The sequence below is a fragment of the Nelumbo nucifera genome, chromosome 7 (assembly GCF_055504915.1).
Source record: "Nelumbo nucifera cultivar China Antique chromosome 7, China Antique-T2T, whole genome shotgun sequence".
Taxonomy (NCBI): domain Eukaryota; kingdom Viridiplantae; phylum Streptophyta; class Magnoliopsida; order Proteales; family Nelumbonaceae; genus Nelumbo; species Nelumbo nucifera.
Genome location: NC_142655.1, coordinates 20906105 through 21050283, shown reverse-complemented (window position 1 = coordinate 21050283; position 144179 = coordinate 20906105). Strand labels below are relative to the sequence as shown.

The 144179-nt window shown below is 38.7% G+C and overlaps 3 protein-coding genes, 1 non-coding gene and 4 pseudogenes across 15 annotated transcripts; 5 read left to right on the top strand and 3 right to left on the bottom strand.

Moving 5' to 3' along the window:
* The first annotated feature begins 3122 nt into the window (after positions 1 to 3122).
* Positions 3123 to 9547, top strand: LOC104593612 (transcription factor GAMYB). 2 transcript variants are annotated; one of them, XM_010253553.3, is made up of 5 exons: positions 3123 to 3184; positions 3306 to 3388; positions 4795 to 5226; positions 7634 to 8636; positions 8961 to 9547. In XM_010253553.3, exons 3-5 carry the CDS (start codon positions 4864 to 4866, stop codon positions 9269 to 9271), a joined length of 1677 nt encoding a protein of 558 aa, XP_010251855.1. In that variant the 5' UTR covers positions 3123 to 3184; positions 3306 to 3388; positions 4795 to 4863; the 3' UTR covers positions 9272 to 9547. The 2 variants fall into 2 exon arrangements, with proteins under 2 accessions (XP_010251855.1, XP_010251856.1); XM_010253554.3 differs by lacking the exon at positions 3123 to 3184 and adding an exon at positions 3558 to 3650 and having other exon boundaries at positions 3206 to 3388.
* A 10071-nt stretch (positions 9548 to 19618) lies between these two features.
* Positions 19619 to 36340, bottom strand: LOC104593613 (F-box/kelch-repeat protein At5g60570 pseudogene; annotated as a pseudogene). Of its 7 annotated transcripts, none has more exons than XR_016078565.1 (3): positions 36041 to 36337; positions 35471 to 35806; positions 19619 to 20064 (listed from the first exon to the last, which is right to left on the bottom strand). The product of XR_016078565.1 is annotated as an F-box/kelch-repeat protein At5g60570 pseudogene, transcript variant X5 (transcript). The 7 variants fall into 7 exon arrangements; XR_016078566.1 differs by lacking the exon at positions 19619 to 20064 and adding an exon at positions 25615 to 25882; XR_016078564.1 differs by lacking the exon at positions 19619 to 20064 and adding an exon at positions 32769 to 34378 and having other exon boundaries at positions 36041 to 36340.
* Positions 20071 to 27342, top strand: LOC109114439 (alpha-glucosidase-like; annotated as a pseudogene). Its single transcript, XR_016078568.1, has 2 exons — positions 20071 to 23528; positions 23605 to 27342. The product of XR_016078568.1 is annotated as an alpha-glucosidase-like (transcript).
* Positions 36341 to 54422: 18082 nt separating the features above from the next.
* LOC104593615 (Peroxisomal membrane 22 kDa (Mpv17/PMP22) family protein) lies at positions 54423 to 68089 on the top strand. Its single transcript, XM_010253558.3, has 8 exons — positions 54423 to 54862; positions 55357 to 55444; positions 65055 to 65149; positions 66069 to 66141; positions 66249 to 66341; positions 66441 to 66527; positions 66850 to 66930; positions 67669 to 68089. Exons 1-7 carry the CDS (start codon positions 54471 to 54473, stop codon positions 66928 to 66930), a joined length of 909 nt encoding a protein of 302 aa, XP_010251860.1. The 5' UTR covers positions 54423 to 54470; the 3' UTR covers positions 67669 to 68089.
* Positions 68090 to 73748: 5659 nt separating this feature from the next.
* TRNAK-UUU (transfer RNA lysine (anticodon UUU)) lies at positions 73749 to 73821 on the top strand. The gene has a single exon. It is a non-coding gene; the product is annotated as a tRNA-Lys (tRNA).
* Positions 73822 to 87522: 13701 nt separating this feature from the next.
* LOC104593616 (calmodulin-binding protein 25-like) lies at positions 87523 to 89044 on the bottom strand. The gene has a single exon (XM_010253559.3). It carries the CDS (start codon positions 88439 to 88441, stop codon positions 87791 to 87793), a length of 651 nt encoding a protein of 216 aa, XP_010251861.1. The 5' UTR covers positions 88442 to 89044; the 3' UTR covers positions 87523 to 87790.
* A 35959-nt stretch (positions 89045 to 125003) lies between these two features.
* LOC104593617 (vacuolar iron transporter homolog 3 pseudogene) lies at positions 125004 to 125887 on the bottom strand (annotated as a pseudogene).
* A 9801-nt stretch (positions 125888 to 135688) lies between these two features.
* LOC104593618 (putative disease resistance protein RGA3 pseudogene) lies at positions 135689 to 140821 on the top strand (annotated as a pseudogene). 2 transcript variants are annotated; one of them, XR_016078815.1, is made up of 2 exons: positions 135689 to 139176; positions 140515 to 140821. The product of XR_016078815.1 is annotated as a putative disease resistance protein RGA3 pseudogene, transcript variant X2 (transcript). The 2 variants fall into 2 exon arrangements; XR_016078814.1 differs by having other exon boundaries at positions 140306 to 140821.
* The last annotated feature ends 3358 nt before the right edge of the window (positions 140822 to 144179 follow it).

The following is a 144179-nucleotide window of genomic DNA, read 5'->3' as shown; positions in this document are numbered from 1 at the left end:
AACACTAATTTCCAACTACTATGGAACTTAAATTCAATTTAATTGAGTCATCTGCTATCATCAATATTTTAAAGCCCAAGGTTTTTGATTCTTCCTCCTCAATTTCAATGTCTACTGATGTAATTTTGATATTTGAATCTTCTTCATTTTTCATTCTCTTGTTTTGGTTTTTGCATTGAATTACACAATGAATAAGTATTTGTTAATTAGTGTATTGGAGACTTACTAAGTAATTAATGTTATTTACAATGAGATTAAAGGAGTACTAAAAGGGATAATAAATGTTTCAAATCTTTTAATGATGTATTCATTATCTGTAATTGGTAATGTCATCATCCAGCAAATCTTTCCATACATAACTTGTCTTGTATTTCTTGCCATTTGATTTATTGATGACAAGCATCATTAGGATGGTGTTTGGTATGGTTTCCGTTTATTTGAAAAATGGTGTTATCTCATCCCCATGTGGTGTTTGTTCCAAAATGCTATTTGGTAAGCCTATTTATCAAATAAATGTTTGTCCTAGTTTATGTGTAAGCCAACCATTAGGAGAAGCTTCATTTTAACGTTTCTCCTAACACCAAAGTGTTTATTTAGTGTTTTGCTTATGTGGCGCTTAATGACATCTAATTGCACTTAGCTATTAAATAGCGGGAGATAAATGTTTATCAACCACTTTTTCTTAACTTTGAAGATAAATCAAGTACAAACATTTTTCAAATAAACGAAAGTTATACCAAACATCACCTAGAAATGATTTTTTACTCCAAATTATCTTGATGACATAATTGATGTTGCTAAAATTGCTTCTCTACTCTTCTTTGTGTGTGTCCTTATTGTTCACTTAATAAAACCAATGACATATTTTTCTAAGCTTCTCCTTAGGTTCCTACTTTTCATCTACCTCAAACTTGAATTTGATTTAATTGAACAACCTATCATTGCCAATGTTTCAAAGTCCAAGATTCTTAATTTTTCCTCCTCAATTTTAATGGCTCTAGTTGTGATTTTGATCTTTGCATCTTCCTTCATTCTTTTGTTCTAGTTTTGCATTGAAGATTTCTCTTCATTGCATGATGAACAGGTATCTATTAGTATTCCATTTTCTGAGAGAAACAAATACAAGGGGCATAATTAATCAATGTGCTTGAGATTTACTAAGTAGTTAATGTCATTTACAAAGATTTCAAATCCTTTGAGCATGTATTCATTATCTTCAATTGGCATGATAATGTTGCCATACATAACCTCTCTTGTATTTCCTGTCAATTGATTTGTCTATAACAAGCGTCATTAGAAATATCTACACTAAAGAAGAAATTTTTAAGAGAAAAGAGCAGGCGTTACAACTCTATCACCTCTTATAAGACCGGGCAAAGGAATCGGGCTTGTCTTTTCTTTGCAAATCCGACAAAAAACTCTTAACATCTTCAATGAAAACAAAAAGCACAAAAAGAAGTTTGTTAGAATCAATTTATGAAAATAGCGAACTTTAGAGAGAGAGAGAACTCGAAGAAGGCTTATAGAAATAGAGGGTTAATATAATAGCTTTGTAAAAAGCATTAATTTCTTAATGGCAGATCTCTAATAGGGGGTCTCTAGAGGCTAGAGGTATAAAAAAAAAGTCAAGGTATGTTTAAGAGAATAAAAGAAAGGGAAGGAGAATTTTAGATAAAACCCTATTCTATAATACCTAAAACATAGTTGTCCATTTCATCTTATTCTCTCAATTTGGATATGTGAATCACAACACATTGTTGGTCGCGTTTACATAGGCTCAGTTTGGAACGAGTATAAATACAAATATGTAGAGTACAAAACCATGTATTTTGTATATATTTGTGCTGTACATATGAGTTTAAAAGAAGTACAAATACTAACTAAAAAAAAGAAAGTACAAATACAAATATGTAAATACAAAACATTCTAATTTGTATTATCTTGTACTTCATATGGCTCATACTGGTTCTCAACCTCTTCAGAATTTTGTGGTTTTTTTTAAATTAAAAGTAAAAAAATTCCAACATGGCACTATTTAAACTCACCCACAACATTCTTCTCTATAATCTCAATAATCAATACCTTATAAAAACATAGAACATTGACATTTTAATGGAGTTTTAACGGTTCAGTCCACCCTTAGGGTGGAGCTAAGATTTCTAGGGGTGGACTGAATCCTGAATGTGGATTGATGTTAAATTCATGGATAGGATGCAGTTTATAAGGCTACTAATAGATTAGGAGGTGGCTGCAATTTCAGATTTCTAAGGGGAGTACAGTCTATTTATCCCTATTTTTTTTAAATACCAGTCCGTGTCTTATACGGGTCTTTTGGATTTTTTTAAATAAAAAATTTAAAATCAAAACCGTACGCGTTTCGATCGTAAGAATCCTCACACCGACATCAATGTACACCTACGATATGTGGGGCCCAAAATTGAATCCCAGTCAAGCGAGCGCGTCGGAGTAGGACTGTGCCAGTCAAATACATCCACAGCCTCTGCGCACCCAGCACACATTAGCCACCCCACACGTTAAAAAACGTTGCATGATGATCCAATCTCGTGTTACCTGCTCAACACCTAAGGCTCACGTTAGCGCTGTCCCCAGTCAGTGTGTGTTACAGCGTTGCATGATCCCAACGTGTACACTTGATTCCTCCCGGAGCCCCCCGCGGCTCACGTTAGCAGATGACCCGCCAGTGTGACAATCCAAATCGAACCCAATCTCCGAACTTCAAAATTCGAAAGAGAGGCATCTCATCTCACCTGATCGGATTTCCCGGGGCCCTTCAGGTGTTTTTAACGTGTCCACTGGTGCACTTTAGCTGATTCCGGATGATCAAGTGGGACCCACACGAGAGAATCCCTCTGAAGCTACTACGTTTCGGATTTTTCCGCATTGACCCATTAAATATTATTTATATTTTTTTGTCCATTAATGCGACCCCAATTATGATGACGATGATTAAATTAATAATTTATTAATTCCATTAAATAAAGTTAATTAATATATCTCTCTTTTATTTATTGTTAATTAATTAATTTTTTAATTTTTTTTTAACGAGGAAAAGGACAAGAGGAGGGCGAGTATTTAAGAGGTTGGATGGGGGAGATGAGAGTGAGTCGGTCCCATTCCATTGGGTTGATCGAGTCATTCTCTCTCCTCCAGAAGCGACGTAGACGTAATTCCCACCTTTCTCTCTCTCTAAAATTCTCTCCTTTCTCTCTCTCTTTATATATTTCTCAGGCACTGATGCATGACAGATGACATTTTACACACATACACACTCTCTCTCTGCTCAGGGCCTCAGATGAAAGCGTGAGCCGGGAAGGAAGAAGCTTCAGGCTTCTGGCTTCTGAGTTCTGAGTTCTGATTGATTAAGCTGGTACTCTCTCCTCCTCCACCTGTCTCATTCTCTTCTCTCTCTCCTACTTAAGCTCTTCTCTCGGCATTTCTAGTTTTAGGGTTTTTCTAAAGCAGCATCCCTTCTTCCTTCCGTCTATCATCATTTTGTTCATTTCTGCTTCTTTGTTTTGATGTTTTTCTTTCTTCAGACTGCTTGCAGTTTTGGTTTTTGAATTTGGGATCTGGTTTTGCTTGCGGGTTTTACTCTGTTTCGATTTCTTCTTTGGTGAATCCATTTCTGGGTAAGAGAATTTCCAGATGTAAATTTCTTGATTATGGGGTTTCATTTCTGTACTTTTTTTCTCGTTTGCAGCTGCTAATGTTGCCAGTTTGATTTTCTTTGTTTTTTATACCGAAAATTTGGCGTTTTGTGGAATCTGCTGAGATGAATTCGTAGGGTTTCGGTTTAATTTGGGGTTTTCAACTCGAGTGGTAGCTTGGTCTGAGCTGGATTTTGTTACTAGAGCGTTTCTGGATTCGTTTATGATTTCTGGGATTCGGCACCTGAAAGTGTTCAGTGTTTGAATCTCGGATTGTAAAATTATGGTCGTTTTTCTGGATTCTGCCATCGCACTAGTCTCGATTTGTTCAGGTTATTTCCATTTTGGCTGATGATTCGGTTATCTTTAATAGAGCTGCGCTTGGGATGTTGACATGTTTCTTTTTGATACTAGGGGTTCGCAGTGGTTACTTTATTATTCTTAATTTTGATACTTTTCTTATTCGGTTGAATACTTTCACTCTCTACTGTGATCGTATTGTCTCCCCCAAGTTTCTTTGTTGGGTTTTCTGGGGCCAATCTGTCATTTGATGGCACTGGCATCTGAAGTCACTTGTTTCTCTTTTCTCCTTAAATAGAGTTTCGAGATCGGAAGTAAGAAACTCTGATGAAGTTGAGGTCTCTTGCGTAGATGATCTGATCTCAAGATTGTCTTTTGGGTGTTCTGAAATGGGTATACTTTAGTCTAGAAATCCATGTTCACATTTTCTTTGTTGGGCTGATAGAGCAGAGGACCTGTTGTCCTGGATTCTTTTGGGTTGGTATGATCAGTAATCATCCTTCCTTTTGCGTATCAATTAGGATTTTCTTCTTGGACTCCAAAGATGATCAAATAATCATGATTCAACTTGATTTTGTAGTTTTTCTATAATTCCTAATATAATTTAATTTTTTGCCCTTAGTTTTTATTGGAAGTCATTTATATTTCTTTTTTCTTAATTATCGATCTCCTCGTTGTTTTATTCTGTCATTCTTCCTTTTTCCTTGATGTTCTGGTAAGGGTGTGTGTTCTACCATGGGATCTCTCTGGGGTTTTAGAATTGAGAGTCTGGTTGTTTTTCTTTAGTTCTAATACATATTCTTTTTCTGGTTTCATTTCCATTCAGACTGATCTTCTTCCGTATGGAAGGTTCTGAATAATTGGAAGGATTGCATGTTGAACCACCTTTAGGAAGATGGGTCGTTCAACAAATGAGAGTGAAGAAAGTATGGTTTTGAAGGTTCAGACTGATTCACCATCTATTGATGAAGGTAGCTGCGGGGGAAGCATGAATGGAGGGGTTGTTCTGAAGAAAGGGCCATGGACATCAGCTGAAGATGCAATTTTGGTTGATTATGTCAAGAAGCACGGTGAAGGTAATTGGAATGCTGTTCAGAAGCATTCAGGGCTTTTTCGTTGTGGCAAAAGCTGTCGACTGCGATGGGCAAATCATCTGAGACCGAACTTAAAGAAGGGTGCTTTCAGTCAGGAAGAAGAGAAGCTGATAATTGAACTCCATGCCAAGATGGGGAACAAATGGGCTCGAATGGCTGCACATGTATGCATGTCTCCTTTTCCTGATATTTTCTCCATAGTGGTTTTCAATTCCATGCTTGCCATTTTTTTTAAATCACTAATGAACTAATAAGTTCCGCTTGCCTTGCAAAAGAGTATACTATATCTCTACTTGAGTTGGACACTGATGATATATCATACATGGTGAAAGTATGCCTGACGTTGCATTCAATTTTAATATTTATCAATTAACTTCAGTAGTTTTGTGCGAACAACTAAATTGTCCTCACATAGGAAATTAATACACACCGTACTGGTTTGTAAATTTCCCAATTTCCTTTTCTAAGCTTTATTATTTTCATTTATAGATATATTCTTATTCTGTGATTAATGCATGTCTGCATGGGGTTTGAGATGTCTTATGGAAGTCAGGATATTATTTAGAGTTATCTTGTAGTATTTGTAGCATGTTAGTTATTGGCAAACATCTGGTGACCTTTTTCTCTTAGCAAATAGGTAGAGCTTTCTTTCTTTCTATTTTCTGTTTTCTTTTCTTGATAAGAAAACAGGAACCTAAATTTCTTGCATCTTGTATGATGTCGAAGTTTGTTTGACACTTTGACTATATAAAATACAAAGTACTGCTTTAAGTTTGTATAGAAGAAGATGTCTGAATGGTTAGCTAGAGGTAATAAATTGTGTTATGTAAATAAATAAGAATAAAATAACTTGCAAGAAATGGAAATAGAAGTATAATTATTTATTATTGTGGGTTGACTCATGGGTCATGGTGAATCAAGACTCAAGAATTTGCTTTTGAATATATTGACTACTTTTGGACTGATTGTCTGAAAATTGCCAATGGGAGTTCAATCTAAATATCTACCAGTAGGTTTAGGAAAACAAGAACAATAAATAGTCTAGATGGAACTCTATTACCTCCAGAGATATCATCAATTTTCTTAATAATCTTTAGTCACCCTCTCAACCAAGCAATTGCCCTCTGCACAGAAAGGGATTCCTTTTCTCACTCTGGAATTCTTTCTTGATTCAACCAATAATAAGCTAAAACTGTTTGATTGAGCTCTTTAAATTGGTGTGAGGTAACTTAATTAGAGGTTTGAGAAGCTATGTATGCTTTATCTGATTTTAGAATTTCAAAAGAGCATATGGTTCTTCTTTAACACTTAAAATAAAAAAAAAGGTGAATGAAAAAAATTCTATAATTGAACCACCAAAAAGAAGGAGAGTTGTGCAAGTGGGAGAAGCAAAGAGAGGCAAAAGGAAGGAAAGAAAAAAAAAGTCAGAAAGAAAAGGGAGCCTACAAGCTCCCTTGAGTCCTTGATTTATCAGAAAATTAGTAGTTTTTAACCCTATGATGACCCCACACAAGAAAGCTAGAGAGGTTTATAACTAGACACTTACACTGCAACCAAATAATCAAGAAAGCCACAGCCCCTCCTCTTCACCAAGTGTCCATCTGGTTGAGTGAGTCCTGGAGGACCCCCCCCCCCCCCCCCCCTCCTCCCTTCGTTTGACTTGGAAATGGCATCCTCCACTCCCTAAGCATAACACAATATATTGTATACTCCACGTCTACTTGCTATTAATCCATTATTCTTACTTCTTGCCTTCTGCCTTTCCTTGAACCTCCCAAAAAATGTATGAGCTTGGCCATTGCTTTAGATGAGCCTCAAGGTGTATATTTTTTTGTAAATGGGGTTTGTCCCTTAGGCTCTGTTTGCAATGTAATTTCATTTGCACTTACTTGTTGAGAGTGCAAATGAGAAGATTGTGAGTTCTGGTTTACCTTGCTTCGGGATATATTTTTCTTCGTCTGCACTGGAAATAAACATAACAAAGTAAAACATAAAACAAAAAGTAAACAAGAATTTGCAGTCCCATTCTTTTTCTCCAGTGCAAATGAAATTGTAATTGTAAACAAACAAGGCCTTATTGTTATTGTAACATTAATCAAATAAAGCAACAAGTATATTGCAGCCTTCTTGACAACAAGCTGCTTGGTAAGAAGTCCAAATGCAAAAATGAAGTCGATTTTGGAACCTCCAAATTGTTCAATTTCCAATTTAATCCATGACCATGGGCTGCAGGTGTTAAGTTTTATCACATTTGAAGTATAAACCAACTCTATTTCAACCATAAAGGCTTAAAATATGATTGCTTTTTATTTGATGACTAAGTGAGATAAAACCATAGGATATGCATATATGTTTTCAGTAACTTGCACAAATAGTGTGCAGCAATATCTCGTTGATGGTAAAAGCTTAATATAAGTGAAAAGTAATAATCCATTGTAGGACATCAAAGTTAAAATAAAGTGCTCATTCTCTTTTAACTTTTCTTTTGATTGTTTTTATGTGCCATTCTTCTTGCTTTTGTGAGGGCATTATTCCTTTGCTGAGTTTATGTTTCTTTCTCTTTCTTGGTAGTTGCCTGGGCGTACAGATAATGAGATAAAGAATTATTGGAATACTCGAATCAAGAGACGGCAACGGGCTGGTTTGCCACTTTACCCTCCAGAGCTGTGTCTCCAAGCACTGAATGAAAGTCAGCAAAGTCAGAACTCCGGTGAAGTCAACAGTGGAGAAAAACGGCATCATGATCTCTTGCAAGGGAACAGCTATGAGATTCCCGATGTCATATTTGACAATTTCAAGGCAAATCAAGGGGCTTTATCTTTTCCATCAGCACTTCCAGACATCTCCATGAGTAGCATGCTGACACAGGGTCCAGGTTCATCCCCAAACTACAGCTTCATGCCTCCAATGATGCATCGCCCCAAGCGGCTCCGTGAATCAGAGGCATTGTTTCCGAGTTATAATGGTAGTATCACCAATGGGTTCCCAGAATTTGAACAGTTTCAGGGTGATAATTGTCAGAAGATTCATCGGCCATGTGGGATGTCATTTCCATATGATCCTGACCCTAGTAGTAAGAATCCCCAGCATTTTGGTGGCCATTCCCTTTTAAATGGCAATTTCTCTGCTTCTAAGCCCACTCCTGGGTCTATGAAGTTGGAGCTCCCTTCACTCCAATATCAAGAAACTGACCTAGGTGGTTGGGGTACATCTACTCTCCTGCCACCTTCGCTTGAGTCTGTTGATACATTTATCCAATCTCCCCCACCAACTGGGACAGTGCAGTCAGATTGTCTTTCACCACGGAATAGTGGCCTACTGGAAGCGTTACTTCATGAGGCACAGAATCTGAGCAGCGGAAAGAATCATTCATTTGAGAAAAGCTCGAATTCTTCTGTTGTTACACCCAGTGATGTAGTGGATAGCTCAAGCCTGAACCTGTGCGACACAGAATGGGAAGAATACAGCGACCCCATCTCTCCATTGGGTCGTTCAGCCGCCTCAGTTTTCAGTGAGTGCACTCCTATCAGTGGAAGCTCTTTGGATGAGACCACTCCCAGTGACATCATACCTGGTCAGCATGTTTCTCCCTTGTTTTTCATTAAGGCTCAGTTTGGAAGGAGTACAAATGCAAATATGTAGAGTGCAAAGCCTTGTAATTTGTATGTATTTGCACTGTACATATTTGCATTTGTACTCCTTCCAAACTGAGCCTAAGGCTTAGTTTGGAAAGAGTACAAATACAAATTTGTAGAGTGCAAAACCTTATATTTTGCATTATCTTGTATGTATTTGTACTGTACATATTTGTATTTGTACTCTTTCCAAACTGAGCCTAAAGGGTAAAAGTAAGTAACAACGGTTGCCTTACTAGTGCAGTTTCTTGCATGTTTTGCAGGATCCAGGATTAAGCCAGAAACAATTGAAAATGTTTCAACCCCAGATGGAGAAAAGGAAATCTCAAATCGGTCAAACCTTTCTAGGCCGGACGCTTTGCTAGGTACCGATTGGTTTGAGCAGAGTACTGAGAATGGGAACCAATCAGTCGTTAATGATGCTATAGCAACACTTCTTGGTGAAGATTTCTGCAATGATTACAAGCAAGTGCCTGCTCGCTCTTCTACATTACCTCAAGGTCAAGGATGGAGCTTAGGCTCTTGTGCGTGGAATAACATGCCTGGGGTTTGTCATATGTCTGAACTCCCTTGAAACTCTACTACCTGATTTATGTTGAGAACTCATTTTCTGTGGTCAATCTAAATCTGGTTTGTTTCTCATATGAAAAGTCAGGTTGAAATTGTGATACATGTAGAAGTCATGGTTTTTCCTTTGTGGCTTTTGGTTTCTTACCATTAAAAAGAAAAATCTGACAATGCAAATCAAGATGAGTCGTCCTTTAGGAACAGAGATACAGAAGACTACTTTTGTTATAAACTTGGAATAAAATGAACCATGTGGAACATTTCCATTCGATGGTTTCAGTGATTTGGACTTCATTTGATTAGGGTTTGCGGGCTTGATGTTATTTCTGATTATTGTTTCTCCAGCTGTTGGTTCTGCGTACTCGCTGCTTTGAGGATGAGTGTTTCTTCACTCAACCTTGTATAGGTGTCAGTGGTACCTTGGGCCCTTGGGCCCTTGGCCAGATGATTATGCGTTTGGGTTGGACTGGTAGACAAAGTGCTAATCCGACTGTCCAGTTTGAATGGACAGTTCATTTTGATTTAAAAAAAACTAAATAAAATAAAAAACGGTTAAAAGCTTTATCTTGGATGACGATAGTTTGACTGGTGGAGTCAGTGGGTCGTTGATTAAATTAATGGTTTTTGGTTAATAGTTTTAAGGTGAAATGGAACCAGTTACCTGAGCAGTTCTTGGTCAATCGGTCCGACTGTTTGGTTTTAGGACTAACTACACCTGAATATTTAGTGTATTGGGATGCAGCCGGAATGATTTGAGACGGCAGATACTGCAAAATTTTGATCCTTGGATAAAACATGTTAGGAGGGGTTTTAATGTTTGTGCACAAAAGAATCCCTCCAACACAAAACCAACCACCAAAGGAATCATTATTTGTTTTTTTACTATTTATCAAAAAAGTCTTTTTTTTCCTCAATTTTGATATGTTATTGAAGCTTTTTTCTTATATCCGCCATACATATAACTTTTATATTTGGATTTAAAATTTACATTTGCAATATATGGGGCCGGAACATATTATGATTGTATCTCTGTACCTGTGGAATGACACCATCATACATTTAAAACCTTGCACATAGATGGGTTGGACTGGTGGACTAATGATAAAAAAGTAAAAATCAATCAAGTCATTTAGAGCTGAAGAGTTAAAGAGGTAATGGAAGATTAATTTGGAGCCTTTTAAAGGTTCATAAGAAACTAATTTTAGTTTTTTTTTTTTTTTATTCTTTAAGATGATTTTAGGCTGTGTTTGGTTTTAAAGTAAACAAGAAACAGAAAAGTTGATGGAAAGTGTGAAATTCCTTTAAAAACTCTCTCAACTTTATGTTATTTCTCTTGTTTTTTATCAAACCAAACATAACCTTAGGCTATGTTTGGTTTGAAGGAAAACGTAGGGAAAGGAAGAAAAGACGGGAACTTATACAAGATTTGTAAAGGTTTCCCTACTTTTCCCTGCCTTTTCCTTCAAACCAAATATATAGTTTAGGAATATAATAGATTTAGGAGACCAAAATAAGAAGAATTGGGATTATTCATTATATAATAACTTTGGGGCAAAATTTATGATGAGTTCTATGGAAATTGCTGCAATATAAGGTGGACGAATCTGTTCACAATGGCATCTTTAATGTTGTTGAAGTCTTTAATAATAAGCATGTATTTGTGATATGTAAAAGTAATTATTTAACGCAAATTATGTAAAAGTAACAAATTATGTAAAAGATTTAAACATGCTCAGAATTTTCACTAATTGACTTAAACATATCCCAACTTTTCTAAATAGACTTAAACGTACCTTCTCACTCACTGTTAAGTTAGATGGACAGAAGAAAAGGTCAACTTTGCCCTTAATTATCATGTGATATAGACAATGTCATCTTCTTCCTTGACACATCACCCCTCCAAACCCTACGACCATGCAAACGAGCTGTTACCTGAACAAATTCAACTATGTGGCGGAAGGTGCTGCAACCCAGAAAAGAGGCAGAACTATACCTCTTTATTTCTTATAAGGGGGAGAGTTAAAGAAAGACTGCCCAATTTTTAGGAAAGCCAAACATTGTAGGGGTGTATCGGGGTTTTGATTGGTTCAAAGAGTGGAGGAACTTTAAACCAGTCCTCTGAACCGGATTCAACAAAAAGTAAAAAATAAAAAAATAAAAAAAACAATACCAATACTGCCCGATATATCAATATTTAGAACCTTGATTGTAACCAATAATGATATATAATATTGTGGGGTCAAACAATATATTCTAGTTTGTCACTTGGCTACTAAATTTAAGTCAACATTGACATGGTGTGAGTTACAATAAAACCTGAAAGACAAAATATATAATCAGTTCGGGACAGCTAAAACTGGTCCAAACCAATAATAATTCGGCACACAATTCTTAGACCCAGAACCGACTGAACAGTTTTATGCTTGGAACCAGAACAGTTATATTTGGTTCGGTTGGTTCAGGTCTGTTCCGTAGATCCAACCCATTGGCAGCCCTAGTTATAGGTGCAATTGGGAGTTCACTTTTACTAGTGGTCCTATCAAACAGTCACTTCATCTAATTCAAGGTGGGGCCTTGGCAACAAATCAAAGGCTTTGATTCATGACACTAGCAAATGTGGGTTGCAATTTGGGCGAATTTGGGTTAGAATTCTGTCAAAATTTAAATGAACCCAACCTGAAGGACACCCCCGAAGCATTGTAAAATCCTATTTGCATGATAGCCTGCATATCGTTTCTATTTCTTTATTAAGTTTCCTCATCGATCAATAACAAAGTCAATGGAGAGAGAAACTGCACAATTACTTCAGAAGTTCATCTTCTATTTCTTCTCCCCCAACAGTTAATTTTGGAGAAGTATCCGTCACTTATAAAGTTTTCCTTCATCTCCATGTCCGATTTGCAGAATCTGAACCTCTTAGCCAGGAAAACAACTCCCAGGCGTGCAGAATTATGAATCAGTGTACAATCTTAAGTTTAAAGCAAACCAAAAAAAGCTCCAAGAATCAGCAGCCCATGCTGGGGTCAGATTTCCCACCAATCCAACGGAGCCCATGTGTAGTTAAAGCCTTAATGAAATTAGAGTATCAAACCGACAAAAACGTCATTTGGGGTTTCTTCTTTATCTGGTTTTCTTTGTGTTGCTGTCGGTGGAGTTAATGGGTAACTAGGAAATAAGTCTCATCCTCACTTTCTTCTTCTGTCTTTCTTCGTTCTCTGTATCACATGGATAAGGTGAAGGACCAGTTGGATATGGCTACAAATTAATCAAATGGGGATTAACGCCGATCTCTCCAGGAAATCAATCGCTCACCTCGCCCGGCTCCAGCTGATAAAAAATCCATCTGTCTTCGGGACTCTCTAGCAAGTAAGAAGACCTAGAAATCGCACTCTTTTTTCCATTGATAAATGGTTCTTAGCTAGCTTCATTTCTATGAATCTATGGCGTCTGATTGATGGGGTCAGTCTAAATATTTTGGATACCAAGCAATTGCCTCGTACTATATAGACACTTACGACTGAAACCCATTTTTAGCAGACATCTTGAGTAAGTTAAAAAGAGATAAGGCCAACAGAAATTTGTTTGTTGGTGACATTTCAAAGCTGTTCAAGATTTTGATCGATGAAGGGTCCCCCCACCTGGATGGTCTGCTTGGACGTTGGATTGGAATATCCTTGACAATCTACATAGACGTTAGATAAAACCATTAACTGATGGAAAAGAACAAGCAGGATTGACTCAGGGTGTTCTGTTGCTTAACAGTAACGGTATGGACATTGTATATACTGGACTCCCTATAACATACAAGATATATAATAGGAGGTGTTATTGATTTCTATTTTTCGGGTGGACCATCGCGGGAATCTGTCATGGAGCAATACACTAATCTCATTGGCCGGCCAACACCCATGCCTTACTGGTCATTTGGTAAGAAACCTGGACTCTGTTTCTATTTGGCTTTTGCTCGACAAGGAGCTGCCACACAACGCCCCATTGTGACGGTTCAGCCACCTATCAACGCCATCAGCACGCCATCTAAGTGTCTTGGGTTGGGTCCTTGTACTCTTTTTGTAAGGGGGGTATGCCAATGGCAATTATGTAAATAGTAGTATGAATGTACAGTATTTTGATGTATCCTTTTGTCACTCCCCCAAAAGCTTAACGTACTCTTTGAGGGGAGGTAGGTAGTCGAGTGAGTTCATAAGTGTGTAAAGGTTAAGCATGAGATCCCCTCGACACTGTACTGTGTGCTTGTGCTTACCACTGATCAATGCAATACAAGTTGCCTTTTGTCTAATTTGTGTGCACTCTTGTTTCCTTTTGTATGTTGTTGCTTGCATTTGTAGGCTTTCTCGACCCCAATCGAGCACCGCACGGGGCCCCGTCGATTAGCTCCGTGACAGTTGGTATCAGAGCCAGGTTGACACTAACGGTTGTCAAGCGCAACGAGTCCCTTTCGTGCCCTGCAACAACACCAGCCGGATGAAGAATCGTGACACGCGAGAGGAGATCTAGGAAGGGATCTCACGGGTTTATGATGAGGACGAGCCTAGAGGTAGCTCTCCCAAGGACAAAGGCGTCAGCTCAAAGCATAGCAAGCGTGACAAGTCAGTTGACAGGCTTGCGGCCATGGACAAGCGCATCATGCGCTGTGAAGCAGTGGTTGGCAAAACTCGTGACCGTGTGGACGAGCTTCAAATCAACCTTGAGACCGTAGCATCGGTCGTGGAAAGATTGGAGGACCAGTCCGGTGACAGCTCCAACTGGCCAGATAACCACTAGAAGACCTGGTGAAGTGCCTACAGATCCAGCTTGAAGACTTAAAGGGCGAAGTGACCCTTCTGAAGAGGCTGATGGCCAGTACAACCAGCAGACCTGCTGCTCCAGCCCCTCCAAAGATCAAAGTCCGCGAGCCTACCTCATATGCAGGGACCCGCGATGCCCGGGAGCTTGACAACTTCCTGTGGCAAATGGAACAATATTTCACTGCCGCCGAACTCGTCGAGGAGGCGGCCAAGGTGCGTACTGTTGTTATGTATCTTACTGATGTTGCTATGTTATGGTGGCGCAGGAGATGTGCCAATGCGGAGCGAGGATTATGCTCCATTAATACTTGGCCCGTGTTCAAGAGCGAGATAAAGCGCCAGTTCTATCCAGAGAACGTGGAGTACCAAGCCCGTCGGAAGCTCAAGAACCTAAAACACACGGGCTCATTGCATGAGTACGTGAAGGAGTTCTCCGCACTATCGCTCGAGATCACGGACATGTCAGACAAAGACCTTCTCTTCAACTTTATGGACGGCCTACAACAATGGGCCGAGCTCGAACTCCAGAGACGAGGTGTGAAGGACCTCGCCACAGCCATGGCCGTTGCTGAACAACTGGTAGACAACAGGCGACCAAGCAAAGACGGCCCCAAACCCAACTCATATCAGGGCGTAGGCAAGATAGGAGGTGATAGGAAACCTTACTACGCGCCCAAGGGAGACTCTGGGCCAAGTAAACCCAACACTTTTAAGTTCTACAGGAGACCCGAAGGAGACACTGGATACAGGGGTGGCCAGTTTGTGAAGAGAACACCTCCGGCACCATGCTTCATCTGTGAGGGAAAGCAGTGGACTAAGGATTGTCCTAGTTGGGGGAAGCTCAATGCCTTGCTTGCAAAGCTTAGTGATGATGAGCATAGCGAGGAGGAGAAGGAACCAGGGGAGACAAGAATGGGGGCTCTACGAAGACTCAATGCAATGAAGAAGAAGACGAGCCCGCAAGGAGCATCGAAGTTCAAGCCGAAGGGACTGATGTATGTAGACATTCGCTTGAATGGTAAGCCCACAAGAGCCATGGTGGATACTGGTGCTACCCACAACTTTATCTCTATGGAGGAGGCATCCCGAGTAGAACTTGCACCTACCAAGGAAGTCGGATGGTTGAAGGTTGTGAACTCTAATGCCAAACCCATACAAGGTGTTGCAACTTGGTGATTGGGAAGGGATGATAGACCTTCAGTCGTGTCCATGGATGATTTTCAGGTTGTTCTCGGCATGGACTTCTTAACTCAAGTAAAGGCGGTGCCCATGCCCTTCCTCAACAAAGTGTGCATATTTGAAGATCAGGCTCCTTGCATGGTTCCAGTTGTGCCAGATACCACGTCCACCCCCAAGATGCTCTCAGCATTGCAACTCAAGGATGGAGTGCGGAAAGGAGAGACCACTTACCTAGCCACATTGGTGGACTCCGACCTGCCTGATCCACCAACCGAGCATATCCCGCCAGCGATTACAATGGCACTAGAAGAATTCCAGGACGTCATGCCTCCCACATTGCCGAAGAAGCTTCCCCCAAGGAGAGAAGTTGATCAAAAGATTGAGTTGGAGCCTGGAACCAAACCACCGGCACGCCCGCCATACAGAATGTCTCCTCCTGAGCTGGCCGAGCTACGCAGACAGTTGAATGAGTTGTTGGATGCTGGATTGATTCAGCCTTCTAAGGCCCCTTTTGGAGCACCAGTCCTGTTTCAGAAGAAGCATGATGGATCTCTTTGGCTCTGTATTGACTACCGAGCTCTCAACAAGCTCACCATCAAGAACAAATATCCCATACCATTGGTGGCCGACCTCTTTGACCAGCTCAGCAGGGCCAAGTACTTCACCAAGCTAGACCTGAGGTCGGGGTACTATCAAGTGCGTATAGCCGAAGGAGATGAACACAAAACAGCTTGTGTTACCCATTATGGGTCCTTTGAATTTCGTGTCATGCCCTTTGGGCCTACCAATGCTCCAGCCACCTTTTGTACATTGATGAACAGAATATTTCATCCCTACCTAGACCAATTTGTTGTTGTGTATATTGATGATATTGTAATCTACAGTAGAACCTTGGAGGAACATGTTGACCACCTCCGCACTGTTTTACAGGTCTTGTGGGACAACAACCTATTTGTTAAGAAGGAGAAATGTTCTTTCACCACAGAAGAGGTGGCCTTCCTCGGTCATATAATCCGAGCAGGCACAATCAGTATGGATCCAGCTAAAGTCAAGGCCATTCAAGATTGGGCACCGCCCACCAGGGTCACCGAACTTCGCTCCTTCCTTGGCCTCGTGAACTACTATCGAAGATTCATCTCTGGATTCTCAACACGAGCCACTGCCCTCACCAACTTACTGAAGAAGACTAATATGTGGACCTGGAGTGAATGTTGCCAAACAGCTTTTGATGATTTGAAGAGAGCTGTCTCAGCAGAACCTGTCATCGACTTGCCTGATCCAAGCAAGCCGTATGAGCTACACACAGATGCTTCTGATTTTGCTATTGGCGGGGTCTTGATGCAAGAAGGACATCCCATCGCCTTTGAAAGCCGCAAATTGAATGATATAGAGAGGAGGTACACGGTACAAGAGAAGGAGATGACAGCCATCGTCCACTGCCTCCGCATGTGGCGACACTACCTGCTTGGCTCCAAGTTCGTGGTCAAGACTGACAACATAGCTACTAGTTACTTTCGGTCTCAGAAGAAGCTGAGCCCTAAGCAAGCTCGATGGCAAGATTTCTTAGCAGAGTTTGACATGACTCTAGAGTACAAGTCAGGGCCGATGAACAGGTTGCTGATGCACTTAGCAGGAAGGCCGAGCTTGCAGCACTATCCACAGGTGAAGGTCCCTCTCAAAGCCAGATCAGACTAGACCTCATCAAGCTCATCAAGGAAGGACTCCAGAAGGACCCCATTGCTCAGAGCCTATTGACAGCGGTTCGTGAAGGGAAGACTAGGCGGTTTTGGGTTGAAGAAGACCTTCTTTTGACAAAGGGAAGGCGGATATTTGTGCCGAGAGTTGAAGACTTGAGGAAGACTCTCCTACGCGAATGTCATGACAGCTTATGGGCAGGACATCCTGGGTGGCAGCGTACCTTGGCATTTCTACAACATGCCTACTATTGGCCTCATATGGAGCAAGATGTTCGAGAATACACAAGGACATGCCTGATTTGCTAGCAAGACAAGCCCGAACGTGCCATGCCTCTTGGACTCCTACAACCTTGGGAGAGTGTTTCCATGGACTTCATCAGCGGTCTTCCTAAAGTGGGAGACTATACATCCATCATTGTTGTTGTTGATAGATTTTCCAAGTATGCCACTTTCACCCCAGCACCAAAGCACCTTTCAGCTGAAGACACGGCATACATTTTCTTCAAGCATGTGGTGAAGTATTGGGGAGTCACACAGAACATTGTTAGTGATCGGGATCCCCGATTCACTAGTGCTTTCTGGACAGAGCTATTCAGGCTTCTTGGCTCGAACCTGAACTTCTCCAGCAGCAGCCATCCAGAGTCAGATGGGCAAACAGAGAGAATGAACTCCCTCCTTGAAGAGTACCTCCGCCATTTTGTATCAGCTACACAGAAGAATTGGGTTCGATTGTTGGACATTGCGCAGTTCTCCGTCAACACACAGAAGAGCTCCTCCACCGATCAAAGTCCTTTTGAAGTCATCACCGGCCAACTACCAAGATGTCCGCACAACATCGTCAACGACCATCAAGGAAGAAGCCCTCAAGCCTTCACTTTCACCAGGGAATGGAAAGAATGCCTTGACATCACTCGAGCCTCCCTAGAGAAAGCCTCTAGAAGAATGAAGAAATGGGCCGATTTTGGTAGACGACCCGAGAACTTCCAAGTAGGTGACCTGGCCTTAGTAAAACTCCATACCCATTGCCTTAGGTTCTTTCGAAGAGTTCATCCCGGGCTTGTGAGAAAATATGAGGGACCCTGTGAAATCCTAGCCAAAGTAGGAGCTTCAGCCTACAGACTCAAACTACCTCCATGGCTAAAAGTACACCCTATCTTTCATGTAAGCCAACTTAAACCCTACCATGCCGACAACCAAGACACCTCCCGAAACCAAAGTCAACGCCCACACCCATCCTACCAACCACCCAAGAACCGATCCCTTGACTCCATCCTCAACCATAGGTTGTCCCAATCCTCCCAAACATCAGAATGGGAGTACTTGGTGAAGTGGAAGGGACCTACAGAAGAAGACACCTGGGAGCTTGCAGAAGACCTCCTTCCGTTCGCAGTGAAGCTGGACGAGTACCTGAGGAAGAATCTTCGAGGACGAAGATTGAATTGAGTGGGGGAGACTGTGACGGTTCAGCCACCATTAGCGCCATCAGCACGCCATCTAAGTGTCTTGGGTTGGGTCCTTGTACTCTTTTTGTAAGGGGGGTATGCCAATGGCAATTATGTAAATAGTAGTATGAATGTATAGTATTTTGATGTATCCTTTTGTCATTCCCCCAAAAGCTTAACGTACTCTTTGAGGGGAGGTAGGTAGTCGAGTGAGCTCATAAGCGTGTAAAGGTTAAGCACGAGATCCCCTCGACACTGTACTGTGTGCTTGTGCTTACCACTGATTAATGCAATACAAGTTGCCTTTTGTCTAATTTGTGTGCACTCTTGTTTCCTTTTGTGTGTTGTTGCTTGCATTTGTAGGCTTTCTCGACCCCAATCGAGTGCCGCACGGGGCCCCGTCGATTAGCCCCGTGACACCATAGCACATTCTTGTCGTGTATTAGAAACATCTTCCGATGATAGTATTAATCCTGATAATATCATTATCGAGAAATGTTCCCAATACATACTGAGATGTGCATGTGGAATTGGGATTTATTACTCATAATAGAGTACGCCTCACAGCCATATCTCAAAATGAATAATAAATACAAGTACTCCTGATGTGCAACAAAAAACATGCTGTAATTCGCACACTACTAGGAACAGCCTGTGGGGCACCAATCTGAACTCCCCACAAAAAAAGAAAATTTTCAGTGCATTGAAAATAAGTGCATGAATATGCATGTACTAAACATTCCTGATGTGGGATCAAATTTGCTATCAATGAATTATCCCCACATTTTTGTCCATCATAATAATTATAGCTACACATTGGAAGTATCTCCTTTATTATTCATGGGAATATATTTCCAATACACGAATGGTGATGTTTTGTGTTGTGGGTAGCAGATACAGAGTGTCCTGACATGCAGCTGCAACGGCTGCCCCAAAGATACAAAACCGCAATAGGCCCTGAGGCAATGTTTTGGCTTCAGCCTTCGAACTACAATGTTTTCCAATTAGAGGAGGCTTAAAATACTTTGGGCTTTGTTTTTTCATGGCCCAAATCCCCAATCAAACTTTGCGACAACGTCGACAAACACGTAAAGACTTCACAAATAACTAAACTAATTAAAAGTATAGTTTATTCCTAAAATTATTTATTGAATAGTTAAGTTTTGTAAATTGAATAGATAAGTAAAAGATTTTGATTGATGTTGATGGTGTACATAAAATACAATTCCCTGATAATTAGTTTTATTTTAACAAAAATCTCCCCTAAACTTTTAAATATTTCAACAAAAACCTCTCTTCCATCAGTGATTCAGACAAAAAAACAATAAAATTACTAAATTATCCCTGATTAATTGTCAGAGAATAAAACATTTTAAAATGTTGAAATTGCCCCTGCTTCCCTTTCTTCTCACAATAGAAGGGAACCGTGAAATCCTTCCCCTGATCTCCCCTCACTAGTTTTTCTCGTTGATTTCATCTTCTTCTTGGGAGCCTTGATGGTCTTCTCCATTTCTCTCTGCAAGAATCATCTGCTACTGTGGCTGCTACGGTTGGGCAACAACCCGCCATTACCAACTACTTCAATCACTATGTCCCTTCCTTCCTCCTTGTAGAAATTGATCGGGCAAGGCTTTTCAGACAAATACATTGTTTGTTCTCCTTCCCTGGAGCAAGCATCTAAAAGCCAATAGATTGAGAAACAGCAAGAGTGGCTGTTCTAGAGCGATATAGTGAAAATGAAGTTGTGGGTTTTAAAGATCACAAAAACGAAAACAAAGTCATTTAAAGAATAATCACTTATAAATGAGATCATCGGGGAGAGTGCAGGAACAAGAAAATACTTGAACTCAACAAAGGGAGAGACAAAAATGAGGAACACGAAAATATATGCTCAGCAAATGAAAATAAGGGGGGAATGAAGTCATGAACCCATGTTTCGTCTTCAAAAATTGATGTGACCATGACCAGCCATGGGAAAACATGAGAAACTCCATTGAAAGTGGAAGGTATTCCTAAAAGAAGTGGATAGAGTGGAAACAGAGATGTGGGTATCATAGAGAAACATATGACAAATAAAACCATATTGAGGATTCTACCATTGGAGCCATCAGTCATGGGAAAGAAAGAGAGAAACAGAGGCAAAGAGGTCTTCAGAGTGATTAGTTGAGGAAGGAAAAAATGTTTTTCCCCATCTTTTTCTCATTGTATTTGTTTATTTTTTTCAAGGTTTTCAATTTTCAGTCGAGAGAGAAGAAGAAGAAGAAGAAATCAACGAGAAAAATTAGTGAGGGGAGATCGGGGGAATGATTTCACATTGCTCCCTTCTATTGTGAGAGGAAGGGGATGTAGGGGCAATTTTGACATTTTGAAATATTTTATTGACTCCTTAACAATTAATCAGGGGTAGTTTCATAATTTTATCGGTTTTCCGTCTAAATCACCAATGGAAGGGAGGTTTTTGTTGAAATCTTTAAAAGTTCAAGAGAAGTTTTTGTTAAAATAAAACTACAGGGGAGGTTTTTATAATTGTCAGAAATGTCAGAGGAGATTTTTGTATTTTACCCATTTTTAATTTTTAACTAATTTTATTATTTAATACATGAATTAAAAATGATTGGGGCACATCTATTAAAATGGTTTGGGCAAAATGTACTTTCCCATTAATGGTGCATCTATAATTTTAGGCAAAATTAATAGCCTAATATGATTTATTAAGGATATGGATTGAGTTTGTTATGTTATGATAGAATTTGAGATGGATTGAAATAGACTACATAGAGTCCTAAATAGAGTCTAAGAGTTTAAATTTAAATAGGTTTGGAATGTTTTAATCTATAAATATGATGTAATTAATATATTCAACCAATGCGATGTTTTATTGGCCTTCTTTGAAATCTAAAATGGTATCAAAGCCAAAATGTCTAAACCTAGAAGCTTCTTATCATGCTTCTTGTGTTTCCGGTGGGTGACCGGAATCCTAGCCACCCGTTGGGTCCGCTGTCTCTATTTATGTATTAGATTTCTCATTTAGTCACTTGTTTCTCTTCACCAGTTTAGCCACCCACCAAGTTTGCTCTCTCCGTTTACCTGTTATGTTTCCCTTTTAGTCACTCTTTTTTTTAGTTTCCTTTATTCCTAATATTGTTACTACCTTTACTCTTCTAGTTCTATTTTTAGCTTTACTTTCAGTTTCTCCCATCTTTCTATTTATTGATTTCAAGAGACAAGCTCACCCATCAGATTTCAAGCCCCTATTCCAACATAACTTTGGATCATATTAGTTCTGACACCTGCATCTAACATTACCCTCATCGATTCCTTGCTACTAGGATCTTCAATCATATCATCCTCAAAAACAGATTTACCCCTTCCCCACCTTTTTTTACCCTCTTGCTGCTTCACTGATGATTCATCCTCGTATATATCTCATCTGCCCTCTTATTAGATTTCTTGCTACACAATTTACCTTTTTTACCCCTCTATCCTCTCTCTTCTACTTGTCTCCCTCTCTATTTCAATTCATATATGGCCATTGTTGGCCCATTTCAAATAGGCTCCAAAAGCCAATTTGTTGAGGCATCTTAGTTGACTCAATAAGGTTTATTGGTGGCCTGTTTTGGCCTAACTTCAATCTGGCTCAATTTCATTGCACTACAAGCCCATAGAGGCTCTTTTCTTTTTGAAGAAGCAAAGGGTTCTTGTCATTATAATATGCGATTGTCATAACCAGTCATCCATTACTTGCCACACTATCTTCAAAGCTAGACCGCTTGTCACATTGTCATCCCTGCAAGGTTAAAGTAATGTTGTATTTATATTTGTACTTCTTCCAAACTGAGCCTAAAAAGAATAGGAGAGCAAATCATCGTAATAAACAAACAGTTGCAAAACTGAACCAGATACACAATTTATATCCAGTTCAGATTTGCATTTCTAACAAACAAAGACCAAGGAAAAAGGTGGACCGGTGCAAAGTTTGCACCTCGTTCACTTTTGCACAGAAACAATTTCAGCCCCTAGAGGCATAAATGAAGCAGTACGGTTCAGGTAGAGATAGGATCCAACTGGCCCAGTTCATATCCCCCAGAAAGCAAGAGAAAACCGTAAGCAACTTTGTCCAAACTTGCATTTTTATCTCAGTTATTTAATCAATGTACTTGGCAATTGTGTATGTGCATTGTGCTTTCTATGTAAGATTTCACCAATACTGTTAGGTCCGTTACGGGTACAAAAGTGTGTCGGATCTTGAGGGAGTGGTTGCGAGGTATGCAAAAAGCTGGGATTCCTCTAGAAGTTATGTGGACAGATATAAGGCCATATGGATATGGATATAAAGATTTCAAACATGATCCCGTCAACTTTCCCACAGACAAGTTGTGGATCAACTTCACCAGAATGGGCAGAAATATGTACTCATCTTAGATCCAGGTGACAAACAGAAGACAGCACTTGGTTGATTTTGAGCCAAGCTTCTTGTTATTGTCTTGAATATGTCAACACACAGGAAGAACCTAGGGGCTACAGCCATTGTTGTTCTCCATCTTGAATCACTTGATCAGTTTTTTTCTCTCATTTTTGTCACAGGTAATTAGTGCGAATGATCGTAAAGCGTAATGGCATTCCTGACCTGGGGATGTGTAGCCAGTGGCAGTTTACTTCCTTGATTTCCTAAATCCAGCTGCTGCTATCTTCTGGGGTGGTGAAATTGCAGCCTTCAGATAGATTATCTCCTTTGATGGCCTCTGGCTTGACATTAATGAAATCTCTAACTTCATAACTTCCCTTGCTTTCCCCTCGTTACCCTGGATGATCCCCACCCTACAAAATTAATGATGCAGAAATCAGACGGCCCATCATTAACCTCTATGGTTGTTAGAGTCAAAAGCCACAAATGAAGCCTTCATCAAGGTGACTGGAAAAGACCATTTATATTGACCAGATCGATTTTTGTTGGATCTGGAAAGTATACAGCATACTGGAGTGGTGATAATGCCGCCACTTGGGACGAACTATTATACTTAATTCAAGCAATTTTGAACTGTGGATTATTTGGAATTCCAATGGTGGGAGCTTATATCTGTGGTCTGTGGGTTATATTTCAGCAGGATACAACCGAAGAACCCTGCAGTCGTTGGATTCAGGTACAAGTATAGTGGCTAAAATCTTTACTCCATAGTTTGCTGCAAGGCCTTCTCATTGTCCTTTGTTTTAATGCAGCTTGAAGCCTTGTATCCCTTTTCTAGAGACCACTCAGCAAAGAAGGCATCGGGGCTTCGTTGCTGTCTATTTCCCTACTTCTACACATTAACGTATGAAGAAGCACACACAAGGGGAACCCCCCATTGCACGGCCATTGTTCTTTTCAATCACTGAAGACATAGTACTCATGAAATCAGCTCACAGTTTCTGATCGGTAAAGGTTCAATAGTGTAACCCGTGTTGAAGCCAGGGGCGGTTTCAGTTGATGCATATTTCCCAGCAGGAGACTGGTTTGGACCTCTTTGATTCTTCACAGTCGGTGAGTGTTGTAAAACTGGTTTTGAGCTCTTGGTGGCAGTTGACAGCAGTGGAAATGCGACGGGAGAAGTTTCTTTGGACGATGGAGAGGTGGAGATGGGAGGGGTGGGAGGAACATGGAGCTTTGTGAGATTTGCAAGCGAGGTCTTCAAGAATAAGATGAGAATCAGATCAGTGGTTCAGAATGGGGGATATGCGGTCAGTCAGTAGTGGATCATTCAAAAGATAAGTTTTGTAAGGTCTAACAAGTGAGAAGGATCAAGAAATATAGCTTGGCCATGAAGAGGATAAACTTTATTGGGAACTCAGGGATGATGGTGAACTTCAATGGGAAGGGGCGCAACAGATATCAGAGGCCTGTCAATACTAATTGGAGAGGAATTTGAATTGAAGTTGCAGTTCAGCCAGTAATAAGAATAACGTTTACAAGAACAGAATTCCCTTTATCTATATATATAAAAATGGTTTAAATAAGTAGCCGATGTTCATCAAGCTTTTATAATTAAAATTTGCTCAGCCAAACATTCTGAGACAATTCGGCTTCAGTGGTTCCAGAACCTCTCTCATCATGAAATGGAGTTGGAGGGAGTCATTCATGGAGATAGACTTTCCAGAATGGTTTTAAATATGATTTAATGGGTCCTTTGTACAAAGCCAAGATGCTAAATGTGATGTAAAAAGCAAATAATTGAGGAAAGCAGAATAACTTTTCCCCTGCTCTCTTGTAAAACGCAAGTCAATAATTCTTCCCTTCTTCTTTGATGAGAGAGGAAAAGAATAGAATATATTTAAATAATGAAAAGGCCAAATACTGAAGTTGTAAGTTTCTGAGAAGTTTTGTTTTTCAAATTCTCATCTATCAAATGAGTTCCTTTATTGAAAAAAGGCATCTAGAAAAATCTATGTAGAAAATTTATTTTTGAGGTCATATTTGTTAGATCCAGGGTGATTAAAACCTTCTAACATCCAACTTAACCATGAAAATAAACATTCAAGAAAAAATCTATTGAACTAGATCATGGGAAAGAATAAGAAAGTTTTAAATTATTTTAAGGATTAGACAACCTTCCACATCCTCCAGTTCTTGATGTTGGCTGCTAAGTGCAGAATAATGACAAAAGATAACCATTAAACAATGTCATCTACCCCAAGTATGTCCAACTTACAAGTAACCAAATGGAAAGGTGATTGGAATGATTGTTGCTGTCATGAGTAATAGTTCTGTGGAGACGGAGGAAACTGATCAACAACCTCATCTATTTTTTGAAAGAAACATCAAAGAGAATCTCGAATGATGATAACTTTAAAGCATAAAGGGATTTGGATTCTTCTAGAGGTGAGCATCTAAACAAGGAAAGTAATTTGGAAATAAACAATCATGGCACTGTCCAGTATTCTATCCAAAGAGTTGTGCCATAGCCCATAGGGAGATTGTTAACTGCTTGAAGTTAAAAGATTCACTTGGAGACTCCTCATGATGTGTCCGGCTAAAAACCACTCCCAATAGGGCCTTCGGAATAAGTTAATAATGTGCTCTGCACATGGTCTGAGATTTACATCTTCAGATAAAAGGCTGTGAGAAAAGTAGGTAGGGTAACATTTTACTCTTTTGAGTTTTAATCATGTAAAGAAGCATCATTATTGCACTAGATATAAGAAGGAAACAAAGAGAAAAAACATCTTGCCCAGAGTGTATGATATAATGAAATAGAGTCTTAATATAGCACTTTCTTGGTTAGGCTCTCAGAAATTTTTTAGAACTAGTACATTGACCATTACATCCATGATGGAAGAACTTACAGACAAATATTAGCTGTAAAATTTAACATACAAGTATCAAGGCGATTGTAGGACCCATCAAGATCTATTTTCAGATACTCCAGAGAAGGATGAAAGTAGTTAGTTCCTAGAGGACATAACTAGCAATTATGCCTGGGATGAAGAAAAAGAATCACCTGCAACCAATTTGATGCAAATCCTAGAAAACAAGCAAACATTAGTTGTGTAAATAGATGATGGATTTTTTTTCTCCTACTAAAATTTGGTCTTTATGTCCCCCAAGGACAACAGGTACTATTTAGACCTTGCAAGAGCCTATCACTATTTTCACAAGCCAGTTAGAGAAATCCAAAATGAAGTTCTGTATGATGACAAAATCACCTTAAGTTACAGATTGGATTTTGCATAAGCCCATGACTAATTGAAGAACATCTTTCATGTTTCATGAGCAGCTTACCAAGTAAATGTTAGAGATGTTGCACTATAAGGACAATTTAAAAAGCTGGTATACTACTTCAATATGTTGACCCTTATATTTTCCATACCATTACAAAGTCCAGAGGTCTGGCTACACTCATGGAAATGGGTATAGAAACCCATCTTCCAGCGTCTTAGATCTAGTCAATAGCTATCAGGTGCAATGTTGCCCTATGAACACACTTAAGTCTTCTCTGATAACAGGAAGACATATGAAAAGAAAGGAGGTGACCTCTTTTAACAATAGATATCAATACATAGGAAAACACAGGAAATATATAAAGAAACTACATAGAAAGAACAGTAGCAGAAAAACATATTTGGGAACAGAGTTAGGATCCATTTATAGTCATTGAGTACTTTAGACAATATAATGTACAAGGACAGACCATGATATATGTACTATCTCCTAATCTGATGATGGGAAAGCTCAGAACTTCCTGATATTTCATAGTGACTGATTGAGACGAGATCGAAATGTAAAGACAGTAGCATTGAAGCATTTACCTTTTTTTTTTTTGGATAAGTGACATTTGAAGCATTTACCAATTTAATGATAGGAAAAAGAAACCAATGAAATAACCCATATCTTATAGGAGAACATGATAAGCTTAATGTTATACCATACTGTTAGAAAACATTAAAAGAAAACAAAAGAACATTCATACAAAGAATAACAGAATATAGAAAAGGAACAAAATTATCCAAAGAGGCATGGATAGTTGCAAAAAATAAATAAAAATGTAAAAAGTTGATACTTGTGAATTAAACATGCATCTTAACCGAGCATATAACAGAAAAAGAACAAAATAAAGGTGAAGTGATGGTATCTGTCGCTAATGTTCAGAAAAAGAAATAATTTAGGTATGTTGCTAATGGTGCCTTTTTGCTCACCAACAATGTAAGGTTATTATGCACTGGATGGGTCCTTTACTTTTTTGCATATATATGATTAATAGATATTCCATTTACCCTTGAAAAGGGGGGGAAGTTGCAAACTTTCCAAATTGCCACTACATAACTATAATGTAATGGAGTTTCCCCTACTACATACCTTTTTTTAAAGGTTAAATGGAGTCTCCTCTATTATTTGCAATAAGACAAATTATCCAATTTATAGTTTCAATTTACTGCAAATTCTTCCACCACTGCAGGGAGTAGACAAGTAGCATATACAGATTTGAAATTTTTAAAAATGGTATACAACTTTAACAAACCTCCCAATTTTACATAAGAGTACAAGAGATACCAGAGGTAGAATATGCATCCACCAATGCATTAAATTTTTTTTTGAGAAAAAACAAGGCATTAAATTGTAGTAGGAGTACTTTATAAATAAAGGAAGCAAACTTTCTATTTCACCAAAGTTGAATATGAAAGAGAAAGAAAACAATAAAGAAATGCTCTTCTTCCATTTTGTTCCCATTCAAGATAAACAAATCTTGACCATTCACAACTTTCTAACAGTTACTAACAGTTTTATAGTTCCCTACAACACCTCTATGGAGTTACTAACAGTTTTATAATTCCCTACTTATCTTATTTGGATCCAAGCCTCTTCTGTATGGTGATTGTTGAGACACAAATAAAGGGAATACAAGTGTACAAGAAAAGGCCACGCCAGGTAACTAGTGGACTGGACAAGTGGAGAGGGGCTTATCGATTTGGGAATACAATCTCTCTCCCTCTCTCTCTCTCTCTCTCTCTCTCTCTCTCTCTCCCCCTGAGTTAGGCAGTCCTAACAAGTTGGTATCAGAGCCAAGATGCCAAGCACAAGGTCATCCGCGATGGAGAACAGAGTCGACAACATGGAAGGAGAAATGCAAAGAATATCGGCTAACGTCAAAGAAATCAAAGAAAGCTTTGCATCCTTGCTTGAACAATTGGCACAGGCACCACCTGCGCCGAATCAGGAAGAGCGCAGTGACACCAGTCATCGAAGCCGATCAAGAACAACAAGAATCGAGTTTCCCATCTTTGCAGGGGGAGATCCCACATCCTGGCTTCTGCGAACAGAAAGATACTTCGATTACCATGACACACAAGGACCTGATCGTGTTCCATTAGCTTCTGCACACCTGGAAGGAGAGGCGATCGTCTAGTACCAGTGGTACCGGTGACGGCACCCAAGAGCCACATGGGCAGACTTCACCGATGCCTTAACCATGCGATTTGTAGTCTCGGCTTTTGAGAACTATGATGAAAGCCTCGCTAAGCTACGACAGACCGGCTCCGTCCAAGATTATCAGATGGCGTTCGAAAGATTAGCTGTGTGCGTGCAAGGTTGGCCAGAAAACGCGCTTGTCGGCAGTTTTGTTGGTGGACTCAGGGAAGAATTGCGGTTGGAGGTAAAAGCCATGCAGCCCACCACTGTTCTTGAAGCAGCAGCATTAGCTCGACTACATGAAGACAAACTGAATCGGGCAAGAAGGATTAATCGACCTCTGGGAGCTGCGATCAGACCAGGTATACTGAACCCAAAATCAGGTATCTTGGGTAAACCGGAGCCCAGATCAGGGGTAGGAATCACAGGCAAGGATGCCAACGCTGGTTCAGGCCCCGGCTCAACCAAGAGGTTAACTTGGGCTGAGATGCAAGCCTGACGGGAAAAGGGCCTTTGTTATGCATGTGGAGACAAATTTGGGCCGGGCCATCGCTGTAAGATCCCGCAAGTTTTCTTCCTTCAACCTGAAACCGAATATGTCGAGCAATCAACAGACATTGAAGAGCCAATGGACAACCAAGAATGGGGGCAATGGACAAAGGAATACCCGGAAGTATCCCTGCAAGCCTTGACCGGTATTGCTTCTTCTCAAACTATGAGAGTAACCGGACTGGTACAAGGGCGCCATGTGTCGGTTCTGATAGACAGTGGCAGCACCCTCAATTTCATTACCCAAACATTGGTCAAACAACTAGGGATTCCGGTCCAACCATGTACAGCCTTCCGGGTGCAGTAGCTAATGGGAGCAACCTGGTGTGCGACAGTATGTGCACAAAATTAAAGATGAAGATACAAGGACATGAGTTTGAGGTAGATCTACACCCCCTGGAAATTAGTGGAGCAGATGTAGTTCTCGGAGTCCAATGGTTAAGGCAACTAGGGCCGGTGATATGTGATTGGGCCCGTCTCACCATGGATTTTCAAGTGGGCAGCTCACAGGTGCATATTCAAGGGCAACTGTCCAAGGGTCCAGGACCTATTAGTCTCACCTCCCTAAGGAAACAGGCAGTAGACCCAGCCCACATCGTTTTAATGCAGATAGACTCCTACGGGAACGGCCCCATTCCAGCCCAAGGAAGCAGATCCAAAGAAGGTTGCACACAACTACAGCAGCTACTTCAGAAGTTCTCAATGATCTTCCAAGAACCTAAGGAACTACCACCGAAACGTGCCCATGATCATTGCATTCCATTGCTGCCCAGAACTGCACCCACAAATGTAAGGCCCTATCGTTACCCCTATTTTCAGAAACTAGAGATTGAGAGGCAAGTGCAAGATATGCTTGATAGAAAAATTATACAACCCAACCAAAGCCCATTCTCCTCGCCAGTATTACTTGTGAAAAAGAAGGATGGGACATGGCAGTTTTGTATAGACTATAGGGCTCTGAACAACATTACTGTGAATGATCGATTTCCCATACCGGTAATCGATGAACTACTAGATGAACTCGGCAGAGCCACCATATTCTCTAAACTAGACCTGAGATCAGGATATCATCAAATTCGGGTCCATGAGGGAGACATCCACAAGACTGCCTTTCGTGCACACAAAGGGCATTATGAATTTCTGGTTATGCCGTTTGGGTTGACCAATGTGCCAACTACATTCCAAGCCCTTATGAATGACATATTTCGACCCCATTTGCGCTAAATGGGACGAACACCTAGTACATCTACAAATCACCTTGGAACTGCTAAGGACTCATAAACTCCTTGCAAATGAGTCAAAATGCGCATTTGGACAGACACAAGTACACTATTTAGGGCACGTGGTCGAAAACAGCATTGTAGCAGCAGACCCGGAAAAGATCTCAAGCATGATAAATTGGCCCCGACCTCAAAATGTTAAGGATTTATGAGGCTTCTTGGGTTTAACAGGGTACTACCGGCGATTCATTAGAGGGTATGGACTGATTGTTGCCCCCTTGACAAGTTTACTTAAGAAGAATGGGTTCTGCTGGACTAGGGAGGCCCAACAGGCCTTCGAGACACTCAAAACAACTGTCTCATCCCCACCGATGCTCGCACTTCCAAACTTCTCAAAGGACTTCATCATTGAATGTGATGCGTCAAGCCAAGGAGTTGGTGCAGTCCTCATGCAAGAAGAAAGGCCACTAGCGTTTTTCAGCAAAGCAATGACAGCACAGAAATGGGCCAAATCAGTATACGAACGCGAACTGATAGCAATTGTTCTCGCAGTTCAGAGATGGTGGCCCTACCTTCTAGGAAGGAGGTTCATCATACGAACTAACCACCAGAGCCTGAAATTTCTGTTGGAGCAGTCCGTACTTTCCCCGGAACAGTAGCGATGGATAGCCAAATTACTTGGCTACGATTATGTCATTAAATACAAGGCAGGGCACACAAATAAGGTGGTGGATGCACTGTCACGCCAACCACAACTATTTCCATTACTTCTCACGGGCCCAACATGTTCCATCATGGTTTAGCTAAGGGAAGAAGTTGAAAGGCACCCACAACTGAGCAAGCTGCGTTCACAGGTCCAAGAGGACCCTACTAGCCACCCAGGGTACACAGTGGAGAATAACTTGCTGCTGTATAAACGCCGAATGGTGATACCACGGGATTCAGCCCATATTCAGCAACTTCTGGAAGTGTTCCACTCATCCCCAACAGGACACTCAGGGATCCTGCGCACTTACAACAGGCTAGCCACCCAATTCCACTGGAAAGGCATGTTCGGTCCAAAAATTCATAGCCGAATGCGTCATTTTCCAGAAAAATAAGGCGGATACCCAGTCTCCAGTAGGACTGCTACAACCACTCCCAATTCCTAAACAAGTGTGGGCAGATATATCCATGGACTTTATAACGGGGCTCCCCCTTTCCTATGGCAAGTCCATCATTCTCATAATGGTTGATAGATTCACCAAATACTGCCATTTTCTCCCTCTGTCCCACCCCTTTACAGCCTCCATGGTGGCTAAGATTTTTACTAAGGAGGTGGCACGACTACATGGTACCCCTAACTCTATTGTCTCAGACCGCGACCCTATTTTTGTGAGTCGTTTCTGGGCAGAACTTTTTCGACTACAGGGAGTGAAACTCTTCAAATCTACCAGCTACCACCCTCAAACAGATGGGCAGACTGAGGTGGTCAACCGGAGTTTGGAAACCTATCTAAGGTGCTATGCAGGGGATAGGTCACGTCAGTGGCTCAAGTGGCTTCATTGGGCAGAATGGTGGTACAATACAATGTATCATAGTGCAACAGAAATGACTCCCTTCCGGGCTCTATATGGACGGGACCCACCTCCCCTACTCCCATATGAGAAAGGGTCTACAGCAGTAGTAGCAGTAGAAGACCAACTCCTCCAACGAGATAGGGTGTTACAAGATCTCAAATCCCACCTCCATCAAGCCCAACAATAGATGGTAGACTCCTACAACAAAAGGCATAGGCTTGTCCAGCACCAGATTTGGGAGCAAGTCTTCCTTAAATTACAACCATACAAGCAAGTTTCAGTAGCAAGCCACCGGTGGAACAAACTGAGCCCTAGGTACTTCGGCCCATTTCGGATTGTGGAACGCATTGGGTCGGTGGCATACAGGCTTGACCTCCCAGCAACATCAAAATTACACCCTATATTCCATGTATCTCTATTGAAGAAATGGCCAAAAACAGGAGCAATAACAACAACCACCCTCCCATCATTCTCGAAAGATGGCCAAGTTCAAACTGAGCCCACTCAGATAACAGATTTCAGGTGGATACGCAAAGGGAATCACATTGAACCAGAGGCATTGGTGGTATGGTCAGGTCTCCCAATTGAGGATGCAACTTGGGAACCTTACTTGGATTTACAGAATAGATTCCCACATCTTGACCTTGAGGGCAAGGTCGCTTTCAAGGGAGGAGGGACTGTTGAGACACAAATAAAGGGAATACAAGTGTACAAGAAAAGGCCACGTCAGCCTTTAAAGAATGTAACTAACAGCCAACCACTAGAACAAACTAAATAACAAACTAGACAAGTGGAGAGGCTGGTATAACAGAATTGTAACAGCAATATATAAATAAGGAAAGGAAGTTAGGAGGGGATTATCGATTTGGGAATACAATCTCTCTTTCTTTCTCTCTCTCTCTCTCTCATTCAGGAGGCAGGCTCCCTCGAAAGAGTCCCTGAGTTAGGCAGTCCCTAACAGTGATATAGTAAGAAGTAACCATTAGTTGTGCAGCGATTCTTTTGAAGACCATAAGAAACAGAAAAGCAATGCTTTCAAGAAAAAGAAAATCACAGAGAGAGGACAAAACAATAAATCCATGCAAAATGAGAAGCATCAAAAGATTTGAGAACTTCCACCCAGAAAGAAATCCACAACCATAAACAGCATATGGCACAGTCAGAAGTAAGAGCTTCTTTCCTCATATAAACTCTAATGATCTTTCTATTAATGACAACTGAGAAATAGAGAAAAGAAAAATCCATGTTATTAAATGGTATACTCTGATTATCTGATATTCATTCAGGAGATCAAATAAAGGGTATTAGAACCATAAAGTTATAAATGTAAGTTCTGAAATAGAGAACACCGTACATAACTGCTTCTCCAATTTCACGAAGCATCTAGCATTCTCCAGTAGAATATTAAGAGCCAAACTAAACATAGCAATGAGCATTAGCAACTCATCACTGCACAATTGCACACAAAAGCACCTGATCGCTCCCTGACAGAAAGCACCTTCCACTCTGTTTCTCCATTGTTGCCATCCTCAGGACACCAATAGTGGAGCACAACATATCCACACCCTAGTTGTCCACCTACCACCAATAACTTGTCACCACATCCCCTGAATGCTAAACCCCAGCCATTATTAGAATCAGCCCTGAGAGGCAACCTTCCCACAACACTCCATGTATTATTTGTCTTGTTATATTTCTTGACCTCATTTGTTGTTTGATCAGCAGCATAGAGTTGATTATTGACAACAGCAACCAGAGGAGGACACTGCAAAGGTCTTTTGGGACAAGGGTACATGTCATTTATCCTCCTCCATGTCCTTGTCTCAATATTATACTCTTCACCACAAGTCAAGGACTCAGAGCCCGATACTCCCCCAATGACATAGAACTTTCCATCCATAAAGAAACCTGAACACATTTTGCGTGGCAAATTCATATCAGGCAAGTTTTTCCAAACACCCAGCTCAGAATTATAAAGCTCAGCAGACTTCAAACCATTTCCATCCTTATCACTTCCCCCTGCAACAATAGCAATTTCTCCATGGCTGCTGGAACCAAACAAACAGCGAGATAAGTTCATCAGGGGGCATCTAGACCATTTATGTGTGATCAAGCTATACTTCCAAATTGCAAATCCTGTTAACTCCCGACCAAAGACAAGTAGCTGAGTTCCCACAGCAAGAGACTCCTTATCTGCACAACTAAAGCAAAAGTCACATGGCAATTCAGGTAACCTCATCCATTTGCGTCGTACAGGATCAAAAGCTTCCCATGGCATGCTAATGCATGCCAAATATATCCAATGCTCTATTACACCCAAATGTCTCCTCAGTTTGTATAGATATCCACTAGAAATCAAAGACTTAAATTTTCTATTTACACATGCAAGTGATGGGTAATCTGCCCAGCTGGTCCAGGCAAGAATATCTAGTGTCATATCATCATTAAGGCCAGGTAGGAAACTGTCATCAGAAGCTCGACCATTTTTATCTCCTCCTGAGTGTTCTGTAACTGTGTGTTTCATTTTCTTTAACTTTATAGGATCCAATCTAGGCACGTCAGTTCCCTTGTCAAGTATGTCATCACTGGTCAGGTTTTTGTTTCTAGCCAGTACCATGCAAGCTAGTAAATAGCAATTTATCTGGGAAGATTCATAGTCACAATTGAAAAAAGTATGGAGCTGTGGAATAACACATCCTTGTGCGCCAACCATGGCTGGTAAATCTGGAATATCCTTATTTCTCTTCAGTTTGTCCTTATTTCTCTTCAGTTCATCAAAGAAATACCTAAAAACCATCTGATAGTATAAGATATCAAACACTGGACAAATAAATGGAAGAAGACAAAGAAAGAAAACAAAGTTAAAAAGAACTAGAAATTCGGTAACAGAAGCAACAAATTGTACAGGAAACAACTACTAATTTATGGGTTCGTTAAGCCACATATTTATTTCTACAAACATCCAATGAATCCAGCAGTATCCAATAATAGAAAAAAATAAAATATGTTTAAATTGTTCAGCCTATTCAGATTTAACTTTTCACATCTTAATTTGACGTCTGTCACAAAAGCAAACAAGGCGAACAAAGGAAATGCCAAGCATTTATTACATCGAATATCAACTAAATCCATCAGTGGCAATAACAGAAACAGATAAAACAGGTCAATACTGCTCAATCTTAATTGGATCAAAACCTTCGGCATTTTCATTCAAAATTATGTCGTGACACAAAACAGCATCAACAAAAGATCAACTGCCAAGGTAAAAGGGATCTTAATTCATTGGATAAAACAAGTGTGGAGTTCTAAATTAGACCACCATAAATAAAAGACAAATCCATAATCCAATAAGCCAAAAATATTGTCTACAACACTAATCCCCTGTTATATTGGGTAAGATGAGCTTCAACCCATAATCGTGATGGTTTGGCACAGTAAACTGACGTCATGAGCTATGAACTCAAGGCAAGATGCAAGAATTACATCAACTAAAAGCCTATGTTTTCTCGAAACACTGCTTGAACCATATAGCAAAGTAAGAATTTTAGGAGACGTAGACTATCAAGAAGGCTGAATGATTCTGATTAACAATTACAACCGTGTTGGGGGGGAAGGTGATAATAGAACCGAAAAAGAAATAAAATTAACTACTTACAGAAAAGTAAAACATCATCACGTCATGATGCTTGCATGCTGAAGCCTTTTCACCATTGCAGCAGAAATCGGTATTCAATCATAAGTAATGGAAACCAAACATCGAATTGAAAGAGAGGAAGTATCTAGTTGTATTATGCATTAAAAAATTTCAATTTTTTATCAAAACCAGTAGGTGCATTTTCCATGCAGAGTTCTATAAGTAAGAGCAAGTAAGGTTATACCTGAAGAAATCGAATCAAGCGGATAAAAATTAAATGTCAGATTTATCAGCTGGAGAATCTCATAAGCAGGACATTGTCATGCTTCCTTGACTCAGAATCCAGAAGCCTAGCTTTCGCCTTTAGACTACAGAGATGTTAATCTCTCCGTAAAATAAAAAAAGAGCTTCACTTCACTGTCGCATTCCGCTGAACCAAAGAAGATTATCCAAATAGGTCTTCACAGTCGAAGATGGCATTCTGAACGAATCTTCACCTTTTCTGGTGGGAATCTCTCCGTCGTCAGGCCAAAATTCTCTGACAACCCGCCAGAAACCACAGATTCAGGCTGCCGGACAACTGAAGTATCGGTTAAAACCGATAAACAAACAAAACCAAAACCAAATGAGAATTCTTTTCAGACGAATCAGTCTATTAACTGCCAAAAAATAAAACAAATCAAATAAACTCAAATCAGAACTCTGCAACCACAAACAACTTCCGCCAATTAAGTCATCAAGAAATCACAAGATCACCACCGGCAGAAAAACCAAGCAAATAAAAAAGTATTGTCTTTCTCGTCATAACCTTCACCTTGGATACCGATCGCGAGAAACAATTAAAAAGCCAAGCGATCAAGAACTCAACTCAACAGTCGACGGAATCTCACCGAGTTCCACTGGAAATCGGCAGAGAAACCATCCCTCAAGGCATTGTCATCGCAAAAAACCGATCAGAAATCAAATTCTCCGACCAGATTTACTCAGGCAGAAACATTCTTAAGCTCAAATCAGAGAGAGAGAGAGAGCAAGAGAGAGGGAGAGTGAGAGAACTTCCACTTCTCTTCCACATTTCTCATTCTCTCGAAATTCTCTCTCTCTCTCTCTTCTTCATTTCTCTCTCCCTTTTCTAGCCAACGTTGGAATATTTCGTTCTATTCGTCGAATCCAAAACACACACCCAATTCCTACACTCTCACTCCTCCACTGTTGGATTAAAATCTATTTTGTCAAAGATATGAAGTCCTCCAATCAAACGGCTAACAGCTAGAGTTTACAGTCTGTCCATATGTTACCACAAATAGAGGATTCTAATCCAACTGTTAATACAGTAGTCTACATCTTTGTCTGTAGACCACTTGAGTCCGGTCCACGGTGTTACGGCGCGGTCAATAAGTAAAACGGATAAAATAACTTTTCCTTTCGTCCGAAAGAGGAAAATAAACGGTCTCCGTTTTACGCGCTCTCTCTCCAATCCCTCTCTCTCTCTCTAAAACCTCTATGGTTTTGTTTTCTCTCTCCTGGCCGTAACGCAGTTTCTCTCTGTCGCTCCGGATAAGAAGCTCGCTAGTCGCTACGCTAGTCCTTTATTCAACGGGGAAATGATAAGCTATACCTCTGGAATGCGTAATGGCTATAATTCCTGCCGTCGGATCTCTGAGCATGATCCAACGGATGGGGGAAAACAAGAGGAGATTTAGTAAAGGGACTCCGACTTTTCTTTGAATTACAGAAACGCCACTGAGGATTTGTCTCGTAGTTATTCAATGTTTGTGGATCTGAGGTCGGAAGTGACGTCACCGGAGCAAACGGACACTGCCGACGCCGCCAGAAGTTGCCGTCCGTGTTTTTAAAGCAACGGTTGGTCTCAAGCTTCGGAGTGTTCGATTTTTCAGCGACGTGGTCAGTGCAGAGGTTTTCTTTCAGCTTTTGGCCTTTTGCGAGACGCTTGTACGATTTGGTGAATGGTGAGAGATGAAGGCTTTCGTTCGGTATTGACAAATTACAGTTTTTTTTTGCAAATTTTACGGTAGAGATTGTTACCAGTAACAGGTGAATGAGTTTACCCTTAACCTGCGTTTGGAAACGATGCAAATTGTGGATGCCAACATGTAGAGTGTAACTAAAGTCGGGGTAGTTTTGCACTGATAAATTTATTTTCTTAATGTTGCGTTTGGAAGTGATGCAAATAAGTGTAAATGTAAATATGTAGAATATAAAACGGTTCATATAAATTGTAAAATTGGGTTAGTTTTGCATTGATAAATTTATATTCTTACCAAAAAGACTTTTAGCTGTAATGGATTACAACATGAATTCCAATAAAGCATATACATTTGTTTATCAAAAGCCCACTTTAATGCAAATTTAATTCTTTTTTTTCATTGATGTACTTTTACATTTTATTATCAATGCAAATATGCATTGGTCTATCATTTGTCAATGCATAAATGTATTACATTGCCAAACACAGGTAAAAGTGAACCAGAGTGCAAATTTACCCTGAACCGGGATTTACACTTTATTTGCACCATTTGCCTTAGGCTCAGTTTGGAAGGAGTACAAATACAAATATATAGAGTGCAAAATCTTATATTTTGTATGCATAAATACTATAAATATTTGTATTTGTACTCTTTTCAAATTGAGCCTTTAGGGACATTCTAAAAAACAATTTATCTTTTTTTTTGGAAGGGTGTTGGCAGAGTACCAACAAACCCACTTCATCGATTTAAATGCTCAACAATACAATCATTTTGTAATACAATTAATATCTAAATAAGAAGGTGGCAAAAACCATGTAATAGGGTGTGAAATAGCCACAGCATGAGCAACTTTATTATGTGACCTATAGACTCAATTGATTGAGCATTGAGGGATTCTAGCCAAAATTTATCTACAATCTGCAATCAAATGTTTGATGCACCAAGGAGGGGAGAAGTGCACCTTCGGCATAGTATTGGAATGCCCTTCAAAAATTACAGAAGAAGCACTCAAATCAATCACCAAGCTGCAGAAGCAACTTGTACTGGATCAAACTTTTTGCACTCCATAACAGCATTACATCTTGATTTCCAAATGTGTCAGAGAAGTATTGATCCTTAGACGAAGATAGATGTAATGTTGGGATTTAAAGGGTCATCTTTGTCAAACCACTCTTCTAGCCAATCTTCAAATGTTCAATCCCCATGTACATCAATTTGAATGGTTAGTGATGAGGCAAACCACACTGAGTGATACTGTTACTCTCAATTGCAAGTCTGCATAGGGGACCATTATAGAAAATTTGTAGTATTTCTTTGGTGCGAGTCAATTCTCTCATTGAATTCCTACCAAAAATTAGAATATCATCAGCATACTTTATATGATAAAGTGTAACACCTCCCTAGCCAAAACAAAAACTATGTAAAGGTTTGGTTTGAAAATTTTGCATTAGGAGTCTAGAAAGAACATTAATCCATGATATAAATAAATATGGATAAAGGGGACAACCTTGCCTCAAACCACAATGAGGTTTAAAAGATTGGGTTGGTGCACCATTAAGTAAAATAAAGATAGACTCTGTTGCAATACAACTCATGATGAGATGGCAAAATTGCCCTAAGAAACCATGAAGCTATAAAACATGTATTAGAAAGCTTCATTCCATTTTATCATAAGTCTTGGAGAGATATAGCTTCAAAATAAAATTTTCATCTTGTTCTTTTCTTCTTCTTCAAACAGTTAAGCACTTTTGACACAATGATTTGATTACAAAAAATTTGCCTACCAGGAGTTGATTTGTTTTGGACCTAAAATTTGAGCAAATTATTTTTATCTAGTCTAACGGTTTTGATATTAACTTTTGGGCTAACCCTTAATATTTTTTGTGGCTCTTGGAATCATATTTCATTTGAGAATATAATTGATTGGAAATGAGGAATCATCATTTGGTACTTATAAGTTGAGAAAAATCTGCCTCAAGCTAAAATGAAATTTGTTTAGGGATGATGGCCATTGACACTATAATGAAGTATTATTATCCTATTGAGGGGGTGCTCAACGTTGTGATCCTTCAAAGAAATGGTGTAATTGAATCTACTAGACCCCACTATAATGCGAGTGAAATCACATATGTGAAACGACATACATGACATTTATCATCAAGTGTGATGTTATCCAAGCTGAGGAGGACGAATAGTAGATAAGAGGTCATATTTAGCTAAACGAATTAGGTTGGATGAGTTAAGTTGGATGAGGTGAAGTCAATGCGGATTCTTTACTTCCCATTGGCCTTCCTTACCATCACCACATTTGTCAACTAGTCCGAATAGGTCACTTCTTTAATAAAATCGGCCATGAGGAGTTTGTTAACCTCCTCGTTTATTATCTACCACCTCTTCATGGTAAAGTTCCTCCTCTTTTATTGTATCAATCGATAGTGTAGATTAATGCATAATTGGTAAAGTATGATCTGGGGCTCAAACCCGGTCATATCAATAATGATCCAAGAAAAGATGATGACATTAGCCTTAAAAATTGGATGAAGTTATTGCAAAGACCATCCTCAAGTAGGGAACCCACCTAGATTCACCATCAAATAAAGGTACCTAAATCAAACCCTCAACAATCTTGTCACATCATGATCGGAGCTCATCCTGAAGGTCTAATGGCAAGAGCTTATTGGGAGGCTACTTTTCCCTTTATCTTACTACATAGCACTACCAAGCAGTGCACTAATCTCTACGAACGATGCTGACATCGTGGTTGGTAGGTAGGGAATTTCATTATTAGGTGGTATGTCGAGACTGAGGTCTGAAGCACATTCAACATCGGGTAGTCAAGGATGATTTTGTATGAAAATCTAACTTTCACCACTAAGAAATCCACCAATAAGGTGGTCTTTTAAGGTCCATTTTCCACTATCAATGGTAAGGTGATCTTTCCTTTTCGTGTTAGAGCATCATTGGAGAATCTAACCAAAGGGTATTGATTGACTACAAATGGTCACGTCCAATCTTTATTTTCTAGAAAGCCTTGTTGAAGATGATCTAGTAAATTTTCCTATGTTGACGAGGACTCAATGCACTTCGTAATTGGCTATGTTGATCGAGATCACAAATGCTTCGTCATGCGATGTTTAGACTCACTTCAGGTCATCATCGTCGAATGTGATCGAGGTGTCTATTTTGGGCTTCTTCAAGACTCGATTTTCCACTTGATTCAACTAAGCATAGGTCTTCCAGGCTAAAAACTCTCCCCTCCTACTATTGTTCCCCCGAAGATAAATACAATGACCCCAACAAAATGGGGGTCTTGATCATTGGGCGCATGAGTGCGGCCTAAGTTGTTCTTGCAAGGAGCTCAGCAATTTACTATATATCCACCAAGATAACATTGTCTAATGAGGTCTTTAATGTGGTTGTTGAGGTCCCTGCAATCCTTCATGTTGTGATTGTGGTCTCTATGGAACTCGTAGTACTTATTCATTGTCTTCTTGTTACCTTGGGATTTCAGCTTCTCCGACCACCTAACAAAGCACCGGTCTCGAGTCTTTATGAGGATCTTGGCCCGTGGCATGCCAAGTAGCATGAAGTTCCTTAAGATTGGTAGGGGACTACTCAACCTATGGTCCCGACACTAGTTTCCAACATCTTTCTATCTTGACCTCCCTATGGTGAGCATGTGCTTCTTTAGTGTTGATGTATTTTTTAGCTCAAGCAAGGAGTTCGATCATGTCCCGAGGAGCTTTCTTCTCTACCGAAAAACTAAAATAGGAGGTCTAAAGGTTGTGCATCAAGGCAACCACTACTACAAATTGGTCCAGGTTTTGGACTTGGATTGCCCCAACGCTTTATACATCAACAATCTAAGGCCTCATGCAGGAGAATGGTGTCCATAAACCCTTCTAAGTGGTCCACGAGATCAGTAGTGCCATTGTACTTCTTGAACTATGGTGGTTTGAATCCTCGAGAAGGGAGCTCATTCATGATATCTTGTGTGAAGATGGGCTAGCTCCTTACTAACTTAGGCTCCCTCGACGGGTGAATGGTGATCAATGTGGCTCCTCTCAAGCTCGTTCAATTGTTTGCACATGCCTTGAATCTCACTATCGATGTCCACTCATTTTGTCAGCTTCGGGGAGGGATGCATCGATCTTTCACCAAATTGGACTTGGTGTGAAAGTAGTGTTGGTGCTACTACAGGCACCAGTTGCCCTAAGGTCATAACCGGTCCTTGGCAGGGATATGCCCCCAACACATTGTATGTCCAAGGCGATGGAATTGGATTGAGTGCTCTTGGGCTTAATTTTGGGCATTGGAATTGGATTTCCAAGGCGATGAGAGCCACTCTTCCTGGTTCTTCAAGGCTTTTGGGTCCTTGTCATGCCCTTTGTGATCATTGGCTAGAGGGTTGACTTGAGAGGGCATGTCATCAGCACGATGTGCAATGGGAGCTAGAGGGAGCCTTGGTGCTTGGACGTAATGCCCTAGTGCCCAAAGTAAGGCGATGAGGTCTTCAACCTACTACTTGAGATATCTGAACTATTCCTAAGTCACAAGTTGATTATGAGACTCGCAGAACGAAGTGACATGCCTAGTGTGAGATTCCCTTGAGGGGGGGTGAGTGTTGGAACAATTGGACATGTTCTTTGGAGGCATTGTTGATGGATAACAAAAGAAACGAGAAAAGAAACTAGAGGCTTTTTATGTCAGTTCCCACAAGTGGCACCAATTTGATGTTGTCTAAACTGAGGTGGACGAGCAACAGATAAGAGGTCCTTTTGAGCTAGATGAGCTAAGCTGAATGAGTTGAATTGGACGAGGTGAAAAGAATCCGATGACTTACAAAAACCAAAGTCAAAGGCTCAAGGTTCCCCAAGGAGGAGCACTTAGACGCTCAAGTTAGTAAATGGGAGAGGAGGTCGACTAGGTCAAGCTAGTTATGATGAACTTATCATTATCAAGTAATGCTAACTGCTAAGAAGCTTTGAAGAATGGGAAAGCAGAAGAGAGAGGAATACCCCAAGTACTGCGCCCTTAAGCACATAGGGGGAATGCTACCATGCTCCGCACTTTTTGGGACACGTAGTATGCATCGAGCTAACTCTTGACCAAGGTTTTAGGGTGGCTTTGTGCTCCTCATTATGGGTTATTCACCACATTCCCCTCTCTCACCAATGTTCGTAGGGAAAAACTTTAGCTGTTGGGGCTGTGCTGTTGAGAGAATTTCTGAAAATGCCACGTTACCATGAGAATGGGTAAATTAATAATTACATCTTAATTTATTTTAACTAAAAATCAAAACATGGGCGTTAATAAGTGAACTATCCAAAACGTGCCCAGCCCAGAAACTGTCTCAACAGCCTATGCTGTTGGCCCCAACACCCAAAGTACACTCTATTGGCAGAGTGTGCCATTGTTGATCTCAACATGTGACGATGTTCACATCACTGACCTGGCCAACCTTGTGACCAGTTTTCGGCCTTGTTAGCCTTCACATAGCGATTCAAACCAAAACAAGATACGCCCCCATCAAAGTCTTAAATGTCATGAGGTGAGATCATCATCATCATTATCATCTAAACTTTTTTCCAATTGCTAGCTATTTCCATTCCGTTGTATTGAGTGTAATTAGGTGAGGTATATTAACTTAAAAAAAAAGAAGAAAAAACTCATTAGTTAGTGAAATCTATCGTTTAGCCTTTCAAAAAAAAAAAGAAAAAGAAAAAGAAAAGTTATAATATCATGCCTCCCCATAGATAAATTCTCAACCTAAACCCGTTCACACCACTAGTTGTGAGACATGTTCAAGAACCAATTGATCCAAAAATTTACACTGCCAAACACCACCTTATCTTGTAATCTAATGCAGGTTAGGCTAGTTAGCATAATCACAACCCGATTCTAGGACCCGAACAAGTTTGCCCCCAAATCCGATCCCCATATGATTGAACAAAGTGGGTTTACGGGTCAACCCGATCTATTGACTTTTCTAGTTGTGTAAAACTGTAACATTCCATGTAATTTTATGCATAGATAAGGCCTATTTTCTATGAAATACACCATGCAAAATCAGATTTTCGAGGAGTGCAATTTTGCACTTTATGTGGGTACACCAATCATGATAGGACACGTAATCATCCTGCACTCCAAGAGTTGGTGCCTTGCATAAGCCAATCACAAAGATAGTACTTGTGCAGTCACAGATATATAAATTTTGAAAGCGATTTTTTGCTTAAGTGGTTTACCAACACCAACTTTGTTAGTTCCTAAATCCAAAGGATTTAGCTAATTAATGATAGAGGTGAAATGGTTTATATCGATTTAATATGAAATAGAACTAGGGGTGTAAATGGATCGGCGATCAGATATCCGGTCCTATTTGATCGAATTCGGATCATCTCTGTTTGGATTATCAGATCACTCCTATCCAATTTGATATATAGTATATATTTATAAATATATATAATATTATTTATTTATTTATTTATTTATTTATAAATATATTATTTATATTATATATTTATAAATATATTATTTATATTATATATTTATAAATTTGTTATATTATTTATTTTTTTATAAAAAACATGTATATATATGATGAAAATAATTAAAAATACTTATTTTTTTGTTTTTTCTTTATTTAAATTGGTATATTTTATTTTTCTTTTAATAATTTATTAATTTTTAAAGAAAGTAAACCGGATCGGATTAGATCTGAAGATCTAACTTACCAATAGGATTTGAATTCAAATCAAGGCTTATCAGATTCAATCGAATCTTTAGATCAGAATGGATCCAACATGAACAATATCGAATCGGATTTAGATATACCCTTATTCGAATCCGATCCATTTGCATCCCTAAATAGAACTATAGGGGCCAACCAACTCAATTGATAAGGTGTTTGTCTGGTTATAGTGGATATATATTTAGGCTATCTATACCAACGTTCAAAGTATTGATACGTATCAGCTTGTATCGGTCGATACGTATTGTTCCGGGACCCCTCCGATACACCCGGGGGTCTGATCGATTCAGGGGGTGGAGGAGCCCTAAACCGGCCCCTGAACCGATTGCAAAAAAAAAATAAAAAAAGCAATAAAAATGAGTATTGATTCGCCCAATACACCCTTACCGACGTATCAGACATATTGATACTTTGAACCTTGATCAATACAACCCCGGGTACCCATCTCCCAATTACCCCATAAACCCACCAACTTATATTATGACAACAAACTTAACGAGTCTTTTAAAACATTTAAAAACCATAATTCTATTTTGTAAAATCATGTTTAGGGGTGGTCATGGTGGAAATTTCCATCTTGGGTTGGACTTAGGCGGTGTTTGTAAATTGCTTTTTTTTATCTATGAAAAGCAAATATCTGAATGTGGGGTTTTCACAAATTGATCTTTTCGCATATTGCATTTATTCCATAGAATATGAATTAATATTAGCGTTATGCCCTATTCCAACCTTGGCAGGTTGCGGTGGTTTATGCGATTTGATCCTTTAAAGTTGTTAATTCATATTTCATTTTTTTTAAGTTGGTTTAATGATAGGTGTAAGTTTTATTTATTTATTTTGTTAGGAACATGGTTTTCAAACCGGACTGGATCGGAAAGTTGGGAACTGGTCCTGTCTGTTTTTCACTAAAATCAGATTTTTGCCAAAAAACGTTGATTTGGTTAATAAACAATTGATTCAGGCAGTTGAATCGTTCAAACCATTTAACGGTTTTGACCATTTTTTAATTTTTTTTTTAATTTTTTTATCAGAATGGACCGATCGTTCGACTCGGGAACCGAACCCCTAATCGGTTCATTATTTGGGTCGGTTTTAAAAACCTTGGTTAGGAATATGGGCTACGCAACGGCATCCCGATTTTCTGGTTATTAATGTTAGTGCAATGCATAGATGAATCCACAAATAGGAATGAACTTTCAAGCATGTAAAATGGGAATGTGGATATTCTCATGGTAACCAGCAACAAATAATTTTCCCTTAAAACTCTCAAAGAACTGTTCAACCCAAAAGATTAAGCTGTTGAGTAATGAGTATCAAACACTAATACCACTTTGGTCAAATAAGCTCTAATACCGCCATTACACTTCAACCTTGGTGGAGGCCAAATTTGATATCAATGCTCGGCTACAACCAACCAAAGACTTTACCAGCAAGCTAGTAGGCATCTTCATGGTAGGTGCAAGCATGTAAGTTGCCTAAATGTGTGATACAAGATAGGTTTTTAGTGACTTGTACCAAGTTGCTTGTCAACCCTAACTTTGTTAACTTTGGGTACCATTGCTGTTTCTACATTAAACATTTTGGGTTAATCAATACAAATTGGTCACTTCAGCTAGAATGGTTTTGTGTGTCACTTCGTTGGAATGATTAGACTTTACCCCCTTGGAGCAAGTAACATCATTTTGAAGTTTCTCCCATACATGCATGTGTAATGTATATATGCTTGTTACAATTATGAACAGACTCCGGATTTCCTGTCCATGACTACTCACAACACACTATCCCTGTGAATTGGGAACATCTCCTCCTGCATAATACTATGTAGGTGGATGAGATATTCTCCATGTGTGGCTGCGATGTTATGTGGGTAGACGTGGGCAGACTTTGTGTGGGCAGGAGATCCAGACTCTTATGAACAGCCTCAAATAATACTAGTGTGCCACTTTGTATTGATCAACCCAAAATGTTTCAAGTAGAAACAACAATGTGGTACCAAATACAACACAAAATTGACTAATGAATTGGCTCATAGAGAAATATCTCCCTTGGAGAGTGGATTCAATCTCCCTTAGAGAGTGAATTGGGTGGGACGTGCAAGAAAGAAAGAAGTGGCCTGATTAATCTGTTCAAGTCAGATTTTGATATCATCATAATGGGGTTTAATTGGTTATATATAAAATATTATTTTTAGCATTAATTTTCTTTAGAATTACATTAGATTTGGGATGAGATGAACTTATTTTTCATATTATGGCACATATTTTTGTTTTATATTTAATTTTATAAATTTAAGCTAATTTTATATGAATTTATTGATGTTTTAAATAAATGAACCAAATTCAACATTAAAATTTTCATATCCATAGGATATTAGATTGAATTTGAATCTCTCAAATTCTTTTAAGACTTAGATTTGACCAATCAAATAGCCCCCATGAACTTCGATGAATACAACCTCATTGGTCACCTCTTTTATTATACCAGTTGATTGGTTGTAAGTTTTTCTGCTATCTAGTATCACAGTTGAACCCATATGTAAAATATTAAATATATAATATGTATTATAGGTGTCATATTATAATAAATAAAACATAAAATAGCATGCATATATACAATATGCATAAATAATAAATATATAAATATGTGTTGTCTAGGCCCGAATACAAAGTCTAAGCCCAAGCCTAGAATTTTTTAGCCGGGCCGAGCCAAAAATGATTACCAACACATTCTCCTTTTCTTTCAAGTTCAAAACACTACATGATCTATTGAGTGTCGATGTTTCATTGGGTGGTCACAAGAAAGTGTCGCAATGTTTGTATATGGACCTTCCTTAACAAAAGGTACCAATCTAGAAATTGCACAAGAAAGGAAGATTTTTAGTTGGGTTGTGTTTAGTTTGAAGGAAAAAGTAAAGAAAGGAAGCGAAAAGTAAGGAGACTTGTACAAAAGATGGCCTTTCCCTTCTTTTTCCTACCTTTTTCCTTCAAACCAAACACAACAATGAATGTATCATACATGACACAAGACTCTTTTGCTTTAGAATGTATCATAAGCAATGAATGCTACTTAAAATTCCCATTTAAGAATTTATGCTTCTCATAGTTCTTTCTTTCTTATTATTTTTTCAGTTTCCTTGGATGAAAATGTGCTAGATATTTGGTTGACTTGTTGGCAGATACAGAAGTTGGGACCACTGATGCTTTGCAGAAATCTCTTAACTTAAAAAATTGCAGAAGCATCTGGTTTTGTACCAAGTACAACTTTAGTGGATCATGAGAAGATGAAGCATGACCATCCCCTAAGAACAATAGTTTAAAACCCTAATGGTGGGCCAATGGGTTTGTGGATCGTATTTGATGCAAAGTTTCTTTGCCAAATTTTGGCAACTCATAAAGATATATTCTTTTGATAACATCATCTTTATGAATATTGGGAAGGCTGAAAAATGCCCCTTTGGTAATCTTTAGTCATTACAAAGTACTTGAATTGGTTGCAAGCTTTCATTTTGAACATATCTCACTCCCAATATTTAAAGTGTTGGTGTGATAAGAGGATTAATTTACAAAGGCAAAAAATTCTAGAAAACCGTGACAAGAGCAAGATTTGACTAATAAAAAGAATACTTCGATCCAATGAATTCATAATTCTAGATGAAGAACATACTTATGACAGATTTCTTTTTTTTTTTTTTTTTCCTTTTCTCACACACATGAATTTTCTTCTGACCGAAATCAAACCATAATGGATTGACAGGATGTGCCCACTTTATAAAGCATCTACTTTATACCAAGGCTATCTTGTTAGAATTGTTTTTGTCCTTATTCATGAGAAAGGAAAAACATTTTGAGTTTTCATGACAAATGTCCATTATATATCATATATATGTCCAAATTAACATTTAGATAATCAATTCAATCAACAATCAAACAGAATAGAAATCGGATAAAAAAGTTGAATTTGAAATCTTAGGTAGCATATAAATCAATGGTTTTTGTCTCTTCTCTGATTAGATTGGGAGATGTAACACTTTGATAATGACCTCTTCCTTCACCATTCATTTAAAAGGAGTTAATGGAATATACCCAAGTGCATGCGCATTGCTAGACATTTTAATCTTTTCCCATTTCTACCCATTTAATATTACTAAAAGAGATATTTCTTGCCATGATTTTCTGATTAAAGATCCAGGCCGTTGAAATCATGCCTCAAGTTTTAGTCAATTAATCTTGAAAATCCAAGTAATTTGTGATGATGGTTTCAAGCAGGGGTGTCGATTGGACTGGATTTGGTCCAATGTGAGTCCATTACAAATGGACCTGGTTCAACCCAGTCTAATGTATATTTTGGACCAGTTCAGAGACTGTCCAATTCGTTCAAATTCCTGTTAATTTAGATTGGTTCTAATTCAAATCTGGTCCATTAACACCTCTGTTCTTATCTTGTATTAATGGACCAGATATTGGCTCAATCCAATATAAATTCATTATGGACGGACCAGGTCCAATCCAATATGTCATACTGATCCGTACAGTCCATCCAAATTTAATGTCTTATTGATCCATCCAATCCATCCAAATTGATTTTGATTTAGATAAAGTCTAACCCAAAACCGGTCCATTAATACCCCTAGTTTCAAGAAAAGTCATAATAGTAGTATAGTTAACCAAATTATCCAATTTTCAAGAAGCATAAGCGATGTAAATGATATACCAAATTAACCAAAAAAAGTAGGCCATCTTAATGATCTCTTTAAGAAAATATATTAATCTCAACCATCAAAATAATGTATTAATATTCAACTAATCTAGGCCATAAAAAAATGCACCAAATCAAAACAAGTTTAGGCTATTAAAATGGAATCTGGACCATCAAAATGGCATCTTAAAATCAATCAACTAAGTCTAACCATTTAAATGATGTACCAACATTTCATTTGGTCAAATTCATCAAATGAGTAGGTATCCAAACAACCCAAAGATATTGGCTCCTAAGATCAATGAATTATTCTCAACCATATACCAAGTTTACAAATATGGTAAAATATAAAAACCTACCCTAATATTTTGAAAATAGGTGCACATACCTCCCTTCTATTGCTTTTCTTAACAAGCGTAATGTTGTTAAAATGCATTTACCCTTAAAATATACATTTACTAAAATACCCTGTTTACTCTTTCTCTCTCTCTTTCCATCTTCCCCATCCTCTTAACCGAGACATCGAGCGAGACTAATAATAAGATTCTGGCCAACTCTACCATATCGACAACTATCGATTGTTCAAATTAATTTCATTCCCTCTCCTTTTATGTGTCGATGTTGAAGTACAAAACAGGACACAACTAAGGGACACACTCTCGCTAAAAAGATTTGTAAGTAAAGGTTGTGTTTGGTTACAATACAAATAAATTTGCATTGATGCAAAATTATGGCAGTATAAATGATTTGAATATAAATTCTGACCTGTTTTTATTTTAATTTTTAGTTTATTTTCTTTAATTACAGTACAAATGAAGTAAATTAAGACATGAAACAGAATAAAGTAAAATCCAAAATAAAATTAAATAAAAATTTGAATTTTTTACATTTGCACTCCCATGCATTTGTACCAATGCAAATAAATTTGCACTGAAACCAAACACAGCCTAACCAACAAACCTAGTGGTGATGCTCAGAAAACAAGGTTCAAAGTATCAATTTAATGTAGGGTGTATTAGCCTATGTCGATGCTTTTTTTATGTTTTATTATTTTTTTTAAAACTGATTCAGAGGGATCGGTTTAAGTCCCAACTATCCTCTGAACCATGGTCTGACCCGATATAACCCTTGTAGGGGCATATTAGAAAGCTCCCAGCACAATACGTATCGGTCGATATGAGCCGATACATATCAATACTTTGAACCTTGGCGACAACAATGGCAGTGGCAGAGACAAATAGGAATTTGCATTTGAATCCTACAGTGTAGGGGAATCCACCTCAACCAAGGTAGTAAAGACCAAACCGATTCAAAACCAATGTCACCTTTTCTCCTTTGTTTTGATGGCTAGTCTCAGTGAATCCTATTCCACTGTTCCTGCTTCCATCCAATCTCAATCCCAATCACTCTCACCACCTTCTCCAACATTATTGATGGTTTGTTTCAATGCCTAGAAAAGCACACCACATTAATAGAACCTTCTTCATCATCTTTGTACCCAGAATACTCAGCCTGGGTGGAGCAAGACCAACTCAATCTGATTTGGCTATTAGCATCTCTAACAGAACCTATATTTGCACAGGTTGTGAGTTGCACCACGTCCTACTCCCTTTGGACTACCATTGCATGACTATTCTCCTCCTCAAACAAGTCTCTCGTATTCATGACTTGAGGCTTGAACTTGCTCATGCACAGAAGGGTTTTCTTACAATGGCTGACTACATTAAAAAGATAAAGAGTTTGATAGATGTTCTTTGTAGTAGTAAATTATGCTGTTAATGAGTTTGATCTCATCTACTACCTCCTAAGCAACCACGGCTCAGAATATGATGCTTTCATTATGGTTATCACCAAGGTTCAAAGTATTGATACGTATCGGCCTGTATTGTGTCGGTGGCTTTCTAATATACCTCTATAAGGATGGTTAGTTACTGATTCAGAGGGTAGTCAGGCCTTAAACCGGTCCCTTTGAACCGCTTTCAAAAAAAAAAAGTAAAACATAAAAAAAAGCACCAACACAGGCCAAGGCATATCCGCTCGTATCAATATTTAGAAACTTGGCTATCACCACTGGCTTGCATGATCTCAATCAGCTAATGTATAGAACATGTTACTAAGCTATTAGAAATGACTTGAACGTCGCTCACAACTTCAGCTAGGCACTTCCCCTTTTGCAAACCTAGCCAATCAATCTCAAGGTAGGTCACTAGGTAGCAGCAACTCCCTATCCTCTGGTTATCCTCACTCCCAAAACAATAACTCTTATGGCAGACCTCCCTAAGGTCATAACAATGGCGATAATAGAAGTAATCGTAAACCTCAAAATAATACTAAATCAAACTCTTGTGATATGAATATTGTATGTCAAGTTCTGCTATATTCCAGGACATGTTGCAAAGAAATGCATACTATTGCTCACATTATTGGGTTCCACACGCCTCAATGGAGTGACATTTGCTCTCAAATGCCCCAATTGCCCCTAGGCTCCCTACACGTCATATGCTGACATGGGCCTGTGCTAGTATTCATAAGTCAAATCCTAAATATGCCATGCTTGTTAGCCCATTACAAGAAACTGAGCCCACATGCTATTCCCAAGCCAATAAAGATCCCTACTGACGGCTTGCGATGGCAAATGAGTATAATGCTCTTCTCACTAACAATAGATGGAATCTTGTTCCCCCTCCAGAGGACAAGAACTTTGTGGGCAACAAAATGAGTTTTCCGTATCAAACAGAACCCAATGGTTCAATAGAGAGGTTCAAGGCCTATTTAGTGGCTAAAGGATTTAACCAGGAAGATCGACATTTAGTCCAGTTGTAAAATCTCCCACCATTTGAATCATTTTCTCTCTTGTTGTCACTAACGACTGGCCAACTTGATGTATACAATGCTTTTTTACATGAAATTTTATAAGAGGAAGTATATATGCTCTAACTAATTGGTTTTATAAACCCTCGGTATCCGAACTATACTTGCAAATTGTACAAATCCCTCTATAGCCTCAAACAATCCTCACGGGCCTGGTTTCACCGTCTACAGGATCACCTTCTCTCCATGGGTATTTTGGACTCCAAGACTGATGTGTCCCTCTTTTTTCAAAGACTACTTCCAACTTCATAATCTTACTAGTGCATGTTGATGACATTGTCCTCACCGGTTCTTGCTCTACCACTATTTCGTCTATCATCAATGACCTTGGGTCCACTTTTGCTCTTCGTGATCTTGGGCCATTAAGCCACTTCCTTGGCATTGATGCCCATAGATCACCTGCTGGTCTACATCTCTCATAACCAAACCTTGATGCCCATTGATGCCCATAGATATTGGGCATTTGGGCCATTTACTTGTTCGGTGTAACATGCATGAGCCCAAACCTTGTTCCTCTCTCATGGCTACCTCCTATCGTCTTTTAGCCTTTTTTGGCATTTGACATGATGATGTCATGTCACCACATACAGGAGCATTGTTGGTGTGCTCCACTGTAGTTATGTTGTAGTTACTCCTTTATCTCTTTCTCTCTCTCTCTCATCCTCATCCACATGTATTTCATTTACATATACGTCTCTCACTGTACATATGTATAAATATTCTCATATACAAAAATAATAAACACACAGAACCTTCTATCTCCTTTAGTAGACCACACCTTCCTGATTTCTTAGGCATGGTCATTTTTTCCCAATATTTTTAAAATATTGGGAACTCAAAAATCAAACCAAATAAAGAACATAATCTCGGAACTCAAAAATCAAAACATTGATTCGGTGTTGATGCATCACCATTTTCTAGAAAAACAAAAGACATTGGTTCCAAACATTCCCTTAATGTATCAAAGTGAATTGGACCCTTTGGATAAGTGGGCTAGAAGAATAAGAAGGGTGTTATTGATAAATTTGGATTTGCTTCGCACAAAGCACACATCACACAAACCTATAACATATTGTAACCATGCATTGGAAACATCTCCTCATGAACGATAACTTACAAGTACTAGTGGCTCCAAGTGCTATGAGGTTAGTATGAATGTCATGATCGATTCGACTATAAATTGGAAGGACATATAATACCAGAAAAAATTGTAACCAATTAACTAATATCACTAGCAAGGTGTTCACGTGCAAAATTTTTGATAATGATGATGATGATTAGGGGTGCAACTTAGGTGGATTGGGTTGGGTTGAAGGTTTTAAGAGTAGAATTATTGAAATTATGTATAAATCTTATTTACAAGTGTATGTTTACATATTTTACACATATAAAGATAATACACACATATGCAATATTAGAAAAAAAGATATTTTATATAAATATAATACACAAACACATATACACACATGGGCTCAGGTTGGGTTGGGTTAAGCTTGGGTTAGGCTCGGGCTAATCGAGGCCTCAACCCAAGTCAAACCCAAGTTTGGGTTGAGCTTGAGTTTTTTTGGCCCTAGCTGAGCCTACTGCCCTAAAACTCAAAACTACCCCATGCAAAAACTCAGGTTGGGATGGGTCAAGCTTGGGTTGGACCTATCCAAGTTGCACCCCTAATTAATAATGATAGTAAATAATATGCTTTCCAAAATTTTCCACAAATTTTTATATTTTTATATTTATAAAAACTATTATTATTTGCCACACTTATTTTTGTTTAATATATGATATTAGAGAAGTACCCAAATGTTTTCTACAATTTTTTGTATTTTCATATTTTTTTAATTTTTATTACTATTTAACTATGACATGAAGGGCTGGCACATTTCGTTGATTCACAAACCAAACAAGAAAAGAACCCCGTTTTGGGGTTGGTTTTAAATTTGCTATTTTATTTCTATCATCAATAAAAACAATTATTCTTTGTTACACTTATTTTTCTTTAATATAATTAATTAATATAGGATTCAATGAAAGAATGAGTGTTTACACCCTAAATATAAGACTTAATGGGAGAGAATTAAATGGGGAAAAATATAGAAGTTCAAATTACATTTTCTGACCTCACAATCAAAGATGAGCCAAATTAAAAATTAGGGGTATTATAGTAAAGAAAAAGATTCAATAAATGTTAATGAGAAGTACTACTTAAATAAATAAATATATATAAGACTTGATGAGATGTATTTGAATAAGAAAAAAATGATTGTTCAAATTACATTTTTGTCCTTATAATTAGAAAGGAACTGAATTCAAAATTTGGGATCTTTTAGTCAAACAAAAGTTCCACTTTTTTAAAAATAGTGTAAAGGGCTTGAACTAATTCCAAATAGCTATCTTATTGTCTGCTTGTGGTCCAATCCGAACTAAAATAGTAGACAATAACTAATTCCGAACTAAAATAGCAGACAATAAGATAGCTATTTGGTCCAATCCGATCCAGTCAATGTGAGTCCATTATAAATGGACCAGGTCCAATCCAATCCAATGAATGTTTTGGACTAATTTGGACCGTTTCCAATTCGATGTTTGGACCATCCCATCTATTCAAATTCATTTTGATTTAGATTGGTTTCAATTCAAACCTAGTCCATTGACACATATATTCTTATCTTATATCAATGGACCAGATATTGGTCCAATCCAACCCAATCCAATATAAATTTGTTACAAACGGATCAGGTCCAATCAAATCTAATAAATATTTTGGATCGAATTGGTACAATCCAATATCTCTTATTGATCCGTCCAAATTGATTTTGGACTGGACGGGGTCCAATCCAAAACCGGTCCATTGACACCCATTAATCGTAACTAAACATCCTCCGAGGCCCCAGCTTGCACTTTAAAAACCCACGCCGCTGCATAAACCCTTCGAGGCAGACCAAATGGCTCTTTATCCTGGAACTGTTATTCGTCGATATCCTCTGATCTACCGCTTCGCTGGTGTCTCTCCAGGACCCAGTTCCCCATTGTATAATCCGAATGGAGTCCTTGCAAGCTCAATTCCGAAATTTGGTTTTAGGGCCTCTTCTTCCTTTCAGTCCCTCGCTCATTCTTCAAGTTCCAGTCATGGTACTGGGTTTAAGAATTTGGGTTGGTCAGAAATGAAATTTGGACACACGATTTTTGATTATTTTCGGGTTTCAGCTTCTTCAGATAGAGGTGTTAGTGGAATAGGCGGCGGTTTTGGTGGTTCCGGTGACGGAAATTCAGGTGGAAGAGGTGAAGGTGCCGGTGATGGTGAAGGTGGTGGGAGTAAGTGGTCCTTGCTATCTTGGTAAATATTATGACTTCGTTTTCTCCTCTTCGTTTATTTACTTTGTTTCTTGTTGCTTCTTGACTTTCCAATAGCTATCTTATTGTCTGCTTGTCTAAATTAACAATGTTTTATTTCACTTATATTATATCTACTTTCTATAATCGTTCAAGACCTTTTTTTTTTTGGGGGGGGGGGCATTGAAGAAATTGATTATGCCTCGGGGAAAAACTATACATGCAGACAAACAAACTGAATAATTAAGTGGAAAACCACCATTTTGCCAGTTAATTCCAGAGTTGATTTAGAGCCCTTTTCTAAGGGTACAAGATTATAAAGAAATTGATGTATATGGAAAATGCATTCTCAAGATACATTTTGCTCACTGGTAAAAAAAGAAACTGCACCCCAAATGCCTTAGTCGTATGATGTAGCTGTGAAACTAAACTTGCATTTTGCTGGAACATCTACTTATATAATTATATTATTTTAGTGATTTTGTTTCATTTTGTCAGGTATTTGTCTGTTCTAGAGAAGTATCCAGTGTTGACAAAAGCTATCACATCTGCAATTTTGACTTTTGTTGGGGATTTAATCTGCCAGGTATTTTTGTCTGTTCTCTTAGTTGCAATTGATATAAGGTGAATGGCTTATTTGTTAATATGGAATTGTGATTTTACAAGTAAACACTACATGGGAAGAATGCGATCTCTTGTATCAGCATTAGCTATATCTATGTTGTCAGAATTTTACAATTTATGAGTTATGATACAATCAAGGTTTAAAATTTCGCAATGTATCGGTCGATACGTTGCGTTTTGTTAAGGACCCAATACATAGAACGTACAGAATCTGTATGTTTCGTTAGTATCGGTCCGATACAGGGCCGTATTGGATCATTTCGGGTCTGTATTGGCCGATACAAGCCCAATACGGTCCAATACACTGCATGTATCGACTGATACAATTCGAATTTAATATTCTTCTCGCTCTTATTTAATTTTGGCAACTTTTAAATATCAAATTTAATTTCCCTCTTTCTCCCTCAATTTTAGTAACTTTTCAAATTCAAATTTAATGACTCTTAATTAATTATCACATTTAATTATACACTATTAAAGGATTAAAGGCAAATTAAATAGTGCATTTAATGCAATGTTCAAATTCGAATTTGAATTTGACATGCCACGAACTTGCCTATAAAAATCACAAGTAGGGGACAAAGGGATTTGAACCCTAGTTATTAGCTTGTAATGATTACAAGTCAACAACTATGCCATACCTGGGGGTGGCAATGAGCCGAGCTTTTCACGAGCTATTCGAGCTTGGATTGGCTCGGTTTAAACTTTAAACCGAGTTTTGAGCCGAGCTCGAGCCCAATTTATAGGTTCATTTTCTAATCAAGCCAAACTCAAGCCTAATAAAGAGCTTGGCTTGTGAGGCTCACAAGCCTAATCAAGCTTTTACATACATACATGCATATATATATATAATAATAATAATAATAACTAATTATTATAATTATTAATTTTTTAAATATCAAATAAAAAATAAATTTTTTGAATATAATTTTTTACTTTTATAAAGCATTTGACTCATAGTCAAGCATGAGCCAAGTCAAGCTCAAGCTTATGAGCTTTTGACTCGAGCTGAACTCGAGCTCAAGTCTTTAGCTTGAATTGAGCTCGAGCTATACTGTCTTGGTGAGCCAAGCTCGAATAGCTAGATATTCGGCTCGTCTCGACTCAAATCCACCCCTAGCCATACCACAAGTGTTTGGCCTATAAATATGTATTTTAATTCTTAATTGAACCAGTTTTTTAGTGGATGACTATCAATAAAAGCTAAAATTCATTATTAAAAGGGTAAAAGACTTAAACATCTCCTCAAATTTATGCTAAATGCTAAGACCTCTCCTTTTTTAAAATGGACTAATGCCTCCCCTATTGGGCGATATCATGGAACAAAAATACCCCCCAGTTATAATTTTGTGTAGACCCAGTTGTATGCAACCTCACCTATCGTTAAATGTTTTCAAAAAACCCATTTTTGCCCCTAGGTTGTTATAGCCACCTGTACCAGCGTACAGTTGACCACTCAGCTCTCCTCCATAATCTATTTTCTCATTTACGTTTCCAAAAATGTACAGAACATAGTTGGGTTAGGACCAAATCTGATTTCCCCCGATGACAGGTGATTTCATGAAGGACCCACCAGCCTGAGATTCCCAAATGCATTTCATCATCACTATGCTTTGTTGTAACAATAACCTTCTGTTATTAAGTTGAGTAAAATCAAACACCTAACTGTCCAATTGTGCTCACATCAAAACCAGCAGATAATGCTTCCTTGAACTCCTTGCTTCCAGACCTTGTTCACCAGATCAGATGTTCTCACGCCAACGCCACTTTCAATAATGGATAATGTATATAGTGTTGTTGGTCTTGTCATGGACGATAACAATGAAGAGCTTGGCTTGTACATCCAGCTTGCTCTTGTCTGTTAAAGAGCATTGCAATTTGGAAACAGTTTGCATCCTTCATTATCTATAAGGAAGGTACATTATCCAGACAAGTTTGCCCAGCATTAAATATGTAAACCCGTCAGGGCGTATTTGTCTTTTGAATTATTCCGTTGAACATAATGGCTAAAATGTGTCACAAAGGAGGCATTAGTCCATTTTGAAAAGATAAGGGAGGTCTTAGTATTTAATGTAAACTTGAGGGGAGGTTTAAGTCTTTTTCTCTTATTAAAATATATAATAAATATCAACGTTTAGAGAACCGGACTGGGCATCTACCTAGATGACGTGATATCATATATATGTATATATATACAATATTATAAATTATATATTGGATTATAATATATTCAAAATATATAATTATATTCTTCTATAACATATATTTTTTATTTTAATTTCAATTTTTTTATAAGGCACCTATATTGAAAAGTTACCCAAAATAAAAACAAAGGTCACCCCAATAGGACATCTGAGCGAAAAGTTATGGCCTTTAGAAGTTCACATTAATGTGCTAAAACAATTAAAAAAAAGGTTGTTTCTTCTAAAACCGGGACTGATTCACTGGTTTTCTAGTTTGACTAGTCGGACGGCAATTTTGGCCAATTTTTTACCCAATCTAGTCATGGTCCAACCGGTCCAATTGGCTAGTCAGTCCTATTTTCTAAAAAACGATAAATATTAATACAAATTATATTGATTCTTTAAAAACTATGGTATGTGTGCATACACAAACATTTTAATTTTTGCATCATTTTTCAACGATTTCCAATTATGTCTCGATATTTCACACTTTGTATAAATCATTGAAATATGTTTTTTTTTTCCATGTTTAAATAGCTTATTTATAGTCATATAAAACTCATATTTATTGTAATGAATATAGTTTTTTAGGATTTATATGAATTTCTTAGTGTATCCATGCGTATCTTAATTTTTCGCCTGTATCCATGCGCATCCTAAGCGTATCTCGATACGTCTCTTAAAATTGTCTCTTCGATACACATAATATTTTCTATACTTTGAACCTTGGATACAATTAATGATTCAAATAATGAATCCAAGGGTTTCAATTCAAATGCTCTATCTAAATCCTTTCTGCAACTTTTTTTTGATAGATTATAGTAGTAATTGTATTCATTCATATTCCTTTCTACCCAAATAATTGGATCTCAGGGGAAAAGTTACAAAGGCAGCCTTGGTTAGATCAAGAGAATCAGAAAAACTTTACAAATCAATTCTTGACGTTGGAATTCCCTTCCAAAGTTATCCCTAGTCATCTCTGATTTTGCTAAAACATTTGCAGTCCTAGGAACCACATGAATGGGCTATTCAGATTGCTTCCTAGTGCTTGCACCTGTCTAACTAAGGACCTTAAATCAAGGTATTTTCTCTTCTGCTCTCATCCAACCAATAACTACCTGGCAGTCCCCTTCAACAATTAAATCATTTATTCTTTTTTTCAATAGGCATTTCTTTGTGTGGTCACCAGCTTTCACTGTTGCATAGACATGGATATGAGAATTAGAATCTGACCATGCCTGGGAGTCTGACTTGGCAATATGGAAAAACCTCAATGAGATTTTATGGACAAGTATAACTATTAAAACACTCTTTTATTTTTTTTGACAAATTTATAGAAAACATAAATAATCTTATCATTTACAATATGACTTAAGATTCTGTTCAATTCAACTATACAATTTACAATTTTACATCATGATTAAGATTTTCAGATCATTCTTGCACTTAACATAAGGTCAAGAATGTTGAATTGAACAATGCAACAAGGTCGCCTTTGGTAACAGTGAGGAAGAGAAAAGAAGACTATTATGCATGATAGAGGAACTAGATCTAAAAGAAGGTAGGGGGAAGATTGGATAGGTAGAGAAAGAGTCAATATTGAAAGCAAAGGGAGATTTGGATGAAATACTCAAAGGAGAAAAAATGTTCAATAGGCAGAAGTCATGAACATGTTGGATACTTTGATTAGTTAGGAAATGTTAGAAAAAAAGAACTACATTGAAGAGAAATAACTAATCAGGAAGAAATTTCTAGAATCATGGTGAATCATTTTAAAAGATTGCTTAGGACCTCCCCCTCCAAGGTTGGATGTCTTGTGATTGAGATGGCCAGCTCTAGAAACTGAAATGAGAGAGTTCTTGGAGAGACCCTTTGAAGAAGATGAGGGAAAGAAACTAGTATTCGAGATGGACACCTCCTAAGCACAATGCCTTGATGGCTTCTCTATGGGTTTCTATAAGTGCTCGATTGTAGTTACAGATGATCTAATGGGTGCAATCAGGGAATTTCATGATAGGGGTATTATTCATAAGGGGGGCTATTGCGACATTCAACTCACTCATACCTAAATCTTTGAAGCATCCAACCACCCTATGGATTTTAGATCAATCAACTTTGTGGGTTGCTTGTACAAGATCATTTCATAGATTCTCTCTCAAAGTTTGAAGTCAGTCCTTTCCTCGATAGATAGTGTCCTATTCTCAAGTTGTTTTTATGCAGGAGATCAAGACTCATTGCAAATGAATGTGTGGAGGACATGAAATGAATGAGGAGAAGTGGATGGGAGATGCTTAGAATCATGCCATTATTCAATCTTGGTGCATGGGGTGGTTAAAGATTAACAAAGAGAGGTTTTGAGGCAAGGAAATCCGTTTATCCCCTTTCTTATTTACACTCATTGTTGATGTGCTATATAGATTGATATCTAAGGCAGGTAGAGTGGGAATAATCAGATAAGAGGATGGAGAGTTGGAAGAGAGCAATTAGTAATGTACTACTTGCAATTTATGGATGATATAATAATTTCCTGTCAAGATAATGGGAGGGGGATTAGGAATCTTAAGTTATTAACAAGGTGTTTTGAGAGAATTTCAGATCTGAAGGAGAATTTAGGTAAAACTTGCATAGCGGGAATTTAGGTAAAACTTGCATAGCGGGAATCGATATGAAGGGAAAGCAAGGTGAGGAATATGTGGAGATATTGGGATGTTCGGTGTTTGAGTGGCCAATCAGTTCAGTACTTCCCTTAGGAGGTGACCCCAAGGTATTTGGTTTATGGAATCTTGTTATAGAGAAGTTTCAAAAAGATTAGTTGTGGCTTAAGAAGAATTGCATGGTTAAATCACAATGGGGGTAATAATTATGTTAATAAAATCAACCTTGGCTAACTTACCCAACTATTACCTATGAGATTTTAGAACTCTTGCACTGGACACTAGAAGATTAGAGAAAACAATGATGGACGTTTTATGGGACCTGGATAATGCCAAGAAAGATCACTTGATTAATTGGAAATTGGTGTAGCAGTAGGAGAGAGGGGGCTTAATTTGGGCAAGTTGAGGATGAAGAACTCTTCTACTTGGAAAATGGTTGTTGAGATTTCCATGAGATACAAACAAGTTGTGGCATATGACCATTAAAAGCATTCATGGTCTCGTTGCCAATGGTTAATTATACATAGGGGTGTCAATGCACCAAGTTTGGGTTTGACCTTGTTCGAAACAAAATCAGTTTGAACGGATTGGACAGACCAATAAGGCATATTGAATTGGAGTATTGGACTAGTCTAGATTTAATGGCCCAAAGTATTTATTGGATTTGGTAGGACCTGGTCCATTTATAATGGATTTATTTTGGACTGGGTCGGATTGAACTAGTATCCAGTCCGTCAACACAAGATAACAGTACGAGTTTCAATGGACTAGGCTTGGATTGAACCCAATCTAAATTAAAACCAATTTGAACGGTTTGGAGAGGCCAAACATTGAACTGGACTTGTCTAGAATGGTCCAATGTATTCATCGGATTGGCTTGGACCTGGTCGATCTGTAATGGATTCATACTGGGCCGGATCGGATTGCACCAATCTCCAGTCCATTAACAGCCCTAGTTATACAAGCTTGAACCCAAGAGAAACTCTTATTTCCCTTAGGAAAGCTATAATGTTGGTACTTATTTCTTGCCTTGACTTAATGTACTTTTTGGGAACAAAACTAAAATTTGGATGAACATTTTGTGGGTTGATCTTCCCTTAAAACACAAATTCCTTATTATTTTCTCCATTTCAGACCTTTAAGATGTCTTGTGTCTCAATGTGTTTCCTTTTCCTCAAATGGTTTAGCTTGAAATCTTGGTTTAAGGAGGGGCCTTAATGACTCAAAAAATCTTAGATGTGCCTGCTTTACTAGTTTCTTTGGAGAGTGTTTTACTTGACCAATCAAAGGAGGATAATATGATTCGGACTCTCACTTTTTCACTTTTCTTTTTCTTTTCTTCTTTTTTTTGATAATAAAGAAAAAAATTATTAAAGAAAAAAGAAGAAAAATTGAGTACAACCAAGAAGGTGCCGAGATAGCACCAACTAACAAGTGCAAAACAAGCATACTCAACTAAACAACAAGAAGGGCAGCAAGGCCACCAGAGAACACAACAAGAAACCCTTCTCCCTTCTTAACAGCAACTCAGATCACCCCAAGAGACACCTAAGCAAACAAACTCAGACCTCCTCATCAAAATAATCTTCCTTTCCTCCTTCCCCAACTTTGGTCTTCTTAAGATTCTCTTCCCTCCTCTTCTCATACTCCTCAAAAGCTGTTCTTGCAAAACCCTCACCTCCCAAAGAAAAGACCCAAAGATTTGCCAACCTCCACGTCCCTATCAACAAGTACACTTAAATCTACTCTTGTTGCACCTCCTCCCCTTTTGATCCCTTATTCCCCTCCTTATCTTCTTTCCTCTTTTCCTCCAAGCTTCCACTTTGATTCAAATGCCCCTAGGAATATTCAATGGTATATCAGGACTCCTTTCAAGAATCTGCACCTTTGACCTTCTCTGGACGGATCATCAAGTCTTGGACCTCTGGATTTAATACTTTTTCTTTTGTACATTGTTTTTTTCTTTTTTAAATTTGTTAGTTGGCCATACCCCTACAAGAACATCTTTTAGTTGCGAAAAAAACTTCTGTAACTTGCAATAAATTGGTTTTGCTTGAGGCTCTTGATTTTTTCAAATCTCCAATGAAGCATCAAACTTGGATTTTTTGAATTCCTTCCTTCTTTGTCCTAAATCTACACCGAAGTTTCCAACCACCACTTGAGCAACCAAAGAATTCTCACCGTCTTCATCAAATGTATCTTTTTTTGGAATAGGATCAACATGAAGAAAAGAGGGTGGGCCTTGGCACAACAATCGGGTTGCTTCATTGCGACTTGGGTGACCAGGGTTCAAATCTTGGAAATAGCCTCTTTGTATGTGTAGGTTTAAGGCTGTGTACATCTGTCCCTCCCCAGACCCCACATTGGCAGGATTTCTTGTGAATCTTCTCTTGGTACCTTAATCCAGGTACTTAGGGATGAAGAGGCTCCTATTTCTTGTGCCCTCCAGAATGTTTGGTCTTCCCCTTCCAAGAAGATTCACAGACCATAAGATTCCCCTACAAATTGCAACTCAACAGCGATTTGGATTTCTGCTAAGTCTTCAACCACCACAAGAAATCCTGCAAATTCATCTTCTTCCAACTCCTATTTCTAACATCGAAATTTAAGAACTTTCCATGCCTGCTCCAATCCTTTTGAAGGTCAATGATCTGCAAGCATGCAGGGGAATTCCCAGTTTCCCACCACTCCAATACACACTGCTCCTTTTCTCCTTTCGTTGAGAATCTCCCTTGCTTCTGGAAACTACCACACTAATCTTAAATTGCATTCCCTTGTCTTCTACTTCTCTGACTCCGAAACCCAAGCTGGAATACCTCTGCTCTGGAACATAACAAAAACAAACCCCCAGCCAAATTTCTTACACTCACAACTCTATCCTTACCCAAACCTAGCAATGAGACAAGCCTCCAAAAAATTTGGCCTCTTGTTCAAGTTTTCTTCCTATCTCACATTGACCTGTATCACAACAACCTCTCAGTATCTGAAAAACTTAAACATATTTCTGGCATGGTAAACAAATTTCTTTTCTTTTCTTGTGCCTCCTTTTTTTATGTCCTTGGCAGGGATCTTAATCTTACTTTTATTTGCCTTGTTAATACCATTTGGAGAGGTTCTGTGCCTTCACTAGAGCTTTATGTTGGGGGATTTACCATGATCATATTAACACTTGTGAAAATCTTGAGCAGAGGAGATCTTATTGGTGTATTTCTCCCCATGTGTGCTTCATGTGAAAAAAATGGTGAAAATAGTGCTCACACCTACAGACCTACAAATGTTTGTTTAGCTCCTTTTTTCCCTTGTCTTTGTGGAAATGCATGAGAACTGCAGTGTTATGGTGTATATGGGGGGAAAGGCATACAGGAATATTCTAAGTCATGGCAAAGGATGTGGGGAAATCATTTAAAATGTATGAATTAAGGTGGTACATGATCAAATCAAGGAGGAGGTTAAATCGTTCACAATTGATGATATCTTGAAAAATTGGAGCTTGGTGGCTTAAATCTTCAACCTTGAGAACCATTTCTGCAGCACAATGGACAAACTGCCTACTGGATTCATTACGATGGATTTTGATGGGAGCCTTGATCCAGGCCTATCCAGTGTAGGGTTTTCTTTCGGGGACAAGGGCATGATATTACATTGTATTCCTGGCCAGCAGGAAGTAGAGACTCAACTACAGCAAAAACTGTGAGTTGTGTTGGATGGAGTAAGAAGGGCTAATGTTATGAATTACAAGTATTTCATCATAGAAGGTAGTGATAACAGGATGGCTGAAAAGAATCAGGAGGGTCCATGAAGATACAGTCATAAAATGGGGGAGGCAAAGACATCATGAAGGACTTAAGAGCTACAGTTTTTAGGTTCCAATATCTGCCAATGGAATGGAAATCAGATGTTTTGGGGATTGATACCCCTAGGGGGGTGTAAAAGGCTTACCAATGGCCCTGCAAAAGATGGTTAACTGATGCTAACCACCTTTGAGGGATTAGCCATTGGATGGATGAAAACATCTTGTAATACTTTTTCATAACCATATTAATAAAATTCAATACTGATACTTGTAAAAAAAGTTTAGTGGATTTGTTAACATCAAATTGGGATGAGAGGTAAACAGTATGTGCCAAGAATGATATTTCACATAATAGTATCACATATGGCTAAGTGTCTGAGGAATTCATACAAATGTTGATTAGTGACTTTGGGCTAGTCATCAGTTTTGGGATGCACACAAACAGTGCAGTGAAGCCTTATCCCTATTTTGGCCTCCAAGATCATTCAGAAGTAGATAATGTATTTCATCATTCCTCAATCAGGTACTGTGTAAAGTGAACTTTTTGAAAGAACAAGAACATCATTGGATGCACAATTGTCATCAAGGAGCACTAAGAATTGTACTTTCTTCTGTCCTTTCCTGAATTGATGTGGTGACATGACATTTTTTGATAAACTCTCACAATATCTTTGACAATGGAAAATGTTTAAAAAAGTAATGTTTCAAGAGTGCATAATATGTTAAAAATACACAATATGACCATGTGGGTTGACTGTTCAGAAATATCGCCTTTTAGTGACACCAGTTGCCATCAAATTATCCATTAGATGTCCATAATCAATATTTTGCTTAAAATTTATACAACCTATCTGTTCGTTTACTTGCTCAAGGAAATATATTTTCTCATAGTTAGCCTTTTTACTTCCTTGCTAATCCTCTGACATGATGTGATTTCTCCAGTTATTGATTGACCAAGTATCAACACTGGACTGTAAACGAACATTTCTATTCACATTTTTAGGATTTGCATTGGTGGGCCCAACATTGCATTTCTGGTAATGATTCAGAACCTATATTTTCTTTACATTTGTAAGTTGGATATTTTATTATCAGTATCAGAAAATTAATTAATATGTAAAAGAATCATACATTCCAGAAAGGAATGCAGGACAAAGGACATGTACAAACAGCTCAGTGCTGAAAAGAAAGTTTTATGCCTTAAAAGTGATTTTTGTACAAGTCCCTCCCAGGAAAAGGCATATCCCTGTCCAATAAAACTTTATTTACTCCCTCCTGAGTAGCGTATCTGCTAGGTTGTATGCAAACCTGGGAATCCATTTGAATGTGTGGTTTATTGTGGATACCAGTAGCTTGATTTCTCTTATCAAATACCTCAGGTTCCATGGGCCTTTGTCTTCTGATGTGAGCTATCCAATCATAATGTGGCGCACCTTTAATGGATAAATCAATCTAGCTCATTGATCTACTCAGTCTGATATCAAACGGAGAAACTAACGTTTCAGCTCTCAAAGAGTTTCCTTATCCAGATGGTCTGCAGTAACTAAGTAGGAGTTCCTTTTCATAATTTCTGATTACTCCATATCCAGGTGGACCTGGATTGCTCAAGTAGCAACTATCAATGTTGAGTTGTGGAGTTCCTGCTTTTTCTCATTAAATACTTTCATTTCTCTTATTCCATATGTCCGAAATGATTGCTCCTCTATTGCATTGCCATATTAGTTTTCCCCTATTTGTGTGAGAGTCGTTGATGTCTTTGAAGCATCTTTGCACTGTTTATGATCTTAATGATGCTTCCCAACAAAAAAGCTTGGACTTTATAAGGTGATAGGAGGGGTATGATATGGAGTTTTGGGTTTGCTTATTCTGATCCCTTCTGATCCAGGTATATTTGATAACCTTTGTGACCTAGTTACTTTGAAATTTCATTGAAGAAATTCAAATTTGGGTTTATAGGTACCTGTACTTGAGTAAATTGGTGACTCTCCAAGGAGCATCAGGTGCTTTATTACGCCTTCTCCTTGATCAGGTGATTCTCTCTTCAACTCGAGATGGTACTTGCCATAACATGGCTTTGCTGTTTTATAATGAATAATTGCTGTTTTGGAACATAATTTTTTTCTAAACTTGATACAGTTCATTTTCTCTCCTATTTTCATTGGGGTTTTCTTATCTACTCTGGTTACTCTAGAGGGGAGGCCATCACAAGTAGTGCCAAAGCTTCAACAGGTGCAGTTTTATTATTTCTGTTTTTATTTTTTGCATTAGTTTCTTTCAAGGAAATTGCCTCTGTTTTATTCTTATATTTTGTATGTTCACCATTTGTAGGAGTGGTTTTCTGCAGTATTGGCAAATTGGCAACTTTGGATACCTTTCCAGTTTCTCAACTTTCGATTTGTTCCACAGCAGTTCCAGGTATGGATGGCAAAGTCTCTATTATACTTTGTTGGATATATGGTTAAATTGGGATGGGAAGTCAGGGGAGGTAATTTTTCTTTCCTGCTTGCCAGAGTGCAAGTGAAGCAACAAAATAAGAGGTTTTGGTCCTGGAAGAAATTGGTAGAGATCTTGTCATTAGTGTTCATCGAATGGTGCCACATTTTATTTGCGCTACATATAAAGATAGTGTTTTCCTTTGTGAGATTATCATTCTGTCATGGTGTTTTTCATTCTGTCATGTGTGAAATTGACAGAGATCTTGTAGGTTAATACAGTGATATGTTCTATTTTGTCTCAGGTTCTCGCTGCTAATGTTGTTGCTTTGGCATGGAATGTAATCCTCTCATTTAAAGCTCACAAAGAAGTTATCACCAAATAGGTATACCATTTTCCCATATCATAAAGTGTATCTAATCTTGTTTTGATTTTCTTATTTTGCAAATAATGTATATTGTATGCATTACACATTTGTATTTATTTGCACTTGTCTATATGAATATGACAGATATTGCTTTTTGCAATATGGACAATGTCATATAATCAGTATGATTGAGCCACAGTCTAATTAAATAGTTTACTCAATATAGGTGGCACTTGATGACTTCCTAATGGAAGTTTCTAGAGTTTGGATTTCCTGAACAGAAAACAACTATTTTTTGCTCCCTAGAACGCAAGAAAACTTCTATCAAAAGGTTATCAAATACTGCTTTTAGCAGCACTCATGGATTGATCCTTCTAAACAATCAGAAAACAAACACTTTCCAATCTTCAGAAAACAAATATATCTGATCGTTATAAAATTCCAACCAAGTATGGTTCTTTGTCTAGTAGACTCCTTTTGGCCAAGTATTAGTTAGAATTGAAGTAATCTGTTTGGTCATTATAATCAGGTTGCTAGTTGTCTTTACCTAGAACTGTCTGGATTAGTTATGTGTAAGATGTCCTTACTGAAGTCAATCCCTTAACCCACCATGTATAGCTATTTCTCCTTGCTTTTTTTTTTAATTATTTTCATAAGAACAGGGTTTGGATCTGGCTGGTCTGTGCCAGATGGTATATTGCAATGTGTCATCAAGAATAGTAACATCTGTTTTTGCTTTTTCCCCCTAATAAACAGTGTTTCGAAGTGGCTATTTGAAGATATTCAGATAGGAACTAGCAACAACTGGAGAACCACATGGACGTGTTTCACAGGCTGCAAACTCTGCAACATGTGAAAAGTTTCAGAAACAGATTCCAAGTCTGTTTTGTTTAGACAACAAACCTCTGTCTCTCTCTTTCTCTCTCTCTCTCTCTCTCTCTCTCTCTCTCTCTCTCCATGTGTGTTTCTGTGTCTCGATCCCCACGTACACATGCATGCATAGAAGGGATAAGTTCAACTTTATGAAGCTTGGCTGGGCCTTGTGAGATCCGATGTGCGGGCCTAAGTTGATAAATTCAGTCTAGGTTTGCCAATTAATATCATAATGTGCACTAAACTAGAATTTTGGGAATTCTCAGTATTGAATGTGAATTAAATTAGAATTTTAGATATGAAATTTCTATAATGTTGGATTACTAACTAGACAAAAGGTCATGACAAACTCTTTAACATTGGCATCAGAACGTCCCAAAGTACACCTTGTCATTTGATGTTCGTTGATGCTTTTACGGTGTTGTGGTATGCATGTTGTGGAAACTAGGAGAAATTTCGGAAACATTACAATATCCTTGAGCAATCAATTAATGAAATTAGAAACATCAAGACTATGTTTGGTTTGAGGGAAAGGAAGGGATAGGTAAGGAAACCTATACAAGATTTGTAAAGGTTTCCGTATCTCTCTCTCCCTTTTCCTACTCCTTCAAACCAAACATAGCCCAAGGGTAATCTAGATGCCTCTTTCAGCCAACAAAAAGTGTTTGTATTTAGGTATTCCTACTCCCCACGAGAGTAAATGAGTTATCACTACAACTACAAATATGCTAGGTTTTGCACTGTACATATTTGCATTTGTTTTTGCACTCTTCCCAAGCTGAGCCAGGTTCAAAGTGCATCGAAGAAAAAGAATAAAAAAAATATGATGATGCATCGATTGACATGTATTTATACTCTTCCTTGAGTATCAGTGGGTTGAAAAACCAATATATTTCGATATTTTAATTTGAACCCTTAACCCCTGTATGGACCACAAGCCTTAAGGCTCCATCATTTTCTTTTTTCTTGTTCCTTTTGCAAGGCACCATCATTTTCAAGAACTAATTAGAATAGATTCTCGCTTTTATACCAAGTATGAATAATCAAATGAAAGAAAGAGAGAAAAAAGGGAGGAGAGAGATCAAATGAGAGAATACAGTAATGCGAGATCAAAGTGGAATTGTAGGGTACCCAAATGATATGGGAGCAGTATTTAGTGCAACAATAGCATCCAAATATAGGGCTGTAAATGGGTCGGTTATTTCTTATCAAACTGAAATGATCGACCTGATTATATTGGTTTTAATTCTGTGATCTTGGCTCAATTAATAACTGAGTTGGTTCTGGTTCTTTTTTGTTTTGAACCGATTAAGATCCGAACTATTTATTAAGGTAATAATATATACAGGTTTCCTAGTTTTCTTGTAATTTTTATCATGTTTTATGTCTAAAAGGGTAAATTTGGGAGATAATATATCAAGATAAAGATAACTTTGATTAAAAAAGCTTGATTTATTAACATATAAGCAATTCATTGCCATTTTTATTAAGGTTATATCACCCAAAATGTTGTAAGTTGTTGTCAACATAGGTAATTTATTGATGTCAGTACAATCGGGTCAGAATTGATTATTTTGATTAATAACAGTGATAGTTCTGAGTCTATGATTTTATCCTATAATTAAATAATCAGTTCAGGACTGATACATCCTGTCCTGATCCAGACCTGACCCGTTTACAGCCTAGTCAAATATATCCCATTTTGTCCATTCAATCCCACACATGTTGTGCTTGTATTAGTAGGTAAAGTAAATATTCTACTCAACAGTTTAGCATACTAATTCATCAAGCTCATTAGCTGGTGTAGTCATTTTATACAATTATTTATTTTCTACTTGTGTCTAGTACAAAATAAATATTAAAGAATGGGTTAGTCCAAAAAGGTTGAACCTTGCTAGATGCAAAGGTGCAATTTTTAAATCTTGAATCAGCCAAAGAATGTGATTCCATGATAGAATGGTTCTCTCCTTGTATCAGTTTAGAATAATCATCAAATTTTGTTTCAGAAATTGAGTAAAATGTTACTTGATCTGGATGCCACTAACGCAGCTCTCACACCCGAGGATTCAGTCAAAATCAACCTCCATAGCTGAAGGTGGTGTAGCCCAAGAATGAAGTTCGATCTATTCAACTTGTGAGAACTTGATGTTGATCTTGTGGACAGATCAAATCTCCTATTATGTGCAGATTTTGATCACTCAAAAGATTGGTGTTTTTACTAGAAAAATACAAAAGAAAGAGAGAAAAAGAATCTCCTTTCAGCCTTAGTTGAACTAGGGTTTTTGGTAGACAATCTTCTGATTATTCTCCCTCTCTCTCTAATCCATTTTAAATTGAACTGGACTTCTAGAGTCTTAAAAGGAGGTTCCCAATCGATTTCTAATTGAATTAGAAACCTACAAATTTTCTAACTTAGCTTAGGAGTATGAGAGAAAAGGTGCCTTGGTAGTTTGACCCATACACACCAACTAACGAACTTCCTAGTCAAATCAGGTAGGTGACTAGTCAAACTAGTCATGTTGGAAACTTGGAGTTCAATTTATCCTTTCAAGCAACATGATTTTCTTATTCTTTGACGGGTCAATATGACCTAAATATTATATGGCGTGGAACCCACTAAGCTCCCAAATCAAAGCATATAGACTTGGCCATGCATTAAAACACATGGTCTGGATTCACTAATAAGACACTAAGACCTAGTGAACCGCCCACCCAATTTATTGGGCTTAGAACTGGCCTAACACTTGGGGCTGTTCGTTTCATCTTAACTCTTATCTCTTAAGAGGAATTTTTTAACTTTAAGAGAAAAATGGTTGTTCGTTTCCCCTTATCTCTTATCTCTTAAAGTGCAATCACACAACTTTTTGTTTTCCAATGATACCCCCAAAAAGACAAATAAAAACTCTCATATATGGGGTCAAAATGGATATTTGATAATTTTCAGAATTAAGAACAACATTCTTTGCATTCAGAGTTCAGAGGAAAGAAAAGTTCACCAATACCAATATACCTCCTAATGTAATTATTGCACTTTTAAATATCAGACTTCAGAGCAAATGAACAAGCCCTAAAACTACAAGTGGGGTTTGGGTTTTAGCATCTTATGAGCCCAAGCCCAATGGTTTAACTTGAGTAAAGTGCCCATAAGGTTTCAACCCGACCACCAGACACTTGCTCTCAACCTCTAAGCCAATAATATCAATGCACTACTTACAAGGAAAGACCTTTTCCTTGACTACAAGATATAGTGTCACACCTTCTACTTGGATGTATCTTGAGTTTAAAACTTTTTGCAAACCCTTTTTATAAAATAAACTATACATAGACATAAATACATTTTGCAAATTGATTTCAAAGCAAGTTAAAATATATTATTGACAGTTTTAGGTTTTCATTAAAGACAATTAAACCAAAATATTCACTTTATCTAACAAAGTGGTTGATCATATCACAATGATCACCCACTCAAGTGTTATTCCAATTAGATCCAACATACCCAAGTATTTGACCTAAGTGGATTTCATTGATTGGCACATCAAAAGTACATCAGTTCAACACTTAGTAAAGTATTACTGTCAAGTTTGAAAATGGTGTAGAGCATAATTGAAAATGATCATTGTTTAGTGTTTCACTAAACACTAGACTTGTTCATGGGACGGGTCGAGCTTTGCCTCTTTATAAATAGAAAGTCACCAAGCTCGAGCCCAAGTTCGACTTGACCATTGGGCCTAGATTTTGAGCCCAAGCCTAGCCCTATATAAAGCCCAAAGCTCGACTTTGACAGATATTATATATTTAATATATATAATACTTTTTTGCTATTAATTTTACTATATAATATATATATATATATTATATTTCTATTGTATATATAATATTATTAGGTCGGGCTCGAGCTCGAGCTAGGCTTATTTGGGAAAGCCCAAGCTTGGCCTGGAAAATAGTCAAGCTCTTGGGCTTAAAACTTTGTTTAAGCCGGATTTAGGATGGGCTGGCTCGACCCATGAATAGGGTTACTAAAAACCCACTCATTGTATTTCAGGTTTAACCTTAGAAGTTGAGACAAACTATTACACTAATTTGACAGTACAATAGTGTTTGCCTTGGCATGACAAACTTACCAAATTTATCAAATGGTTGATAACATTCTAAGTTAACATGAGTCTCATGAATGTCCAGGTTATGTGATAAATCACATAAACATATCAAAATATATGAAATAACAATTTTTTGGTTTCACTAAATAATAAACATCAGATTACATTAATTTGGAGCTGAGGGCATACATTGTCTAACAAATACCATCTTTGTGGCGATCCTTATTAACTATAAAGGTTTGAAGGATATTTTTGATTTGTGGTTTTGTTTGTTCTCAATCTAGTTCTAGGATGAGAAATCTTATTTTGTGCTTTTAGCTATGTTGATGGTTTTGGAACCAGTAAAACTGAGTTTGGATTTCCTCCTCATAGAATCCTCCTCATACTCACCTCATAGCGTGTTGTAGTTGCACATCAAGAACATCTCTCATACTTGTATTTTTCATTCATGGGGAGATGCTCCCAAACACATACCTGCAACAAGTGCTGTGAGGTGGGTGTGAAAAGGATTACCTGAAGAGGAAATCCAAAGATTTAGTACCACCCTCCTTTTTGAACATGTCAACTTGTCATATTCTAATCCAAATGTCATGTTTGCTGCTATAAGCATGACATGGCAGTTATATTTTTAACCTTACCAGTTTTTTAAAAGGCAATTTTTATTCACAAATGTTCTGAGCAAAGACCATAAAGACAACAATCAGCGAAAGAGATAAGAAAATAAAGAGAAAACCCATCACTAGGCGACAGACCTAGTTGCTGATCAAGCAAAGAAACCACTAAGCAGTAGGAGAGAAAACTTATGAGCCTTTCAAATGGCGCATAATTTGAAAATGTCAATAAGGAAGAGTATCTGCGTTCAACAGAGAATAGCGTCAATGAGAGAATCCCCTCAATGACTGACCCAATCAAATTGGGATTTGCTCTTCACGGAATGCACTTCACACCAACCTCACAGGTACATCCCACCATGCATTGGGAACATCTTCCCTCGACAATAACACAGAAGTATGGGAGGAGATATTCATAATACATGGTAGGATGTACCTGTAAGGTCAGTGTGAGGAACAGATCCGGACTCGATCCAACCACCGTAACCATATCCATTTGGGATCATAGGAAATGCTGATTGTCAAGGCCAACCCCATCCCTTGGGAATACACGATTAAATTGGCAATCGTTTTTTTTTTTTTTTAAATAAATTGGCAATTGTTTTCAATTTTGTTCTAGTAGGATACATAAGATTCATTTTCAGTTACCAAGGTTATTCGTTTTGAAGGTTGTTATTACAACATCAAATCACCACTAATTAAATTTGTGTAGATTTTAATTTTTATAACTTTCTAGATACTAGGTTATTAAAATTGGTTATTTTTTAAGCATTAACAAACATTATATTGGTCTGCTGCTATACTCTGCACTTATATTTTGATCATTCTATCATTTTCTAAGTATGTCCTTATGAAGCCAGAAATATAAATATTGGAAAAACTTATAACCAATCAATCGACATCATAAAAATAAGAACCAATCTGGTAGATTTTCATCAAAATTCATGGGCATTTCGATTGGTCAAAGCCTTTTACTACATCATAGATTTTCCCTACATCTATCATGTATCCACAATTCCACACCTTTTTTAGTCATTAGAATTTTTTTTTATAACAAGACCCGGGTAGGGGGGGGCGTTAGCTCTACCCAAGTCATGGAGATTTATATATTGCCATTATAAATTTGTGTTTTCATAGCATATTCATATATATCTTAATTTTTTCACTGCACCCATATTTATCGAAAGTATTTTTGGTTAAACTTAAGTTGGGTTTTAACTACTATGATTAAATATATTTTAGTTTACCTGCAAATGCCGTCTTAGCTCAGCCGGTAGAGCGCGTGGCTTTTAACCACGTGGTCGTGGGTTCGATTCCCACAGACGGCGAGGGTTTTATTTTCGGCCGCATTCTCTTCTCCCACGACTTTACTGGAGTGACTCACTTCGAGTGAGCGACATACGGTCTGGTCGCCTGGTCGGACCGTAGGTTCAAGAGGTCAACACTTGAACACAAACGGAGGGCCCCTCCCGGCCCCCCCTATGCTCTATTTTATATTTCTAATCGACCCACCGCCACAAAGCCGGAAGCCTTGTTTATGGGTTAAACCAGAAAGGTGCCAACCAGCTGGTTGGAACTTGGAAGAACTAGATCGTAATGGAGACTTGGGATTGAATCCCACCTACACAAAGGTTGGGAGATGGGTTACTCCAATTGTATAGCTCCCTTCAAAAGATTTCAAAAAAATAAATTTTTGCTTTTTTTCTCACTCAGCCCATACTAGCAGGAATTTACATCTGTGCCCCACAAACACCCCATGTGCACATCTTAGCTTACATTGAGAATATTTCCTGAAGTTGTTACTAGCGTGAACCCAATGATATACCAGAAATCAGCCCCCCACAATGTTTCTCAGCACATCTTCATCGTGTATTAGGAACATCTCCTGATGATATACCAGAAATGATGATGTTATCATCATGAGATGTTCCCACTCTACGACGAGGATGTGCTGTGGGACGTTGGGGGGGCTGATTTGATCATGCGTGAACCCAAACGTGAATCCACTAATACATGTTGAACACATCACCAGTAATGGCTTAACAGGCAAGTTAACGGGAACTAATGGAATTATCCTGTTAATGACCGTTTCATTGGTTGGACCAGACACTAAAGACAAAACCCACAAAAAACCTCTAACAAGACCATATCACTAACGTCTGACAATGTTATTCTGGCAAAAATTGAACAGGCGGCTCGCAGTAGCAACATTCATTTCGTAAACTTTTGTGTCCAGTAGCTAGTGGGAAGACAAAATCAGACATTCTAATGCTAGAGCTGGTTTCATTTGGTATCTACTTTTCTCAACTTGATTAGGAGACTAACGGTGCTGATTTGAAGCTTTAATCGTTTCAGAGTAGAGGTTCCTTCCAATTTGAAGCTTCGGTTGTTTGAGAGAGGAAGGAGGTAGAGTACCTCTGGTTTTGGAATCATTCAAAAGCAAAAGGAAAAAATTATAATAATTGATGTAGTGCGATCCGGTCACTCCTATCTGGCACTCACGTGGCTCCTGGAAGATACTTGAGATAAAGAAGAAGAAGAATCCCTAGGGGCTTGCTCGGCGGGAACACTCCGATGCTTAAGTTAGTACTCTATAGGAGAAGCAAAGAGAAGGCGAAGGCTAAGAGTGTAGATAGCGCGTTATCACTATACTCGAGAGATTAGAAGTCTCAAGAAGAAGTTTCTTTTCTGCCCTAAGGGCTTTTTAATGGGGCATTCATGTCAGGTCGGGCATAACCGCCACTGGGCTCCTGCCACAACCATTACCTGCTAGGGCTGCGCAGGTGGCCGTTGTGACGTACTTCTCGCCTGGGTGAGTGACACGTCTCCAAAGTGGCAGGCACGCCTCCGCCTGCTGAGAGACGTGGATACAAACTATCGAAGGGACGGGGACTGTGCCGTCAGTAAGGGATGTGGCGCAGTCTGATCGGTACGGTCTGCTAGATAGAAGCTTCCTGAGGAGCGCCATACAGCTCATTCGTGAGCTACTTTGTAGCAAGCTCGGAACACTTCAGGATTACCCTTAATAGAATTGGTCCTTGGGATGACTTGCCTGCTTAGGAGCTCGGGCGAGCTAGTTCCCCTAGCTCGCGAGCTAAAGTTGCCTCGGAGTATCCCTTCAAAGGTAACTCGGGGAACCCAGAGCTCGCGTTGTGGCGAGTTCCTCCTTTTGTGAGCTATAATGTAACGAGCTGTTTTATGGACCTGTCACTTGGTCGCACTAGGCTACAATGCTGAACTATCGCTCGTGCTGAGTCAATGTCCACGTGTCACCATTTCATAGGTCGGGTCAAATTGTCCTCCATCAATAATAATTATAAGAGCTCAATTTATAGGAAAAGAAGAAGCGGGGTAGGAGGAACCGGGGCTGATCTAATCCAATGGTCAACAGTGGAGGGCATGACTGTGGACAAGGGGATCCATCATTGAAGTTGCAGCAGTGGTAACATTGTTGGAGGAAACAGGGAATGGCGGAAAGAGAAAGAAAGAAAGGGAGAAAAATAATGAGAGAAAGGGAGAGATAATGAAAGAGAAGAAATTGATATGAAAGAGGAGAGAGTGAGAGAGTGAAAGAGAGATTGGAGAGGAGGGAGATCTGCCTCTATTCAGCGTCGCTGTTGAAAAGAAGAAGAAGAAGAGGAATTCGTTTTTCACTAGAATAACATTGTCAGATGTCGGTTTCTCTACACATCACCAATGATCTGATCTGGCTAGGGTTTAGATGAGAGGGGGGAAGGGGATTTTCGTTCATTTGAATATGGATTTCTTATTTTTTGTCTTTTAGCGCCTGGTCCAACCAATGAAACGGTCATGATAACTCCATTAGTTCCTGTTAACTTGTCTGTCTAATAAGCCATTATCGGTGAACGGGGTTCATAGAATGTGAACTCTGGTGTAACCTTATATTGCAGGTTTAATTATGATGTTGGAAAGTGATCACGTCGGAAATCTATAATGCCGGGTATCATATCCTTCCGGTATCATGTCGAACCCCTTCAACTTTGTCAAGAAAAATAGTTTATAAATTTGACCCAAAACAAAAATAGTGGCAGAATTGGGAACCCAATTTTAATTCTTCCATTCTCGATGAACCCTACATTTTTCCCAAGAAGCACAAAAACCCTTTTTATCTGTTCAAAATGAGCCATTTTGGACCCCTAATTTCGCATCAAAAGGTTGCACCCTTACACCACTGTTGTACTTTTTTTAGATAGAGACGATAGTATAATACCATTGCTATCACTTGAGAACTCCAAAAGAATGGTGGCAATTGGGTATTTGGGTGGTGCTTCAATAAGGTTATATTTGGTTTGAAAGAAAACGTAGGAACACCTAAGGTTAATAAAGGTTTCTTTGGCTTTCTCTTCTTTTTTCTACTTTTTTCTTCAAATCAAACACATCATAAATGGCTTGGGTTCAACCCATACCTGACTTGACCCAACCCAAATCGTACAACCCATTAATCTTAAGCATACATAAATTACATATATATATATATATATATTATAAAAAAACAAAAAAAAAGCAAAAGATAACAAAAATTACAGGAAAACATAATGAAATTGTAAACAAAAATAGAAAATGAAAAAATGCAGGAAAAACACAAATATATATATATATATATATATATATATATAACACAGAAAATGAAAAAAAGAAATAACAGAAATTAGAGAAATGTATAAAGAACAAAAAGCTACTGAAAAATAAAACAAAAACTATAAAAATAGAAAATGAATATAAAAACAAATTTTACAACAAGCTACTGAAAAATAATACGCGCCATGAGTGACGCTCTAAGTTCTCCCCCGATGCCAATGATTTTGCTACTACCATCGCCACCACTCAACATGAAATCCATTCCCATGTTCCATGTTCCCTGCTCCTCAATTTTCAGCTGCCTTTTTCAGGTAATACATAAGCCCCATTTAGTTCGCAGGAATATGGGTTGGGAATCAGAATTGGAATGGGTTATTTCGATTTCAATTGTTTGGTTGGATAGAATCTGAATCTTATTCTCATTTTTGTTGGAATGGCTATTCCCTGTCCTTCTCTTAGGAATGAAATCTCATGCCTGTTGATTTTAATTCTCATTCTCATTCTTGTCTGAACCAAATAGACTATAGGAATAGACCAATTCGATTCTAAATCTGAAGGATTTCAATTTCAATTTCAAAATGCATACCATACAGACCCTTAATCTTCTTCAAATTAATTTAAAGAAATACTAAACCTGATTAAAAAGAAGCATTCTAATAAAAATTTGAGCATTCAAACAAGAGGTTTTGTAGAACAATGGTAGTTACAATGGAGAATTCGTTTTAATTTCACAATGGTGGGTATAGTCTGATTAGTGATGAAGGAAGTCAAATGATGTCTAAGGTCTCTGAACCATTGGGGAGGGATGCTTTTTGGTTGGGAATATTAACTGTGCATTTGATTGGGCTGGGATTCATTCTTGTATTCTTGGAATGAGTTCAAATCAGCCCCCCACAAGACTGCCCCCCGCATTGTTCCATAGCATATTTCCACCGTGTATTGGAAATATTTCCTGATGATAATACCATGAATGATGATGTCATTATTGGGAGATGTTACCAATACACGACGAGGATGTGTGGACGTTATGGAATCAGGCTGGATTTACTGAGATATATTGGCCCTTAGGACTGCAAATGGATCGGGCCTGATTCGATAGGGGCATATCTGATCTGATCTGATCCATTAAGAAAATCTGGTTTATCCAAATTTGATAACGATCCATTGGATTTTCAAAAACATGATTCGAATTTGAATTTGAATGTATTATTGGATATCCGATTCAACTATAATTACATTTATATTATGTAATATAAATAATAAATAATATACAAGACTGACAGCAATAGAGATGTAATGAGTAACACAACCCCAAATGAGGGTTGAAGTTTGATCTGTTTTGTATAGATTTTCAGAGGGGTAAGGCTTTTACTGTCTTCTCTCATGAATTTTTCATTGACAAAAAATTTTAACATTTATACAAATTAAAAACATGAAAAACCATGCGCGCTTCAGGAAGTTTTTTTTTTTTTAGGTTTATTGAAATTGATTCCGATTCCAGCTGTTTGGTCGAGTGTAATCGGAATTGGATTCCCACTCTGGGCGGAATGGCATTCCCCCGTTTGAGGGAATGGCCATTCCCGGCCCACCCCCTCAGAATCGGATTCCCATTCCAGCCGATTAAACAAAAAAAATGAAAATAATAAAAAAACCCTCAAACCCCCGATTCCAAGTTTCCAACTCTCTTTTTCATCTCTCGTCACTCCCTCCCTTAAACCCTTCAACAGTTCGGCAGCTGAATTCTAAATCCTCAACTACTCCGGTCGGGTAAGTGATCATCGATCTCCCTCCCTCCCTTCCTCTCCTCTTCTCTCTCCCCCTCTCTCTCCTATTCTTCTTTGGGAAATAAAAAAAGTGGGCATTGCTTCCGTTTCCGTGTCTCTGAGTTAAGCTTGGAATTGATCTTTCACGGTGACCACGATAGGAGGGTATGGAGTAGGAGCAGGTGGAAAATTTTGAAATAAGCCATTTCGGAGAATTGCATCGAACGCCTTAAGATAGGCTGGCGCGGTTATTCTTTTCGATCCAGCTTTCGAAGAATCACAGCTTCCTGTTGAAGCTTGTCAATCCAGTTTCGAGGATTATAACGAAAAGTGCACAGTTATTCTTTTCGTCTATGTTCCACAAGGGTCTTCCTGCTCGCCGCCCATTTCTGGTTTGATTCGTCCCGCATTTATTTGATATGTTTTTATTAACGGTGTCTCTCTGGTGAAAGGATTTTTAAGACAAGTACTCCTATTATTCGAGTAGACATGACAAGAAGTAACCACATTTAGCCTCATATAAAAAAAAATCTAATAAACCCCTCTTTTCTGATTAGATTAAAGTGGGAGATGCCACATCTCAGTTGGGAAGATAACCAGCCAAAACGAGCAAATGAGCAAAGGATTTTATAGATTTTTTATTTCTTTATATGTTTTTTATTTGGGGCAAAATTGGAAATCATGATTGATTCCAATTCCAGCATCTTCATGAACCAAACAGCATCAATTGAATCCAACTCCAATTCCTGTTTGAACCAAACAGGTAGGGGGAATAGACAATTTCGATTTCGATTCCAAGGGATTCCCATTCCGATTCCGGTCACAAACCAAACGGACCCTTATTTTTCAGGAGAAATATAATTGGTGTTGTCATGCTATAAAGATTTTCAATTTCTTGAAGTTGAAGGAGTGTAAACCAGGTATCTGCTTCAAAGAATTTCAACTGCATCAGTCCGGGCTCCTTCAATAAGTCCTTTGACAGCTAATAGTAGAGATTTGAGATTGAATCCCACCTTCATCAGGGTCTGGCCAGAGTTAGCATTTTACACTACTTAAGCCCATCCAAGTTGCATTGCACCCTTAGATACCCAATTCAGATCTCCAGCCAACAAGAACCCAATCCACATGACACTACAGCTGTATATTGGGAATATCTCTCATGTAAATAGGAGAGATGTTTTCAATGTATAACTATAGTGAGGCATGGGTAGGGTTCTTGTGGGTAGGAGACCTGTACTCCTAGATACCACCCTCCCCCTTCCCCGGATTTTTTGAATTACATGATACATATCATTGGGAGACTCTAGGGAGGAGACAAAGCAGGGTACATGTGAGGTTTACTGAATTTACATGGTCAATCAGCAGGTTCGATCTTGTGCCTCCATTTTTGAAGGGGCACCGAAAAGACAACTTATGTTGATGAAAGATCTTATCATAATTATTTATAGACTTTTTATTGGTTCATGTTTCATTAGTTGTATTTATCATTAAAAACTTTATCAATATTAAAGATTAAATTGTGATAGCTTTGCCATTGGCTCAAGGTTTTTACTTAAGGTGCAGTTCATTGCTGGGCTCAAGCGGGTTTGGGCTGGGCTTTTGTCAAAATTTGAATGGGCTCGGCCTGAGGCCTAAGTCTGAAGTAGTGTAAAATGTCAACTTGGGGTGCAATTAGAGTGGCCCCAACCCAAGCCTGAATTGGTCCATCCCAAGATTTTACATGGGTTAGGCTTGAATTTTCGGGCTTCATGCTGGGCTTGGGTTAGAAAGATCAGGCCTGATCTAAACTTGAATTTTATGATGGTCTACACTTCTATATATTTGTATATTGTGTTATGTATTTATAACATTGGTTCGACTATAATATCAGAAAAACTAATAACCAATCAACATAAAAGTGATAATCAATCTGGTGGGTTTTCACCAAAATTCATGGGGGGGGGGTTGATTGGTCAAAGCCTTTCCAGTATCACGTCTTTCAGACATCATAGATTTTCCCTTATAACATACATAATTATACTATCATATACACTATAAATTATATTTAGTTGTTTACAATATGTATGTGATTAGATAAGTTCACACCTATGCATAAATATATACAAATACATACACGCTATGTATTTTATTTATATAAAAATATTTTTTACCTATATATGTCTATTTATACATGCATACACACATGTATTAATGAAATTTGTGAATATTTTCAATCTATTGTACTCAGAATTAAAAGATAGGGTAAAAGACTTCATGCCGAAGGTTTTCATAAATTGACTTAAAACTAAGTTTTTTAAATAGACTTAAAGATAATTTATGGGATGACCCTACTGTACTTAACATATTTTCTATCAAAGTAAGGTTACATGTGAACTCATTTAAGATTTTTAAAATCCTACTTTACCCTTTTAGGTAGGAAAGAGGAAGAGAAGAATAAATCACTATAATGTTTAATATTTCCTTAGATTAATAGATCGTTGCACTGTTACATAAAAAAATCTAACAAATTGCCTGTTAACAGAAGTATCCCACATATTAAGCTAACTACCATTCTTCATCTTGGTAGGTAAACCACACAATACCTCAAGCTAAACCAACCTTTCCAATTTAAGATTACATAACCAGGAAAAATTAAGTGTTTATACATCAAAGATAAAAAAAGATGGCATAGCCACCTGGCAGTTGGTAAGCTCCAAATGGGATTACAAATAAGTGAGCTCTATGATTTTAACCTCTAGAGTCTCCAAATGCAATCCAACATGGCAAGGGTCTGACCAGGTAGTTAGGGATTCCAATGAAGAAGAGGATTTCAGCTTCAGCTAGTGCAAAGTCGGTTCGAACAGTCTTTACAGTCTTGTATTGAGAATATCTTTGTACTTATGTGCTTTATTTCATGAGGAGATATTCCCAATGCAAGCTAACAAGAGATTGTTTGAACGGTATGAGCATTGACTTGCATTGACCGAAGGCAAACCTGAAGAAGAACAACATCAAGAGGTTTTATTTGGAAAAGTGATGATGCATATGACAATACTCAATTGGAAGTCGAAGAAGGTATGCTTAAGTCTTTTTGAAAAGCTTAGGGTACATTTAAGTCAATTTTAAAAAACTCAGTCTTTTACCCTAAAGGATACCTTCAAACCCGACAAACGTGCCTAAGCCCAGATTGAGCTCAACCCGAAATGTATATAGGGTTGAGCTTGAGTTGGACCAAACCTCGAGCGTGAGGTTTGAGACTAAGGATTGAACTTAGGTTGACCCTCAACCCGACCCAATCCATCCAAGTTGCACCGAGAATTTTGTCTCGCCTAATAGTCTCGCCTCGAGAATTTCGTCATCGCTTTCTCCCTCGGAGGAGTCTGGTTCCTCGTCAGCTTCCTTCGCCATCTCAGGAGTAATGGTGGACATGGAGATAGGTTCGAAATCGAGCTCAGGAAACTTCTGTCGCATCAGCCACTTACAAAGCTTGAAGCCTGACCGGTACGAGCCAGAGCCATATTTGACCTGGAGGTCATAAAACTTAGGGGACTCCTTGAACTCCTTGATGGCGCGATCTCTTTCTTGAATCCTCACCTCCTGAAAGGCAATGTTGAAGATCTCGGTGCACTCCTTGATCATCGCCTCAAGGTTTTCATCCTCCTAGAGGAGAGCTTCCTTCTCCCCCTTGAGCTTCTTCTTCTCCTCCGTTAGCACCAGGATCAGCTCCTCCTGGCTTTGAGCTCACTTTTTGGCTCTAAGAACTTCCCCCCGAGTTAAGTCCAACTCATGATAAAGCTTTTGAGCGTTCTCCTCGACCTCCCGAGCTCGCTTCAAGTGGATTTTAGATTGGTAGACGAGCGAGTGGATAGCGGAGTTCACCTAAAAAATAGAAAGCAACTGTAAGTGTCATTGACAGAAGAATAAGAAAGTAAGTGAAAGGGCAAGTTACTTACCACCATACAGTAGGAGGCTGCCTTCCCTCCAAGCTGACTTGTTGGCATGTCAGCCCACTTTGTGACCACTGCAGGAAACATGACATCCTTGCTCTTAAGGAGCCCAAGCCTCAGAGTCATTATGCTCTCCTTTGCTGAAGGGGGCTGAGGCTCGGGCATCGAAGTAACTTCAGGGGCGCGAGGCGGGGTCCCCTCATCCTGATCCTCGTCCAAGTCAACAACCGAGGGCTGGGTACGGACCTCCTCCCCCGGGAGCTCGGTAGAGGGTGCCTCTGGTGCTGCGACTTTGGGATCGGCAGGAACCGAAGAGGTGACCTCCTCTTGACGGGACCTCTTCGAAGCCTTTCTCTTCTTCCCTTTTTGAACACTTTTTAAAAGGTTATCTGCGTCAACACCCGTCATAACTTCTGCAAGAGAGAAGAAAAAGAGTTAGTTGCGAATTGAAGTAAGTGCAAAAAAAAGAAAAAGGAGAAGTAATGTGTGTGTTGAGGTGGAGGCCTACCAGGAAGACTCAGCGCAGCTCGTACAAGCTTCTCCTTCGCTAGGAAATCTTCCATCTCAAGGCTAAGGTCCCTCCAAGAGTGGATGACCGCCCTAATCTCTACATCCAGCCTCACCCCGGGGTCCTTAATGGCCACTCGCTAGTGAGTCGGGAATGGCCATCCTTCAGAATTTCAAACAAAGAAGTACCTCCTCTTCCAGGCCGATACCTTGTTCGGGTTACTGAACAAAACCTTGAACTCGGGGTGAGGTGAGATATAGTAGCTCTGTCGAGCGTCCCCGTGCAGGCAAGAAGAGTTCTTCTTAATGAAACAAATCGAGCTAAAGATGTCTAAAGTAAGAGGTCGTTTATACTCGTGGAAAAGTGAGATCTTACCAACAATGGTACAGATGGAGTTCCGGTGTAGTAGGTCAATGGTGACATTAAAGAACTTAATGATTTCTACGATGAAGGGGTGGAGTGGGAAACACAACCCAACTACGAGCTGCTCCTAAAAAAACACGAGTTCGTTATGATCGTGAACCCAAGGGTACTGACACTAAGGAATGCTGAAAACATGGGTGTCGGGGAGACGGTAACGAGCTATCAAGGACAACAAACTGTCTGGGGTCATCGTGGAGGGGCCAAAGTTGTCCGGATCCTGACTTTGAGTAGAAGACAAGACACCCTCTCCGGAGGCCGGCCGCTCTACCTGAGGTTTGGGTTCTTCAAATCGAGATGGCCCGACGTCAAGTAAAGGCATTTATCCTAAAAGGTTTAAAGAGGGGCTCTCCAATGAAGAGCTGACCTCACCAACGGGAGCTGAGGACTGCACCTCGGCACCCCCGGGCTCGCTAGAGTCACTAAGTAACATATCTATACTATCAATAGACATATTGGACAGGAAAAAGAAAAGGGAACAACTAGTGAAAGAGGGCGAACTCACCAAAGAAGACGATAATGACTTTGGACACAAGGGAAAGAATGGCGAGCTAAAGGACTCCAATGTGATCTCAGGAGAGCTCAGTTACACAACTTATGGCGAAGGTAATGGGCCTTTCGGCCCCCTATTTATAGTCCACCACATTCGGCAATCAACGATTGAGAATTGTACGATCTAACGGCTCCCATGAAAACTGGTTGCATGCTACCCGAGGACGAAATCGGTTGAGCGCGCCCTTTGGCATTTGCAAATTTATAAACAGTGTAATGCCTGCATGTGGCCGAGACGCAATATGGGTCATTTCATGGTTGAGCTAGATGATTGAACATGTCCGACCAGTGGTTCGCCCTTCAAGTTGCCTAGACTTTGTGCCAAACCCACCTAGACTCGTCATGAACTCCCCGCACTGGGTCGGGACCCCTGGCACGGGGAGTGGGGGCAATTGATGAAGGGTGATTTGGCACGACCTAGTAAGAAGGGGACACGTAGATGCGATCTGTTCGAGGGGTGACAACTCAGCCAAAGGAACCCGACCCGCAACATTCTGAGCTCGGATGTTCAGCCACCTTGGCCCCAAAACCACCTCGACACCCAATCCAATTCGGAGCTAAAGCGTCGAAATGCCACATAATCTACTCGAAAGGCCTCCCCAACAGACCCCGAATTTCTCAGATCACGACGAGACTCAGCCTAACTCCGTTTGAATCGAAGGTAGACAATAAACCTTATCAACACATTGCTCTCCTTAAAAAACGGAACAAATCTTATCCGCACAGTCCAGAGATCCCGGAGCGCTTTTGTAAGGCCCATGACTATTCCATTATATAAGGATATAAAACCTCAAGACAAAGGTACGCGTGATTATTTTACTCTCTAACATTCAATCACTCAAGTATTCAGCTCGCATCCATAGTATAATACTGATTTAAGTATCAGAGTAAACTCGCCGAATTAGCTACCCCAGGTTCTCTGATCCACTATTTTGCAGATTAGTCCAACTCACAGCATAATTGGATTTCGAATCATCTTCCAAGCACCATCTGCAACTTTGATTTCAGACCTATAATTGTGCATTCTCATCGTTATCGAACAGCAAACGATCAACCGACCAGGCCAAAGTACGGCAACCAGCCCATTCTTTCTGCAAATTGTTAACAAGTTTAATTAAGTTGTTAACAATTGATAGGATGGAGAAAAGCTCGCAGGCCGCAGTTTCGTTTGACAGGGTAGCCGCTGGCTCAAGTACCCAAGGCATGCCAGCCCCTTGCTTTCTAGTGCGTTGGCACTCAGTCCATCTCCATGCTCGAGCACAAAGCTTGAACTTTGGACTTTGGACTTTCGAAGGCTAAAGTGGACAAAAACACTACTGACACACTTTTGACTTGTTGAGTTCAAGGCTTTATTAGTTAATTAAACATGCCCGTCCATGATTGCAAAAAACACGAAGCGGAGCAGGTTTGGTCCCAATTCCCAAGGCCCTCTCCTTGCAGGACCACCCACCAGACCCAGAGGCTGACCAGATTCAAAAACTCTGCAGAATCGCTAACGAATATCTGCAACTGCAACAGAAGTGATTGTTAATTGGTCTGATTAGAGCTGATCCATCCTTGAATTATTGAAGGATTAGTTTTGTATTTGAAAAGAAGGTCGATGTGACGGAGTGAATGCGCAAGGGGAGCGTCGCGTAGGGCGGGAGGAGCCGAGGAGGGTTGGCCAACCGACAGACAGTCAAGGCCCAAGGGGTATGGCCGGGTGGGTTGATGCAACAAAACAAATAGAGACCATCACGGTCATTCATTAGTAAGACAACACGTCAAGCCCTCCGTGACAATCACGCCTCAATGTCTGACTTATCTCGTTCTCCTCCTCAGTCCTACTCCTCACCGGCTTATTAGCCTTCTTTCTATACCCTCTTCTCCTTTCTTCTTCTTCTTCTTCTTCTTCTTCTTCTTCTTCTTCTTAACAATATCCTCTCCTGGTCGAAGTGAGTGAACATAAAGATGTATGTAATAGGACCATCTATTTTCTTTATTTTACTACAATAGAATAGAGTTAGTTGGATTAAATGTGAACCGACTTGAAAAATCCAAAATATTGGACTCAAATCGGATTTAGATTTAGGATTTCAGTAATCAGATCACATTCACATACATGTAGCTGAATCCGTGCCGAATCCAATCCTATTGCATCCTTTCCCTACCTAATGGAAATGGAATATTCCTTTTCACTGCTCAAATTCCATTGTTCGGATCCACTACCAAAGAGAATGGAATTCAACAACACCAAGATTTTTAACCTTCAAATTCCAGGTTAGAAATTTTACTTTTTACATGAGCAATTGCATCCCTTTAATACGGATTTTAGTCTGTTCACAAAGGGTGTCTGCTAAAAAAGTTTACAAAGTACTTCAGAAACATATCCACGTGAATTTAAGATAAAAGTGCCAACGTATGGCTGAATGCCAAGCTCTCAGGGTGTGTTCTCACGATTGGATCCGATTCCACAAAATTCCAAACTTTACAGATTCCAAAATTCGGGCGGTGAGTGGTGATTCCAGCCACAGCTCAAATTCCACAATCCAGCCTTGATCTGAAACGACGAGAAAAACAAAATACCGATCCAGCGGGTGCCCACAGTTACTATACGATTCGTTTCCTAGGTCCTGTCCTATTATTGTATCAGAGTCCTGGAATCACGCCACCCGAGTGATCTCCAGTCCCCACACCCACCGGTCTTCTGGAATTTAAGACCCCCACGCCTCCACCTCAGCACATGTCTCATGCGTGGGCTGTCAAGCAAGCCTCACAGTACAACCCAAGTACAACAACCCGGCCCAGCCCACCATCTTTGACTATAAAGTCCTCTCCCCTTCTCCGCTTACGTCTTCATGTCGTCAATCTTACGTCTCGCCCCTCCGCTTCCAGACCCTCAGTCCACACCGCCCGTTCCGCATCCAACGGCGCAGACCAAAAGGTCCACCCTACACCTCATCTTTTACTTTTACTTCCTCTAGTGCCATTAACCTTTTAATTAATTAAATCATTTACTGAGAGTAAGCCCTATCCCTTCTTGACCCAAGTAAACTCCTTTCTAGAAGGCCTCATTCATCATTCATCATTCATCAAATAGAACTATCCAAAATTACAATTCCACCCTCCAACTTTTCATGTTTAGCCAAAACCCGCCTCCCAAAAATGGAAATTTTCCTATAAGTGAACGAAATCATACTCACCCATTCCCATTTGTCTCCTTTAATTTGTGCATTTTGCAATTGCATTGATTGTGCGTGCGTGGTGCAATGAACAGAGAGATGGAGAAAGATCAATTTATAATATATTGCTCATATGCGCCTGATAGAAAAGATGATTCCTAAAACACCCCTGACTAGGTGCAAAAGTATTAACAGAACCCCCGATCCCCTATTACAAAGCGGCTGAAAATTACAGGTTACTAGCTGAAAAAAAAAAGAACATGAACAAAAAAGTGCCGGAAATATATTTATAAAGGACGAAAAAACGAAAGAAAAATAAAAAAAAGACAAAAGTCAGATAACAGCTTTTGATTTGTTTTTTTTTGTTTTTACATTACTCTCCACGACTCCAGAGTCGGGAAGCTCTGGAAGGCGTCGAAATCTAAACCTGTGCTACCGTTTGCCACCGGCGCAAACGAGACGTGGGCCTGGGGCATGGAGGTTGGACCCACCATCTGGTTCTGCTGCTGGTGATGATCTAACAGAAACGCCGACGTGTCGAGAGTCGGCAAGCAGCCCTGCAACCGGGTACCGGGACGTTGGGGTTCTGGTTTAAGGATGGGACCGGGGACGGGCGAATTGCCGAACCGGACGCCGGTGACCTGTTGCACCATCTGGCGGAAGTTGGCGGGGTCGGCCGTGATGAAGGTAGTGGGAGACCGCTTCGACGCCCGGGACTTGCGCTTTGAGATCTTTCCGGTGGCGGCGGGGGCCGTGTTCCGGCGTTTCGTGGCCATTTCGGGCTCCGATCCTGAGCCCGTTGGTGTTGGCACGGTTTCGGGCTTGATGAGGTTGAAGATTGAAGCGGCCGAGTTGGTATCTCCTGCTACTGTTAGCGTGTCGGAGTCGTTGGAGAGAGACTTCTGCAGAGCCTTGGTTAGGGTTTCGGTGTCACGGAGGAAAGCGTCGGAGACCCACGAGTCGGTGAAGGTCCGGAAAGTCCACGGCTCGAGGCTGGCCAAGTTATCAGAAGATGCCATCTTCTCGTACTCCCTTTATCTTTCTCGCCTTGTCGCGATTCGAGTGCAATTCCAAGCGGAAACAGAAATGACAGAAATAAAGAACTTCTCACTGCATAGTTCCGTTACTTGGACAAAATTCACCAGAAAATCAACGAATTTGCTGATTATGGCGGGAAGCTAGTTGTACTCGAACTGGTTAGACACTTGAAATACGTAGATCTAAAGGAGGGTACAAGTAAAGCCGGAAGCCAGGGGAAGAAGGGATTCGACAAGCTATGAAGCGCGGAAAACAGAGAGAATAGAAAGTAGTTGATAATTCGACGAAGCTGAGATGAATTACAGAGCCTGAGAACTGTTATGAAAGCAGTGTAAAACCCAGAGGAAATACCTCAAATCGAAACGAATCTAAGGAGAATTTGCGTGAAGAAACTTCAGAACAAAGCTCAATGAACGACTAAGAGTCGAAGGAAATCACTCCACTCTCCGACGAGAGCTAACCAGAGAAGATGAGCAGCAGGGGAGTGTATGAGACAGTATATAAAGAGAGAGAAAGAGAAGGAATAAGCGAGAGAAGAAGCGCAGAAAGAGGAGAGAGAGGGAAGAGAGAGAGGAGAAATGAGCGTTGCATCGAGGAGGTCTAGCGGATTAAATAGGGCGGTGAGAGGAAACCGCGTCTATCAAGACACGTGTCACTTTCCAGTACGGACCTAACCCGTGTGGTTAGAACTTGACTCGACAGTGTGGTTAAGCAACTAAGCAAGAGGGTAAATGCGTCAAGATACAACCCTGCCAATCACACGGGTTCTCGAAACAACGTTGCCACAGTAGATCTCTTCTGCGCGGTAAAGGTGGAGGCAAGCAAGGGTAAAATCGTAAATGCAGTGCAACTTTTAAAACTTTTGTTACGAAAAAAATTTAAAAAACAAAAGCGGTTTACGTTCCTGACGGTGAAGCCGCGTCATCGTCTCATCTCTCATGTCGACGTCGACGACGCGGTTAGCCTCAGTTTAGGCTCACATCCCCCGAAAATTTCGATTTTGGCATCTTCTTGGGCTCCTATTTTGAATACCGAGGATACTCATGGACTTTTGAGATAATTACGAACTACTGCTTGTAACGGAATCTTCTTGAGCTGTTGTTCACGGCTCAAGCGCTCAAGTCAACTGTAAATGTTATGTGAGCCATTTGCTTTGTCCGTTCCTCTCCAACTTAAGTGGGGAACTGTGGGATGGAAATTGACGTCCACATTCTATCAATAATCTATCGTGTGTTGATGTCTATAGAGGGGAGTAGTGTAGACTAGGGGGTAGAGGCTAAAGATAGAGAGTGGTACGTGGACACTTGAAGTTTCAATCAGAACCATTCGATGGTCTATCCTTCTGAATTGGATCCAAATCGAACCGAATCGAATACAAAGGTATATCCAAACTTGATTCGTTTTGTATTCGGATTTGAATCGAATTGGCTTATACTATCAATAAAATTAAATTAAAAATAATCAAAATATTTATATATGATTTTAATATTTATATATCATGAACAAAATATTATTTGTTTTGTAGTATGGTATTATTTGCATGGCAGTGGAAAATATTATTCATTTTCATTTCCAACATCATATCTTTGTGGTATTACATTTGAACTCTAATCAATCAATTGGTATCATAAAAATAGTAAGCAACCAGGTGCCATTTATCAAAATGTATCGGGGTTGATTTGTCAAATATCTTTAGATATCATGTCTTTCCAGCAATATACATAGATTTTCTCTTTTTTATATTATGACTTGTTTGTAATGACAAAAGGGAAACATACGATTATCTTTTCTGTAATTCCACTTTAATATCCCAAACTTTGGGGTAGTGTCAAGTTAGTATTCTTAACTTTCAAGCATGTCACTGTAGTGACACGTTTGAACGTTCCGGTACTAATTTGACACTATCATGTTTAGGGTATTAAATTAGAATTTTCCTTTTAAAATATACATTTTTAAAATAATAATTAAGGATGTGCTGATGATCCAATATATTGAATGGTCACTTCTCATCCCTTTAAAAGAGGAGGCACGAAATCAAATTTGCATCACCACACATACTCTCTATGGTAAGATTAGTGGACCTCATGTGCACCCTGCTCTGTTCCCACTAAATCGGTTGATGGGCCGAGTAGTCCAATGGGCCTGCTTGGCCCAGCCCGATCTAAGTCAGGCTTGGCTAGGATTTCAAGCCCATGGACTCAGGCTCGGGCCTAAAATATCAAGCCCGACCTGTTTTTGGGTTGGGCTCGGGTTTTCTCAAAAATGCCCAGCCCGAGACCGAGTCCAACTTGATAATGTATTATGTAATAAAAAAGCACATAGATATATAAGATTTTTTCTTTATTTTCTTCTCTTTTTTCAAGTAATAATAAGATCTTTTATTATTTTTTAGGTTTTGAGGTCTTTTAATATAAATAAAATAGTTTTTAATTGAACTAAAAAGTAAAAAAATATATTTTCCAAATTTCTGGCTGCGCTTGGACTCGGGCTAATGCCTGGGCTTCGGGCTTTATATGAGGGTCGAGCTCGGGCTTAAGACCTAGGCCCAATGTTCAGGTCGGGCTCAGGCTCAGGCCTGAGCATATTCTGTTAATGTAGAGGCAAAACCCAACCTTAACCCGACCCTGCCCAGCTTGTGAACAGGTCTAGTTCCCACTAGACTTGTTCATGGGTCGGGTTTTGGGTTTGACTTTACACTATGTCAGGCTCGGGCTTCGGGTTGGGCCTATTCAAAATTTGTCAAAAATCCAAAACTAAGTCCAGCCCATGAATAGGTCTAGTCCCCACCCCATGACCCTTAAATGTGTGTTATATAATAAAAAGGGTAAAAATACAAAAACCTCCCCTAAAGTTTCTAATAATCATAAAACCTCCCCTATAGTTTCATTTTAACAAATACCTCCCCTTAATTTTTGAGAAACTTGACAAAAATCACTTTCCCAGACAGAAAGCGTTAGATTGATGTACCAGTTTCTTCCAAATACCCATTCTATCCTTTTATAAATTATTTTACATGCAAAATTACTGAAATAACCATATTTTTACTTGACAATAACCTCCTTTTAACGACCATCTTCTAATCTTTTTGTCGAGTTAAAATAGGGTTATTCAATAATTTTGTATGTAAAATAATTTATAAAAGGGTAGAATGGGTATTTAGAAGAAATCGATACATCAGTCTAAGGTTTTCCGTCTAGGAAAATGATGGAAGGGAGATTTTTGTCGAATTTCTTAAAAGTTCAGAGGAGGTATTTATTAAAATGAAACTGTAGGAAATGTTTTTATTATTGTCAAAAACTTCAGGGAAGATTTTTGTATTTTACTCTAATAAAAAAGAAGAAGAAAAGGGAAATGATAAAATGGATTTGTTTTGTCATAAAATGGATCAAAGATAGTCATTATAAAATGCTTTGTGGAATTTGATAAGGTTCAAGATACCGATGTCCCACAAATTAAGTAACCCTAAAGAATGTAAGAGTTGAGGCCTACATAAGAGAGAAATGGAAACAGTTTCTTGTCAATCTCATGAGACTAAAGTACACAAGAGCCACAACCACTTTTGAAACCTAGAAACGCCTTCAATATTATGCGGCTGATGTAGGATATAGACGCATACGACTGCCTTTTTAGAGGCAGCTCCGAGAATAACCCCTGTTGAGACTATGCAACCACTTATGGCTGTCTCCAAAAACCCAACACCAAAGACACTTTATAAACTTAGTTAGAATCTCCTCCATCTTACAAATTTAAAGATATTTGTGGCCATTCACTCAAAATCTGTAGGGCATTTCATTAAAGGGAGCCCTAAAATTTGTAGGGCATTTATGGCTGCCCCTAAAATTCATGCCTTTCATTTTTAGAGAAGTTCTAATTGTTTTAAAAAGTTATTTCTAACTTGGTAGATAACATCATTATTTATATATATCTAAGTTCGTATGTATAGAACATTGTTGTCAAAACGAGTACAAATACATATAAAATAATACAAAATATAAAGTTTTACACTCTATTAAGTTGGTTCAATTTTGTCAATCTCATGATATATATGTAGATATTACCAAAAAAATGATATATATATATAGAAAGAATTAGAATTCTCTAATTGAAAATCTTAATATTCACAAATTTAGGTAATACCAAAAGAAACTTTTATTTTTTCAAAATCGTGTGGACATCTTTTCTTTGTTTAAGATAAATCTATGATGCCAAAAAAGATATGATACTGAAAGAACATTGACCAATCAAAAAACCCTAATGAATTTTGATGAACATGATAGGTTCATTACGGTGTCACATTAAGAATATCTTCCATATTTATATATTACCATTCATAGAGAGATGTTCCCAACAGTGAACAACTGTAGTATCTTATGGGTAAATGTGGGTAGGATTCTTGTGGATAGGACATCTAGATTGTGATTGGTTACCCTTTTGTGATACTGGTTGATTGGTTACAAGTTTTTTTAGCTGAACCCATTTATTTATTACTTGCAACAATATTTCTTATTCACTTCTCTATTAACGTGGATATAACTCTTTTTAGATACTGTCCTATCCTTATTTACCATCCACTTTTAATAGTCACTGTGTAGTCTTTGTCTATCACATGGTGGCCTAAGTCTATAACCATGTATTGTTTTGTCTTTATTTGTACAACATATGTCCTTTATGATGTAAGAATTTGCATTGTATCTAAATACTTCATCTCATTTTTCTTTCAAAAAATTGGAGGGCGTTCAAGATTTATTCTCTAGAACAATCACCCTTTTTTTAATTTTTAATGAGTATATTCCAATGTCTCAAAAAACCATAATTCCATATATTATATTGCTGTTATATTCATCTTGGAAAATAATATTATTTTGCTATTTACATATCTTAAAGCAATTAGGGGTCATTACTTGGTATAATCATAAAATTTCAGGCTGTTGAGTGTTTTTTTTTCATTTTTTTTTTGTTTTTTTTTGTTTTTGTAGGTTCGGGCTGTCAAGTGTGAGAACACGGGTTTAAGTCGAAGAACAGCCATTTTATGAGAAAAAAAAAAGAGAGAGAGAAAAGTTAGGATATAGGGCCATATCCAGCTGACCCCTCCCAAGACCCCAGATATAGCTGAGACAAACACTGGATAATAGTCTTTTTAATCCAATTAATTATGCCAGCAAGAACACATTTATATTAGTGATTTATAATGTACTTCTTTATTGTCTAATAGTCATCCTTCTTGATTTAAATTTTATAATGTACCTCTTATATATATATATATATATTTGTATACTTTTTAAGGACTTTATTAGGAATTTTTTTAACAATGCTTTACTAGATACATCATGCATAATTTTGGGGGTTTTTACAATATGAATGTTTTTATTTTCATTTGCTTTTTTAACTGTCATCGGTCAAAAAACAGAAAACACATTCCTAAACTGTGTTTTTGTTTTGAAAAGCAAAATCAAATTGGTTTTATTTCAATAGAAAGCATATGTTTTAAAACCATCAAAATAAGTGATTTTCAAAACAAAGACAAATTTTATGATATAGAAATTATATGATTACAGAATATGATTTTAAATAGTCAGACGAAAACAGGTTTTGTTCGAACAGATCTTACAGCCTTACATAGGGAATATCTCCATAATTATTATTTCATGGGACATATTCCCAATGCAAGGCTATATAAACTGTTCAAACGGACTTTGAGCTTAGAATTCATTAGATAACTCGTACAGGAACAGATGACCAAATACAAAGAGAAGAACAAGTCAAACCAAACCGAGCTAAGGCATGAACCGCCTTATTTGTCGATCTTGAAAAATATACTACTGAAAAATCCGGGTGGTGATTCAGAAAATAAATCCGGTTTATTGTAAAATACTTTGCACCGACTGAATCCGGTTTATTGTTCTGCATATGGTGTTTTAGAATCTGCCAATTGATGTAAACTAAATCTTTTCTTAGATTGTTCACGTGACTTATAGCTCTAAAGTCAATTTACAAATCTTTAGGATTCATTCCTGTATTCATGACCGCTGAAATTGGTAATGACAGATTCATGTTGGTATTTTATCGATTTAAGACGATCTTTTTCTTTTTTTTTTTTTTGGAGTGAAGTGACCTTCATCGTCACTATTGAAGTAACCTTTCACCTTATTGTATTTTTGCTTGTTTACGTCAAACTTTTGTTTATTCACATCATTCATAAAAGCTCAGATCACTAAAGTGTTGGTATTTCCATTATTTGATCAGTTGTGTTAATTTCTTTCATATTCATTGATTTATGCTCTCTGATAATAAATAGACATATAGATGGATCTGGGGGGCATTTGGTAAATCTTTTCATGCTGTCTTTTGAGCTTCTCAAAGCTGAAAATAATCAGATTGAATCCTGCATCACATTGCAGCTTCGGAGGGCTGCAATGTGAATTTGTTCCAATCGGTTATATAAACATATTGTTTCTAATACATTGCAACATGTCATGGGTTGATATGGAGAGCCAAGCCAAATTTGTTCCAATCGGTTATAGGAATTTTAGAGTCAGTGTATAATTCCAACAATTATCGGGACCTGCTTCGGAGGGCTGAGAAGAAAATTCAGCTAAACTGGTTCAATTGCTTTGAAGTGGTTGGGATAAACTATTTAAAGAGGTTGAAGGAGATAACTCTTCAAATGACCAACACTGGGCTCTCCAAATTTATTACCATTACCAAATATAACTTGCAAACTATCCACATAATTAGGAGTGTTCACGGTTCGATTTTTTTTTTCAATTAAATCGGTATTATCGGTTTTTGAAAAACTGGTAACCAAAACCGAACCGATGCCAATCAGTTAACCAATTGACCTGTTCGGTTAACTGTTAGTTTTTCAATTTTTACAATATACTATAAATATATATAAAATATTATTTTTTAAATAATAAATAATATGATAATAAATAATATATCATATATTATAAATATATATATTTATATATAATGCATATCTATTAATTTATAATATTTAAAATTATAATATTATAATATACATAAATATATATAAAATATATAGAAATATATGTATACCGGTCGGTTAGATTAACCACCAATTTTCTATATTGGTTAATGATGCAGCACGATCTGGGCACTCCTAGCTGGCTGCTGACAGACTCTTTGCTGGTAACAGACGATACCTAAGAAGACGAAGGTGAAGGATTCCCAGGGGATTTGCCCGGCGGAAATACTCCGAAACTTAAGTTAGAACATTGGGGAAGAAGAAAAGAGTATAAGAGGCTAAGAGTGTAGGTCGCGCTAGATCACCATGTCTCAAGATTAGCTTGTGAGCAAGTAAGAGTTCAAGTTCAGATCTCATTCGAAAGCGAGAGTTCTCCCTTTCGTTTAAAGGGCTTTTATAGGAGCATTCTTGTCAAATCGGGTGTAACCACCACTAGGCTCCCGTCGCAATCGTTACCTACCAGGGTTGCGTAGGTGATCGTTACAATGTACTATCCGCTTGGATGAGTGACACGTTTTGAAGGGACAGGCACGCCACCATCTGTCTAGAGACATGGTTGCAGACTGTCAAATGGGCAAGGACTATGCTGTCAGTCAAGAGACATGGTGCAGTCTGACGAGTACGGTCTTGTCAGATAGAAACTTCCTGAGAGCGTCGCGTTGCTTTGTCGCGAGCTACTTTGTAGCAAGCTCTTAGGAGTATTTTGAGGTGACCCTCATCAAGGTTGGTCTTTGGGGCAGTTCTTCTGCCCAGGTGCTGGAGCGAGCTGGTTTCCCTAGCTCGCGAGCTGAAATAGTCTTGGAGTATTCCCTTTTCAGTAGCTCGGGGGACTTGGAGCTCGGGTTGCAGCGAGCTCCCCCTATAGCGAGTTATGACGTAGCGAGCTACTCTACAGGCTCGTACTTAGTTGTGATCAGGTCATGATGCTGAGTTGTTGCTCCTGCTGAATCAAATCCACGTGTCATCGTTTCAGTAGGTCGGGTCAAATCATCCTCCATCAGTTAACTTAAACCGAATCGGTACCATCGATTTTTTTAAAACACCGAATCACAACCAAACCAACCGGTTTAATTAACCGATTTTTTAGTTTGATTTTGATCGATTCAGTTTTTCGTTTTTTTTTATTCACCCCTACTCATAATCGCATTTTTTTTAACCACCCGATCATTGGAACAAACTTAGATGATTATGTTCTTCCTTGACCGTTGATCTTAGGTGGCATGTTATGTGGGCCCTGGACCCATATTCAGGTGCTGACGTGCTGTGTTCCCCATTCCACTATCTAATTGCTTCCCTCATGTTAGGAAGATATCCTACAACTACAAGCAATGATGTAAACACAGAGAAAAGGCCGCTAGAGGTGTATTGTTTTCCACATCTGATGGCTATCAATTAGCAGTTATTCCTGGTCGTCTGATTGACGATGCAGGACCTTGACCGCACGTCTCTGTCTCTATCAGGGTGGTTCCATTTGGAATCTTCTTTTCTATGGAATAGAGATAAATAACATCAGTAACGCCAGATTTGACATAATCATCCTACGTGGCCTGACGTAACGCTGACGCCCCTGATGAGCTTTTGGGAGTACACAATAACACAAAGAGATAGGGTGAGTTGATGGTTGATGGGTACACCGAAAACTCTAGATGATTTCCCAAAGTCCCTAGACAGCCTTGTCGCCCAAGATTCTCATTCAGGACCGGCTCGGCTCGGCTCTGTTCGGCAGCCACGAAACCGGCTTGACTTTTCTATCTGTCTAAGGCCCATTACATCATTTACATTAATATGGCCCACTAGGGCCCAACAGCCAATCCAAACCATTTAGGCATTTAGCTAGCATCTGGTGATGGACGGTCCAGGAGTTTTCCTACAATTACAGGGTTTCTTCTGGACGGTTTGGATTGATGAACTGGTGGGCCATAGCAGATCTGCTTCTGATGGGGGAGGAAATTGGGTGGGGGTTGGTGGTAACAGGCTAACGGAAAGGGACCTCGACCGTTGTTGAGACCATCCTAGTCGGTCCCTATATGAGTATTTTATTAAAAATATTATTTTAATTAAATAATTTGGGCATTAAACAAATATAAATTAAAAGTATTTGACTTGACAAGAGAATATTAAATTGATTTTTGAAACAAATATTACGACCTTCATTAAACAATTGCACCGGAGTGATTAATAACTGTAACAACGATTAATAACAGCATGTTGGGTATATAAAAACAAAAATAATTAAAACATAAATTAATGCATTAATGCAAACTGCTTATGGTTAATTGGGAGTAGTAGGTAGGTTAATCAGGCTATAATTAGGTTTCTTATTCATCCATTGGGATAAGAAGCCTCTCCTAGCCTGATTCCGTGGAAATGAAATGACTAGCCCTGTCCGAATTCCACGATGTCAGATGGGAATCACCAAATAACAAAATCTAGATATTCACAAATTTGACAAATCTTACCCTAATCCAAAATCTAAATAATAAATAAAGATTAGCATGATTCGAATTTGAGATATGCTTGTAAAAAAATCTAATTAGGAATAACTTTAATAAATGATCAAATAGGAGAGGAATTAGATTAAAATAGCTTGATCACATGCATAGAAGACCATCTACAATACCCCATTAAAGGAAGTGATTTCTTATAGGTTGGAAGGGCTAAAAGAGTTATGGGCAAGTCCAAAAGGGCTTGAGTGGAGATAGTGGATATATGGCACTGAATGGAATGAAATGGCGAAATAGGATTTATGTAATCAACCTCATAATTTGAGCAAGGTCTGGATGATAATGATGATATGCTTGCAAAGAAGGTTCCGTTTTGGCTAGAATTTGTCTTGTGGAAAATTCTTGGATTGTTTAGACTTCTCTAAAGTTGTAGACCAGCAAACCCTTCTTTTGTATGTGAAGAATTTGAATTCCACTTTCAATTTAGTTGACTTGAAGGCCTATATTATAGAAAAACCCTTAAACCCAAAAACCCAAAAAAACAAGTACAATAAAATAATATTAATGTGGCTTAAGCTCTGAGTCATTAATTTCATGTCTATAAAATACTAATTTATTTCCTCAAACCCTATTTTGTGTATTGTGAAGAGACCAAAGTCTAGACTAGTCGATTAGATTAAAAATAGAGGGTGTAGATTCCAAAAACTTTTAAATTGCCCCCCCACTTATCTCAACAAGATCTTTGTGGGGTACACTTTTGTATTTTCTCCCCATTCCAAATGCAAACAAGGAATTCAACAAATCTTTCTTTTGCTTTGATGGGTAACCTAGGTAGAGACCAAACCACCCACATCCTACCGTCCCCTGTTGAAACTTGAAACATACCAAAAGAATGTGCCATCCATCTAACCATTTTGTTTTTTAAGAAGAACCCATTAATGTAGGATGCCAACCCTCATTAATTGGGCCTATATTAGCAAGCTCTGACTTCCACTTTGGCACTTCTATCCAATTGGATGGTATTGATGACCTGGTGGCCCCATCAAATATATTATTGATCTTCTTTCATGAATTATGATCTCTCATTGATGAAATAATGGAAGCATTAGTGAAGGGTTTGGTTTCATCATCACATCCATCAATTTTGATGACCATATAATACTGCCAAGTAGCTTTAGTTTTAATCAAATTAGGTTAAAATAGGTCCTAGTATGACCTATGATAGTGAGAGCTTGTGCCAGTTGTCAACTAGCTACATCTTTGCATGACGTGTTGGCACGAAGAAAGCTTTGCGCGTTCGTGTCGGATGAGAGCTTGACAGGTGGTTCCTTCCATTGAAGTTGTTTATTTGATTACTTGATAAGGTATACTGTACAATTTCATTGTTTTTTACTTGGTGTTTTTTGATGTATTTGTTGTTATTAATCATATAAGATCGGCCCTAGATATATTTTTATTAATTGATCGCTTTTATGAGTCAATTCCCGCAATTCACGAGCACATATGACAATATAAAGCAATGCTATTTTGAAAGTGACATGTGAGGTTGTCTAAATTGGCCACTGGCCGGTCTATTTTGATGTGGCCCCATCAGAATTTGACAAGCCCATGAATAAGATGGGCTTGAAGTAAAACCCAAATTCTTTGATTAGGTCAGGCAAAGGATGGACTCTGAAGCCACAGATTTGGAAGAGTTGCATCTGGAGTCTGGACACACACAACTAGACACTTGTTGCTTGGTCAAAGGATTAGAGCTCACCAATGAATATGCCCCACCAAATAGAAGGCTTACACCAAGAAGCAGCATGGTCTGACTTTTATTAACCATTTGACTTATGGGTTTGTTTGGAGATTTATTCAGTAAAACTTATATGTAGCAAAACAAACTTTTGCCTTTTATACTTCCCTCCAATTTGCAAGATTCTTATGTTGGAGAGATTAAAATATATAAAAAGTTACACTTCCAAAAAAAAAAATAATAATACAATAGCAATGCTATAAAATCCTACTGAAGGTGCTCTATGAGAATTGAGAACTGTCTAATACCCTAATGGCCTAATACAAAAGGCAGCAAAATGCAAGTAGTTGCATTCTGACCTTTAGGAAAATGGTAGACTGAATACCACTTTCATTAGTGTACCTTTTCTCTCTTTTTTTTTTTTTTTGTGAGATGGCTTAACTAGAGTCTAATATATGTAAAACAAGAAGATAAAATTACTAAAAAATGGGCTTAATCATCCACTATCACATATGTTTGCTTAGCAGTTTTTTTTTCTTTTTTAAATTTGACATGCCCTTACCTTGCCTCGGTCTAGAAACATTGTGTTTGGTTCGAAAGAAAATGGAGGAAATAAAAAGAAAATTTAGCGAAAAGAAAAGAGAGAAAAAAAAAAGAAAGAATGGAATTATGAAAAACAGCAAGGTAAATATTCTCCTTGATCTCTTTTATTCTCTCCACAAAGTAGAGAAAGAAAAGGATACACGTGGAGAGTGAGAGGAAGCAAAACTAATTCCACCATCCCCCGAAAGAAAATCTTTCTTTTCCTCTTCCCTTGTTTATTTGCTTTTCTTTTCTTTCATTTTCTTTGTGGCCAAATATACATGCAAAAGTTGTAAATTACAAAGGAAGGAATAGAGATCTATTTTGACAAAAAGAATAAAAAGCTAGAGTAGAGGGTGGGTGGGAAATCAGCTTCTACAAAGGAAATGTTATTTACATATCAAGAAAGAGCAATCTTTAGTTCTTCACCAAAAAGAAAATGGGTCAAAATAGTAAAAAATGATTTAAGCGCTCATAATTTAATAACGGATATGGCATTAAACAAAACAGGATTCATGCAGCTCACCTATATGGGATAAGGCTTGGATGATGATGATGATGATGAAAGATCAATCTTCAAATATTTTATTTGTGTTTAAAAAGAGGCTGCGGTCAAATACTCTAACCTACTTTAATTGGTATTTTTAAAATCTGTGACATAAGGGTATTTTTGAAACTATGTCCAACCCTATATTTGAAAAGAGGGAGTATTCACATGTGTTTAGAGAAGCTAATCAACTAGCAGATTTATAGCTCATCTGGCTCTCTTAACCAGGCTGGGCTTTTTAAGGACTTCAGTGTTAATTACATCTTATTGATGGACAATTGAGAAGTTTGAGTAATTTTCCCAAACAAGAAGACGGGACCTCCAACCTTATGCCAGTCTACTCAACAATTTCAAGAAAATATGTAAGCTGAAGGTATTGAAAGCACAAAGCATCCTCTGAGATAGCTTATATAATCACTTTCTAGTATACATCAGTTCCATACACCACCATGTATTGGTCCTTTTCTTAGATAAAATCAACTGGTCAAATTTTGAATTTTAGATTTGAAGATCCAGAAGGTCTTCATTATTTGCATTGCAGGAATAGATTTTTGGTCTACAATAGAGTATAGAATGAAACACAAGGACTTCTCTCAGGCTGTGACCTAGGACTGTTTGGTAGTGTTCCTATTTTCCAACAAAACATTTCTCTTCTTCTGGTCTACTGAATGGATTGATTGCCACCCATGAAATTGGATAATTATTCAGGCCTTTTCTTCATCTTCTTCCTTTATTTTGTGGATAGATAGATAGACAGATGGATGCAAGGGAATAGAAAACCTTCATTCCACAAAGAAAAATCCAGCCAAATATGGGCAGGTGACTATTTGGTCAATGCCTCTTATATGGAAGCTTGGAGGAAGTGGGATGAAGAGGCCAGAGAAACAACCAAGTTCTGCATTTGGTCTAAGATACTATTGAGAGTGACGGGTCAAGGAGAGGATGGGAACCACAAGTTCCAATTCACTAGTGAATCTTCCTTGATGCTGGTTGAGTTGTTGGACCAGGCTGGATCCTGACCCTTAAAACCTACATACATTGGATCTGAGCCAACTCAGGCCCAAATTCATCCAAAATCTCTGGGCCCAACCTTGGTGGAATAAGTAGGACAAGATTAGTGTGGACCTGATTTGTCTTGGCTATATCTGGAACAAGAGACCCTCCTCTTGGTACATGCCAGATTGTGGATTATTGGACCTTCCCCAAGCAATACTAGCTGTTTTCCATTGAAGAAACTCTGAAAAGAGAGCCATGACACGTGGCGTGGGCTTGGGTTTTGGAACTTGGTCCAATGGGTAAGATGGTCGAGAGGGTTACATGTGGGACGGCATCTGGACCTCCCCAACATGTGAAACAATCTTGGGTCTGTCTTACGTTGAAAAGTTGACCAGCAGACTTTCTCCCATTCCCCATGCAGCAAGTGTATACGGAAAGAAAAATGTACTCCATTACCTTTTTGCCACGTGGAAAAAAATTTGTGAAGAATCCTGACCATACATTAGATGGAGGACCATTTGGATTGTCCATGTCTTGGCTACCCCACATCAGCCCTACACTCACCTTGTTCATTATATAGGAGCTGTACTGTTTCCTTAGGAGTTGGGACATGTGACAAAGGCATTTCGGATGGGACTTGCGCCCAATGTATGAACAAAGTGGGCACTCTTGGGCTTTCAACCTCTTAAACAGCCTGACTAACCCAAATGGAATTTGGGTCTGAATTTAGGCCATTACCGGCCCAAGTTTTTTCCAGCCACCAAATATACTCTCCATTGAAGAGAATTGTTCAAATAACTTCCCTCGTGCGGCTGTATGTCTTTATCTTATTTGCTTTAGCTGCATATTAAAGATATATAGGAAAAAGGTCAAAAAACAAAAGAGATCAAAGAAAGAAAAAAAAGTACAAAATCTGTAGGCTTGAAGGATGCCTGAATATGAAAGTTTCATTTGGTTGAAGTTGAACCATATTGAACTTGAAATGGATTCCTTGGATTTTTAGTTCAGAGAGAGAGATTTGGGATTGATCTGTTGCAGCCCTAAGTTGAATGGTATTCTTTATTCTTCTTGATGATGCCATATATTTTGAATATTGAAAGGATGAAAACCTTACTTTATAATTTGATTAATTTTGATGTAACCCATCAAGCCCAAACCAACCATCTCTCAACCCAATGAAAAGCAGAAAAAAGGGGAAAAAAGAAACAGTAAATGAGTCTCAAATCATCATCTTTATGACTGTAATAAAGCAAGGTGGTTAGAAAAGAAAACGCTACTATTTCTCCATAAAAATTAAAAAAAAAAGTGACAATCAAATTAAGAATCAAGCCTTTTATGGAATAAAAGGGTCGGTCTAGAAATTTAGAAAGCAAATGTAGTTGCAAATGCTTTAAACGTATACGTTAAGTTGAAGTAAAGGATAAAGAGAAGGATTAATTTGCTAGAAAAGGAATCCCTGCAGAATATATACTTCTTTGTTTTATTGGAAAACAGCTCCAGTCTCCTGTTTATGAAAGATTCTTACATGTGGTCTGTGGATGCTGGGCCTGATTATTGGGCTCCAAATTTATTCTCGAACTGGCACAAGGGATCCATATGAACAATAGATACTAGCAAGGTTCAAAATATCGATATGTTCGATACATCGGTAGAGGTATATCAGGCAGTATCAGTTGCTTTTTAGTTTTTTTTTTTTTCAAATTCAATTCAGAGGGGCCGGTTTAAGGTTCCGTCCACCCCTGAACCGGTTAAAACCCTAATATACCATCTGTAGGGGCATATCATGAAGCTCCCAATACGATACGTGCCAATTTTTTGAACCTTGTATACTAGTTCTCTACTATTTACATCTTTCTAAGGCGTAATTTGAGAAAACATTTTTCGAAAAAAAAAAAACGCATAACCAAACATAAGGTGTTGTCTGAAAAAATGGATTTCAGTCGTAACACCGATGTGGTGTCATTTTTCAAAAAAATTACATTGATTCCAAACAGCAGCTAAATCAACCTTATTCAAACCTGTATACTATAAATTTAGGAACTAGACCTTGCATACTTCAAGCATAAGAGAGGATGCTTACAAAACATTATAAAAAAAGCATAAGAGAGGAAACTTCTATTGTTTTTTTTTTCTTGGATAATTCAAGAGAGGAATTTAGATTTTTTAATTAGACCAATAAGATAGGAACTTGACTTGATGAAGAATATTAAATATTAATTTTAGAGTATATAATAACGAGCATTTTTAATCCAACCTTTACTTAAATATTAGATTAAAATGCTCTTTATTATATAGTCTAAATTAAATTAATATTTAATATTCTTGGCCAAATCAAATTCCTATCTTATCGGTTAATAAAAAAATATATATTGAAAATAGTCGTATCCTAAAAACCACCAACTTATAAACATCAATGTCATGTTCCCTCTCTTGAGTTTACTTATACATACATACATATATATCATTTTCACTTTGAATTACACTTTCAACGAATTTGACCTAAAGACCAAAATAAAAAAAAAAATACCTCAAACCAATAATGAATATTATAAAATTAATGGGACTGAGTTAGGAGTCATCATTTTCATGATCCGTACAATAATGTGTAATATTAATACTTCAAACACGCTTTTGTGATGTTTAGAGACCAATGTCTAAATAAGAAACTATATTAAAAGAATAGGACTTTTGACTCTTAAAATAGTTTGAGTTCATGCACTTATATTAGCAGTTTTAGCAGGATCTTTGTGGGGTACCTAAAAGGAGTACATAACCTCGGCACTTGAATTTAGGGGTTTTTATGATTCAGTCCACCCCTAGGTGGAGCTAGGATTTCTTAGGGGTGGACTGAATGCTGCCCGTGGATTGATGTTAATTCACGGGCAGGATGTGATTTATAGGGGGCTACTAGTAGATTAGGAGGGGGCTGTAAAAAATAAAAAAATAAAAAAAATATAAAAATTCTGAGGGGGAATACAGTTCAAAAATCCCCTATCCTTTTTCTTCTCTTTTATGGGTAACCTAAGAAGAAATCACCCATAGCCTATCATCCCCTTTGAAGCATACCAAAGTATTGCCACGTGTTTATCAACCCACCTAACCTATTAAATAGAGGGTGACAACCCTCATTAATTTAGGTATACAAGTAGCAAAAATTGCCTTGCAAGTGCTAGTTTGACATCTGGCTACTTTTGAAGATTAACACTCTTCTTAAATAAAAACCGGATTCAGTCAGTGCAAGCCCCATTCGAACAGTCTTTATAGCCTTGCATTGGGAATATCTCACCATGCACAGAAGTACGGATGTAAAGGCTGTTCCAGTGGTGTTTCAATAGAGTTTGCATTGACCAGGGGTGGAGTTAGAAATTTATTATAAGGGGGGATAAAACATAAATAAAGTATGGATGGACCCATAGTGGAATCAACCATTGATATGGAGAGTGGGGAGGGTAAAACTTACATGGAAAGCTGTATTACAGTGGGGATTTTCTGAACCATATAGGGGCCATGGCTCCTCTGGCATTGACTGAAACTGATTTCTCTTAAATATGTTCTAGCTCAATTTTTGAAAGTTTAAAAATAAATTTAATCTAACAGTGTCATCCACTTTAAATTACGCAATATGTAAAGGCGTGTTGATACTTTGAACCTGGGTAGTGATGCCTACATTGGTCATATAAATTAGATCGTATGTATGAATGATCAAATGGTTTGTTTGCATGAGTATGCATGCTAGTAGCTAGTTTATTTGCGATAACTTTGTTGATGAAAGAATATAAAAAAAAAAAAAAAACACCATCCTCATCTAAATCTTGTCCCAACTTGATGGAGTTAGTTACATGAGTCATATTTCACCATGTTCAGAGTTATATCCATCATCAAATTATGGGCAGTTAAATCATTTCCTACCACTTCCACCTAAGTCCTTTATGGGCTCCTAGCATGGATCATTTTTTTTAAAGTGCTGTAAATGGCCTTCTATTAAAAAAGAAGTTTAAACCTAAATGTGATGGGGCCTTTACTCAAATCCCACATCGATAAGGGTTTAAATCCTTAACCCACACTGGCCCATATTACTTATAATAAGAAGTAAAATGGAAATAAATCCATATGTAATTAATGCAATTTGCAAATTGTTGAATGATTCCATATATATGTTAAGACAGAGAAAGGCCCACATGCCAGTTTGTGTTGGATGGGAACACTACAAGTGGTTACTTCAATGCATGTTGATTAACAGGTTCCTTATTAATGTCTAGTGGGTCCATTTGGGTCTTTCTTTGTTTTATGTCTTTGGATGTGTTCATTGATAACTTTTGTATTACGCGTGCTCAATCAATGACAATAATTTCTTTTTGAATTTCTTTTATTGGTCATCTCTTTCAATTTTTTGGATGTTATTTAATTTTATATGCTTTCTCCGGAAGTCTAGAATAATTTTACTTAAAACAAGAAAATAAGAAGATAAAAGCCACTAATTAAGGGTGCTTTTGTATTGCTAATAGATATATTTTTATAATTTAATATATAGTATTATGTCGGGTTTGGGTCGAGATTTTTTGAGAAAACTCGAGCTTGGACCGAAAAAGGTCAGGCCCGGTGCTTTAGGCCCGAGCCTGAGCCCGCAGGCCTAAAATTATGACCAAACCTAACTTATAACGGGCCAGGCCGGGCTGGGCCATTGGGCTACCTTGCTCATGAACAGGTCTATCTATGTATAATAATGAGTCAATTATTGAAAAACATTTATATTTAAATTTGGCCATTTTATGAAAATGAATATAGTAAGGTGGTTTCATATTGAATATAAACATTTCATTTAAATATTTTAGGTAGTAGTGCCAATGCCAAACACAATATTGCTCAAAATACTTGTTCAAGGCCCAGTCAGCATAATTACCAACCACAATCTTAATTAAGCACCTTTGGCTTCAAGTAAAACAATGTTCAAAATTGCTTTCCTCCCATTGTTCTTTAGGCTCAGTTTGGAAGGAGTACAAGTATAAAAATATAGAGTACAAAAACCTTGTATTTTCTATTATATTATATATATTTGTACTGTACACATTTGTATTTGTACTCTTTCCAAACTGAGCCTTAGCGAGAAATAGATTAAATCTATGGGATGCAAATGATATAAATGAATTATTTTAATTTAACCAAAGTATAAAAGACTTATTTTGTCTAGTTCCTTTGTATGCCATATCCCAAAAAGAGCTTACTACTTCCAATCTTGAATGCCTCCAAAGCTGTATTTGTCTTGTATCAGAGTTGTTATGGGTTGGGTTCAGGTAGAATCAAAACTGATTCAACAAGAAATACTAAAGACCCAGAATCGAATCAGATCCAATAGAATTTTTAATTTTAGACCCAGAATTGAATCGATCGGTTTCTGAGACAATCAGGTCTGACCTGATGGACCCGATTATAATAATAAGCGGTGGGGCCACACAATAAGTGACAAATAAGCACTTATTCGTGTTTGATGAAAAATGAGAGAATAAGTGCTTATTTTCAAAATAAGTACTTAAAAGAAGCAACCTATAGGGCCCGTTATTTGAAGCACTTGTTCCATTTGAGTTCCAACATTAACCAGAAAAGACGACAGATGACTCAAAGCTGAGAAATCATTCCTGGTACGTGAATCTCCTCCTTTTTTCCATTTTTACTCTGTTTTGGACAACTCTTCATGGCTATAATTGCCATCTCTACAATTAAGCGGCTCATCAAACACTATAACCCAAATAATCTATACTACTATTAAAAGTGGGAATGAAGACTATATTCTAGAATGTTCTTGTTTAAATAATATCTCTATTGTTGATTTGCTCCCTATTTATTAAAAAGAAAAAAAAAACATAATTTCAACTACTACTATAAAATTCATTCTATTCCCTCTTATTAAGCGCTATATTTAAGGTGTTAACTCCTATCTACTATCTTTAAATCCTATATGTACTATATATTCAATAAATGAACTTTGGGACTTTTTTATTGATTAAAACACCCTTACATTTGAATTTGGTCCTTGTTTAACTATTAGGTTACAAAATGTAATACTTCACTTTATTCAATTCCCTCTCATTAATGTGTTAACGCCCATTCTCCCTCCTTAGATACTTCATTTGAAGAGTGTTTATTTATCACTACTACATTCTACTAATTGAATCTATACCCTTAAATTCTACTAATTTTAATAATACAAAAGCTATATGTTCAAACCCAACATGAGTACTAAACTCTCCTTTTGTCTATGGAGCAGACACATATATAGTTCAACTATCTAGGTTAAATGGCTGAACCAATGTCTCATATTTAAACATTAATGGTTTAAAAAACAAATAAAAAATATAAGAACTATGAGAAATCAGGTGCTTCTCTAAAATTATATGTTTATCATGTTAAGTAAAGTATGGTAAATAACAAAATTTAAAACTGAACTAGAAAAGAAACCATTTTTACTATTCATGCAGCGCATCAATGGTTCAACATTTAAGGTCAAATAAGCTCCATAATTAAATAACAAAAGTTTTAAAAATTAATTAGACAAAAATATTTAAAATACAAAATATGTAGAAAAACATTTGGGTACATCTTTAATATTATGTATTTCATCATCATATTAAACAAAAATAATGGTGATAAGTAAGAGTTATTTTTGTTAATGATGGAAATATAATAAAAATTTAAACTAACTTAAAAAGAAAACTATTTTTCATTTAATTGGTGGTTAGTGACCCATACCAGTGCAAATTGGGTGGGCTTCTTCTTGGTGCTCGGGCTGGTCTGGCATGACTATCTATATATTTACATACATGCATACATATACACATATATTTATATCAAATTTTAGCATGGGAAAGATTAACTAATCCAAGTCCAAGCCCAATCAGAGTGTATCAACCTTCAATGTGGGCTAGACCTAAGTTGAACAGATTATGCTTGACTCTTTGGCCCAATGCACAGGGTTGGGCCTAGGTTAAGCACAAACTCAGCCCAAACTTGCAAACTTGCACCATAATAGACCAATCATTTAAGTAAAAAGGGTCAAGCCAATGATGTCAAAATTAAATAATAAAAAATAGGGTAAAAGAATTAATACTCCCCTAAAGTTCAAAATAAATACTAATACCTCCCTTCTAATTTATAGTGGGACTTAACTTTCCATGTCAGAATAAGATTCCATTAAATTTGATAGAAACAATAAAAAGACCCTTTTGATCCTTTATTGTTCTTTAAATTTATGAAAACTACCCAAACTGAAATAAAGTAGGGGTGTTCACGGGTTGGGTTGGGTTGGTTTATTTGGGTTTTCCCAACCGACCCGACCTGGTCGGGTTGCCTGAGGTGGAAACCGAAATCGACCCACTGATAGGCCAAATCGACCTGGTCGGTTTGAATCGGGTTGGATCGGTTTCGGTTTTGCTCCTGTACAAAAGGACACCTAATTGAATTCTAATTGTAATTGCCTAATGGGTTACCTATTTGGTGTAAAAGATTATAGAAAGTTAGAAACTATGATAGATTGCCTATTTTAATTGTAACTGCCTAATGGGCCTTCTAGTTCTAGTAGAAGACTAGTTATGGTTAAGTAGGAAACTAATCAAACTAGGAACTACCGAACTAGTAGAAGACTAGTTTGGTTCGGGTCGGGTTGGTATCGGTTTTCACACAAGAAAACAGAAACCGACCCGATATATCGGTTTATATATTTGCCCAACCCGAAACCGACCGATACTGATGAAAACCCGGCCGACTCAGGTTGGGTCAGTCCGGATTGATCGATTTGGTCGGATTAGGCATTCTTATGAACAGCCCTAAAATAAAGGGTAACCACTATTTTTTCTCTTCGGGAAGGATAAAATTATACATTAAACACAAAGGAACTTACACAAAGGAACTTACACAAAGGAACTTACATCAAGAGGGACTAAAACCCATTCAAAACAAGGCCTTGACTCTCTAACTAAGACACCATATATGAGCCAGTTTATTTGTATCATGACTAATATGATGAAATGTTAAAGAACCGAGTAATAAGAGTTTTAGAATCACAAAAGAGGACAATTTGACCACGAATATGTATGTTCCAGCTTGTTCTTGTATGAACCTGATAACAATCTAATGATCACCTACGCAGTCGTAGCTACTTCCCCATCACCGATGAACCATCATACTAAACTGTTATACTGGTATGATGTACAAACTCAACTCTTAACCTTTTGCTAGAATCATTCAGATTCTCAATCCATTCATGATTCAACAACAAACTTTTCTTTATTTATTTATTTTGGGTAATGATTCAACCACTAACATAAAAACCCTCAGGATTGTGCGAGAAGCATTAGCAGAATCCTATGGAATACAACCCTGTTTCTGACAATCCAAATAGCCCACAAAATGAAGCACTAGATTAAGAAATCAGTCCAAGCAACCTCCAAAATAGTGTTGTGCAGTCATTCTATCAACAATCAATCTAATGCAACCATGTTTGGCCAATAGCCAAGGCTTGACCCAAATGGGCAAAGTGGCAATACCAAAACAAATAGTGTGGTGGTGTTGCTGGTGAGAGGTAATTGATGGAGGACGATTTGGTTCAACCCCATGAACCCAGAACACGGGCGTATGACCTGGCTTGGTGAACAGTCCAGCCTAGCAGCATGATCTCGATTCGACGGGAAGGAAACGCCAAGTCAAAGACAGTCAACTCGTCGAGGGCTAATACCTCGGTGGATCAGTCCCCCGCCAAGCTCGGAGAGCCCGGGCTCTCCCCTAAGGGACGCCAAGCTTTTCCCCACCTGGGAGGGAGCACCTCGGTGCTTCGAGGCAAGGACCTATCTACCTTGAAGCACCCCAGTATGTAGCAGCTCGGCGAGCCGCATGAAGGAAGGCAGGAAGGTCTCCTGCCCGACCGCCATACCCAACAAATCTGGTGACAGCAGTCGTGTCCCTCTTCAGGCAGCGTCGTGCCTGCCACCTTTAGAAGGTGTCCTACGCCTAACAGACACGTACCCAGCAGTGACGGCCCCGCTCGTGCCACCTCAGCTCTGCCAATAACGGCTGCGGCAAGTTGGCAGTGGCGGTTATACCCGCCCTGTCAGAGGCCGATTGAAGGGAGGTAACAGATTCCTGCTATAAGGAGCTTAGCATCAAGGAGGAGGGGGATCATCATCTTCGGTACGTGCGCTATCTTCACTCTTAGCCTTCGTCTTTCTCCTTGCTTCTCCTATCAAGTACTAACTTAATCATCGGAGTGTTCCCGCCGGGTAACTCCCTCCGGGAACTTTCTTCTTCTCAGGTATCTTCCAGGAGCCACGTGACTGCCAGCTAGGAGTGACCGGATTGCGCTACATCATTTGGCGTCGTCTGTGGGAAATGCTTCGAAAAGCCTTTCTCTAAACTTTCACATCTTTTTACTCTCCAAAAACTCAACGCTCATGGTGTCCTCAAGCAATATCGGACGAAGCACGGAGATGAATAACTCCAGGGAACAGCCCCAGCTTCCTACTGTCAGCATCGGACAGTTCACCGTCCCCCTCTCAGCGGACGGGATCCCTAGTTTGAACGTGCCTCTTGCAGGGGCACCCGCCGTTGCTCCACTCCCTACCACAATCGGAACAACCTTCACTGAACCCTCGGTTGTGCCCCCAGCGGCCAACCCGAACCAGTTGGAAGATTTGGTGCAGTGCATGCAGGCCATGCAAGCTCAAATGCAGCAGTTTCAACAGTTTCAGATCTATCAACAACACGTGCTACACCAGGTCTCCCAGTACTAGTATCAGCAGCAATTCCCTCAGCTGCCCCAACCTCAGCATCAGCAGCCGCAACTCCCTCCTCGACACCCGACCTCGCAGCAAGCCAGGTCTCGTCGTCAGGAGGAGCACCTTTCTCGCCAAGGAGAGCCCCCCCAGAACCCTCCTAGGAGCCAGGCCTCCTCCCGCAACAGACAAGGAAGACCAGCCACTCCGGCCTCACCGCGGGCAGTCAGGTCGAGAGGACCCTAGCTCGCCAGGTCCAAGTCTCCTCAGCCCTCGAAGCCCAATACCCCGTTCCTAGAGAACCGGTTCGAGATTCTGGCCGCAGGCTCCAAGCAAGATCCCTCTGTCCGCAGCCAGCACCAGCGGCCTGAGCTACTTCCTGCACACACCATTTCTGACAGCACGAACGTGAGAAGCACCAACGCCGAGCCCGCCAAGAAGCAGAGACGCCGCCGCCGAGCTCGCCGATCTGCCACCCACGACCTGCCCGAGCTCAGAGGCAAAGAAGAGGTAAGCTCAGGCGAAGCCAAGGCACCCCTCCTTTCAATCCAGTCTCCCCTATCTCCCGAGCTCCTGGCAGTCCCAATGCCTAAAGACTTCAATCTCCCCCCTCTTGACAAGTACAATGGGTCGTTCAACCCAAATGATCACGTGGACACTTTCCAGTCACAGATGCACCTAGTGAGAGCTAGTGAGTCGTGCATGTGCGTGGCCTTCCCCACCACTTTTAGAGGAGCAGCCCGTACATGGTACCGGAACTTGGCACCTGGATCGATAAGAAGTTGGGAGCAGTTCGCGCAAGCCTTCGCGTCCCACTTCGTTACTAGCAAGCGGTGTTCGCGAACTGAAGAAAGTCTCCTCAACATACTGCAGAGAGAGGGAGAGTCCATCCAAAGTTACATCAAGCGGTTCAACGATGCATGTATGCAGATACCATGCCTAGACCCCGTCGTGCGCCTTGCAGGAGCCAAGAAAGGCGTGATGCATTAGGAGTTCAAGTGGCACATGGTCGTCAACCAACCAACGACCATAACCGAATTCCTTAAGCTCGCGGACAGGTTTATAGCCACCGAGGAAGAGATCAACCAGAAGGGCGAAAGCGCGCCTGAAAAGAGGAAGAGGGAAGGAGAGCCTTCCGGTCAAGGGGACAGCCGAAAGAAAAGAGATGCAGCTCGGGGGGCAAAGCCAGGTCAGTCGTTCCGAGCTCCTGCAGCAGACCGAACTGATTACACCCCACTGAACATGAAGCGAGCCGAAATCCTAATGGCAATCAAGGACGCTCCGTATGTGAAATGGCCACCCCGTTTGAGGGGAAATCCTAATGAAAGAAACATGAATCTATATTGTAGCTTTCACAAAGATCACGGTCATAGTACCGAAAATTGTAAAAATCTTCGCGACGAGATTGAAAAACTCATCCATCGCGGATATCTAAGGAACTTTGTACAAAACAACAATAATAATAATAAAACAGGTCGGCAAGGGGAGCACGGTAAGGATGCTCCCAAGTCCAGCAGCAGGCCGGCCGAGCAGACACAGAGGCAGCCTCCGGAAGAGAGGCCGGTCCGGGGCACAATCCACGTTATAGTGGGAGGATCGATCGTCGCTGGTTGCACTTCAGCAGCAGCTCGGACGTCAGTTCGTGAAGCCGCCCAGGAAGAACGGAATCCTCCGAAGCGGCTGAGGACAGAAGAGCCAATTTTCTTCACAAAAGATCACGCGCGAGGGGTCCACTACCCCCACGATGATGCACTTGTGATAAAGCTGAGGATCAACGACTTCGAGGTCAGGCGCGTACTCGTCGACTCGGGCAGCTCAGCAGATATCCTCTTCAAAGTTGCGTTCGACCAGCTTCAGTTTCATAAAAGTGACCTGAAATCTGCAGACACTCCTTTGGTGGGCTTTAGCGGAGAAGAAGTGTGGCCCCTTGGGAAAATAATGGTACCTGTGGAAGTTGGCACATGGCCTTACGTAGTCAGACTCAACCACGACTTCCTGGTGGTCGTGACCCCTTCCCCATACAATGCCATAATAGGTCGGTCGATCACACATATCCTACGGGTGGTGGTCTCCACTTACCATTTGGCGATGAAGTTCCCCACAGACTTCGGTGTGGGGGTAGCACGGGGCAACCAGCTCGAGTCCCGCAAGTGCTATGTCGCCGCCCTGAAGGGAAAGACCAAGGTGGCCGATGACCTCGAACTGGAGCGGCCTACGGAGCAAGGTGAAGAACGAGCCGCGCCCACGGAAGAGACAGTCGCAGTCCCGACCTCGGCAGCAGACCCAGTTCGGACGCTTCAGATCGGCGCTTCCGTCCAGGAACCTCTACGATCCGAGCTAGTAAGTTTCTTACTTCAAAATTTAGATATTTTTGCATGGTCCGCGACAAAGATGCCCGGTATAGACCCCAACCTTATAACTCACAAGCTGAATATTGATCCTGTAGTTAGGCCCGTTAGACAGAAGAAACGCAACCTAGCCCTGGAGTGGTGGAAAGCGGTCGACGAGGAGGTTGAGAAGTTAGCTCCTCACATTTAACTTCATAAGAGAAGTCCATTACCCGAGCTGGGTTGCCAACCCCGTTCTGGTAAAGAAGGCTAACGGCAAGTGGCGCATGTGCGTCGACTACACCGACCTAAACCGAGCCTGCCCGAAAGACTGCTTCCCACTCCCCAGAATTGACCGTTTGGTGGATGCAACCTCAGGGCACAAGTTATTGAGTTTCTTAGACGCCTATTCGGGCTATAACCAAATCAAGATGGACCCGGCGAACGAAGAAAAGACTGCCTTCATCACAGAGTTCGGTCTATACTGTTACAAGGTTATGCCCTTCAGGTTGAAAAACGCAAGGGCAACCTTCCAAAGACTTGAAAATAAGTTGTTTGCGCCATTTATTGGTAGAAAGGTAGAATGCTATGTAGACGACATGGTTGTCAAAACTCAATTTTCACATGAATTAATACAAGACTTGCATTCTGTTTTTGAAATTTTGCGCAAGTTTAATATGAGACTGAACCCAAACAAGTGTGTTTTCGGCGTGACCTCAGGCAAGTTCCTAGGATACATTGTTAACCGGCGCGGCATTGAGGCCAACCCGGATAAGATTAAGGCCATCTTAGATATGAGACCACCCCGGAAGTTGAAGAAGGTTCAGAGGTTAAATGACCGCATAGCCGCCCTGAGCCGCTTCATGTCCAAATCGGTGGACCGGTGTCTACCGTTCTTTAAGGCAATCAAAAGCAAAGGGTTCGAATGGACCCAAGACTGTCAGCTCGCGTTTGACGAGCTCAAGAAATACCTCGCTAGTGTGTCGATCTTAACCCGGCCCGAAGAGGGTGATATTTTAGAACTGTACCTCTCGGCAAGCAACGAAGTGGTCAGTTTGGTACTAATAAAAGAAGTAGATCGGGTTCAACGACCCATCTATTATGTTAGTGAAGTATTGCAGGGAGCAGATACCAGATATCCAGAGATAGAAAAGCTAGCGTATGCATTGGTAATTGCAGCTCGAAAGCTCCGCCCGTACTTCCAGTCTCACACTGTTATTGTCCTCACTAACAAACCTCTAAGGCAAGTCTTACTCAAGCCCGAGGTCTCTAGTCGGTTGACGAAGTGGGCCGTCGAGCTCAGTGAATACGACCTTTAGACCAAGCGCGAACTGCCATTAAGGCCCAAGCCTTAGCAAATTTCATCGTCGAGTGCACGTTCGGCTCCCAAGTTCCCAGGCCTGTTGAGCACGAGGCTCCCAGCTCGGGTGAGCCCGAAGCTCCCAGGACGGTCGAGTCCGAGCCCCGTGAGGTAGCAGCTAGTGTGGCATCTCTCCTAGTTCGGCCAAGTGCGAGCTGGGAAGGAGCCATGGATCCTTCACGTGGATGGCTCCTCGAACCATCAAGGCAATGGAGCCGGAATGGTTCTGCACGGCCCAAGTGGCACAAAATTGGAGTATGCGCTACGCTTTGAGTTCGCGGCATCCAACAACGAAGCGGAGTACGAAGCGTTGATAGCAGGACTAGCTCTAGATAGAGAAGTAAAAGCCAAGCACATCGTTATCTGCAGCGACTCCCAACTCGTAGTCAACCAAGTCACCAGCAAGTACGAAGCTCGCGAGCCAACCATGATCGCCTACTTAGCCAAAGTCAGAGAGGCCCTGCTCAACTTCCAGTCACACTTTATAAGGCAAATCCCAAGATCGGAGAACGCTGAGGCCGACGCCCTGTCCAGACTAGCCAGCGCTAGCGACATCACCATGAGAACCGTGTACATAGAGGACTTGCCTCGGCCTAGCATTCTCGAGGGGCAGAAGAGGTCGCTCCTGTCGTTCAAGCAGAGCCGAGCTGGATTGACCCGTTCACGAACTTCCTGCTACACGGTACCCTCCCTGTAGATCGCAACGCAGCCAGAAGGGTGCAGCACCAGGCACCAAATACGTCATGATAGACGAACGGCTGTACCGGAGATCCTACACGCTTCCCTACTTGCATTGCTTGCGACCTACCGAAGCCAAGCTCATACTCCGCGACACTCATGAGGGGTTGTGCGGTGGGCACTTGGGGGGCAGGGCCCTCACCCAGAAAGCACTTCGACAGGGGTATTATTTGCCAACAATGAAGGCAGATGTTGTTGAGCTCGTTAGAAAATGTGACAAATGCCAAAAGCACGCCAATATTCACCACCAACCCGCTGTCGACCTCAAATATCTCACTAGCCCATGGCCTTTTGCACAATGGGGCATCAATCTACTCGGGCCATTCCCGCCAGCAACGGGCGGGAGGAAGTTCTTAGTAGTAGCAGTGGATTACTACACCAAGTGGGTAGAGGCTGAACCCCTTGTAACGATCACAGCCCGAAACGTCCAAAACTTCTTTTGGAAGAACATCGAAGGCCGCTTCAGATTACCTCGGGTATTGATTTTTGACAACGGCAAGCAGTTCGAGGACATCAAATTCCAAGACTGGTGCCAAGACATGGGAATCCGACAGAATTTTACTTCAGTCTCACACCCTCAAGCAAACGGTCAGGCAGGAGTCACGAACAGAGCCATCCTCCGCGGACTGAAGGCGCGGCTGGACCGAGCTAAAGGGTTGTGGGCAGATGAGCTACCCAGTGTTCTATGCGCCCATCAGACCACGAAGAAGACCGCCACGGGAGAAACACCCTTCAACCTCACCTACGGGACTGAAGCAGTCATCCCCGCAGAGATCGAAGTTCCTACACTGCGATTAGAAGCATATAGTGATCAGACAAATGAAGATGAGCTACATACCAACCTCGATCTACTCGACGAAGTAAGGGACCTCGCGAATATCAGGACCGCAGCCTACCAGCAGAGAGTAGCTCGGTACTATAACGCCAGGGTCAAGAAGCGGAGCCTCCACATTGGCGACCTGGTCCTTCGTAAAGTTATGGTACCTGAGCCCGGTGCTGGCAAGCTCGGGTCCAACTGGGAAGGTCCTTACTGAGTGAAATGAGTGCTCGGGGAAGGAACGTACGAGCTCGAGGCCCTCAAAGGGAAACAAGTGCCTCGAGCGTGGAATATTGTCAACTTAAGACAATATTATCTATAAGAACTGAGTAGGCCATGAGACACTCCCGAAGCCTAAGGGCCAGAATACCGAGCTAACATGACCTCGGCACAACAGGACCCAGTCACCTCTACGGCATGAGTAGACTCCGAGAGTGGGCCACGAGCCACTCCTCCAGCCTAAGGGCTAGAACACCAAGCTAATGAAAAGAGCTCGGAAGCATACAATATCTAGTTGTCTCATCGGCATAGGCTAAATGCTTGCAATGCCTAAGGCACAGGCACTTCGGCCAGGAACCCTGTGATGGATAGCCCGCCCTGGCATGCAACAAGTTAAACCCGTAAGAGACAACCGAAGCCAAATTAACCCGGGTGCAGACAGGTCGGGCATGTACCCTACTATGTCACTCAACTCGGTGTACACAAGGCTACCCCTACTAAGTGTCAGAATACAGTTCGGGACCACGATAGTTGAGGAACCCACGCTCCGGGTAATCAGCCTAGTAGCCTAACAGTTCAGAGTAAGACAACCACTTCGACAAGTAAAAGAAAATTGCGCAAGTGTTTGGCAAAAAATGTTCTTCATTATATAAGCTTCATTACATAAATTTCACTACATAAATACGTTCAATATAAAACAGAGGGAAATCGAGCTCGCAGGCCCAGAATACAAGGAGCACCTGACTACTTGGGAGGCTCATCGGCCTTACTCGTGGTTTCTTCAGGGGTTTCCTCAGAAGAATCAGTCAGATCGGTGGCGTCAGCCTCCCCATTGCCGCCATCATCTTCAGAGTCTGGGTCATCCGCGGCCTGGCGTGCCATGTCATCTGTGATGTTGAAAGAAGTGAAGGCACTTATATCCAGATTGGGGTAGGTATGCCTTATCCACCATCGGCCGAGCTTGAACCCCCTACGGTAGGCCTATGACATTACGTTGTCGAACCTCGAGGACTTGACGTAGTCGATGACGGACTGAACCTTGGTCTGTTCCAGAGCATCGTGAAAGATTTCCGTCTTCTCCTCGATATCGGCCTTGAGAGACTCCACCTCACGCTCTAGGGCCTCCTTAGTTCCCTTGAGGGCCTGCATCTCGAGTTGCGAAGCCTTCTGGGCCATTTTGAGGCTTTCCACCTCGAGCTTTAGGGCTTCCTGACCAACTCGGAGCCCGTTCACCTCGGCCTTCAGTCTGTCTCGTTCCCGGGCCAGCTCCTCCCTCTCTAGTGCCAAGGTGTCGTTCAGACCTTTCTGGGCGGCGGCAGCACTCTCCAATTGATGGACCTTGTCTTGTGTTGCCTTCAGCTCAGCATGAGCCACGTGGGATGACTCCTCAGCAGCCAAAGCGCGCCTCAGGTGTTTGTCAGATTGGAAAGTTAAGGCGTGCACAGCAGTGTTTGCCTAACGGAAGGAAACTAGTCAGTAAAAAAAAAAGAGAGAGAGAAAGAGAGAGAAGAAGGAGAAAGTAGGGGGGTGAGATAAAGTGTTTGCTCACAAAAAACGAACTTACCACCATGATGTTGATTGCAGCGCGACCACCGAGCTGACTTGGGGAGAGTTCGGCCCAACTCACGACTTCTGCATTGATGACGCCCCTCTTGCTTCGGTCGAGGCTGACCTCGGGATCCAAGATGGACTCCTCCTCTTCGGTCCCTGAGCTGGAGGGAGGAGCTGGCCCTACAAGACGCTGCTGCGTCTGCAGTATGCTGAGCCGACCCCTCTGTAGCCTCAGCGGCTGCCCCAGCAGAGCTCGGAGCCTCAACAGTAGCCCCGGCTCGCTCGTTCTCCAACCCCCTCGCAGCCTCAAGTCTTTGGGGTGGAAAGTCACCCTCCAAATCTATCACTGGAGGGGCATTGTTGAGCCCGGTCTCAGGGGCAGGAGCCCGGGAATGATCGGGTTTGGGGGAGGGAGCCCTCGGCGACTCCACACTAGCCTTTTTGGCGGCCTTCTTGGCAGTCCGCTTCTTCCTCCTCTTCATTTGGTTAAGGAGCCTGGTAGTCATGATTCTCTCTTCTTTGTCCATGGGGCCTACAAGAAAGTTGGCGTCAGTAAATCCAAAAACAACAAGCAGATAAAAGCAAAGCGCCAAAAGACAGAAATAAACCTACCCGAGCTCAAACCAGCCTGAACGAACTTCTCTTCGGTGATGTATTCCCGATGATCAAGCTCAGCTTGAGCCCACGAGTGGAAGGCCTTCCACGTCTACTGGTTGAGGGCGATGCTAGTCGCCTGGGTAGCCACCCTCCAGCTGGTAAGGAAGAGCCACCTTGTGCTGGCCCGGACCACAAAGTAGTCCCGCTTCCAAGCTGGGACCTTGCTCGGGAACTTATGAGGGCCAGGCTCGGGCCAAAATTATAGGCCCGATGGTCGGGCCGGGCTCGGGCTCAGGCCTTAAAAAAAATTTGTTAATACATAGTAAAAGCCCGGCCCGAGCCCCAACCCGGCCCGGCCCATAAACAGGTCTACTTGCTATGTAGTGGGACTATATATGTGTGGGAATGTGAATTAGATTATAGGACATTTCTTGACCAAAATACCCTTATTAATTGTTGATTTGGTCCTTTTTATTCAAAAGCAAAAAACATAATTTCAACTACTAATATAAAATTCATTCAATTCCCTCTTACTAAGTACTATATTTAAAGTATCAACTCCTATCCACTATCATTATATCCTATATTTACTATATATCTACACTAGGGTCAGGTGGGCTCGGTTGGGACGGATCTAGCCAATCATAACGAGGGTTTCAACAACTGGTGACAATAGCTTTGTAGCCGTGCATTGGGAACATCTCTCTTGTCCTCTATGGCGAGATGTTCCCAATGCACAGCTATAAAGACTATTGTGACCAACCGGTTATTGGGTCCTGATCCAAACTATGTGAGTATTTTGTAAAACTACATATATACATAGTAACACATGCATGCATAGATCAATGTTTGGTTTGAAGGAAAAGGTAGGGAAAGGTATAGATACCTATACAAGGTTTGTAAGGATTTTCCTGCCTTTCCCTTTCCCTACTTTTTCTTTCAAACCAAACACAACTAAAAGTTTGATTCGCCTGGATTAGGGGTGGATTCGAGTCGAGCCAAGCCGAATAGTACCAGGCTCAAGCTCGGCTCGAGACTGTTCTACAAGGCTCGAATTTGGCTCAAGCCAGAACCTTGAGCTCGAGCTCAGCTCGGTCGAGCTCGATTTTGAGAAAAATATTTTATAAAAATAAAAAATTTATATAAAAACATTTTTTATTTGAATCTGATCCATATATGATTAGATCTAATATGATCTCGTCATATTAGATCTCGTCAGACCCACTAATATTTTAAACATTTACGTTTAATGCTTATATCTACGTTGGGTCTCACAATAGTTATTTTCAAGCCATTTTTTCATTATATTAAATTCATTTTTACTTAATTTATTTTATCAAAACATAGAATCTTCTGACAAAATTTTATTTGGTGTATTCAATATCTGAACCTGTTCTGTGTCCGGTGTCCAAATCCAATGGATAAGATTCGATCCAAATTTGAATATTAACAAAGTAAATTTAGATTTAGACTATGTCTAAACTTGAACCAATCCCTTTGCATTCCTAACGTAATCAATTTTTTTTTCAGCATCCCTATACTATATTATCAAAAACTACCCATCATCATCTTTAATTAGGGGTGTTCTTTGATTTATCAAAAAATTATAAAAAAGCAGGCCTAAATCACTACCCTAATTGCCATGCCAAGTTTCACTTCAATGGAGGCTGAAGCTTTGGCTTTTTAACACAGATTGCAGTTTTCTAGTGAATCATCCTTGCAACAATATATATTTCAGTTATCAGATTACTATTGAGATGTAAGTTTTGCTTTATGTTTAATTTTAATGAAACCCATCTGATCCATGGTTATTCCCAACCCCAAGACAAAGAAAAAAGAAAAATAGTCATTGCTCAAGGAAATCAGCCTCCAAATCACCATAGCAAAAGAGATGGAGAAGCAAACAGTATCCACCTCTCTAACCAAAAGGTGACGAAATCAAAATAAATCAAGCCATCTTTTATGATAATATCTTAAAAGGGAGTCATACCTAAGAAAATTGGAAAGCAAACGTGGTTGGAAATATAAGCAAAGGGTGAGTAAAGGAGTAATTTTCTGGAAAAGGAAATCACTACTGCTTCTCTTTTGGATATAAAGTTTATGCATTGAAGATGATGAATTAAAGTAAATATTAAACTACGAAAACAATGAGAAGGAGATGAAGTACTTATCTTTTTCATTGAGAAATTAAAACAAGTCCTATTTGTGTTGATCATCTTTATACTATGGCCAAGTTTGAAAGTGCTTAAAAATAAGTGCTTGTTTGAATAAGCTCTTATTTGGGCCAGGACCATATCAATAAGCATTTATTGGCGTTTGGAAAATAAGCCCAAAAGAAGTGCTTATTCGAGAAGCCCAAAATTCAAACTTATTTTTAAGTGATTATTCAATAGGCACTTTTTTTCTTGCCTGTCTTGACCTGCCAGCCATTTTGAAAATACCTATATTATCCCTATTTGAAACGAGTGCTTTTTTATCAAATATTCATGAACATTTATTAGAATAAACACTTATTTTTCAAACAAGCATTCCCAAACATGGCCTATATGCCTCAGCCCTCAAACATCAGTGAGATTCAAGAGATACAACTCCATGCCCATGCTCTCGTCTTTTTTTTTTTTTTTTCTTTTGCATAAAACCATGTCACAATTGATTTTACCTCAATATCTATTTATTGCTTGATGAGTATTTTCTTTATGAATCCTATCAGTAAATTTAGAATTTTGTTGCTAACTAAACTAAGGGTTTGACCGGACAAGAGAATGTGAAATATTTCTTAAAATAATATAGAAGTTGTCACTAAACATGGTATAATGGAGATTAACAAGCGGGACAAAATTGTACCAGCAATTTTGAATATATATATATATATATATATATATATATATATATATATATAAATTGCTAATAACAAGGAGCTTCCATTGCCATTGCCCTTCAAGTCTTTGTCTTTGTTCTTTGGCTTGGCTTTTAAATTTAAAATGAGGACTTTGGGCATTAAAGAAAACAGAAGAGGTGCAATAATTTCTGGGTTTATTTTATTTTAGTCCAAAGACATTGAAACAAAAAATTGTGAAGGAATGGCCTGAGCCTCTAGGGGGTGGCCATAGCAAAAAGGTTCCCTACTGGGATCAATTATGCCGTTTTGGTTTGAAAGAAAGGGTGGGAAAGATAGGGAAACCTGATTTAGGGGACCCTACGCAACCTGCCATATTTTGTCATATGGAGGGATGATGTGGCAATCCAAGGTGTCCACTGAGTAGGGGACCTTCTGGATTGGCCATCTCATCAGTCCTGTAATCTGCTTCAGCCTTGTATACCACCTATTCCAATCATGTGTATGGATGCACTGTTAATCATAATCAGCAGCGTCATCACTGCTGCTGTTAAAAGACAATTAACTAAAGATGCTCCAAGGTTTATCAGAAGATGAAATGGGCCCAAGTTACTGGAACATTCAATTGATGAGTATGATCAATTGGGTTGGATTGGGTTAATCTTCACATTAGTACTTCTAAAGGTGCAATTTTGGGTTGGATTGGGTTAAGAATTTGTTAAGTTTTTAATGGGCCCAAGGTTAATGTAAAAGTTTCAGTTTGGAACAATTAAATTAAGCCCAGATGTTAGGCCCAATAGAAGGAAACTTGGCGAATATTTTGAGGTGACGGGATTCTGTGCAGCAAAAACTCTGTACTGAGGGCCCAGATCTGCTGACAGCAAGCATACACGCTTACATCAAAACAATCTAGTCGTATATTGGGAACATCTCCTATGCATAGTTGGACTGGTATGCTGTCAGTGTGTTAACACGTTTTTTGCTGTTAGCAGATTCCTATTCCTCCCTTGATGGCATTAACTTGGAAAACTAATTTAATTATAAAAAAAAGTTTTTTCTTTGGCCAGAAAACTCGGAAAATCCAGCTACCCTTAAAAAGATTAATGACAACTTTTAACGGTTGTCAGAATATTTATAAAGTGCTCACTGAATGTGCTTCCTATATTGTTCCTACTGGATCCGGTCCCATGATTGGTACTTGCTTTTCGAAACCAACACTCTAAGCCATTTTCAGGAAACCATTTGCTTCCATTTATGTGCAACCAATCTAAAAGCACAATCTAATACAGAATCCAGCTGGTGCAAAGGTATGGGATTGCAAATGGAACTAAGGCTGCATTTGGAAACAATGCAAATATGTGTGAGTGCAAATATATAAAGTGTAAAACGGTTCATATAAATTACAAAGTTTGGTTAGTTTTGCATTGACAATTTTACCTTCTTACCAAACAGACTTTTAGCTGTAATGGATGCAAACACAAATTCCAATAAAACATATGCTCTTTTTTCTTATCAAAAACACACTTGAATGCAAATTTACTTCTTTTTTATTGATGTACTTTTATATCTTATTATCAGTGTAAATATACATTGTTCTGTCATTTGTCAATGCAAAAATGTAATATTGTCAAACACAGGCAAAAGTGAACTAGAGTGCAAATTTATCGTGAACTGGGATTTACACTCCAGTTGCATCATTTCCAAACGCAGCCTAAGGCTTTGTTTATTTGTAGGGCAATTTCGTTTCCACTGGTGCAAAGGTATGGGAATGCAAATGAATTGACTCCACATCTTGGTTTAATTTTGTTTTGATTTTTACATTGTTTTGTTTATTTACAATGCAGATAAAGCAAAATAAAACAAAACCTGAATAAAAAATGAACCCAAATTTACAATTTTCTTATTTACACTCCAATGCATTTGGTACAAATGAAATAGATCCTACATCCTTAATTGTGTTATAGGCCATTATGCTTTGAACAAGTTAACGCTAATAGCCTAGTACTACCTGGCCTATACCCATGATGTCTTGGATGGAACCAATTCACCCTCTTCGTCATCTAGAAGACTAGAAGTGCTTTTTCATCTGAACATGGAATCAACTTATAGTTTGGATCAAGGTTTTAAAACTGAATCCGACAATAAACTAGTCAGGGGTCTTGTTCTCGGGTCGAATGGTCCGATTATTTGAACTGAATGGATGGTCTGTTCTAATAAAAAAATAAAAATGGCTAAACCGTTGGATGGTTTGAATGATTCAACTGCCCAAATTAACGATTTATTGATAAAATCAACGGTTTTTTGCAAAATAACGATTATGGGATAAAACAAAATCAATTACTTGACTGATTCTCGGTTTTTCTAATCCGACTATCCGGTTTTAAAAACCATGGTTTGGATTTCCTAACTCTACCCACATGACATTGCAGCAACATATAAGGAACATCCTTTATAATTTGTATGTTATTATGCATGGGAAGATGTTCGTGATACACAGTAGACAGATGTGGGTAGATGTTCCCCATATTGTAGACATCTGAATCTGCTACGACTCTCAAACTCTACTCACAAGATACTACAGCCGTGAATTGGGAACATCTCCGCATGCATAATTTTAGGTTGTACTGCACGGGAGATGTTCCCCATATGGGCTGCGATGTCATGTGGGTAGAGATCTAAGTTTTAGGCTGTGACCCAGCTGTTTGTTATTGAATATAAATTTAAGAGAGAAACAAATTAAAGTTGACTGAGAGGAAGTTCTAAACTTCCCCTCTACTTTCTGTTTGTACCTTCTTGTGTATAAAATCAAACGCAGCATTAGTTTCACTTTGGAAATTTGTCTTGGCAACCAAATGGAGCCTATGCCTAGCCAAAGAAAACAAGTGTTCACAGGTTATAATGCTTTCTCATAAATGAAATATCAATGCCAGCTTTTGCATCTTATTCCTCCCCACTATCCATTTCTTTATAAATCTTATTTTAGAGATCGATCTAAAAGAGAGATTTCTATTAATTAAGCACTGAATCAAAAGATACAACATATATATATATATATATATATATATATATATATATAATTAACCAGTATAGCATCAACACAAACATCACTTATGTTCTTCTGAATTAATTCCAATCTATGCAAACTTGATCTCAAAAATCTACAACATAAAGTACTAGACCAAGAAAATAATAATTAAAGGTTCTAATATAATTAAATTGCATTGCTAATGGATTTGGTTAAGCCATAAGTTATAGCCATGGCTAACCACCCTCCAACTAGTACCCTCAAGCAAGCTCTGGCCACTGGTGCCCTCCCCAGCGCTGCACCCAGCCCTCCAAATACCAGCAACGCCAAGCTAGACACTGCGGCCACCACCCCCAACCTCACTCTATACTCTTTGATAAACGATGCCGACAGCAACGGCACCGCCGCTCCCACCGCAAATGCCAGGGTTGAAGCGGCAGCCGCCTGGAATGGGCTCGGCAGTTTCTCTTTCTCGCTGTTCTCTTCGTCCTCGCTCTTCCCACTCTCTCTCGCTCTCTTCTGATCTCTCTTGATCTGAGCCAGCTCGATGTCCAACTGCGAATAAACTGAAACATACTCGCCTATGGCCATGCTGCATGCACCCGCCACCAGCCCAGCAAATCCAGTGATGATCATGGCCTTGACGTCTGTTTTAACTGCACCCACCCCCATCATCAGAGATGCCGTGGAGACCAACCCATCATTCGCTCCGAGCACTGCGGCCCGAAGCCACTGAGCTCTTTGTGAGTAGTCGAATCCCTCCTCTCCATCAGCTTGGTTTTTCTGGTGCTCATCGTCATCATGAACATCAATGCTGCAGACGACCAATTTGGAGTCCTTGAGGACTACTGGTTGGTCTCCAGCAATGGCAGCCATCACCATGAATGAATGGATGGAGGAAAGGAAGTGAAGGCGTATGCAAGACACACGCCCTCTGAAGAGGATATTTATGGAGAGGTCGGTGGCGTGAAATGATGGGCATAGACGTGGCACCTTGTTTATTAATCTGTATATGTTATTGTTTATTACCACGGGCACAAAGCAGAGGCGCGTGGTGTCCTATTATTTTATTGAGATTTGCGTAGACTTACTACCGGCAGTTTCGTTTGGCTTGTGCCCCGGTTTTTTGTTTATTTAGATGTGAATGGCTTATTTCATTCACTCGATCAAACGCTGGCTTTGAAAACTCATTGCTTGGATAGTGGGTTTCAAATTAAAAGTACCTTCCTGTATGTTTTCCTGCACCAGAACATGTCCTGTACTAGCTAGTGAAAATAACATCTAGGGGAGGTGATGAGATGGAAGTTTTCCTCTTATCCAAACAGTCAAGTTAGGATGGAACGGGGTCCCACTCTTGATGTAGATGATGTTGATGATGAGGGGATTGATGGTCTGCATGTCCTCCCACAGTCCCACTTTGGTATGGTCCCACATAGGATGGAACACCTGTCCAACTACATGAGTCGTCCCATATAACAGGTTGCTGAAAAGCTTTTAGAAGTCTATGATCAACAGACTGTTGATCACCAAAACTGTTGATTTTTAATGTATAATATATCAAAACTGGTAAAAATCTATCTAAGAAATTCATTTGCAGTTTTTGAGTCACAATTCTCCATTGTCTTGGCCTCCAAAAGTGGTTTTTCTAAGAATTTTTCTTTTGTAATAAATTATTATCTTTGTTGTTTACACACATTTTCAGTTCTAGTTTGATTAAAAATTCTTCTCTCACTAAAATATAATGTTTTAGAAAGTCTGTCTAATTACGGGTTTTACTATTTCAAAAAAATAAAATGAAATCTAGGCATTGCTTATAAGTAAACCATTGCACAAGTTCCTATTCAGTGAATTGAAAAAAAAAAATTCTTTGAGTTTTTCTGTTCTCTTTGTAGATTCAAGGTTTTCTTTAAGCCTTGTTCATTTTTCGGTAAGTTATTTATCCAGGGAAATTTATTTATTCAGTTAAGTGTTTTTTAGAAAAGATTTATCCGGATAAGTGCATTTATTCATGTTCTTTTATTTCTCATATAAATAAGACAATGACCATTTTAGCCATAAAAATATATTATTGAAATGGTCATTTTTATCCATTCAAGTGTTGGCAATTTTCTTCCAGGTGGGAAAGTTATTTATTCACCCATGAAAATAAATTTTCTCTGGTCCCTATGTAAATCTGAAAAAAGAATATGAGATTCTTGATCAATAGGAATCAAAATCCCATAAACCAACTTTCCTCCCTCTCAAAATCCAAAAAAAGAATGCTCCCTTAATTTGAAGAAAATGGGTGATCTTCTTTCTTATCTTCCTGCTATATATGGCACATTCTCTTTGATGTGAAGTTGAGGGTTTGGTTGAGGATTTTCTGTGAACCCGAACCTGATATAGTTGTAACTCTTTAAATCAGGCAACTCGACTTGTAGATAGTTAGGAGATGGATGACTCTATTTTGTTGACATTAATTTAAAAAGAAAAAAAAAAGAAAATTGAAGAGGTCACTCTCTCTACTGTTGCCATGTGGATGGCAATCAGCTTGGACAGATTTTTATTTTTATATGGGGATGTCAATGGTTAAGCTTAAATGAAACGATGAACATATCTTGCCTTGACGCTATAGGTTCAGGTTTACTTGGTGTAGGGTTAGGTTATAGTTTTGATTTTCAACTCCAATAAGGTTCGGGCTGGGTAGGGGTGTTACTGTCTCAGCACACCACACCAGATACCCCTACATATATAAAGGGTATTTTTTAAATTTGATATGACTTCTTTTTATGTTTGATTTGGTTTTTCGTCTTTCATCATGGAGGAGGAACTGAGGCCTTATAACCCATAAACTAAACTCCAAATTGAATTGGGTTCAGGTTAAATTCGTGGAGGGTTGGATTAGGGTGAAGGAAAACTCATATGGATCCTACCCATTGACAACCCTATTTTCATGTTTTGATGCGGTATTGCTGCAATATGTTTCTTATTTTAGTGAATTAGGCTAACTGAAAATTCACCCACGATAACCTCCACTAACATATCTGTGCTTTTGGTTAAATGAATTAACCAACAAAATAAATTACAGATAACTTCAGCATTCAGTTTCTTATTCTCCTCTTGAAAATCCCTCCACCAACATGTTTGTCAGCTTGTTTGCACAGAAGAAATTAAAAATTTTCATTATAACGATGGGTTTTAGTACTTGATTTTCTTTTTTTTTTTTTCTCTTGGTCAATGCCATATCAGTACTCTACTATCTTAGCACATTACCCAAAAAAAAAGAAAAAACTCTTAACATTGGATAGAGAATATTATAATGCTCTTATAATAGGACAGGTGTCTTTTCTTGAATGGGAAGACATCAAGGAAGTACAGAATGGGAGTACAGAAATCCCAATCCGCTCTAATTAGGCTTTCTAAGGCATGAATGTGAGAGGATTCAATTAGGGGTGGTTACGAGCCGAGTCTTTCACGAGTTATTCAAGTTCGGTTTGGCTCTCGGTGAAGTTCGGCTTGCGAGTCTAATATTAAATAAATAATTTTATTATATATATACAATACATATATACATACATAATACATTCATATAAATATATAATAAATAATTTTATTTTTTATGTATAATAGTAAATAATTTTTGTAATTCTTAATTTTATGTCAAAAAAATAAAAAAAATAATAATTTTATACATATAATTTTTATTTTTCAGAAAAAACTTGGCTTATAGTTGAACTTGAACCAAGTCGAGCTTGAACTTGCAAACTATGAACCAAACCGAGTTCAAGCTCGAACCTGATACTATTCCTGTGAGCTGAGCTCAAATAACCAAGTATGCAGCTCGGCTCAGTTCGACTCAGCTCGAATCCACTCCTAGGATTCATTAAGGCTTTATTTGGGCAGAATCCAATAGAAACTGATTTGGGCACATCCCATTTTTTACCCAATCCTGTAACTCACTTTAAGGGTGCATTTCTTAAAGGACAAAAAGCAATTCCATGTTTTTGTTACTTCCGCTTTTTGTTTTTAATCATGTTATCAGGAATGTGTCCGTTTAGAAAACAAAAAATGGATGTGCCCTAATCACTCTCCACTCAATGCAAAAATTTGGAAGTGTGAAACCAGCTATCTGTCAATTGCCCAAATCATAAGTTTGGTCCCAACAATTTTATACAAAAGAAGCACAACCCCCGATAGGGCTCTTGTGGCTCTTTGGTCAAATATTCTTAAATTAATTACCTTGATCTTTTCATATGCTTAATAATTTAGTGTAAAAATCAGTTAAAAGGAGTTAGAATAAAGCATCTAGAAGTTTTAAAACATAAAGTAAATAAAAAAAAGTAGTTTATAACATATCACATGAAGGAAACCCCTCAGTTGACCAGATACACTTTGATTAGTAATCCTTTTCCTTGCTATTTTCTAATGATCCACCAATTATGATGTGACACGTATGCTAACAGGGTAGAGGGGCATACGAAATTACCAAACCATCCTTCATTGTCCTATCTAATAACCAAAATATGCTTACCCAAGTCGCTTTTCTTGGTCAAGAATATATTCATTTATTGGACAGTTGCAGGTTTTTCTTCCCTGCATTGTACTACTGAATATGGAATTTGATAGGTTTCCTTGGTTTCTACAAGTGAAATGCCATTAGAAGTTATACGATATAAGCTACATCTATCAGATTTCTCTGGTCAAGTATTTGGGTGTTTGGATATAACTTTCCTTCTTAAGCCTAATTCCCTTTACACTATAATCCATCCCTCTTTCATGTACATAATTACATAATTGCATTCTCCTTGACACTATAATCCTAAATCCTTTTGTGTTTTACATAATTAATTTATGAGAAATCATCATATTGAATCATTTTAATTTATATAATTATATTATTCGTTTTGATAAATATTAGTGTAAGGCATGTATCATACTTGTAAGTAAAGGGTAAAGATATAATTTAATATTATATTATTAAATTTAATTTTTATGACATACACTAAAATTAAAGCCAACATCCGCTTTATATATTATAGATATTGTGCATCAAAGTGATTTTATATGTATACTCAAATGGATATCAATTGTTTTATGTAATCCTATTATTATAATAAACAGCATGCATGATTCACAAGGAAGAGCATACCCTTTAAAAAAGACAAAAGAAAAAAAAAAAAGATATGCCAGGTTTTGACAGTGCAAGATTTTATTTTATTGATGTTTGGCATATTTGACAATATTCTGTGTGCATCAAACTAGAATTTTTTTAGACTGTGTTTGGTTGTAGTGCAATTTTATTTGCATTAGTACAAATGCATGGGAGTGCAAATGTAAAAAGTGCAAATTCTCGTTTAATTTTGGTTGGGATTTTATTTTATCCTGCTCCATGTCTTAATTTACTTCATTTGTACTGCAACCAAACAAAATAAGCTAAAAATTGAAACAACAATTGATCGGATTTTACACTCAAATCATTTGCACTGCTATGATTTTGCATCAGTACAAATTTATTTGCATTGCAACAAACACAGCCTTATGATTGGATAGAAAATAAGAGAGGAACAAAAGGTTAAAAGATAGTTTTTAAGAAACTTCACAAAATTTACTAAGAACTTTCAGTCAGACTTCTGTTTCTCTCTTATTTTCTATCAAACCAAATATGTTGCCTAAGATTAAACTAATATTCTTTTCTAGTTGTGAGGCATGACTGTTAGAATTTCCTCAAGGTTGTCTATTAATGATCAAAAAGGATTTTTAAGAATTTTAGAAAAACCACATTGTTTCATACATTTTTTATTGGAGAAAATAAAGTTGAATTTGCATAATAAGGTGTAGGATTTTTAAATAAATCCTTGATGGGTTAAAATTGAACAAGTTCCTATTTACTTCCATATAAAAAGTAATTTAAACGTTTCTAATTTCTAGTTATTTAATATGTTTTTTATTATAACTATAATGCATCATATCATAGAGATCTGTTTTATATGATCATCAGATCTTCAAGGCATGTTTGTAATAAGAACTTATAGTATTTCTCATGCATCATTTTCATTGGAATAACTTTAATTCCTTTGGGGAAATTTTCAAAATTTTGAGGCTATGTTAGTTTGATATAGAGTTGAGGGGAAGTTTTTAAGGAATTCTACATAGCTTTAATGACCTGACACTCTTGTTATGGTTTGAAAGTAAATCCATGCGGCAATATATAAGGTTTTGTTTGAATAAGCTTCAAGATTGTGCTTTCAAAGCCAAAAAGCACAAAGCCCCAGTTTTAGGCTTGTGCTTTGGGGCTTAAAAGTGCTTTGGCTTTAGGTTGTTATGCTTTTAAAAAGCAAGTCTTATTAAATGCAAAATTCTTTTTGGCACAATTTTGTTTCTCACAGTCAAAGCTAAAAAACAAAAACTTATCTGAACAAAGCCTAATTTGTTTTTGTTTTTTGTTTTTTTAATTGGGTAAAAGATCAAATAGAAGAAATAGAAAAAAAAGGGCAAAGAAGATGACATCTTGAGAGTTGACCCCAGGTCTAAGATCGGCCTATCCATATGACCCACCTATGCCTCATCCACTACATTGCTTCTCCCATGCAATATAAGTCCTCCTTTCCCAGTTGGGCAATATATACTTGACTCCTATCGTGGTCAGGCAACCTCTTGATTTTTAGATCTAAACCTTAAATTCCAAAAGCCTAACTAAAATCTTAATTCCTGAATCCTAAAATCTAGACTCTTTAACTCTTAAATCCTCTAAAATCTAAATTATAAATCCTTAAATCCTAAACCCTTAAGCCCTTAAATTTTAAGATTAGTGTGTAAAATGGCTATGGTAGGATACATGTTTTATAACCTGACAGGAGCTAAGCTAAGGATATGCTTGGTTGTATTGGTTTCTTTGTCCTTCCCTTCCTTTCCCTACTTTTTTCCTTCAAACCAAACATAGCCTATGTATTTTCCTCCCTAGGTTGTGCACTGTTCCATGATGCCACTACTAAAACCCCGACATAACATAAGGATGGCTATTGCTTTGCAAATGTATTTTTGCCTTCTCACAGCTAGAAAACAAAATGGCAATCAAGCTATTTGCAATAATAACTTAAATAATGACTAAGGTATTATCCGTCTTTCACTTTGGAATTCAATTTGCTCTTGGCACCAAGTCCCAACCATGCATTGGGAATATCTTCCTATAAATGATAAAATATAAATACAGGAGATATTCCCAATGTGTGGTTGCAAATGATGTGAGGTTGGTTTGAGGAGTGGTTTTGAGGAGCAAACCTGGATTCTTCACTTTGAGCTACTTTGATCCAAATAGAATTGTTGCCTCAGCTGAAACAATATCTCTGTCAAAAATAGAAAAAGAAGAAAGAAAGAAAGAAAGCGCATCTCCTGTGCAGTTTGCCCAAAGAAGTTCAAACCCTAATAAAAAAGGAGAACTATTGGTTGACTGAGAAAGCGAGAGGGAGAGATATGGGTTTTGCAATTTTGGTTGTGAGGGACACACAATGTGAGGAGGAGAATAATGAGAGACAGAGAGAGTCGTGCAGAATCAAAAAGAGCACAAGGTAAAGAAAGAGAAGTTAAGATTTTTTCCATACACTCTAAAATATTTATCTAAATTTTTTACCAAAAAATCTAAAATTATGTGTGTGTGTGTGTGTTCAGGCTTTTTATCCTATACTAACATTTCAATAATGTTTGTAAGAAAAAATAAATAAAGATTTTAATAATGGTCTATATAAGCGTTGCAATTAGTGACTTAAATAAGAAGTTATCACAAATTGCAAATGTATAGTGATAGTTTTTAAGTTCTATAGTACCACTCTTTGAAAACTATCACCCCAAAAGATAATAAATTATTGATGCTTAGAGTAAAACTTCGTTAAATATGTGAATATAGTGTTAGTCATTTATGAACATTATTGGCTAAGTGTCAATATATCTAAGATTTCTTGTGTTGGATTTTAATCTCATTAGAGATTAAATTCAATGGGTGTTTGATTGATTAATTACATAATAAAACACATTTATACATGTACTTGAAAAATGGTTTTAAAATTTCCACCAAAACTCTATTTTGACATGTTTTTTCATCCTTTAAGACTTATCCCACATTGGAAAATTAAAGAACTTGACTTGAGTTTTTAAGTAGGAGCTTATTTATATTCCTGCACACACACATGTATGTGTGTCCCTCAGGGCTGATTTGAACTCACATTTACAAAGAACCCAATAGCAAACTCAATAAAACTAAATGTGGTTAGATTAGATTGATTTTGAGCACATCATTTTCGATTCATGGGATTTATAATATGTTTAGGGTAATTTCAACCCGATTAGGGAAACTCTTGATCATCTTGGCAAATTAATATTATATGTTATTAAAAAAATCAATATAAATATTGATATATAATTATAATAATTAAATCAATTTAATATAAAAATGGATTTTTGGCTCTAGTGACCCTTGAACTTTGGGAAAAAGGCCAATTTTGACCCTAAACTTTAAAAAAAAAAAATGTCATTTTCGACCTTGAATTATGGAGAAAAGGCCAACATAAGGCCAAAATGGACAACATTAAAGACGTCATTGACGGTTTCGTTAGAAAAGGCCAACAAAATCTCTGCTTTAACCACTCCACTCCATGATCGAATCAAATATCCTACAATAGGATCAACCACAAGAGGCAAAAACATAACCATTAATTGTATGTGCGCTGAAGTCTTTGACGGAGAAGCCATTTGTTTTAAAGAGATGCTTCAACTTTTCCTTCGTGAAAGGTTCCTTGATACATCAGCTTAAGAGGAGGATGACAATAAAATGAAGCAAGAGCAGATAAATGGCTTTGCCTTGATCCCATACTCTGGTTATAAGACAATTAGAGTCATCGCACAACCTCTCTCTCTCTCACTGGTAGAGGGGGGTGAATGTCTTCATATCATCATTGAATCCGACATAGAACACCCGGATATATAGCTTCTTCAAGGTTCCAACCCGTGGCTTGTAAGAATTATGTCATTGTCTGGGTTAAATGGCCTATAACAATTCTTAGGAATTCTCACATGAAACTATGATGTTCTCCATGTTTTACATTTCTATTGATCAAAGCTAAGGTTTCGCTTGTTTGCGATATAAATGTCGAATCGGGATATTTATGTATTGCATTTCGCGTTTACGAGTATTTGTTTGACATGTAAAAAAGTAATGATTATTATATCAAAAATATATTTTCTAACACTTTTGTACTGAAAAGAAAGTACAAAAATGAGTAATGATTATTAGATCAAAAATGTATTCTCTAGCATTATTGTACCTATTTTTTAAATACAATTTTGTATTCTTTTTCTTAAACCCTGGTGGCAGCGGGATTTGATCTCAGGTCTCTACTCCAACGAGTTAGAGAACCTATCAACTGAGCCACCATCAATTGGCATAATTTTGCATTCTTTTGATAATCAACCTTTTAACCAAAATTAAGGCATTGGAGCATAATGCAATTGGAGAATTTAATGATGGGAATTCAAACAAACAAGATGAGTATAAAAACGATTTAATATCTGAACCGTATTTGCATTCATGAACCAAAAAGAAGATAAATATGCAATGTACATATTTACATATTTGCAATTTACATTACAACCAAACACAAATTAAAGAATAAAATCGTAATGACTTGTGGTTCAACGAAAAACCCTCATATATAGCCCATCTTGTTCTAGTTATGAGATATCCCTCCATATCTCTCTCATAAAAGTTGCAATCACAAACATTTAGGTGTCCATACCTCACTCTCTCTTGACATTTGAGCCACCAAGCAGGCCGATTTTAGCGCAACTACGATCAAGTCATCTTCACTCCAATGCTCTCTAATTCCGTAGGGATGTGAACAAGTGGGAATAAACCAACCTTTAATTAATTATTAAATAAAATAAAAATATATTTTTGTTTTATTCTTGGTCACATGTAAACAAATGGAAATGCTAACTGAGACCCAATTGTAATTTTCTAAATTTATTTTGACTTGATTAGTGTCACATCCATAAGCCGAAGGAAGTGCCTTTGCGGGAAGTGGACTAAACCAAGAAGTCTTGGTTTTAAATTCAACACAGGTGGGGCTGTGAGAGGAAGCACGGGGTCAGGAGGTGGTGGTGGAATTCATCTGGGATGCAAATGATGATATGCTCGTGGTCGTGGCCTTCTCTCATTTCTATGGCATTGTTTCTAACACTCTTGTTGAAAGTCAAGCTCTTCATAACAATTTGAGACTATGTGATGATCTTTGATTGGTTGGAGATAGGGTGGAATTGGATTTAGAGGTTCTGTTTTGGATGTTGAAAGGAAGGGATATTGAAACTCATAAGCGAGGTGCCTGATAATCTTACCCACGCTTAGGCAGAATGCAGTCGGGTGGTTGATGCTTTAGCAAAGCATAATTGTGACTCTAAGAGCAATTTTTTGTACCGTCTAAATTGAATGTAACGTCTGTTTTCAGGTTTTGGGAATAGTGTCTTAACACTTTTAACAATGGAGTGACTGAGCAGTGGTGGTCTGTGTTTTACCCTTTTGTGCTTTTGGCGGGTGGAATCAGTGTAACTACATGGACGATTTTTCACCACTGGATTGGTGCCAGATGAGTCGTCTGACAACACAAAATTTCTGGTCACAATCGCTATCATGGTCACTGTTTAAAGAAATGGGGATCGCTATCATGCATTTTTCTATTTTCCAGTGAAGAAAATTAAGGAGAACCACTTATCATAAATCAATAATGGTGAAAAAAAAAACAAAAAAACAAAAAAGCAGAGAGTTTGCTCTACTTCTTTCTTGACCCAATTGATCCTCCACGGTCGAATTACTGAGTGCGAAGAAGTATGGCAAACGCAATTTTATCTGCTTTTCTGCAAGTTGTCTTTGAGAACTTGGCATCTCCTGTAATAGAAGAGTTTGGATTGCTGTTGGGTGTTGACAAAGAGCTGAAAGGGTTGTCAAGGACACTGTTGAGAATTCGTGCAGCGCTTAATGATGCCGAGGAGAGGGAAATAAAAGAGGAGGCAGTGAAGATTTGGCTGAGAGATCTTAAAGATGTGGCTTATGAGGTGGACGATTTGCTGGATGAAGTTGCCACCAAAGCTCTGGAATCCAAAGTCCATGCTGGGTTTCAATCCGATAACAATCAGGTAACTAGTTTCTTTTCATCCTTCAATTCAAGCCAACTCCTATGTCAGATTGGGTTAGCACATAGAATAAGGGAGATTTCTGATAAATTATGTGAGATCCGAAAAGAAAGTAGTGATCTTCGACTGAGAGAAGTTGGAGATAAAAGGATTGGAATTAAAGAGAGACCACAAACTAGTTCCTTAATAGATGAATCATTCATTTTCGGTAGAGAGGCAGAGAAAAGGGAGATAATTGAACTTCTGTTATCTGAAAATTACAGGGGCCAAGATATTTCTGTCATTCCCATAGTTGGCATGGGTGGACTTGGAAAGACCACACTTGCTCAGCTTGTCTATAATGATGAGAGGGTAAAGAAACATTTTGAACTAAGAATGTGGATCTTTGTGACTGAAGATTTTGATGTAAGAAGGCTTACAAAATCAATAATAGAATCTGCCACCAGGAAAACTTTTGAGCTCATGGATTTGGATCCTCTTCAAGTTACTCTTGAGGAAATACTAAGTGACAAGAGATTTTTGCTAGTACTAGATGATGTATGGAATGAGAAATCCAAGGACTGGGATGCTTTACGAGTTCCCTTTAGAGTTGGAGAAAGAGGGAGTAAAATTATAGTGACTACTAGGAGTAAAATAGTTTCTTCAATCATGGGAACAATTTCTTCTTACCATTTACCCGGCTTATCAGATGAACATTGTTGGTTGTTGTTTGCACAACGAGCATTTCTAGATGGTATTCTTGATGTTCATCCCAACTTGGTAAAAATTGGTAAAGAAATCGTTAAGAAGTGCCAGGGATTGCCTTTGGCAGCAAAGACACTTGGAGGACTCTTGCATTCTAAGACTGATGAAAATGAGTGGGAAGTTATTTTGAATAGCAAAATATGGGATTTGCCAGAAGGTTTTAATGACATACTGCCTGCGTTGAAATTGAGCTATCATCACCTACCAGGACATCTGAAGCGGTGTTTTGTTTATTGCTCCATATTTCCTAAAGATTATGTATTTGATAAACAGAAGTTGGTGCAATTATGGATGGCAGAAGGGTACATAATTTCTGATGGAATAAAAAGGATGGAAGATATTGGAAATCAATATTTTGATGATTTGTTGTGGAGGTCTTTTTTCCAGCATTCATATAATTATGAGAAAAGACAATCAATTTACACCATGCATGATCTAATCCATGAACTTGCTCAAAGTATTGCAGCTGATGAGTGTTTGAAAGTGGAGGATAATAGGCCATACAGTATTTCTAGAAGGCTCCACTATTTATCATTGCTTTCTGAGAACATAGATCCAACAGTATTTGAGGTTTTTTACAAGTGCAGAATTTTAAGGACTTTCCTGTTGCTGCATGAACACCCAACCAACATTGAGCATGTTCCTCCTAATCTCTTTTTAAAACTGAGATCCTTGCGTGTTTTGGACTTGAGTCATACTCGCATTACTGAATTACCAAGTTCGGTTGACAATTTGACACATCTTCGTTACCTTGACCTCTCACAGACTCTTATTAAAATTCTACCTGAATCATTTTGTAAACTCTACAATCTACAGACATTGAAACTTAGGGGTTGCTATGAGCTGCTTGAGTTACCCAAGAATACTATGAACCTAATCAATCTACGCCATCTTGAGATAGAAATATATTCTCGACTAATTTCAATGCCACCACATATTGGTAGACTAACCAATCTTCAAACACTCTCCACATTTACTGTGGGAAAAGATGAGGAATGTGGGATTGGACAGTTGAAGAACATGATGAACCTTAGAGGATCACTTGCCATCACAAAGCTGGAAAACATTTTAAAGTTGGAGGAAACACAAGAGGGAAAGTTGCTGAATAAGCACTACATTCATAAGTTGGAGTTGATATGGAGTCGAGGTGAAGCCATAAACTTGAGAGATGGGGTAGCAGAGCACCAAGTACTTGAAGGCCTAAAACCTCATGAAAACCTTAAAGAGTTGACTATACGAGATTACTGTGGTTTCAAGTTTCCAAGTTGGGTTTGTGATCCATCCTTCTCAAATCTGGTAAGCCTGAGACTCTTGTATTGTCGAAAATGTGAATTCCTCCCACCACTAGGCCAACTGCCCTTCCTCAAGTGTCTCTATATAGGTGCAATGAATAAGGTTAAATATGTGGACCATGAGTTCTGTGGGGATGGAGCGGTGAAGGGGTTCCCATCATTAGAAAGTCTAACGTTTGCAAGCATGCCCTTTTTGGAGCAATGGACTGGACCAAATGGAGGAGAATTCCCCTGCCTTAGTGAAATTACCTTTACACTATGCCCAAAGCTGAGGGTGATATTGCACTTCCCATCCACCACTACAACAGTGCAAATATCAAATTGTCGGCGTTTAACTACTCTTCCAAGCCTTCCATCAATCCGCAATTTAGTGGTGCAGTATTGTGATGAGATGCTGTTGAGGTCCTTGCCTCAGCTTATGAATCTTTCTTCCTTGGACATATCTGGGTTTCCAGAGCTAATTTCTCTACCTCAGGAGCTGCTATACTCCTTGACTGCACTTAAAGAGTTAGACATTAGTTATTGTGAGGGGCTCAGGTCTTTGTCAGAGAATCAAGGATTGCAACACCTATCATCTCTTGAACATTTGGAAATTTCTGAGTGCCCTAGTCTAATATCCCTTGCAGAAGAGGTCCTGCCCACAACACTTAAACATTTTGAGATATCAAATTGTCCAAATCTCAGGTCCTTACCCAAGAAAATGGGGAATCTGTCTTCCCTCCAGGACATAGAAATTCGGGAATGCCAACAGCTTGAACATTTGCCAGAGGGAATTCAAAATCTTACTTCTCTCCAACTTCTTGAAATTTGGGGATGTCCTCAAATCTTATCCTTTCCAGAGGATAGGCTTCCAGACAATCTTCAACATTTGTCCATTAGCAAGTGTCCACAATTAGTGGTCCGGTGTCAAGATCACTGTGGTGAAGATTGGCACAAAATATCCCATGTCCCAACAATATTGATCGATGGCAAGCGCAAATCTCCTAATTGTTAAATTTGGAAGGTAATTCTCTGTTGTTCTAAATCTAACAAGAGTGCTTTTTTTACTTGTAGCTGATCCAAAACTTTTGGGAAATCAGAAATACCTTTTTTTTTCTTTCGTATGATTTGTACTCTTTATCTTTTTTTCACTCTTGTTTTTGGAACCAAGTAGAAACATATCCTTTTAAATGGAACAGGGGTATGCTTGAATTAAAAAAAAAATATGGGTGACATTTATTAATTAGTTTTTACCCCATACTAGAAGGTACCTCTTCTGTTTTTTATCTTTTGAATATTAGCATGGACCTTTCTCTGATAGAAAGATCAAAATATGAGAAGAAAAGGTCACTGAACAATCATAGTTGATTTGAGCATCCTCCATTCTGTTGTAGTCTTTGCTAAGTCAAACAAATAATTTTGCTTTTGAACATGTGACAGATAGTGTTTTTTAATACACTTTAGTAACCCCCACCTCAAAAATATGAGAAAATTAATCCATATATTCCACTCCTTATACCCATTGAGACATGTTTGAGTGGCCTTTCCACACAATTGCATGCTGGATGTGGTTATTTAATCAGACAGGTTCTTTCAGACTTCTAAATGTTCATGATTTTCATATGGATAATTAGAGAAACTAATCTTCACAACTTTTTTATTGTACGGTTGGACAAAAGCATGTGAACAAACTTAAAAGCCCAGTTCTTTCTTGTTGATTCACTTGAGGGAAATATACTGCATCATCTCAATGAACTTATCTCTGCATGCTTTTCATTTGGATAACAGATCTCTTAACTCTGAGGCTTTAGTTCAAAAAAAGATGTACTACACCTTGTTTCCTCTTGCCTTTCCATATCTTGAATGTGCTATACTTTTCAGCCTGTATTCTTTTATTAACTGGAAGAGCATACAAGTCAAAATTGAAAATTTCTGAACCTTTTATGAATTTATGTATTTTTGAGCAGTAAGGACAATTTGGTCCTTTTATTGCTTGTTTTGGGCATAGCCTTGGTTTCTAATTAGTTTAGTCATAATTAGTTCATGTTTGATATTTTAGTCATTGTATAAGTAGTTTAGAAGTACTGAATTTTCCTTGCATTAAATTATGATGGTGGTATTTCTGGAATTTCTGTTTTTCATCATTCTGGTAGGATTGGTCACTCTTAGAGAGAGTACATATGAAAAAGAGGAGTTAAGGGCTTCAGATGGTCCGGATTTTCTGTAGACTAACAGTGGTGGCCAACACTGTAGACCCAATAAGAGACCACCATCTGTTCTCTCCTCAAAAGTAGCTCTTTCTTGATCAGCGTGGATGCTGATTTTAAAGTGAATAAATATGCAATTATGGTGTTCTGGTCAGGAATGGTGACAGTCTTCTTGTAGCAGCCTTTTGTGGTCCTTGCTTGGCAAAGTCTCCAGTTCAAGGTGAAGCTTCTATGGTTAAACAGGGTATTTTGGTTATGAAAAGATTGAATATCAGAAATGCTATGATGGTTAGTGAGCGCCAATTTCTTAAATGGTCCAGAGAAATTGTAGCCAGTTAAAATATGCTGAAGGGTATCAAGGAAATTGATGCTGGCTGATTTGGAACAGTTTATTTTCTTTCCAAGGTAAAATATATATATATATGTTAGTGCATTTTGATCACCCAAAGGGGTTTTATGGAACCGCAAGATTTTATGGGGGATCCACCTAGAATGCTTTTTTCTTTGCCTGTTTTGTAGTTGTATGTCTGTTATTTTCTGTTTTCCATTTGTTTTGTTTTCTGTTTGTATTAGTTTGCTTGGTCCTCAGTTAGTGTTTGTATTGTCTTATGTTGTCATGTCTGTTGATAGTGGTGTCTTATGCTTGCATGCTGCTTTCCCACTTTGAATGAAAGTTTTCTCCTTACCAATAAAAAAAGAGTGCACATAAAGGGTGGTCAGTGGTTCCCTCACCTACAGTTATTCTAGGCCTCTGATTGAGTGACTAAGGTTTTTTCTCTCTTCTTTCTCACTCGTATCTCCTCTCAAGTTTTACAAGCAATCACTACAGCCGTCAATAGCTCACAAGTTCTTCTTAAAAAGGAATTTATTCAGCATCTTGGAAGCAGGATTTAGTTCAGGTATATCCTCCATAGCCAAAATTCTTGAAATCTCATTGTTTCACTAGATTCTCCTGAGGATAGACTCTTCTCTATCACCACCCCTAAGGTTGGGTGGTAACCTAATCTAATCCAGATGCCCCCCATCTTTAACCAAATAAACATAATATCTGTAGGTGAGGGAACATTCCTAATCCTATCACAACCTAAAATGTTTGTTCTTTTGTGCCCAACCTTCTCTGTCCTTCATCTTAGGTTTCCCCCATAGGCCTTTATCACTATCTATCCTACCAATTTCATCCCAAAACTTTACCTAGAACCCTGGTTTCCATAATTTCCAGATTTTATTTACAAAGTAGATATTCTGTCCTTTTATAGATGGATAAGTGGAAAAACTAGAAAGAATAGGATCAAGAATGAAATCTTCCATAGGAACTTAGAAATAGTTCCAATGCGTGATAAAATGAGAGAAAGTGGATTAAGATGGTTTGGTCATGTGCATAGAAGGCCATCAGCAACACCAGTAAAAAAAAGTGATTTATTATAAGTTGAAGGGGCTAGAAGTGCTAGGGGTAGACCAAAAAGGATATGGGTAGAAGTAGTAAGAAATTATTTAAGCACTCATAATTTAAGGTGGATATGGCATTAAATAGAATGGGTTGGCCCAACAGGATTCATGTAGCCAATCCCATGTAGTTGGGATAAGGTATGGATAACGATAATGAGATATTTTGTCCTTTTATGCAAGATGTAGTTAGAACTTAGAACCCTATCAAACCTACCAAAGTTGGTGGACCCTTATAATTCTCCATTATAAACCTACTTTCCTCAATTCAAAACTTTTCATTATTTTGGGATAAGCCTATTATTTTTGCATTTGCAATATATCCCCTGTCTAACCTAAACCATCCTACCTGTTTACCTTAATTTCATCCTTAAATGACTTTAAACATATTGCCTAGTTTTAGAAATGCATCTTAAGTGAACCTACCTTACATCAATTTGGAATCAGTCATTCCTACATTAGTCCAGAAGTGAGCTGAACAAGTAATATGAGATGAACAAGAAAATTTAAAAAAAAAATAAAAAAGTATAATATTTGTCTTGTTCCAATGGTGTAATTATTGGGGATGAATGTTGAATGGGATCATCAGTCTAACTCAAGCTTGGTGAGTTTCTGGGACTGGGATCACAAATCCACCTGATATTCCATGGTCTGACAGTCATTTTATTTTATTATTACTAGTAGAATGGCCCGTGCGATGCACAGGGAATTTAAACCAGTGAATGATTAATCATAACCAGGTATAGAACTTACTAAGTTGGGTGTAGTCACTTAGGTTGATTCTTGATTGGCTGTGTTAGCATCTATTTGTTTGATTATTGAAGCTTTGACCCAAAATGAAACTAAACTTCAATTTCATTAATCCTAATTGAGCAGAACTGATAAGGTTAAGAAAACATAATTAACTTAAAACATGATTAATGATTCCACTTAATATATAATGTAAATGTGGATATATAAAAGTATGCAAAAAGTGTAAACAGGTACCATAATTGATGCATCTATATTTAGTTTGTGACTGTAGTTGTATATGCACAAGGAGGCAAATAAATTAACAAAAGGTTAAGAAACTACCACATGCAGGTAATTCCAATATGAGCAATCCCTCCACGATAACTTGTTTGAACCATGTGAATGTTTAACTTGTATCTGGGAAAGAAAATGAAAAACAAGTCAATTGTGTTATAGTTTCCTTTAAATTAAGGAAAGCAAAAATAGTAAACAAAAGAAAAAGAAACTTGAATGTATTTTTTATGGATCAAACAAAATGTTGAATGGAATTAAAAAGAAACTTCAATGTACTTTTATTGAAAAATTTGTGTTGCCACCATTCTAGAGAAAAAGGTTAAAGAGCCTAGATCATATAAAGTGTGTTCAATATGCAGAAACCAGATGACCCACTGTCACGCGGGGCCAAAAACATGAAAGAGATGAGTCCAAATTTTTCAATAATTAAAGGTTAATATTAACATTGCAAAAGGGGAATGGTTGCTAATGAGATTCATCATTAGAGTTATAAGTGCCCTCTATAGACTGACATATCTACTCTGTCTATAGGATTTATTTCTAACCCATGTTTGTATGGGCTTAATCTAATAGATAATATATCTAAAGGGGAAAAGAAAAGAAATTGAGGAATGACCAACATTAGATAACATTACCAGGACTCAATTAAGTTAAGAAAATCTCAAGATATGGCACAGTTCTGAGCTTAAGTTTAATTCAAAATTCAGTTTTCATGATAACTTTAGTTCATACTAATTTTCATGATATTTTAGTCCACACTAACTTTAATTCAAAATATCATGATATTTTATTTTAGCTCCACGGTTCTCTACTTTCTATGCTTTACTTCTGGCCCAAAAAAATTGGCCAATCTGGACTAATAGCACAAAAAAAGTAGCGTATAAATAAATTCCGTTCAAAAAAATTAAAACAATACATTAACTAAACAATCTAGAGTGTAGAGAACTGAAGTTCAAACATACTTTAATTCAAAATTCAGTTTTCATGATATTTTAGTTCATACTAATTTTCATGATATTTTAATTCAACAGTTTTAAATTGTCATATGATGAGTGCAATTTCAGTTGTTGAGTGATGGGAGGGAGGGCTAGATGTTCAGGTTCCACATTCTGTAGTGATAAATTAGAAATCTTTATTGGAAAAAACAGACCAGAAACATAACAAGGCAGGAATATTAGAGGTGATAAAATCATTAAACACTCCAGTTGTCATAAGTTATTTTGTGTCATTTTTGGTTTCAATTTGTTCATAGATCTATCATCTATTAGTTGAACTGATGTTGTCTTGCTGCTGGGCTGGCTAGGAAGTGATAGCTTAGTGAAATCACAATACTGAAGCATCATGAGTGAGA

Excerpts from the sequence above, each read along its gene's own strand:
- LOC104593615 (XM_010253558.3), top strand. The coding sequence starts at position 54,471 with ATGGCTCTTTATCCTGGAACTGTTATTCGTCGATATCCTCTGATCTAC. Across the intron at positions 65,150-66,068 it reads GGCCCAACATTGCATTTCTG|GTACCTGTACTTGAGTAAAT; the intron begins GTAATGATTCAG and ends TTGGGTTTATAG. Across the intron at positions 66,342-66,440 it reads TAGTGCCAAAGCTTCAACAG|GAGTGGTTTTCTGCAGTATT; the intron begins GTGCAGTTTTAT and ends CACCATTTGTAG.
- LOC104593612 (XM_010253553.3), top strand. The coding sequence starts at position 4,864 with ATGGGTCGTTCAACAAATGAGAGTGAAGAAAGTATGGTTTTGAAGGTT. Across the intron at positions 5,227-7,633 it reads GGGCTCGAATGGCTGCACAT|TTGCCTGGGCGTACAGATAA; the intron begins GTATGCATGTCT and ends CTTTCTTGGTAG. Across the intron at positions 8,637-8,960 it reads TCCCAGTGACATCATACCTG|GATCCAGGATTAAGCCAGAA; the intron begins GTCAGCATGTTT and ends CATGTTTTGCAG.
- LOC104593616 (XM_010253559.3), bottom strand. The coding sequence starts at position 88,441 with ATGGCATCTTCTGATAACTTGGCCAGCCTCGAGCCGTGGACTTTCCGG.